This window comes from Pyrus communis, chromosome 4, assembly GCF_963583255.1.
Source record: "Pyrus communis chromosome 4, drPyrComm1.1, whole genome shotgun sequence".
In the NCBI taxonomy this organism is placed as follows: domain Eukaryota; kingdom Viridiplantae; phylum Streptophyta; class Magnoliopsida; order Rosales; family Rosaceae; genus Pyrus; species Pyrus communis.
The window spans coordinates 15,369,266-15,513,063 of record NC_084806.1 but is presented as its reverse complement, the minus strand read 5'-3'; the positions used below and the strand labels follow the sequence as shown (position 1 = coordinate 15,513,063).

Here is a 143,798-nt window from a genome sequence, read left to right as displayed (position 1 = left end):
CAAATTGAGAACCTTCTCCCCTTGGCCTTGTCATCCTCCAAGATCTTAGGTGAAGATGTTACAATCACAGAGAGGGGAAGAGGAGGGAAAGGTGAAATAAAGGTGGTCGACAACTCCGGTGACCGCGTGGACTACTACATTCAATCTTCAATGAAACAAGCTTTTGCAAAGGTTAATATGATGCAGCCTATTTGCTTCTTTGACACGCTCTTTAGTATTATATATGAGTAATGTTCTTTTACCAGATATCCGGCATGTTATGTTATTAGACTATAAATCAGGACTAGACACAATTTCATAATTTGGTAAAATAACAGGCCAATGTGACAATAAGCATTTCCCATTGCACCGTACAAATGTAATTGTGATATGCTTCTCATCTTCAATTTTTTCTGTAGATTATGGAAGCTAGGAATGTAACTGAAGTGGCAGAAGATGCCGTGACTGAAACCTTGCATCAGTTAGCTAAAGAGACAGAGGAGTTGGCCTTAAAAGAGAGGGAAAGCTTCAGTCCCATACTCAAGAGGTGGCACACAACTGCAGCTGGTGTCGCGGCCATGACACTGCACAACTGTTACGGAGCTGTGTTGAAGCAATACCTAAATGGGGTCTCCACTCTTTCAGGCGATGCAGTTGAGATATTACAAAGGGCAGGAAAACTAGAAAAGGTTCTGCTCCAAATGGTGGTTGAGGACTCTGCTGAGTGTGAAGATGGCGGCAAAGCAATTGTTAGAGAGATGGTTCCATACGAAATTGATTCCATGATAATGAACCTCTTGAAAAGATGGATTCATGAGAGATTAAAGAGAGTGAAAGAGTGCGTTCACCGAGCGAAAGAAAGCGAGGTATGTTTTACGCTTTCTTTATAACTGCATTTGATAAAAATCCATGTTTAAATTTGAGCTTAAGTGAACAAGGTATTTGTGTTGCAGACATGGAATCCAAAGTCCAAATCGGAACCTTATGCGCAATCAGCTGAGGAGCTAATGAAATTGGCCACGGAAACCATAGATGACTTCTTCCAAATTCCGATAGGAATTACTAAAGATTTAGTTCAAGATCTTGCTGATGGGTTAGAGCATGTCTTCAATGAGTATACTTCATTTGTTGCGTATTGTGGTAAGAGCCGTTATTTCATATTAGAGATCAGTAATTTTTTTTTTTCTAAATAAATTTATGCCATGTTATATTTCAGTACAACTTTAAGATTCTGGTAATGTTTTGTGTTGATCAAAGTATATTCCTTTCTCAGGTTCGAAACAGAGTTATATCCCCACACTTCCTCCTCTAACAAGATGCAATCGAGACTCGAAGTTCCTCAAGCTGTGGAAAAAAGCTAGCCCTTGTAGCATTGGAGCAGAAGACTTTCACCCAAACGGAACAAATGAAGGTCACCATCCTCGCCCATCAACGAGTAGAGGAACGCAACGCCTCTACATCCGCCTAAACACTTTGCACCATCTCCTTTCCCACCTTCATTCTCTTGACAAAAACTTGTCCCTCTCACCTCAAATCATTCCTTCAACACCTCGAAGTCGTCATGCCAATAATCGCAAGAGTCAAACCAACGCCTCTTCCTACTTTGAACTTGCACAATCAGGCATCCAATCTGCCTGCCAACATGTCTCGGAAGTAGCTGCCTACCGCTTGATCTTCCTCGACTCAAACTCAGTCTTCTATGAGAGCCTCTACGTTGGTGATGTAGCCAATGCAAGAATAAGACCTGCGTTACGAATTCTCAAGCAGAATCTCACTCTCTTAGGAGTAATTCTCATCGATAAAGCGCAGGCCTTGGCAATCAAGGAAGTAATGAGGGCCTCTTTCGAAGCATTCCTCATGGTTTTGGTTGCTGGAGGAAGCTCCCGGGTGTTTTATCGAACTGACCATGAGATGATTGAGGAAGATTTCGACAACTTAAAGCGTATTTTTTGCACTTGCGGTGAAGGGTTGATAACCAAGGATGTGGTGGAACATGAGGCAGAGACAACGGAAGGGGTGATAGAGCTCATGGGGCAATGTACTGAACAACTAATGGAGGATTTCAGCATTGTGACTTGCGAATCAAGCGGGATTGGAGTTGTGGGATCAGGGCAAAGGCTTCCAATGCCTCCGACAACAGGACGATGGAACAGATCAGATCCAAACACATTACTGAGGGTGTTATGCCACAGGAATGACAAAGCAGCAAACCAATTCTTGAAAAGGACATTCCAGCTAGCGAAGAGAAGGTGATGGGAATAATTTTTCATGTACATGTGAAATCAATGTGTTTGTATCTGCGGTGCATTCTAGTATTAACTTCCAACATTGTAACGAAAAAAGAAACATTTAAGGAAAAATTGAGGGGGCGCATTGTATCCAAGTCTACTGAACTTTTAATGCCAAACCATATATATTGTTGGGGATCGCAATGGAGAGATGATTGTACAAATTTGTCATCGTTATTTGTAGGCATTGATTGTTAATCCTCATGCCCAATTAGGACAAGTTGTATTGTACCACAGCTGTTGCGCGCAAATGGAGTTTCTGAAGTTCATTTTTTGCAAAACAAATCAACTTACACCGTTATTTGTCTGCAAAACCTAAACAAATTCAAGAGTTATTTCTGTTAAGATATGTTAAGATATTTGCAAGCATTTGACAAGTTTATATTTTCTTTTTCCCATTTCATTGACGATTTATAATACAATCAAACATACATAAAGCTGAGAACAATCAAGAAGGTCACCCTTTACCCTTTTATCTTCAATTTCTATCTCATAACTCACTTGTTATTTGACCTTTTCTTGAATCACCTTTATTGGACGCTTTGTACGTCGTCTCCCTCAATTCTTCCGTGAGCACTTTTATCGAATCTGAAATTTCAGCCTTGTACACATACATCTTAGTCATAAACAAGAAGAAAATAACATTGAAGACGTTTAGTACCGCGAAAAATGCATAGTAGTAATCCAGATGCGAAGCATTAAGGTTGTTCAAAATCCATCCTTTGTGGCCATGCTTTTTGGTGATGTGAGAAACTGTCGAAAGAAGGAAGCTACTAATAAAGTTTCCCATTCCTAAAGTGGTCATGGCAAAAGAAGTCCCAAGGCTCTTCATATTTTCAGGTGCTTGGTCGTAGAAAAACTCAATCTTCGCAACCTCTAGAAAAGCATCAGCTGTTCCCATAAGCACAAATTGAGGAAGTAAAACCAATATAGTGATGGGAACTTGTCCTCCACTCTCGACTACTCCATGTTGCTTTGCAAGATGAAGCCTGTACCTTTCAGTTAGAGATGCAACGACCATAATGAAAACGTGGAAGACCATTCCAATTCCCATTCTTTGGAGGAGAGTGATTCCTCTAGGGTTTTTGGTCACTCTTTGCGTGATCCTGACAAAGAACCGGTCATAAAGCACAACGCTTACAAGCATGGAGAGTGTCACAAACCCAGCTAAACTTGCTGGGGGGATTTTGAAGCTTCCGAGTGATCGATTGAGGGTTGTGCCTTGTTTGACAAATAGGGTATTAACCTGTGCAATCATAGTGCTTGGTATAAATGTGGCTACCAAGATTGGAATCATTCTTAGCATTTGCTTGGTCTCTTCTACTTGGGTTACTGAGCATAGCATCCATGGACTAGTTGAGCCTCTTTTCAGAGCAGCTTTGTTGAGGAACCTGCATGAATGTACACATTAATGCGGTAGTTGGGGACATAACCAGGATGACAGCAATGTGGAAGGACTTGGCGGTGTTGTTAGCCTAAAAGTTTGTGCTAAGCTAGAGTTAAGTTGAACAAGTATCTGCACACACGAAAGTTTAGAACATAAAAAGTATATTGGGTCCTTGTAGAGCTCGTTTAGCCCTCCATGTAGTCTCGTCCCTAATAGTAGCCTAGATAGTATAAGTAATTGTTTAAAAGAAATGTATGCACCAAAACCTTAGGGTTGGGGTGGAATCAATCCTGAAATTTCCCTTCTTTGCATACTCCTCCAAGTTAAGCTCATAGAGCTCCTTAGGGTCACTAGGGAGAGTCACCCTCCATTTCCTCAATGCAGCCACTAGGACCTTAGCCATCCTTGTGAAGGGACTTCCACTTGGCACCTTGTGCCTATAAAATGGTGTGCCAACTAAGAAAATCAAAATAGATATGAGAAGCCCAAGAGTGGGAAGCCCATATCCCAAGGCCCAGCCCACATTGTCCTGAATGTAGACAAGCACAGTGTTGGCAAACAGCGTCCCAAAGAAGATGCTAAACATCCACCAATTGAAGAAGGAAAGCTTATGGTTCTTCTCCTTGGGGTCAAAATCGTCAAATTGGTCTGCTCCAATGGTTGAGATGTTGGGCTTGGTCCCACCTGTTCCAATGGCAAGAGTGTAGAGGGCCCCATAAAACACAGCTAAATGGAGGGTGGAGGCCTTCTTGCAGTTTTCCACATGGGGATCTTGGCATGGAGGTGGTTTGAGGGAAGGAAGTGAAACTGCTAGGGTTAATACAGACATTCCCTGAAAATTATTCAAAATTTGCTAATCAGCATGCATATTTCCTGTGTAATTTTATTTATAAACATGTATTGTAAACATTGCCACGTAGTTAATATTCTACTGTTATAATGTGAAGAACAACATGGTTGACTGTTCTACTTTTAGTGTATATTATTAAAAGAAATAAAAAAAAAACAAATATACGTGTATAATTTAGGTAGAATAATAACATCACTAACAGTAATTCAAACACACGTAAAAATTGTTGCCTAACTAATTAATTAGGGTATTCAATGAGATAATCCAATTGTCATGACTAATATCGGTCGTTGATTGTTTTTTTAATAGGAAAAAACTACATTGGATGAATTTCGATCTTCTTGTGAGGATCATTTTCGATGATCTTTTAATAGTGTTCATTCATCGTATATTATGCGGTCAAAAATTATTTTTATTTTTATATTTAAAATTGAATATTTGACAAAAATTGACCGTACGATATATAATAAACAAACACGATTAAATTGACGGCCCATTTTGATTGTTTAGGCTTTTGCTTTGATAGAAAAGATCAAAAGGCTTAGATTTATAACTTTTTGATAGCCTTGTATTATTCATTAACTTACTATATTTTTAGTACGCTATATTTAAAAATAGTGGCTAAACATAGCAACACAATTGGAGATGGCGTAACATTATCCTCCTCGCACATGTATCCTAGCTTTAGGGTTTTAGAGTTGGACAAAAAAAAAAAAAAAAAAAAAAAGCTTTTAGATTTGGACCACATCCGCATGCATATGTTTATGCGGATTTGTGGAGTTGACTCGAGAAACGAACGAGAAATGCCACTCGGTATATATGTAAGGCCAAATGGCATTTTATATGTGTATGCATGAGTGACGTTTTGTGTACTCACGCGATGTAAGTGTAAATGAAGAATAACTTATATTAAACAAGGTTATTGTTATTGCGGCATCCTATTGTAATAAATGATGACGTGTATAAATACATGTCAAACTATTTAGTAAATCATGACGCTATATCACGGTAAATTCATTCTATATAATTTATTTTCATATATGTGACGTCTTATTAAGATACTTTCTCTTTTTCGAAATTTTTATTATGAAATTATCTCCAAGTGGCAAAAAATAAAGAGACTAGAACGTAGAACGTAGACATAGACAAAGACGTAGATGTAGACATACACGTAGACTTGGATCAGTGCCGGCCAGAGAAATTGAAGATGGCAAAGTCAGTTGTGACCTCAACACTCTAGATAACAAGGACGTGTTCCTACTACTAATTACCTTAACCTTATAAAAACAGATTTTCCAAGTCAAACTTTCATACACCAATAATCCAAGCATTTTTTTACCAACGAGATTCATGAGTTCTCCATCTATATATCCAAAGTTTGAAGTTTAATTAATCTCAATAATTATCTAATTTGGCTTGCGTGCATGAGATTTTGTAAGATTGTCCGTAATTAATAATTAAATTGTGATCAACTATGTATTGATCAATTGATTGGTTTTGGTCTTATCGTGAGTTCTGCACTAACATAATTAAGGGTTCTTTTTTTTTTTTTTTTTGGTCAAAATAATTAAGGGTTCATTAAAAATACCTGTCAATGCTATACAAGTTGTAATGGAATATAGAGAAATTTGGAGGATGAGTGCTGTTGTAATTTTCTACCCTAACTAATAGTTACCTAATATTTATTGAAATAAGGGATTTTTTATATTAAATTACTTAATAATTGGAAATAGTTTCTTTCTAGAATTGTCTGGCTTGTAGCTACTTAGTACTACGGTTTAGTGTTATTTCTCTTTACTTCAGTGAGAGGTCTTAAGTTCGATTCTCGCCAAAGGAAAATTTGAACCACATTATTGCTAGCTCATTGTGAGGCTGAGCCCACCCCCTCCATCACCTTAGTGTCGATGATATCGTTTGTTCAAAAAAAAAAAAAAAAATTAGTTGACTTGTTAGGTTTGTTATAGTGTTAAAATAAGAATCACTCATTAAGTGAATCGTTATTTGAAATATGATCTAGTTTCATGGTTGGTAATATATCTTATAGAGTTGGATCTTGCCTAGATTGTGAAAAGAAATGAATCATATAAATTGAAAATTCTAGTTAAGTTGAAATACGATCCAGATTCCTGATTTGGTGATATATCATATAGAGTTGGATCTGTCAATATAAACATTTTTATGGCAACGTAAGTTGACACTAAAATATTTCCCTATATGTACCATACTATTACAAACAATATAACTATTCTAAACTAGATTAAGGCAAAGGACGAAGGTTTGAATGTGTGACACTATGAATTGAAGAGAAATACCCTATTCACTGCGGCAACATCCACCACTAGCTAGCTTATTATTCCATTACATATAAAAGTCTCATTATATCAAATGTTCAGTCATTCAGTCTTACATTAACTGACTGTGAATTTAAATCATCATTCACTTGTTTTCATTCAAGATTCGGATTAGTATGGTAAGAGCAATAACCCATTACATGTATATATTATTGGACTTAATTTGTATAATAACGGGGCATTTAAGTTTAAAATGAATGTAGAAAATGAACTAGCTATTGCAATTTTGACCTTAGAGATAATGGAAGTGCGTTGAAGTTTGAAGGGCATACGTACCGATAGGTATATTAGGGAAGAGATGAGGAATGTCCAATAACGACCGAGATGAGCATCGGCGACATATGCACCCAAAATAGGAGTGATCCAAATGGTGCCAACCCAATTGGTCACATTATTAGCAGACGTGACAGTACCTTGATGAAGCTTCCTTGTCAAATACAAGATCAAGTTGGCCGATATTCCATAGTATGCCATGCGTTCGAACACCTCATACACTGCATGAAATATATTATAATGTCAAAAAACCAAAACAATGGGGAAAGTAAAAGGTTACACACACAAAATTCAAATCATATCTGAATCTCATGATTGGTGGGCATTCAATATTGCATATAATAATAAAGTGCAAGTCGGGTATGTATGGGTATTGATATGCGAAAATTATGGTTTTGTGTATGGCATACTTTTAATAAATGAATCGTTGGTTATGCAGCTAATTAAGCATCTAACAACCAAGAATTTAGTTGCGAAAAGAATAGTGATACGTGACATTTTTGTATGCTTCGGTGTATGGTATGCACTACATAAATAGAGAGCCAAATGTGCAGTTAAAGATCTAACAAACAAATTTGTCCGTCAAGAATCCAACACCGGTGCATACTAAAAAAATACTAGTCGATAGAGGTTGGAAGGCAAAGTGGTATAAGAGCTCGATCTGCATCCGGTGCATGTGATATATATTGTCTACAGAGGGTTTGTTTTCAGGGATTTGGATCCCATCCAGATCCTCCTTGTGAGGATCCTAGTGATCCTCATATTTTATCCGTTCATCGTACATCATGGGACCAAAAGTCATTTTGAATTTTTTTTTAATTTAAAATTAAACACAAACAGTACCTAACGAACATTGACTGCACGATGTATGATGAACGTTCATCGTACATCATGGGACCAAAAGTCATTTTGAATTTTTTTTTAATTTAAAATTAAACACAAACAGTACCTAACGAACATTGACTGCACGATGTATGATGAACGAATAGGATGTGAGGATTCCTAAAATCTTCACAAAGAGGATCTGGAGAGGATCTAATCTCGAGTATGCTAATGGATGTGCGTGTTTTGACTGATTGTGTAGACAGCCGAAGACAAAATAAACATCTTAAGTAGCAAGTTTTTTTTTTTTTTTTTTTTTTTTTGAAATATGTGACTGCCATTAACAACTTTCTTTGAATATCTAAAGCAATGTATCTTTAAATATCTAGGCTAAGATTGATTAGTGTGCATTTTTCATTTTTAAGTAATTGTAGGTTTAACTTGTCGGGTAAGATCAAGTTGTACTTTCCATGAATGTCGCCGGACAATGAAAGAAGAGCAAATATATAAAAGAGGACTGTATATCCTACATGCGACAAAGCTATGAGTCTATGACAAACATATATATATATATATATATGTGTGCGCGCGCGCGCACGAGTTTTCTTGTGTTTGTTTATGATACAAGCGATATTAGCAGACAATCTAACATCGAATTTCGGATATATTGGTGTACCCATTGTGACTTTATAGTCTTGCAATGTATGTGCATATATTTTCCTGTGTATGAGAGAGAGACAGATGGGTCGACCAGTGTAATGCAAAATAAAATGATCCCTGCACTTTTTTTTCCTTCTTTAGCACATTTTTGTTTTCAATCCGAATTTCAGGAGCAAACATAAACGTGTAAAAATTGAGAAAAATAATATATAAAAATCATTTCTCGATGCAAATAGTATGGGCAAAATAAATATTGTGAATTTAATTAATAAATGTAGTTGATATGAAAGTAAGGTACTGAGCTATATGGGTGTTGGTTGGGTGGTGGGTTGACACTCATTCATGAGCCAGTCAACCAATAACCAGTATTGAAGGTTATTCCAAAGTAGTAAAGCACTGCTAATGGAGGAAAGGTGAAGAACAATCCTAGCTTAATTTGGATTCTTTTCGAACATTGAAAAGAGAAATATCACTATAAAAATAACTATTTCTAACATACTTTCTGAGTCTGTGTCGATCACTCATGCTCACTAAACCATCACGGCAAGAGGGACACCTCGGTTTGAAATGCCCCTCCAAGTTGTATAGAACCACGGGACCGGACCTGAGATTTTTGAGCACTGACCGACTAATAACTTAAGACAATTAGATTCTATAATCCTTTGAAGCATGAGAGAGTTAAGAGAAGAGAAAGAAAACATACGAACAACAAAAGAGCAAGCAGTCCATCCCCCTCTCTTGGATCGAAGGACGGGGTTTCCTTTAAGATCCACGGTCCCATCTTGTGTATACTCATACTCATCAACCCTCCTTTGCCCAGATTCCTCACCTTCCATTATCTCTACCTTGCTTGTTTCCTTTGGCTTCTACTGCTAGAGGCTAGAGCTCCCCGTTTTATTCTCACTTCACTTGCTCTTGCTCCCCTTTTTATAGAGACCTCAAATTGAATAGGTTTTGTCATATCCAGGCCGCTAGAAGCATTTTCGTATTATAAAAATACAAAACTATATTTATTGTTTTTGTTTTTCAAAACGGAAATTGTAATTGACACTCTAAAAATCTAATAGCGTACTCTTAACTTTCTATATTTACTATTTAGAAAGCAAATTACTCTTAGGAGAAGTGCACAATTAAATTTTTGAAATGCAAATAATAATTTCCTTTCAAAAGTTGTTTTTGTAAAACGTTGTACGAGACCCTTACTCTATAAAATATGGAAGTGTTATTGACAATTCAAAAATCTCATTCTACACTCCTTACAAGTGTATTTTTCTTTCCAATTATAGACAGTTTGGATTGTAGAATGAGATTTTTGAAGTGCTAGTAACGATTCCCTAAAATATACTCAAAAGTAGTCATTTTTTTCGTTTGGGTTTTGTCGAAGAAAAGAAAGAACACATACAAGAATTTACTTAGCTTTAATAGGGACTTTATATACAACTATCCATACATAACATTAATAGGGGTCAGGGGCCACCGGCTCTGCTTTGGCGTATTGTTTAATGCGAGAATAAAAAAATAAGCTAGCACCTCATGTGGAACCGGAACTACATAGGAAGAAGATTAGTCTGTCACAAATGTTTTGTGAGATACCTCCTATCTTCAAAAAATTTGTGATGGCTTTATTATTTATATATTTGTTTTACAAGTGATATTACTACTTGTTAGGGTAAAGAAAAACTTCACCAATAAGTCCAAAGCCCAATCGTTGTGGATACATCACAAGCCAAGCTTAAATTTCTGCAAAAAGTGCGAAGGATATGTGAATTTATAATCATGCCACGTTAATAAAATAATAATTTACAAATTGGATATTTGTAAACTCGTACCAAGCCCACACAAATCATGCATATTATGGTGCCAATCCATATCATTATTAGTGTGACAATAAATCATGCATGCTAGAGTGGGCTCAAGCCTCGTAACAGGGCTTGTCAAGGGGATCGTTGTGTGGATGATTATGGAGTTCATTGGGCCTATGTAGAATTAAGAATGTGGAGGATTTTGGGCTGTTTGGGAATACCAAAATTCAAGCCAATGAGCGTGGAAAGGTGAAGCCAAGCGTTTCAGGGAACCCATGGCCACCAAATGTCTTGTCAACAATCAAGCTGAGCACGTCCCTATAAAGTTTAAAGGCATGAGTTTCTAGGAATAGAAGGGGCAGACCTAATCAGATAGCAACTCCAAGTCACGTGGCAGCGGCTAGATAAGGAACAGAGGTATATGAAATGACACAAAGGCTAATAGGAGAAATGCTCGGGTCCGAGTCCCCACCAACTTCAAGGCCAAGCAAGGTGCTCGGCCATGTCATCCCAAGAAAGGACACAAAAGGGTCTACTCCAGTGTCCCCTCGTTGCCACACGTCGACCAAAGAACATAGGGACAACTAGCAGGTCTACTTTATGCATTAGGCGCATTAATGCAAAAGAGGTGATAAATTCAAACCCAGAGGCTGAAGGTTTAAAGGAAGGCCTATACAAAAAAGGATGAGTAGTCTTTAGAAGGGGTAAGAGGAATTGAGAGGGAAATTATACTATTCTAGCCGACTGCTACTTGTAACCTTGTTCTTCATATATATAAGGAACTCAGTGGATATACCCCAACTTTGTGGGGAACCACTTCAATCTTGTGTCTATTATCATTCATTTGCAAAGCCCCAGTCCATCAATGACCAACGTTTAATCCATTAATTTGTTAGCTTTAATAGTTTTGAGCATTAACAATTCTAATTCCACATGGGAAAGCTTGAGAGAGAAATGTCTCACCTGTCCATTTTCCCTAACAAACCAAATTGGACACTTAGGAAACAACCAAAACCCAAAGCTGAGTTAACTGAATCTAAAACGAGATCAAGTTTCGGTCTAGAGTCGCGCACCTCATTAATACGCATAGAAAGAACATTTCCCTCCAAGCTCATATAAGAAAATGAGAGAGAAAATAGAGAAGAGAGTTGACAACGATGGAGTTGTTTGTGGAACTTGGTGCCAGAAGAAGGAACTTTGGGCAGTATAATCAGCCTAGGCTCCACGAGGTTACCAACCTCCTGCAACATGTACAAAAGAGAGCCTTATAGCTGCAACCATGAAAAGGGAATGAGAAGACTTAGGAAAACAGGACGAAGAAAGGAAATCAAGGGGTTCCCTAACCAGAACTTGGAGTTGAGGAATCCCTTCATCTATAAATCAAAGAAGTCAGTATGTTAAAGCAACAACAAGGAGGGGGGAAAGAACAAACTAACGCAAGAACGCACAAAGCAGAGAAAGCTTCCTCTAAGTGCAGGAAACCCTAGTTTTTTAGGGATTGACTTTCCTTTCATTATGAGTCTTCCTATAAGCTTCCTTAGTCCTTAGAAAATCACCAAAATAGTAGAAACCCTAGATTAGTCATCCTTAAACCATGCAAGCAAGCATAGTATATCTCTCACGCTAAACCAATAAACTTTTAGCTTCCACACCACGTTTCACCCAGGTAAATATTTACTGTAATTATTCAATCATTGCTCTTAATCGGAGACATTAATTCATCTAGAATGCTTCCTAAGACGTGCTAATTCTTCTAATGTATTTTAGGACTTGGTGACGCAAACGAACCAGGGGAGCTGAGTGTTTCCACCGAGGCCCAAATCTAACTCGATTAAAAGGTCTCTAACAATTTTATTTTTTTTAACATAATGTTACACTATTTTTCTAAGATACATTTAGAGAAGGTTTTGTATTTTTTTTTTTTTAAATCACAAATGGTCCTTTATGTTTTACTAACTCATAACTTTGGTCATTTATGTTTCAAGCTCGTCAACTTTGTCCTTTATATGTTGACTTGGTCTTCAATTTTGTCATAGCCAAGGACGGAGTTGTATAGGGCTTAAGGGGGGCATCCGCCCCTACTCAATTTTGTGTGTATGTGTGTGTACTTTTGCATTCCAATTCCCAAGCCCTAATTAAACTACAAATGAAAAAATGGATTGCATTTCAATTCCAACATCCGTTCTAATTAAACTATAAAAAAAATGGTCCAGTGGAAAAAAAAAAAACAAGATGTATCCGCTAATTTACATGTTTGTGACATTAGCACTAACTCTTCCAGTTGCTACTACCATCGTTGAAAGATCATTTTCGGCCATGAAATTTCTGAAAAAATCGATTGAGAAATCAAATGGGAGATCAATGGATGAATGATAACATAATTATTTTTATAGAGAGATATTTGATGGTATTTGGTAATGATGTTGTCATGCACCGCTTTCAAACACATTGAGCAAATTGTAAGATGTTGTATGAAAAAAACTTTATAGATTAATATATAGTGTCTTGTGCAGTGAATTCTTGAGTTTTTTAATTGTACCTTGTTGTTTGAGAATGCCCCCATTCTTACAAATATCTAGCTTCGTCCCTGGTCATAGCCGTTAAATTCTGTTAAACAAAATGTTTGGTGACTGATTTTGTTGGTTCCACCACCTTTGGCGTGACAGATAGGGCGGCTTAGCAAAGATGAGTTTCAAATTTGGTTGAGCGATGAGGTTGCAGGTATATGTGGCTTGATGAGTAGATTGGTGGGTCATTTCTTGGTGTAGGGCAATTTGTTGTTTTTTGTCGCGCTAAAGTGATGGCTGGATGTTGTTTTCACCTTGAACGATGAGTTGTGCGTGCTTGTCTACCAACGAAGACTTTATGTGGTATCACTCTTCCCGATGACTATATGTGACCTTACCATTCGGCAATGACATGTTGTAGTCGCCCGTACATACATGCTACATCTATCATTTTGCATACATATTAGTACAGGTGGTGTTTGTAATCTCATGCATGTAGTAGTCGTTTTTTGTTTGTTTGAGCAAATTCGCCCCAAATCATTTTCTTTACTAAAGCATTGAACCCAATAAACTTCTTTGTATTTATTTAATTAATCAAGAAAATATCAAACTATTGTTTCTGATGAAAGAAATATCTCACTCATCCCTTAAACTAAAAATCATTGATGAAGCATGCATGACAGCAGGTTCCCTGGGCCCGTTCAGTATACCACACAGTTGCGTAACAGAGGGAAGCTAAGATTCCAAATGCCGAAACGAATCGGCGGGGGGAATTAAAAATCAAAATCTAGATTAGAAAGAAACACCAGGTATTTCATAAAAGAATATGGCGGTGAAAATCATTAGTTTATAGGTTGTATATAATAATCACGTTGTTTGGTAGTGTTAGTTTGTAAAGTAGCCAGCCTAAACCAAGTTCTGCCGACCTGGGACATGAGAAAATGACTTGCATAATATATAGGTTTAACTATAATCATTCAACTATAGACGTATTAAAATACAATTAAGAGATATGTCAAATGATGTCATAGGTAATGTATCGTTCTCACTATGAGATCAATTACAAATTTAGAACGCAAAGAAATCATATATATATATATATATATATATATATATATATAGATCCACCACGTACATGATTCGGATTTAGAATATCACAAATATATATATATATATATAAGAGGATGATTGCTATGTGCATTGCTAGTGACCTGCGATCATGTATCTGCATAAATAATTGAATCAATATTGATAATTTAGTTTGGGAACGTTCGGTAAAAAAATATTACAGGTATTTAGATGTGATGTTAACTCTATTTATAAGAAGTTTGATCAATTTTGTTAGTGTGTTCAACTAAGTTTCTAAAGTCTAAGCTTCTAGAATGTGGATTAACATTAAAATCCAACAACATTAGACCATCAAGAACACGTAAGCATTCTCCCTTACACCTAAAATCTTGAGTTTGAATAAAAAGCTACTTCAATAGGTCCTATTTTTAATTACTCATGTTAAAGAGTTTATGATTTCATCAGTAACTAAGCCATCAGGAGTAACTAAGCCATCAGAAGTAACTAAGCCATCAGGAAGAAGCTTTGATTGAACTTGGCTTTGAATTTGATAGTGTTGTTGTAATTAAGCTTCATCTGATCATTCGAGTCGAAGTGATTGTCAGTCACTTGCGTATATTATGCGGTATTTTTCGAGGTGCATGGATGTTCTGTAGATTTTAACTATTTAATTTATAATTACTTCCATGTTATAGAGTTTATGATTTCATCAGGAAATATGTTAATTTTGTGCTTATGTCTAAACAGTATCACTCTCTATACTTACATATGGATTAAATTGTGAATATGACACATTAAAAAAAAAATCAATCCAGTCAACCATTCAAATTATAAAATGAAATATCAAATTGAATAATTGGTATCAGCGATTAAATCCCTCAAAACTATTCAATAACAGCTCTCATGGCTTTCCACTTAGACGTGTGACAATTGACTTTTCTATGTCATATTAAAATTTTCATTATGATTTTTTACAAAAAAAAAAATAGAAAATTTTAAGATTTTTATTTAGTAAAAAATTAATTCGTAAATAAAACAGAACCACGCCCTAAGGTGGGGGTTTTTATTTTCAAGAGATAATTTATGGTATTTTGAATGTTTCACCATTTTAGGATGCTCTCTTTATATATATTGATTAAAAATAAATACTAACAAATGAAAAATAAATAGTTTTGTGCGGCTAGCTGGGTTGTGGGGGAAATATATGTTGGTGCTTTAAAATTGATGGTAGAGAGGAAGACAAGGGACGGGGAGGTAGGTGGTGGTGTTGTTAAAATATTTTTAAAGGGTGGAGCTATTTACACTTTTTTTTTTTTTTTTTTTAACCTTTTATATATTCTCTATTAATTTCTGTCATTTGATTAGATTATCTTTAATTTACTCTATCTGATGGTTGAAAACTGAGAGGTGTCTGTGGAGGTAAAACGGGTGTGTGGATAGCACCACTCTTTTTTATCACAGGAGCTCATTTTTGTTGGGTGATGCTACCTATACACCTCTTATTACCTTCCACACACCCGTGTTAATTTATGTTCTTTAACTTTCTGAATTATCCTACTCTTCTAGAAGACCCGCCTTGACAGTACTTAGGTGGGGATAATCATCACTCTTGCACTTGAAGAAGACATTTTGAAAAAATCCTACACAAAGATACCAGAAATATTTAGAAGATTATTCGAGGAAAAAAAAAAAGACAACTCACCAAGCCATAGCCCAGCGCGCCAGTCCTACCGGCAGCCCATCGCTTCCTCCTCCTACGTGTGACTCGACCCAAGACGACCTCAGCTCTTAGCTCACAGCCGTGCTGACCGAGCCTCGCATCTTGCAGCCAGTGTTTAAATTTTTTTCGATGCGGTCAATATTTTCATGGAAATATCCAAAAAAAAAAATCATAAAAAGATATGGAAATGAGGGGTGAAATCTAAACTTCACCTGATATCGGAGAAACTCTTAAATTTAGGCTAAAATCGACAAATATGTTGATATTTCTTACGCATCTATTAAATATCAGAGAAATTGTTATATTTTGTCCAAACTAATGTTTGACAATCATTAAAGTTTCATGTTAAATTTTCATCATTTTCATCGAAAGCAACCAATCTATATCAATATTTGATATATCCATTGATATCCCCACAAATTTGCATATCGATATTTCCACCAATTCCGATATTTTAAACACTGCCTGCCACCGACTCCACAAGGCTCCAACTGAGCCACAACGAGAAAAAAGGGAAGTAAAAAGTTTCCTTTTTGCTTACCTTGGGGCTACAACACCAACAATGACAACAGCAATCAACTCTTCATGGGGCAAGCAAAGGAGAAATTTGGGGGAAACAATTTCCTCTGGTTTTCTCTCTTTCTTGTTTGGAAAATAATTGTCTTCTAGGTTTATTTAATCCTCTATATAGGGTAGAGTTAAATATATTCTAGAGGCAATTGGTGTCCATCTCTCAGAAGACTTTCACAAATCAGAGCTTAGAATCCACTGCAACCAAGAAACTAACTTTTGGCAAGCTCACACAACTTGAGAAGTCTACACCTCATGTGCATAGAACAACAAGGAGCATTTGTGAAACGAAAAAATAATTCAAAAATTTTGGAGTTGGCACGTGGACTTTTATCTACAATTGACTTCTCTAATAGGATTTTTATCACTTGCAAAAATAAAAATAAAAACATTTAAAAATACTTGCAAGAGTACAAAGCAGTTGTTGTAAGAATACTCATGCAAAGTCGTTCTCCACAGAGATTATTTAAAATAATTTATGTTAAAACCAAATCTTAATTAATTATTTAAACCAAAGTTTAGAAAAGTTTGATTTTGCAATTTAAAATAATACAAACTAATTTTAATAAAAAAAATTTAATGAAATCAGCATGAAAACAATTTTAAAGAAACCAATTGGAAAATAAACAGTTTTGAAAAACAATTATAAAAAGGCATTAGGATTTTGCCGTCACCTTAACAATCTGTAGTTTTACCAATTACTTATGAATTACACATGCAATTTTGAAGGTTAGGTTTCAAATGTAAACATGCATGACTCATTACACTTTGCAAAAACTTTTTGAAAAACCATGCAACCTTTAAGACGTGGCATTCACCCTAAGTGAAATTACAATTATTAACCACAAGAAGAATTCCTTAATTTTCGGGGCATTCCAACAAAAATTGCATCCAATTACTTATCTAAACATCCTAATGGTCGTGAAGCATTAAAACATAAAGACAGCTTAAACACAATGATTAACAATTCATGTATGCATGCATAATATCATAAGCAATTAAATAAAGATTACATATTATGTCTTTGTCCTGCTTCTGGACACCTTGTGCGGGCGCATTGCATTTTGATGTGCTCCAAGAGTTTGTTCAACCATAGTCATCTATTGCACAAGGGTGTTGGTTAAGTCTGCAACCTACCGGGATAGGTGTTGATCACCATTTGGGTTGGAAGAGCTTGGATGATGAGCATCTCCATGATGGAAAGGAAGTGAGTTGCAGGTGCAAAACTCGGGCCCAGAATGGGCAAACCTAGGAAAAAATGGGACAAAAATAGGCTTGGTTCAATCACTGGTCCGATGGCTAGAATTTAAGTTGGCTGGACCAACTTTAGATCGGTCTGGAACAAGAGCTGCGTCGGCAAAACGAGTAGGTCGTGCGAGGGCTGAGTAGGGAGATTTGGCCTGCCTGGCCCTGGGTTGTTGTGCGCTGGCCTCATGTGTGGGTCACTTGCCCGTGGGCTTGGAGCGCCTGTGCTGCTACTTGCTGGGCTGCATATGGCCTTTAGCTGTTGTTGGTTGGTCTAGGCCTGGGAAGCTTGGGCATCATGGCCTACTTGCTTATGGGCCCCTTATCTGCGGGTAGTTGTTGCGCCACTTTGCTTCTGGGCCTCGACTTGGGCTGCTACTGCAGTGGTCCTTAACGTCGGCTGCTGGGCAATGACCACGGTGGTGGTGGTGCTCCACAGCGGTGGGGCTTCTCTTGCCGTTGAGTAAAGCCTTAAGGATCGTCAGCGTAGGGCCACATCTTGGTTTCCATCCTCCGGTCCCAATCCTTGAACATAAGGCATTCCTTTCGTCGTGGTTTCATAATTTCCCACCATTATATTTCTTCCCTAAGGCTATTCAAGTAATTTACAATAAATAAATAAATAAAAAATAAAAAATTTACAAATATGAACGCGTGGGAAATTTTACATATATAATAGAAAAATTCAAAAGGTGAATGCAAGAGCATTCTTCGGTATCAAGCTCTTAATGAAAGCACAAATTTGTGGTAGCAAAAATTTGCCGTCTTCAATCTTGACGAATTTGTACCTACAAAACAATTAGTACATTTGATCAAAGACCAAAGCCTCACATGCCCACAAGGTAGGGGGTTTGGCCAATAGATCTCTAATATCTATGTCAATATCTCTGAAAAGAGTGAGTCTTTAGGGCTTGTATGCGTACCAAGAAGCTTACCAATGAATGGTGGAGATGAGGTATTTAAAGGAGGTGGTCGGTCATAGGGTTAGGTTTTGCCCTACACTTGGCGCCAACCAATTGGCCAAGGTGTGTCATCTGTTGGATGAATGAAGAAATAATATTATCAAGAGTTAACTAGGAAACAATATCTTAGGATGATGATGGAAACATCCACGATTGATTATGATAAAAGTTTCTTACTTGATGGAGTTGATATCAATTGGGAATGTATTAAAGATAGGATTTGGTGATTAATTATATCTTTAATGCCTTTGACTTTTCCATGCCATGAGCAGGGAAGCTGGGTCAGCTATTTAAACCTCCAGGGATGTTGAGTTGCGCGTGGGAATATTAGTGTGCCCTACCTATTTAATGAGGGCAATCTTGTCTTTCTTGATAAAAAGTCCATATGTCATCTTTTGGATTTTTGAGATTATTTTTTGCTCCACATAGCTAGTTTTCAACACAATATTGTTTAATTGTCCAAACTAAAAATGTGTTGACGAGAGTATTAGAGTAATTAGTGTTTTTTCTCAAGGTTGTGAGAAAAGTTTTTCGTAGAGAGAGAGTTTTCGCATAAATCCTTTTGAGTTGTTTGCTGAGTTAAAGGGGGCTTTCACGTTGCATAACCTCTTCTATTTATAAAGTAGACTTCGTGATAAACAGGTTTGCCAAGTTGAGTCATGATAGGACTATGCCTACTCGGCATTTACCCAAATATTCCCTCTTTATCCCTTTAATCCCTTCTTTAGCCAAAACTCAATCTATATCCAGTCTCGACCTCTTTGTTATGAACTTGGATTCTATACCTAGTCCATTTATGAACTTGATTCATCCTCATCTGGTCAAATATAAATTCGGATCCTTATAATAATTCGAATTTTATCAGAATTTATCTTGATGGATAGCATGTTTAATTCACTTAAGACTCGATCGAGCCAAGCATGAACTCAATCTTTTAATAGTCATACTACTAAAGGGACTCGGTTGAATTGGTGCTTTGTTAGGTTTAGAGCCAATTGGCCTAAGGAATTATTACTGGTTGAATTATGGCCTTTCAACTCAAGTTATCTATCATCGGTGCAAGCTTGTATTTCAAGCCTAAATGTTAACCATGGTAATATGAAATAATTGGAAATCACCTTAATACTTCACCATCCAATTGCCCCGAACTTTGTTTATTCAACGGCCTCAACTGCACAGACCGATGATGCAATATTGGGTCCAAACAATTAGGCATTCATTTTATACTTTCTTCTTAAATGTGAATATCAATTGAAATTAACATTACTAGCAGAATATGAAACTTAAATATTTGTACAAATCCAATAATTTTGCGTGTCTAGATAATTGTATTGTTTAAAGTACGTAAATTTTTTGACAAAAAAAAAAAACAAAAATGCTACTTTTACCACCTATTTGTGACGTCTCTCTAATAGAGATGAGACCCATATGCATTTTACGAGCTCTACCTTTATTAGAGATGATACAAATAAGTGGTAAGTGTAACTTTACTAAAAGAATATGAAAATTTGACTTTCATCAATTCATCTCCCTTGGTCTATAATGGTTCCATTTTCCTTATCTTTACAACCAAGATTAATGTTCTTTTCATTTTTGGTTTTGAACTTTATATTGGTGTGAATTTGGTTCTAATCCCTGCCGGAGCCCACTTAGTTGTAACTACCACAAAGTTAAGGATTTAATTACAACAAAACAAATCAACAAATTTAATTACTAAATCCACCTCATTTTTCCTTTTGTTTTGTGTAAATAAATGATGAATCCGATTAATTTAATGATTTAAATGGAGACGATATCCAATGGCTTGTATCAACTTATTATGGATGAGCATGCCGGGCTAGCCCATGCACTTTCCATTTTCTTGTTCTTTCTCTTTAATCTTTAATGCCAATTAGCTTGTATATATACCACCACTCCTCTTGGGTTTATAATCACTCCATTCCAATTCATTGGAAAAATTAGATCCAAATTAAGCCGCAATCAGAGTATTCAACCATGAGATCTCAAGCTTTGCTCTCTCTTCTATTTGCCACTATCTTCCTCTCAGGCGAGAACTATATATATTTACAGCCATATATATCATAGAGTATATCAATTCTTTCTTAATCAATTTTTCCTTTTCTTGGTTGGGATTTATTTTTGTTGTCCTTGTCATCTATTTGATATTTGGAAAAGTAATGCTGGTTTTGGAGAAATGATTTCACGACGCTCATTTTTTACTTCTGTACACCTTTATTTATTTTTATAAATTTATTTATTGATTTAAATGATAATATATCGGCCATAAAAAGCTTTGTACAGATTATTTTATAAGGAAATTCGTGTTAAAAAATTAGGATCTGTTTATAATTTTTAGATATGGTTTTTGTAGACTTTTGTTTTTTTTTGTGTGTGTCACACTCTTGTTTATTTTTATATATTTCTTGTCTGTAATTCATATTCGAGTTGGGATCTAATTTGTGTTGGTATTAGCATAATATAAAGAAATTCAGGATCGTATTGATATGAGATATATTAATTTAATGTGATGAAATTCAGATTTGAAAGAACGGAAGTTTGATGTTTTTAAGATGATTTTTATGTTCGTTCTTTTGTTTTCCTTTTGTGTTGCATGACATGCAGGTGCTAATGCTGCCAAATTCACATTCCAAAACAAGTGCCCCTATACAGTTTGGCCAGGAACCCTGACCGGGAGTGGTGCACAATTATCTTCCACCGGATTTGAGCTAGCATCTGGTGCCTCCTCATCGTTGGATGTCCCTTCACCATGGTCCGGTCGCTTCTGGGGCAGAACTCGTTGCTCTACAAACGCATCAGGAAAGTTTGTTTGTGAAACTGCAGACTGTGCATCTGGCCAAGTCGCATGCAACGGTGCTGGTGCAATCCCACCAGCATCATTGATAGAGTTGACACTTGCTCCAGGTGGAGGACAAGATTTCTACGATGTCAGCCTCGTCGATGGCTTCAACGTGCCTATTGGAGTAGCCCCACAGGGAGGGTCCCGTGGATGTAGTGCGACGAGCTGCCCGGCTGATGTGAACGCTGTTTGCCCTGATGAATTGGGTGTGAAAGGATCAGATGGGAGTGTGATTGCTTGCAAAAGTGCATGTTTGGCTTTCAACCAACCGCAGTATTGTTGCACAGGTGCTTATGGGAGTCCTACGACGTGCCCTCCGACCGCGTATTCAAAGATCTTCAAGAGCCAGTGCCCACAGGCTTATAGTTATGCTTATGATGATAAAACTAGCATTTTTACATGTACTGGTGGACCTGACTATGTGGTAACATTTTGTCCTTGATAGAATTAAGTGTCCTTAGTGGCAAAAATATATAATTAATTTCATGTGCGAAAAAAAAAAAAAGTTAAGCATTAATATATTGTTGATGACCTAATCTCGTCTAATTTTTCTCTATTGAACTTACTGAAAAATAATATACATACCTACGAATACTAAAACAAATAATTATTTTATGTAAAGTTATGTTAAGGTATACTTTCAGTGTCGCCAGGGTCTCAAAAAGCTTTAGTACCGGCACTGGTTTCAATGTGTGATAACTTTTCTCCTCTAAATTATGAGAAACTTTTCTAAGTACATGGCACATATGTTGACATGGAGTTCCACCAATAATCACTTAACACCTTTATATTTTTATTCTTTTAAATTTTAAAAAATGACAGCTGTTTCAAAATAACCTCAAAAAAAAATTTAAAAAAAAATAATCAAAAACTCACTACTACCCTCAATATTACGACACCAATCAACCACCCAGTGCACCCACCTCCATCGCCGGCTGGCGATTTTACTAGCTTCATCCGTCCCTTCTCTCTCTTTGACTTTCTCCTTTTTTATTTCCACCTCTTCTCTCTCACTCTTACTTCTACATAGAACCTAGGAAACTCCAACTCAGATCTATCACTGGGGTCGCCGGCATCCTTTGTGTTCTTTTTCTAGTGCAGAATAAATAAAAAGGGAAGAGAGAGAGAGAGAGAGAGAGAGAGAGAGAGAGAGGTGAGGGATGGAGGGGATGGGTCGGGGGGATGGACGTGGCGGTGGACGGAACGGAAGAATCTCATCCTCTTCTTTCTTTTTCTGGCGCAGAAGAAATAAAAAAGGGAGAGAGAGAGAGAGAGAGAGAGAGGGGTGAAGGGATGGGTCGGGGGATGGTGGGGATGGACGTGACGGTGGACGAACGGAAGAATCTCATCCTCTTCTTTATTTTTCTGGCGCAGAAGAAATTAAAAAGGGAGAGAGAGAGAGAGAGAGAGAGAGAGGTGAAGGGATGGGTCGGGGGATGGTGGGGATGGACGTGACGGCGGACGAACGGAAGAATCTCGTCCTCTTCTTTCTTTTTTTAATTATTTTCTGAAAAAAAAAATTATTATTAGCATTTCAAAAATATTATCTTACACTTCAAATTTTTTATATTAAAAAAGAAAAATATATTGTGAGGAGTGTTAAATGAGATTTTTTAAGGGAATTGGAATGACTAATTTTTATGTCTATTTTTTTGTTGAAATTGGAATGGCTATTTTGTGTGTACGGTTAGGAGTAGGATCCTCTTCTCCTCCTATTCACATCATTTTCCCTTCTCTCCTCTCCCATATTATTTTTTGTTTTATTTTCTCTATAAAAAATCAATATAAGATATTAATGTGGTTAAACCGTAATCGTTTAAATAGAAAGGGAGGAAAGGGAAAAAAAATTGGAAAAAAAAGCTAAAATCTTCTATTTAAATTTCTTTTTGGTCTTCTTATTTTATTTTTAAGATCATCTTCAATAAAAAAAAACTAAAAGTTAAATCCAAAAAAATGACATGATTTGTCAAAAAATCAAAACTCCAATGAAGGTCTCGGCTAGAAATCTGCAGAGCTCACAAGCCAATTAATAGCAAAAAGGCCATCGGGCTGGCTAACTTCAGCCACCCTTCCAGCCCGTTTCATGGGTCCAGCTGCCAAACTTTAGTAGTGGTAAAAATCCAATGGTTGGATTTGAAGGCATCCAATGGTAAAGATGGGTAAACCAGCGTGCTAACGTCATGGCAAACGAAATTTAAAATAAAAAATAAATAAAACTAATTTTTTTCATACAAAATACCTGTCCCATTTTTACACCATCAATCTCTCATATTCTTTTCACCTTTACATACTATTTTACCTCATTTTATTCTATTTTTTTACATTCTATTCACCTCAAAACATTCTTTTCATATACACACCTCTCTTACCTCTTCCAATAGTATAAATTTTCACTTTTCATTATTTTTTTCAAATGGCTACATCTTTAACCAAAGTTTGACCGCAAAAGAAAATGAAGCTCTTTGCAAGGCCTATAGATAGGTCTCTAAAGATAATGTCAAGGGTATTTGTCAATCAAGTGAAGGCCTTTGGACTAGTACGTCCAAAAAATACTATGAGTTTTATGAAGGCACCTCTCCGTCAAACCCAAGAAACCAGGTGAATTGTTTTTCCCATTGGAAAAAAAACTTTAACCGAGGTTGAACAAATGAAATCAAGCCTTGACAAAGGCTGAAAGGAGACATGCTAGTACGACGAAGTAATTGTTTTCACAAGTTCTTTTAAATAATTAATTACATTTAACTTAATTTCATAAATTACTCCTTTAATTTTTGTAATTATATTTTTTTGGCAACGCCAAGCAGAGCTATTGTATATGGACGACCTGAAAAAAAAAAAAAAATCCTTTTACTTATCATGATTGTTAGGAAATTGTAAAGGATGGGTGATATTTCAAGATCCACCTCAAGAACATTTGGTCATACGCCAGTGCTTGGAAATGTTTCCGCTAATGTAGTTGGGGATTAAGACCTCTTGTCATTGAAGAAAATCAGTATCCAAGTTAATTTTCGATGCCTAGGGCTATGAGACGAAACAAGGCTAGGAAAAAAGGTAGGAAAATGAGGAGTTAGCCTTTTGAGAGGAAATGGTAGCCTCATTGCGATTAATAGCTGAATAAAATGTCATTACCTTGGAAGAAAAGAAGCAAAGACACGAAAAACGGGCAAAATAAACACAAAAGAGATGGATGAGAAGAACATGGCTAGTACACGAGTATGACTCCAATGAGTAAGACACATTTTTAAGGGAAAAAAGAGAGAAATTATGGTCTGACGGGAGTTGTTTTCAACATCTGACTATACTCTTACGGATGAAGATCATTATTAATTATTGTAGTCCTTAATATTTTAAGTTGTTGCATTTCAATTAAGTTGACGCATTTCAATTAAATTGTGATCTTTAAATGATTGTCTAAGTTGTGTAAATGATTAAAATTAAAATTAGTTAAACTAAACTGCAAGCAAGCCATCAATTAGCATCAGAAAGCAAAACAAAAGCCGCAATTCCGTGATTAATTAGCTGCGTGTCCTTCTTAATTTCAAATCACTAGGACCCTCATCCCATAATCCCAATTGTTGATTTATCATTTTAAGACTGGTTGCTTAATCAATGGGTTAATGGGTCCATTGCTTTTGAAAGAAATTGATAATCCATGCATCAAGATCGTGATCTTTCAACTTGATGTGTTGCTAATTCACAAGCAGTACTGTTTAGTTTCTAATCTACTTTGTCCTTTCAAATTTAATTGAGTAAATATATCTTAATTTCGAGAATATTTAATAAAATATGTCACAATACCAAATAAACAGATAACAATACAATCTCGAGCCTAGGACTACTCCAGAAAGTTAATGAAACTTAAACAACATTAAACGGATAAATTAGGCCAACATTAAACATTGAAAGCTTATTCGACCTCGGTCCATTAGGCCTAAGCCGACTTCATTGTTTTTTTGGCTCAAAAATGTGCAACACGTAAGTTACTTGTTTGTGATACGCGAACATAAATTTCAATGGAAGTTAAATATAAATTTCAATTGAAATTAACATTACTAGCAGACTATGAAACTTAAACATCTCTAAAAAAAAAAACTATCAGTTTTTTGTGATCAAAGAATTTTATGTAAATTTGACTTTCCTCAATTCATCCTCCTAGGTCAATGGTTCCATTTTCCTTATTTATTTTTATAACCAAGATTAATTGTTCTTTTCATTTTTTTTTTTTTTTTTGTGGTAAGATTCTTTTTTGCATTAGAACTTTATATTGGGATAACTTTGGTCATAATCCCTGCCAGAGCCCACTTAGTTGTAATTACCACAAAGTTAAAGATTTAATTAAAATAAAACAAATCAAGAAATTTAATTAGTGAATCACCATTTTTTTTTTTTTTATGTGAGTACGTGAATGATGAATCCGACTAATTTAATAATTTAATTGGAGACGATATTACCAACGGCATGTATCAATTTATTATGGCTAAGCAGCTCATGCACTTTCCATTTTTTCTTGTTCTTTCTCTTTAATCTTTACAGCCAATTAGCTTTATATATACCACCACACCTCTTGGGTTTGTAATCACTCGCTACATTCCAATTCATCGGAAATTAAGCAGCAATCAAAGCATTCAACCATGAGATCTCAAGCCTTGTTCTCTCTTCTATTGGTCACCGTCTTCCTCTTAGGAAAGAAATGTTGGAATATGATTATGATAACATGATTTTCATAATATATGTAATCATATATGAAGGTACACCATAATATTGGTGTACTAATATACATATAATTGTAGTTACATAAGTTAATTAATTAATAAAGAAAATAATATAACTTCCTCTCAAGAATACAACTCATCCAGAAAGGTTACTTCCATCTCTATATTTTCGTCAAATCTCTTTCTGTCACATTCATTCAATTTAATTCAATATTCATTCTCTGTCTTCACATCGTATTATGATCGATAGTCTAAGCGACATCAGTTTCCAATCCTGTAAATTACCCGATTGCTATCATTGGCATCAGAGCCAGGTTTTTCATGAATCAAAACAATTTGCCCAGTTGTTTTCCGTGGTCTCGCCTTCCACTGTGGACTCGTCACGGCACCCCATCGACTCATAATATTGAATAGCGTGGTCGTGTTCTCCCACTGTGGTCACGTCCTCCAGCCGTGGTCTCGTGCTCTCGTGGTAATAAACCACGCTGACAACACCGTTATCCTCCAAGAAAAATTGTCTCTGCTGTTCGAGATTATCCACCGGGTTGCAGAACGAAGTTTTTCCACAGACAGCAGAGAGAGGCACCTGTTTTTTTCCAGAAGAACTACTTCGAAAATAAAGATGAAGAAGTGAATCATTTTGAAAATACAAAAGGAGAACTTGCTTTTGGAGAGGCTTCACGTGGGAAACAAATAAAATACAAGGAATTTTGTGGTTCTGAACAATTTGACAGTGATTCAAAAGAGAACTTGCTTTTGGGGAGTCTTCACGTGGGAAACAATTTGATAGTGTATGTGAAAAGGCGAAGTGGTGTCCATCACAAACTCAAAGTCAAGAAAGGAACTTCTCCATTATTCAGCATTCTTTGGTTCAAAGAAATAAGAGATTTTCTTTTAATTATGAGCACTGTGATAGTGCACGTGAAGGACCAGAAGACAATAATAAAGAGTGTTGTATATCAAAAAGTCCAATTCGCAGGTCCTTTGAGGTGGGGTCATCTTCAAGTAGGCCAAATTCGAAAGGCCACCTGCAACCTTTTCCTATAACATTAGTAGCTCCTTTCAATTCAAACTCAGGTTTTATTAATCTTGTTTACTCTAATAATTTTACTCATAAGGTTGATTTGTAGAATACTTTGAATAACAGTCACAAAGATCAAAAGTGGAAGCAAAGATTTAATTTTAGGAATCCAAGAGTTAGAGTGCTAAATCATTTGGATCAATATAATACTCATTACGGTTTTATATATTCTAATTTGACACAAAGAGAAATTCAACTGCAAGAAATTTAAGGGGACCAAGGCCGCTAAGAATTGAAAGAGAATCCACTAGATGAGAAGATGCTACTTTTGTGCACGAAAATAGAGAAAGAGTTGATCACACCTGGCTAAGTAGACAAGCAAGAAATCCACAAGCCTTTTATCGACGTGATCGCCTGAACAAGTACTCGTCTTTCACTGATTGGACAAAGCATATGTGAGTGCCTGTGGTATCTGCTCCTAAAAATAAATAAGTCTCCATTTTCATTTTATTTTGTTATTTTGTCTTTAATTTATTAAGAACATTTAGTATTTGTGGCTTTTAATAATTAACAGTACACTAGTAGTTAGTATTTGTGGTTTATAACAATTAAAAGTAAACTAGTAGTATGTGTATTTGTATTTAAGTTTGTATTAAGTATTGTATTTGTTTTGTAATTTTCTGAGCTATGGCAACTAAATCTTTCAAATCCGAAGTTCTTAAAATGGAGAGGTTGAATAATGTTAATTATCGAATATGGTGATCACTTATCTTTTAACCCATAACAAGACTTTGCATACTATCAAGGAAGAGAGACCCCTTGGGCCCTTTCGAGTTTATAATAAAGGGAGTTTTAACGAAAAGCCCGCGGTATTGTTCACTTTAATGAAAAACCACATTTTTACACTAAAAAGTCAAAACTGGTACTATTCACTTTACCCTTTATTTTGCCTTTATCGTTAAAATTCAAAGTTTTCAAGCCATTTTCATTAGTTTTCCTTATAATAAATGGGTGGAAGATAATGAGTTGGCTAAGGCCACAATCCTCAATTACATGGAAGATAAATTAATACCTCTCTATAACGAATATGATTCGGCCAAAGAAATCATGGATGTACTTGAAAAGAAGTACGGCCCTAAATCTCAAACGTACATTCAGTTATTGCTTGAGAAATACAATGGGACAAAAAATGGAGGAAACTGATTCTATGGTCGATCATATTACTAAAATGGAAGTAATGGCAAAAGACTTAGCCAATGTTGGCCATCCAGTTTCTGATAAAATGCAAGTTAGTGGTCTTCTTGGTAGCCTCCCAAATTCTTGGGAAAATGTAGTTACTTCCATGACTTATGGTCAAGTTAAATTAATGATGAACACAAAGCTTGCAATGTTGGCTATTGAAGAAGTCCGTAAAAATTATAGGAAAAAGGAAAATGGACAAGGCAGAGCCAACCTCCTCATAGCGGAAGATTCTCTAAAAAAACAAGCAACACATGCACAAGCCACATAGTAGTAACAAGTGCCCAAACTTCAAAAAGTTTGGACACCGCAAGTAGAACAAGTTTAAAGGAAAGGAGAGTTCATGTTACAATTGTGGAGAGATTGGTCATTATAGGTATAAGTGCCCAAAACAATGCAAGAACAACAAAAATCCCAAAGAATTGATTTTGACTGTCTCCGAAGCACTCATTGATGAAGATCAAGAACAATGGTGGATAGACTCAGGAGCAACTCGTCATGTATGCAAGGACAAAAGTTGCTTCATCAATTTCAATGAGAAAGCACTAGGAGAACATCGCCTCTACATGGGTAACAATACTTATGTCGATGTTTTAGGTGAAGGAGATTGCAAGATCAACAATAGTAAATATACCATTGTGCATAAAAATGTTTTGCTTGTACCAAATATAAGGAGGAATCTTGACTCTGTCTCTGTCCTAGAAAGGAAAGGTTTTGAACAAGATTCATGAATGGTGCTGTCACTATTGAGAAAAAGAGTTATATTTATGTAAGGGGAATAAGAGTTGATGATATGTACTCAGTTTGTATTAATAAAAGTATTTCTTCCGAGTATGCCTTTGTCTCTACTTTTCAAAATTTGTCATATTTATGGCATTTACGTTTAGGTCACATAAATAAAAATAAAATGATACACATGAGTAAAAATGAAATATTGCCTCAAATAAATGCACATGTTTTTGATACATGTGAATCATGTATTAAAGGGAAAATGACTAGAAAATCATTTTCTCAGCATTGGACTTCTACAAATTTACTTGAGATAGTGCATACAGATTTATGTGGACCAATGAGAACTAAAACCCATAGGGGAATGAAATATTTTGTGACTTTCATCGATGATTTTTCCCGTTATGGACATGTCTACTTCTTGCAACATAAAAAAGAAGCCTTAGACAAATTTAAAGAGTTTAAGGCAAAAGTAGAGAACCAATTAGGAAGATCCATAAATACCTTAATAGTGATAGAGGTGGAGAATTTGAAGCCTTTGATGTTTCTGCAAAGAGAATGGTATAAGGCATAATTATACTATCCCTTATACACAACAACAAAATAGTATCACATAAGAAGAATAATAATGAATTTAATTACAATTTAAAGAAAATCAATTTGTAAAAGCCTAGGGTTCCACCATCCCCTTAACAATCCTATGCAATTTTACCAATTACTTATGAATTTCTACATACATGCTTTGAAGGTTAGATTTTCCTAATACATATTTTCCTCGTGATGTTCAAGCAAAAATGTATATCTAACATGCAACCTGTCTGTGATGTTCAGATCAAATATAAACATGTAAGACTCATTAAGCTTTGTGAAAACCTTTTGAAAAACCATGCAACCCTTAAAAGCGTGATGTTCGCCTTAAGTGAACTTACAATTACTAATCACAAGAAGCCCTCCTCAATTTCAGGATGATGTTACAACAGAAATTGCATCAAATTATTTGTCAAAATATCCTAATGGTGATCAATCATTAAAATATATAGATAATTTTAATCGCGGTGATTAATAATTCAAAACAAGCATGCATCCATTAATAAGAAAATTAATAAAATTACATATTCATGCTAAGGTTCATGACCTAACCCTAGCAAAGGAATTAGTTATACATACTCATAATAAAAATCAAAGAAAATATTATTAAGAAGAAAAGGAATGAAAACACCTTAAAGTAGAAAATCTCCAAGAACCCTAGGAATTATTCTCTGTCTCCAAAGTTGCATAAAAGAAAGCGTAGAAAAGACTAAGAATGGCAAAGCAATATATTTGCTAAACCCTCGCACAAACCTTAAGACATAGGTCTCTTATTCCAACTAGGAAACTAAATAATAATAAAATAACTTAGAAAATAAAGCCTTAATTAAGTTAGGAGAATCTGCACAAAAACTGTCCAGCCATGTTTTAACCTCAAATCTCCTCCAAATCCGGCCCATAATAGCTTGTTTTGAAGATCGGGACGTTCTGAACACATCTCCAAAGGGCCACAAACTCATCCGAGGTCATCTTGGACTTCAAAAACGCAATTCAAGCCCAAAAATGACACTTTATAGCATCTTGCACTGCTCATTTATTCTATTGCCAGAAAATTATCGCTTGGTAGAAAAATCTGATATTTTGATACGATCAAGTCAAGTGACTCACGAACGTCCTCCAACTGGAATTACTCCAAAATTCGTCTATTTGGTCATGTTTTGCTCCAGAGGAAGTCGAAAGTCCTATATCAAAAATACAACTTAAAGTATCAAAATTCTTCCAAAATATTAACCAAAATATACTAAGAATAGGGTTAAATATATAATATAAAATCTACTCATCACTTACCTCTACATTCTATCTTGATTTAGACTTGTCTCATGATCATGACATTGACAATGATCAAGTGGGAGACGTAAACATGGGTGACCATAACAATGTCGATCATGACACACACATGGATGATGATCATGATATTATCATGGAAGATATAAATAGTGGGAGAACTGATTAAATCAGTGAGAGTAAAAGAAAAAAGGAACCATCTAGAAGATTGAAAGATCATTTTGTTTTCAATCTTGAAGAGGTAGGTCATTTAGTGGAGATCCAGATCCAAGGAATTATAAAGAAGCAATGGATAGTTTTGAGTCTAAACAATGGCAACAAGCAATGAATGAAGAACTAGATTCCATAAAGAAAAATGAAGTTTGGAAATTGGTTGATTTACCTAATGGAAGAAAGCCCATTGGTTGTAAGTGGGTATTTTGTAAGAAATACAAATCAGATGGTACCCTGGATAAGTTTAAGGCTCGACTTGTAGCTAAGGGTTATACTCAGAAACCCTGTATAGATTTTGTGGACACTTACTCTCTAGTTGCGAAGTTTACATCCATTCGTATTCTTATGGCAATTGTTCCTAGAATGGATTTAGAACTTCATCAGTTAGATGTCAAAACAACATTCTTGAATGGAGATTTGAAGGAAGACATCTATATGATTTGACCCGAAGGATATCATGTCAAAGGACATGAAAACAAAGTCTATAAATTAAGACAATGGTATTTAAAGTTCCACCAAGCCATTATGGAAATGGGCTACAAAATAAATCCATTGGATCATTGTGTTTACTCTTGGAGGTGCCAAGATAATTTCTATATGTTGTCACTATATGTAGATTACATCTTGCTTACAGGTAACTTTATAGATATGATTGAAAAGACTAAGTCATATCTGGGATCCAAATTTGAAATGAAAGATATTGGAGAAGCATTTTATGTTCTAGGAATTAAAATTACTAGGGATAGAGATGCCAAAACGCTATATTTGGATCAACAAAATTATCTGGATAAAATATTTAAAAGATTTATTATGCAAGATTGCAAGCCAGTTAGTACACCTATTTGTAAAGGAATGATGCTTTCTAAAAATATATGTCCCGGTACAGAAGCAAGACATCATTGATATGCAAAATGTTCCGTATGCCCAAGTAGTTGGAAATTTAATGTATGCTATGACTAGCACAAGACCTGACATATGTCATGCAGTTGGATTGGTAAATAGATATCAATCCAACCTCAGAAAGGAACATTGGATGACAATAAAGAGAATTATTAGATATCTAAAAGGCACCCAAGGTATGAAACTTTGTTTCGGATTAAATGATCTGGATTTAGTTTGTTATTGTGATGCAAATTTCGCAGGTGACTTGGATGACAATAAGTCAACAAGTGGTAACATTGTCTTGTTTGGTGGAACGGTTGTTTCTTGGTTAAGTAAAAAACAAGGTTATGTTGCAAAGCCTACTATGGAAGCAGAATATATATCTTGTAACACAGCGGTAAGTACTGCAGTATGGGCTAAATGATTTATCGATAATTTAAATATAGGTATACCTAAGGAGCATGTCAATGTGTTTTGTGATAATAAGTTCGCCATCTTTCTGATAAAAGTGGAGCAAATAGTTCCAAAGGAAATCGCATTGATATTAAATATCACTATATACAAGATATAATGGAGAAAGGAGAGGTAAAGGTCGACTACATACCCTCCGAAGAGATGGTGGCCAATCCGATGACCAAGGGATTGTCTCTAGAAAAATTCAGAGAGCATGTGACTACAATGGGTTTGCAAAACATCTAGATGTGTTGTATTGTGAGATGTGCAGCGGGCATCGTTGTATAGTTTTAGGGATGCCTGAAATATGGACAATTAGATGCGACTCTATCTGGTTCTTTATTACTTGGTCGGTTAAAGATAGAGGGCACTAGCGAGGTAACCATGTTATAATAAATCATCTTGAAAGTAAAATCCGTGATAAGCTTCAAGAAATAATTCATATAACACTGTGGCGTATAGTGCAGGACTAAGTCATCATTTGTAACCAAGTATGGATTATTTTTCCAAGTTACTTGAATATGATGCCATTTTATTAAAGAGTAAAATGTTATCAGATAAAGTGGAATGGTGCGCACCAGGTAAAGAAGCCACATATCTGATGTTACATTCAATTTGTTTATGAGTAATACTCTTAAGAAACATATCAAAATAGGAAACCATTTATTATATCATAATCAAGTGGGGGATGTTGGAATATGATTATGATAACATGGTTTTCACAATATGTGTAATCATATGTGAAGGTACACCATAACATTGGTGTACTAATATACATATTATTGTAGTGAAATAAGTTAATTAATTAATAAAGAAAATAATATAATTAATTAATTCTAAAAGGATATGAACAGTTATATTTCAACGTAAAAAGTTATAACTTCCCCCGTTAGTTAAACTCCTCCAGAAAGGTTACTTCCATCTCTATAAATTTGTCAAATCTCTTTCTGTCAGATTCATTCAATTCAATTCAATATTCACTCTTTGTTCATATCTTTCACATCATACTGTGATCGATAGTCTAAGCGACATCAGTTTCCGATCCTGTGAATTACCTGATTTCTATCAAGAACTATACATATGCATATATATATCAATTCCTGCTTAATCAATTTTTCCTTTTCTTGGTTGGGATTTGTTTATGTTGTCCTTTTCATCTATTTGATATTTGGTAAGGCGATGATGGTTTTGGAGAAATGATTTGCAGACACTCATTTTCTATTTCTACCGGCCTTTATTTATTTTTATAAATCTATTTATTGATTTTAAATGATAATATAATGGCCATAAAAGGCTTTGTATGGATTCTGTTATAAGGAAATTCGTGTATACAATTTAGGACTTGTTTATATTTTTGAGATATGATTTTTGTAGACTCTTTTTTTTTTTTTTTTTTTTTTTTTTTTTTTTTTTTTTTTTTTTTTTGCACACTCTTGTTTATTTTTATATATTTTTTGTCTGTAATTTATATTCAAGTTGATCTTTAATTTGTGTTGGCATTAGCATAATTTAAAAATAAAGAAATTCATGATCGTAGTTATATAAGAGATGTATTATTTTGATAAAGGTATTCATCAATTTACCTCATGAACTTGTAAGGAGTGGCCAATTTCCCCCTCAACTTTAATTTTGACCAATTTTCCCCCTCAACTCTCATAATTAGTCAATTTGCACCCTATTGTTAAATTTTTTAATTTTTCATCCATTCCTCCTTTATTTTCTTCCATTTCTCCGAACTTTCTCTTCTTCCTTTTCTCTAAGCCAAGCCCGTGCTGGGCTTAAACCACTGGTTAAACCCTAAAACCGTACGGCTGGCCTCGGGGGACTGATTTGAGTATGTTAAGGACCAGGGGAGCTGTCGGGGTGATGTGGGAGAAGCTCAATTGGAGGCGTTGGGTTACGGAGAGGGGGTCGGAGCTAGAATCCTGTAGGAGCTTAGATGAGAGAGACTGAGCTAATTCGGACTGATCTGGATCTTGGGTCGGTGGGGTGGAGGAAAAGAAAGGTTTTATGAGAAAGAAATAGGGTAGAGACAGACAGTGGGAGCTTGTTCCGGTGACTATGGCAAGTCGGGAATGGCGGAAATAGGTGGGATTTTGGGGGAGAAATGGAATGTGGGTTTGGAGTGTTTGGGAAGACGATGACGATGAAGAAGGTGGAGAGGTAACTGAGCAGGAGTCGGCGAAGTTGCAGAGGCTATAAAGGCCACATTTTTAGAGAGAGGGGAAGGAGAGAGAAGCTCACTGTGAGATAACAGTTTATGATTGTTGGAGGAACAAAAACCTAAACGCTCTTTAACTACCAAAACGATGCATTTTGGGTGAGTTTTCTATGAATTGGGGCTACGCCTAAGAAATAGGCATTCTACATCGCCAAGCTCTCTGCCACTCCCCTCTACGACAACGCCACCCTCTGACTATGTGATAACATTTTGTCCTTGATAGAATTAGGTGTTCTAAGTGGCAAAAATACAATTAGTTTCATGTGTGAAACCACAAAAAAAAAAAAAAAAAGAATATTGAGCATTAATATATTGTTGATGACTTGTTCTGATTGGTCGTAAATTTCAATTTTCCTTAATTCACTAGTTTTTCTCAGTTTCTTCAATTCCAATTACGAATTAGTACATAATTTGTTAATGTGGGATGATGACTTTAGATTGAGAATCAAAAGATTTGGATGCCAAGTTTACTTAAATTCTCAAAGTCATTTATATATTTCAATGCTCTTAGGCATGTTTACTTTCAAGAAATGAAAATGAAAATTATTTTAATTCTTAAATTCTTCACATTTACTAAAATATAAGAATGGGAATCAGTTCACTTTTTTTTCTTCTAGTATTTAGGACTAACTTCCCTTTAGGTTCTCTCATTCCCTCCTTATTATATTTATGTTAAGTATACATGTCGTTATTCACTCTAAAATTGAATTTAACTCTATTTTCTTCTTAACCAAGAAAAAAGTAGGTTAAGTTTACAAAGTACCATATATAAGTGAAGTTCGAGAATTTTTTTTGGTATGGACGATTATATTTTGGGATGATTATATTTTGTGACTATTTGACCGCATGCAGTACAGAAATAATTGGATGACATTTTGTATAGAGAAAAGGGTCTTATCTTGAAAAAAAGAACATTTTAAGCCCAGAAAGTAGCCCAATACCAGTTGTAGTGGCCCAACCCAAAAGACCTAATAAAACTCTCAAAGAAAAACTTATCCCCCCACCCCAAACCATCGTCTCATTTCCTCACTCACACTCTCCCTCAAAAATGGTTCAAACCCTAGTCCGAGCAATTGCCATGGCCGCCGCCGCCACCACCACCGTAACCGCTCGCCACCCCACAATCTCTCTCCTCATACCCAAACGCCTCTTCTCCACTTCCAGACTCACCCAACCTCCCTCCATCCCATCCCTCATGCTCGGCCGTCGATCCCTCGCCCCTCTCTCCCACGCCGTCCGATTCCCTACCGCCACCACCCGCTACACTCCGATCCGCTGCCGGGTCAACCGCTCTGGCGGTTCTTACTCGCCCCTTAACTCAGGTTCCAACTTCAGCGACCGTCCACCCACTGAAATGGCACCGCTATTTCCTGGCTGTGACTACGAGCACTGGCTCATCGTCATGGATAAGCCCGGTGGCGAGGGTGCTACAAAGCAGCAGATGATCGATTGCTATGTTCAGACCCTGGCTAAAGTTGTTGGGAGGTAATGGATTCTTTGATTTCTTGTTTGGTTTTGCTGGGAAAATGATGAAAAATAACTGGAAAAAGAAAATTCACGTTTTGATATATGTGAATTTTATTTATAGTGTATTTCCTAAGTGACTTCTTTGTTTTTTATGAGAATTTTAGCTTATTTATTCTTAGCGGTTGTTCTTGATGTGATGATGATAGATATGTATACTTAATGGCACATAGAAATATGTTTGCAATTCAATGGTTGAATTTTGTTTTCATCTTCGGGTTTAGGTTTACATAATTATATTTAAGATGTGGACTTTTGTTGCTTGGTGTGGTGTGGCAGTGAGGAAGAAGCAAAGAAGAAGATATACAATGTGTCATGCGAGAGGTATTTCGGTTTTGGTTGTGAGATTGATGAGGAGACCTCAAATAAGCTTGAAGGTTTGTGCTGTTAAATTGCAGCTATGTTATAATTTCTAAGTATAATTAGTAGATTATGCATACTGTCTGTGCATGTTTATGATTCTTTTCTTGTTATCAGGCTTGCCCGGTGTTCTTTTTATTCTTCCGGATTCTTATGTTGATCCTGAATACAAAGACTATGGTGGTAAGTGTTTAAGGATCTAAAGTTTAAGCACTGTGATTTCAGATCTCGTGTGTTCTAATTTTAATCCGCATGCACCCACATTTCAACATAGAAGTTGCTTGAAGAGACATGGTGTCGGTTTTGAGCTCAAAGCAGTAGTTTTACTTTTTCAACTATCCAATTGAATGATGGAAGACTATCTGTTTTCCTTTTTTATTTGTATAGGTTACTATAGGTTACAGTTCGCCTGCATTCTTTTCAAGATTCGTTGTCCATCTTGGAGAAGTTAAATAGGCCATATAGGCATTATTTAACTTTGAATCCTAATGGACTTATATCAAATGTCTCTCTTGACTCTCCTGTACTTCTTATACTATGTGGGAATGCAGATCAGTGGAGATGAAACATTCTATAAGATTTTTTTAGTGTCGTGCAATTTTGATGCCATTCATCTTTCTTTGGGTTTGTGTTTATGAAGTTGCAGCCTCCAATATGTTGGTTATTGACTAACATTAATTTTTCAAAAATTGGAAAGACATCGTTTTAAGAAGTTTGTTTGGTTAACATTTATATTTCTTTTTGTTTAACTCCCAGTCCATCTTGGCAAAGCTAGTAGCCCTCAGTTGGCGATGCCTAGCTTTGAATGCTAATGGACTTATAATGATTCACTTCATCCTGTTCTGTTGCTTCTTGAGTGTTGTGGAGTTTCGGAATCATTGGAGTTGATACATTTCATGACCTTTATCCTTGAAAAGACAACCTTGCTGACACTGTAACTTGCAGTCCATCTTGGCAAAGCTAATAGCCCTCAGTTGGCAATGCCTAGCTTTGCCTTTATCCTTGAAAAGGCAACCTTGCTGACACTGTAACTTGCAGTCCATCTTGGCAAAGCTAATAGCCCTCAGTTGGCAATGCCTAGCTTTGAATGCTAATGGACTTATAATGATTCACTTCATCCTGTTCTGTTGCTTCTTGAACGTTGTGGTGTTTCGGAATCATTGGAGTAGATACATTTGATTAGAATTTGTCACGTGATAGTTCGTTCACCTCAGACTTGTAACTCCTATGCGTTTCCATTTTCTCTCATTCATTCGTGTTATTTTGGAGCTGTTAATTTTGATTTCTTTCAGATTATACAAAATTCCTTGTTAAAAAAAGGCATAACTTTTTATTTAGAAACAAGCATGTACATATCTGCAGTGTATACTGTTCTCCTGCTAAATGGTTTGCCACTGTTGCATGTTCGCCGCTGTTTTAAATGGATGCTTGTTCTGAAATTTGTTCATTCTCTCAATTATTTTCGAACTTCTAAATGCAACCTATTCTTGTAACTCATGATTGTAACTTTCTTTAATGCAGCTGAGTTGTTTGTGAATGGAGAAATTGTTCAAAGGTCGCCTGAAAGGCAGAGGAGGGTGGAGCCACAGCCGTCAAGAGCTCAGGACAGACCAAGGTACAATGATAGAACCCGTTACGTGCGCCGGAGGGAAAATGCCCGGTGAAATAAATGGAAGGCTAGCTATGTAAATATCTTGGTGAAAATGGGAGCTAGCTTTCTGAAAGCTTGTGGAGCCTAAAATCCTATGCTCATCTGGGTCACGATTAGTCCAAAGTTTGCTTAGTAGTTGAACGATTGAAGTTGTAACTGCGGATTTGTTGATCATTATCCGCTCTTGTTAAACCCTTGAGTTCATGTTGAACTCGCGCCGAACCTTCAAAGCCATAAGCTATTCTATAACTTGAACAACATTAGTAGTTTTGTGCGATTTGAGACTTTGTTAGTGGCCTCAGGCCATTTTCCTGACTGCTTTTTGGATGATTCAATTTGAGGCTCAAGGCCCTCTCCTAGGGCAACCGTCCTCTTGAGCCCGGCGTATGAGCCGGGTTCTCTTTCATGTCTTTATATTGCCGTGTTTTGGAGAAGAGAAGGAGATTAAGGTGATTCCACTAAAAAATTGAGCTAGAATGCTGCTGCCTTGGGCTTTGTCCAGCAAGGGAGCAATTGAATCTCATCATATCTAGGGTAAGAGTTCAATTCTTAGCCCTAAAGGAGAGGACAATCGCGTTTTGCACCCATGTGGTTTAGGTGTGTGACAATTTGGTCCATTTTTGTAAAAGATTTCATAAACGTCTCATACAAATGCAAATCCCTAGGCTATTATTGGTCACGTCGTTAGTTAAACTCTTACTAAAATTTAACCAACGGAGGGACCAATGTGTAAAGATGAAAAAATCAGGATGATAAGTGTTTACTTATGTTATAGGGCTACTTGTGTCTCACACCCTTCGGGTTTGGGTGGTTTTCAAAATGGCTATCAAGTTACAATTTTTTCATATTGCACAATGAAGCTTTAAAATTTTTCGACTGTTTTGGATATAAATCTGATTTTTTACATTAAGAAAAGCGGAAGGTTGGAATAATATCATATAGAATTTAAATTCAATGGCTACAAAAGTTGGAAATAATATTTCAGTTGAGAGAGCCCACTCAAAAGAGGTTCAAGGCCCAGACATTAAGCCCATCATAGCCACAGCCCACGCTAGGCCATGTCCCTCCAAAACCTGATCCGTTTTCAGAAAATACAGATAAGAGACCAAAGAGATAACCGAGCTCCCAGAGTTCTTCACTGAGAAGAGCAGCAATGGCAGCAGCATCGGCAACGACCGCCGTGTTCTTCGGCACCACCCGAACTCCGTGCTTCCGCAGGGCCGACGCTTCCAAGCGATTCCCGCACCCTTTCAAGGCGGAGGCAGTTTCCGACGTCGGGTTCGTTACCAGTCAGCTGAGCGGCGTCAGAATCTCCTACGACATGTCGTCTCAGCTTCCCAGTATCTCCACTCCTTCCCTCCCCGCCCTTCAGCCCATCGTTGCCCGTAAATCTCTCAGCTTCCATCTCCCATGTTTTCTCTGCTCATATGTTTATTAGAAATTTTGGTTAATCACTTTTAATTTTTGTTAATTATGCAATTTAAGTGCATTTTTGGAAAGTCTGCTTTTTCCCAATTAGACAATGAATTAGAGAATTGTTTTACATGTTTGGAAATTTGATGTGATGATAAAATGAAGCTCAACAAATTTTTTCATTTACTAATAATGTACCCATTTGTCTTTACAAATGTATCACTTTGTTATATGTAAAATGTACGCCTTTTTTTTTATGAGACGATATTCTAAGCTACTGTAATCTACGGAGGAGTTGGATTCGAACTTGGGTGAATGCCGGGCACACTACTCGAGCCAACTAGCCTAACACATGTCTGCTCATTTCGTTAATTTTTTGGAGTGGGAATATAGGGGTACAAATGCATTTGCTAAGATATGGCATCCGCCTTGTAATTGCATTTGTTCTCAACTCTCGTGGTCAATTGGTCATTATTTAATTTACTAAGTTTCGTTAGAATGGTGAAAATTGATTTACATTGTGATTTGTTCATCCTTTTTCAGGTAGAATTTGTCCTTTCACAGGGAAGAAAGCAAACAGGGCAAACAAGATTTCCTTCTCAGCCCACAAGACCAAGAAGTTGCAGTTTGTGAACCTACAGTACAAGAGGGTTTGGTGGGAAGCTGGGAAGCGCTTTCTTAAACTGCGTTTGTCGACTAAAGCATTGAAGACCATAGAGAAGAACGGGATTGATGCCGTTGCCAAGAAGGCCGGGATTGATCTTCGCAAGTTATGATTCTTGGTTTTGTACACTTGTTCTGTTGTAAGGCATGCCCGATCACTCTAGTTCTAATCAAACTACTTTTTGTTTCTATTTTACCCAAATATTTTTTCAATCTTGAGCTTTAGTTTCCATTACTGCAACCAGCAAGTTCTTAGCTCTCTCCGATGTATGTGTGGTCGATTCAGTCTATGACGATTATTTTCTTCAAGCACAAGGAATGTCACAACAGAGCAGGCATATTTCCGCAAATATAGACCGTCTTGTTTTTTTTTGTCTATCATACGTTGCAGATCCAACGTTAGTTATAATTCTGTACTCTAGAGAGAAAAGTGAACCCGTCTCATCTAATGGTTAAAACAGCTAATGTATGTCGTACGACGTAATTTTCCCTTTTCTTTGGGTGATAAAAGGCATTTTTGTGCTCTAGTCTCTCAGTAAGAGCTGGACAGACCTTTTCAATTTGCTTGACATGAAAACTTGGCGTGCACTACTCCATGTTCAGATAATAATAGCAAGAAATGCGGGAATGGATGTTCATTAAACAGATCCCGAAAATATTATGAAAAAATTTGAAGTCACATTCACTTAGCTAAAGGCCCACGCTACAAGGCTCGGCAAGCCCGTACCGGATGATTGCAGTTGTTAAGATGAAGCACTTTTTAGTTGGATGATTACAAAAGTTAGGTGATGACTAGTTAGGGCGGCTCTGAGGCAACTGAAATTTGTGATTGACCAAAAACATTTGAAGAACAAGTTTTTCTTTGTTTGAAAGAAATCAATGAATCGCCAATTTCCATGCCTTCCTTTCCTGTTGATCTTGCTGAACTCTGTTACGATTTTGTATTTCATCGTTTTGGTCCTCATTTTCTGGAACGTCCGACCATTAGTGGGCCAAAACTCGGGAAATATCAACTGGCACTCGGTGTCTTTGAGGAGGAAGGCATATTATCAACAACTTAGCAAGTTCTTGTTGGTGATGGATGCTTCTAAGGCTATACAACTTACTAATTATAGGGCACAGAAGTTGAACTGCTGTGCAACTCCTTTAGGACTTGTATATAAATAGCAAGTCATTGGTTGATACGTTGATGGTATTGGGACTTCGAATCCGACTATAAATTGGCCCGAAACCAAAACGGAGTTTCATCATCCATCGGAACAGAAAAAACAAAAAATAATTAAGAAAGCGAACAATCAAATTTAGTCAAAAAATGTGTGTATTGGGAATGTTTTTGTTGTTATTGTTAACATCTACAACTAAGGCTCATGAGTCCGAACACGATTCTAGTGTTTTTGATGTGACAAGTGCAGAATATGGTGCAAAGCCTGGCTCTGATATTACATTTGCATTGGCCAAGGCTTGGAATGACTCGTGTGCATCACCGTCCGCTAGTAAAGTTGTTGTTCCAAGCGGGACATACAAGTTAAGAGGAGCAAGTTTTCGAGGTCCTTGCAAGGCTCCAATTGAGCTTCAAGTGCACGGAACATTGCAGGCTCCAGAAAAGGACAGCGAGCTCACAACTAATGAGACTTGGGTTGGTTTCGAGCACGTTGACATGATCACCGTATCAGGTAGCGGAACTTTTGATGGCCAAGGAGCACTTCCTTGGAGTCGTAATAACTGCAGCAAAAGCAAAAATTGTGCTGGTTCCGTTAATCTGAGGTTCAGCTTCGTCACGAATTCCACAATTCAGGACGTAAGTTCACTTAACAGCAAAAACTTCCACATCCATGTTTTCAGGTGCATCAATGTTACGTTCCAACACGTTCACATAACAGCACCCGGAGACAGCAAAAATACTAATGGAATTCATATTGGGAAATCGACAGGGATCAACATTACTCACACAAACATTGGAACTGGGGATGACTGTGTTTCAATAGGTGATGGCAGCAACCAAATCACCGTGACCAACGTTACTTGTGGTCCAGGTCATGGCATAAGCATAGAAAGTCTCGGAAGATACAACAATGAGGAATCTTTGGCTGGAATCAGAGTCAAGAACTGCACCCTGACCAACACACAGAATGGCGTGCGCATCAAAACATGGCCGAATTCTCCTTTGGCTACCACCGCCTCTGATATACACTTTGAAGATATTATCATGGTTAATGTGGGTAACCCTATTGTCATAGACCAACTTTATTGCCCATATAAGAAGTGTGATAATTTGCCTCCGTCAAAGGTTAAGATCAGCAATGTCAGCTTCAAGAACATTAAGGGCTCATCTGCAACTGCACTTGCACTCAAGATTGTGTGCAGCAGTGGCTCGCGATGTGAGAATGTAGAGTTGACTGACATTGATCTCACCTACAATGGAGCCAAAGGAACTCTTACCTCTCAATGTTTGAACGTCAAGCCAACAATTTCTGGCCTGATCAGTGCTCTTGCTTGCGCTACGTCCATTGTGATGCCTCCTCCGTTGATCTAAGAAGAAGAAAGTACTAATGTTCTCGACGTAAATTGTTGTGTTCTTTGTATTCCTTTTGTATAAATTGAGTAAATAAATGACATCATAGCTGTGGACACTTGGTTTGTGACCGGGTGTGTGTAATGGGGGCAACTGAAATAAACCCCAGAGTGACAGTGAAAGTGCAAGTGTATGTTAATGCAATGCATAAAGGGTATTATTCTGTAGAAACCGGAGAAAACATCTTAAGGCTTCATATGAACAAATGCTGATGGGAAAATGGTAACGAAACTTCAAAAGAATGCTACATAAAAGGATAGAAAGGAATAATCATACATATCATATCAGTAACAAAGACACAGATTTAATGGCAATGGTTGAATCCAATGAAATTTCAGTGACGAAAATGGGATTGAACAGGTCAGAAATGCTATCAGAAATCTTGTTGGCATTTGATGTATGTTAGGGTGGACAGGTGCGTTGTTGTTAGTGATTAATATTCTCATGTTAAACAAATTACTAATTATAGGATAGAAAGTTAAACTACAATGCATCTTCTTAGGGACAGGTTTTTAAAATAGTTAGCAATTAGTTACATATTTTCTGTTCTGCCTTCAGGTAGGACTATAAATTGACCTGAAACTCACATGGTGTTTCATCAACTTTCAAACAAAAAGAAAACAATCAAGTGAAAAATTAAGATGGCTAGCAAATTGAATATCCTGGCAGTGTTTTTGTTAGCTGAGGTTGGAGTGTTTGATGTCACAAGTGCAACATATGGTGCGAAGCCCGGCTCTGATATCACACAGGCTTTAGCCAAGGCTTGGACTGATGCGTGCGCATCACTGATGACAAGTAAAGTTGTTGTTCCGAGGGGAACATACATGTTAACAGAAGCAAGTTTTAGGTCCTTGCAAGACTCCTATTGAGATTCAAGTCCAAGGGAAATTGCAGGCTCCAGCAGACGGCAGAAAACTTACCAAACCGGATACTTGGGTTGGTTTTGAGCACATTAATATGCTCACTGTATCAGGTGGTGGAACTTTTGACGGGCAAGGAGCACTTGCTTGGAAGCAAAATGACTGCAACATAAACAAAGATTGCAAACCTATTGCCATTAATACGAGGTTCAACTTCGTTACCAATTCCATAATTCAGGACATAACTTCCCTCGACAGCAAGAATTTTCACATCAACATTTTGGGGTGTAACAATGTCACATTCCACCGTGTTAATGTCACAGCACCTGGAGAGAGCATAAATACTGATGGAATCCATATTGGGCGTTCAACTGGAATCAACATTACTGATGCACACATTGGGACTGGTGATGACTGTGTTTCCATTGGTGATGGAAACAAAGAAATCAATGTGACTAGGGTTACTTGTGGACCAGGCCATGGCATAAGCGTTGGAAGTCTTGGAAGGTACCCGAACGAAGAACCTGTGGTTGGAATGAGAGTTAAGAACTGCACCTTGACTAATACATCCAACGGCATGAGAATTAAAACATGACCTGCTTCCCCTTCGGATGGTATTGCATCAGATATGCACCTTGATGATATTATCATGGTCAATGTCAGCAACCCTGTCCTCATAGACCAACAGTATTGCCCGTGGAACCAGTGTAAACAGAACGTTCCTTCAAAAGTTAAGATCAGCAATGTCAGCTTCAAGAACATTAAGGGCTCATCTGCAACACCACTTGCAGTTCAGATTGTATGCAGCAGTGGCATACCGTGTGAGAATGTGGAATTGGTTGACATCGATCTCACCTACAATGGAAACAAAGGACCTCTTACCGCTCAATGTTCAAACGTGAAGCCCACCATTACACGTGTGCCTAAGGCTCTTGCGTGTGCAACATCTGCTTGATCAAAGAAGTAGAAAATTGTTTCATTCTTTTACTCTTTTTTGATTTTGTACTACTACCGTTATATATTTTTCTTTCGGCCATATACCTGCATATGTCATAAGAACTGAAAAATACAAATGTATTGATCTTCCCAAATATATTGCTTGTGTTAAAGAAAAAAATACATTCACTGGTTCTTCACTGTCAAGATATTGCATTAGTTTCTACTTCTTATTCTTAGCCTACGGACACTCCTATAACAACAGCAGGGCATTCGTCCTTCCGTCCCAGTCACTTTTGAATTTGATAACACACCAAAAATATAATTTGAAGTTTATGAGTTAAACTTTTCCTTCTACTGTTTCACTTCTCCGATCAATGTGTACCTTCCTGCAAAAACAATCATTAATAACAAGGAAGCAGTCAGCCACAATTAAACATCAAACAGTAACATTCAGGAGGGGCATTGTAAGTTCAGTGGTAATGAGTAGGCCTTGCATTCAAGGCAAAATTCAAATTGCTGTCCGGAGAAAAATTATATCGGAAGTACATGGAAACCTTGATATCCAGAATTTTTAAAGTGAAACAAAATCTTCGAAGCATGTTTGGCTAATCTATTCTAAACTAAGATTTTCATCTTTTGGGAAAATAATGCATCAAGTTTCCGTTGAATATTATTCGGAGTTAGGCATGTTTCTCAGAAAACCTGTAGTATCCCAAGACTCAATATCTCATAGCAAACATTTTCCATGGGATACCCTAAATGTACCAAAATCTTTTGATATCTAATTCTGAATGACTTAAGGGCACAATGCAAGACAAAATCAGAATGCCGAAAAAACAATAATAGTATCTCGAACTTACATAATAAAAAGGAAAAATATCTTTGTATGGAATTAGAGAATCACTTCAAGAAGCCGGTTTTTGGTGCAGACCCAAATCATCAGCAGAGTAAAAATCTGAAATGAGCCTATAGATGTATGATGGATTAGGCCGCCCTCTGCATACGAAGTTAGAACAATGAGAACTAGTATACAAAAATCTTGAAGAGACCACAAGTAAGATGAATTTATCTTATCGGTTAGAAAAAAAAGGAAAGAATAACTTGCAGAACACTTAAATTTGAACTGTGAAAGGGGGAGTGACTCATTGAGATGAGAAAATATTTTTGGCTGCCATCCATCATTGCTGGACACTTCATTTCGTCCAGCGGCGATGGGGCAACTGAAATTGTCCAATGGTGAAAGTGCGAGTGCATTTGTAGTAGTGCTATTTATGCAAAAAACAAAGACAACTAAAGCAAACTAAACATCTTGGTAAAACATCTAGATAGAAGATAAAGCTGATTGAATGTTGAACGGAAGGCTTATAGTGATGGGAAAACACGGTCTTACATATCAGTAACAAGAAGGAGACTAGCTCCGGTGGCACATAATCAAATGCAGGATTAACAACGGTAAGAATAAGAGCTACACTGCCGATACTAAAATACATGAAATCGGAGATTTCCCCAAAAGATAAAGGGTTCTGAAGGGCATCTCGTATCATTCACCAAAACCTCTGGATTATTAGGATATAGTGGACACAACTGCAAAACAAACAAAAATATATCAAGGAATAAAAATTAAAAGGAGACGAACATGTTACCCAAACATTGTGTGAATGTGTTCAAATTTGATTATGCCTAGAGTGCCAGCAACCACAACAAATGGAACAGCATGCTTTTTTGCAGCAAGTGCAACCATATTCGTCCCAACAGAAGCTATGATACCGCCATTGGCTATCACGGCATGAACCCCAACTATGACCTGTACGCGAAGTTTCAAAAAAATATGGGTACATTATTCATAAAATTCACATAAAAGAAAGAGAATTGTTATTAGCACTTCAAAAATCTCATTCTACACTCCAAACCTTCTATATTAGGAAAGAAAAATACACTTGTGAGGAGTGTAGAATGAGATTTTTGGAGTGCCACTAACACTTCCCAAAAGAAAAAGAGTAAGCAAAGTGAACATTTACCATGTTTACTCGTGAAATCATGGCAAAAACTGAAGAATTGGTAATCATTGTAATTTGTATACCTTTTGCAGCCAACTCTTTTACAATAACATGAGCCAGATACCTAAGAAATACCAAGTAACCAACAGATCAAAACAAAAGAGGGCACAAGATCGATTAATCAACAAGTAGGTATGATCATGCACAGACTTTGGAGCACCCTCAGTAACAAAGACCTGGAATGGTCGTTTCTTCTTTGCAGCACATAGGAACTTCTTCACGGTTCTCGACTGACCTAATTAAGGTTAGTACCACCTCACTGAAAAGTAGATGCAGTTGTAATGAAGCCGGGATGGAAAATCAGATATTCATAAGAAACACATATACACAAAGTTCAATTGCTTATCACAAGATGTGTGTCTAATGTCTGTACATAGACTACTATGTTAAGTATGCATTTAACCAGGAGGAGTAAAAATCTCCACTTCAAAATATTAAGAAGCACAGGTTATAAGTTACTGCTGCAAAGCCAATCCATATCCCCTATTTGGCTTGGTCTATCATGTGCATTCGGTAGACATTTAAGGAAAAAATTTACCAATTAAGAACATTCCGGCCAAACTAATTCGTTGTGGATGTAAGACCAACAGTATATAACAACCATGTTTGGATTTTTCCACGTAAATTCTTATCTACTGAGTATATGGGGATGATGATCAGAGTTGAGACTTATTATCTCCATGAGTTATGGCATCAAAATGTTTTGAAGCTAGAGAATAACATCGCTAAGTGCATACTACACGTGAGAAACCAGAAGAGCATGAATTGAAAAAAAATATAGAAAATAGTTTCAATGTTTGAAGAAACTCGGTAGTGAAAAAACATGTTCAGGGTGAAAGAAAAAATTACTTTTGATGTATAAGCTCCACCATCAGATCCGCAATCTGTTCATGGCAAGTTTTTATATCTTCAATGAGGTCATTAACTGCTTCTGTGACAACTTTTGTCAGCTGCAAAGAAAATATGGCATTTAGTAAAGAAATATATTTTACAATGCCTAACTAAGATTTAATTATGTGTTAGATCTTATATATAAACTACAGCGATTGCTCAAACTTGCCTTTCCCTGAATTTCATGATTCGTTTAAGCTGGTAAGTGGTAACACAGCGATTTTGGTCCCAAGAAGATCAGCCAATGAAGGGGAACGCAGAAGCCTTTGAGAAATAACGACAGACATAGGAATGGTTTATCATCTCCCTCATCACTATCTCTATCCCTGCCTTGAGTGGATAAAAACAAAGTGAAAGCTCCTCTTCCCTAATAATATGGAAAATATGCCTCACGATGTTCCCAATAGCAAAAGGTCCTTGTAAGATGGAGGCAGACATCTTGGTAATCAAAAGCCTGGTATGATATACTATAACAATTACATGAAGCGTTTTGATATCTAATCGATCAATACGGTAAAATCCCAGAACATTAATCACAAAGCTGTGTAGAACAACTAAAAGTGTATGCCTAAAACAAAAAGGCATACCAACAGGATTAGCAGCAATAAAGCCGCTGACCAACACCTCTTACGGCCTCAATAAGAGCAGCTGCTGGGTTTGTAGGTGATGGCAACTTCTGTGCCGATATAACTGTCCGAAGCAACTCCACCGTTAGCCGAGCAGTCTCCCGTGAACACTCGACTTTCCTGCCACCGCAAAAATTGATAAACAACGCTTACCAAAGAAAAAGAACACCAACAGCCACACAAAAATACATGCATGCATAGATACACACGTACAGTAAAACACACCGTTTCCGGAGCTTGGTGGCAAGCTCATTCACGAGAGACGAGACCTCGGACGTCCGCCATAACTAAACTACACCCTAGACGGAAAAAGATAAAAAGAAGAGAACCAGCGAGTCAGTTGATTTGAAATGGAACAAATAATTTATGGGGTTTGCTTTTCTTTTGGAAAGAAAGAGGACGCGATCTTAACTGTAATTTGTAAAGGGGGGCTTGGGGTCTTACGAAGTGTGAGAACGTCATTTTGTTTGTACGACACAAAAAAAAAAAATTATTAAGATTTATAGAGAGAAGGATATGTAATATCGAACTTGATAAGCAACGTCTAGTTCTTGATCTAGTGATACTTTTCTCTTCAAAGTTAGAAATCGAATCTCCTTCTCACCCAGTGATTTAGACAAAATTAAACTAGGGAGGGAGATTTCAAAGCTTCGACGGGCTTTTCTTTCGGTAAAGAATGTTACTGAAAGCTGAACCATCACCCACACTTTTGGTCTAATTGTATTTTGTCTCCACGGCTTGTTTAGTTTACAAGATGGACAAGTAAAAGTATTGTCCTCGATAGAAAGGATTTTCCTCTTCTACACAATGCCTCTTAAGTTCAAACATCCCACTCTCCTTAATATAGAGGATGATGCTATTCATACATCAATTTTTACCTCTCACAGACCCTCTCAAGTTCCGGCCGTCTAATTAAATGAATTGAAGAAGATCAATGACAAAAATTAATAAAGGTATGTGAAAGGTAAAAAAGTATGTAAATCACTAGTACTATAAATCAGAATAGTAATATCTTTTGTAATTAAAAAAAAAATCAAGTAACTTAAACAAAGATGAAGTAAGGAAAAAGAATCAAATCAACCAACTATCTCTGATTAATATACTTATAGATTTTTACTAGCAATTGAGCCCCTGCGCGATGCCGTGAGTTTTATGACCGTTTTAAGATGATATTATTTTACATATAATATGTTTATACTGAAAGAGATGATTTTAAAGTTTTATTTACAAAAGAGATGATATTATTTACAACCAACTCAAATTACACTGACAATCTGCTCTTTGAGCAAGTTTTTGACAAACCTGAACAATAAAATGGACAAATCAATAGGTTGCAGGAGATGAATGAAATTTCAACTTGATTTACCATGAATGGAATAATGAAGAATCGACAATAACATTAAACATGGTAGTCATACAGATTAGGAACCCATCCATCTATAAGCCAGTCCTCATAAGTTCATTCACTTGCACTATTCTTCTAGCGTTTGATAAACAAAACGAAGTTCCTGTAAGTGCTCCCTAACCATATGAGCAATAAAATCTTTTAAAAGGAATCCCAATTTTCTCCACATTAAAGAAAACCATAAAAGCATTACTAATGACTATATCTGCAAACCAAATCTCGTTTTTTGTACCCGCTAAAGTACACATTTGTATTACTTGGAGAGCAAGTTTCTCTCCTCATTACTAAATAAAGGCATAAGGATTGGGGAATTAACACACAATTCCTCAAGTCCATTCTCCACTCTCTTTCTCTCCATGCCGCACCCCTTGGTTAAATATAGGCCACAACAAGAGAAGTGATTTTCACTCTTTTTAGCCTCTCACACAGTAGTCAAACATCTCTCTTTGTTTCTAACAATCAGATTGAATAAATAAAAAAGAATAACAGACGATTAAACAAGAGTGGGGAGATCAAGAGGAGTGCGCGGTTACCATTTCCCAATCAAAATTATTCCAATTCTCAAGTTCAACTCACATGTATGGGCGGGTACAAAATACATTTGTGATGAACTCGATTTCAACTCAAGTTACAACTGATACTAACTCTTGGTTATGGGAACTTTTAGGTGCAGAATCCCCATCAAAAAACACAAATCATCCATACAGGAAACTGAAAATCTATATATCAAAACAGTGTCAATGATATTAGAAACGGAAAAAATCTCTGAAAAGCTAAAATTGATAGAAGATCCGATACAGTTTCGAAAAAGAAATCCATGATAAAATTGTAAACTAAAATTATTGCCTAAGCTGCACTCTGCTTCTTCAGTTTTGTAAGTTCATTTCTGACAAGCCCAGCTTTCTGCAAATGAGGAAAAGGGATTTAATTTGACAGAGTTCAACATGACAAAGATGAACAATTGCAACCGTCTACAAACATTCCAAACTAAGCCACATAAGGAAACATGCGATTTTACAGAAACGAATACGTAGTTTGAAACTTAGTAGTTATTAATGGCAAAATAACCAACCTTAATCTTAGCCAGCATGAGCTTGAACCGATCAAAGTCATTAAGAGCCGCCCTTCTTTTCTGAACAATCAGTTTTCTACCCCACGAGCTGTTCTCCCACTTCTTCTTCACATCTACCAACATGTATAAAAATATTTAGAATAAAACTATGACATGAAAACAAGACTATTACTGTTTACAAGTTTTTGGGCTTACCAGCGGTCTCCATGGCAGCAAGCAGTTCCTTCTTCTTGGGGACCCTCTTGATGTCGATTTTGATGTCAGTCAGAGAAAGTCTCTTGAAATTCATTTGGGACCTCACCATATCAGGGGCATCAACCAGAGCCTACAGAGACAATTACTAGAGGATCAAAACACTGACGTCAATGCAGAAGAAACATAAAAAAAGACGACCAATCATACAATTACATATGGGCAGAGATTGAACTGGTTCTGATTGAAGCCCAATCCAACACCAATTAAAAATTATACAACTCAAGGAAATTCGGATCAGATTGGATTGGTAATCACGTTATAATTTGCAGTAAAACGAAAAGTTTAGATAAAAATTTCTCACTGGCAAGTAGCAAAGTAACAAAATGCAAGGCCCAGAGGATAAGTCGTAAGAAATGCTAAAATTTAACCCTTCTAAAAGGAGACTCAATCAAACAGATTTTCGTACATTAAAACTATAATTCTAAAGACATCATAACATACACCCGAGAAATTATGCATATAAAACACAATGGGAGAAGATGAAATTCTAAATTTTCGTATATCAATCCAAAACTCATTCTTTACTAAAGAACCTATTATTCCATTAGTTCATTTGACCTCATTTATATATCCAAGTACAACTCAAACAACACAGTAAAGCCTTATTGTTTATGGAATGGTTGAGTTTGTCATAAATTGTTAGTTCGAGATTCCGAAAACAATAGTAAAAACTCAACTCAGAGCACAAAATATGCTTACTAGCTCCAAAATTCTTGAGGAAAAAACAAATATATGTAGCACTGAAGCTTCCGAAGTACACCCAAATGAACCCCAGTACAATTTCCCCCTATTTCCCCTCAAGTTTTGTACTCAGAAAAACAGAATGCGAAAAAAATTCAAAATTTACGAACAAATATTGAAATTTGATAAAATCAAATAATAAAAAATAAAATAAAATTGGAAAAAGGAAGGAGAAGGGTACCCTGTTCTGGTCAAGGACGTCGACGATGACGACGAGCTTCCCATAGTCCTCGCCGTAGTTGACGAGAGCCACCCTTCCGATCTCAACGTACCTCTTGAAAGGCTGTTTAAAAAAAAAAAAAAAAAAAAAAAGGAAAAACAGGATGAGATCAAAGAAGAATAACGAAACAAAGTCGTTTCTAGAGAGTATACAGAGAAGATAAACGCCATGGATTAGACGACAGAACTCACCATTTTTCTGGTTCTGTGTGACAGCTCTGGCAGTAGAGGAGGCGGAGCGGAGAAGAGCAAGTGTAGTCAAGGTCGGGGATTTAGGGTTTTGTCATTATCATTGTGAACTAGAATTAATAATTTAAAATTGAGTCAGGTGAGTTCGGTACCCTCAAATGTTAGAGCAACTCCACCCCTAAAGACTTTGCGCCAGCACCTAACCCATTTATCCACTTAATTAAACAGTAATAGATTCAATGAACAGTAATAGGCCAAAGCATCTCCACCTCAAAAAAAATGTGCTGGCACCCAGTCTAAAAATGCATTGGCACAAACGATCTCCACCCCTACAAAATGCGCTGGCACCCAGTCTATTTAAAATATTAAATATTTTTTTTATAAAATAATAAATTAAAAAAAATAGTTTTAATTTCGGATAGGATTTTTAACCAATCTCGTCACGCCACGTGTCATTATCCGAACGTACTATTTTTTGAATAGATTTCTGCTAAGATTTTCAACCAATCCCGACAACCCACGTGTCACTTCTTGTTTACAATAATTTAGGCAAGATTTCGATAAGATTTTTAACCAATCTTGTCACGCCACGTGTCATTATCCGAACGTACTATTTTGTAGATAGATTTCTGATAAGATTTTCAACCAATCCCGACACGCCACGTGTCACTTCCTATTTACAATAATTTAACCAAGATTTCGATAAGATTTTCAACCAATCACGTAGTGCCACGTGACATTGTCCAGAACCTCATCTTTTTTTTTTGTCCATATAAACCCTACATCCCTATATCCATCCTCACACTAAACTCAATCCTTTTTTTTTAGCTCAGAATTCTTCTTTATCGTTTTCAAATCTTAAGTTCTTACAATGTCTTCTTCAAGGAGAGCGTATAAACAGTTGCAAGAGCAGCAGAAAAGGTTGTTGGCATAACAGGAAAAATTGGTCAATCTTGACCAAGGTGGAGGTGGAGATGAGGCATTCGCAATGGAGGAGGATGAGGATGATCACCATAGAAGGCGGAGGGCCTCACATTCCCGCCGTATCATGGAAGCTATGGGTCAGATAGCCAAACCTAGACGTGCAGCAAACATCGATAGAAGAAGGGAAAGACGAGGTAAAGATCTCTTGGAAGATTATTTTATTTCCAACAGCGTTTTTCCTGATCATGTTTTTAGACGTCGTTTTAGAATGCAACGAAGTTTGTTCGATAAAATCATGAGTGATGTTTGCAACCATGATCCATATTTTGTGCAAAAAGAGGATGCTTTTCATGTTCTAGGTCTTCTTCCTGAGCAAAAAATTACGGCTGCCTTGCAAATGCTTGCATATGGAGCATCTGCAGATCAAGTGGATGAGATCGCAAGGATGGGAAAATCAACAGTTCTGGAGTCCCTGATGCGGTTTTGCTCTGCAATTGAAGCCCTCTACACCAATGAGTACCTTCGGCAACCCACGCCAAGGGACATGCGAAGGCTTCTGAGGAAGGGTGAGATGCGAGGCTTCCCTGGCATGATTGGAAGCATCGACTGCATGCACTGGACATGGAAAAACTGTCCAAGTGCGTGGCAAGGAGCTTATGGCGACAGAAAAGGAGTCAAAAGCATCATTCTGGAAGCGGTGGCTTCTTTTGATACATGGATTTGACATGCTTTTTTTGGTGTTCCAGGAGCTCAGAATGACCTAAATGTCATTGCCCAATCTCCAGTGTTTGACGAACTGCTACAAGGAAATGGGCCGAGATGCACATATTGGGTTAATGGTAATAAATACGAGGGACCATACTACCTTGCAGATGGTATTTACCCAAGGTGGTCAACATTTGTCAAAACAGTACCACATCCGCAGAGTGAAAAAGAGAAACACTTCGTAAAGTGTCAAGAAGGGTGTAGGAAGGATGTTGAGCGTTGTTTTGGTACCCTGCAAGCTCGTTGGGCCATTGTCAGGGCTGCAGCTAGAATGTTTGATGTCGAGGCTCTTCGATCCATCATGATGACGTGTATTATTCTCCACAACATGATTGTTGAAGACGAGTATGATTATGATGCCGTCGATGAATACGAGCCGGATTCGATGAACAACTCAAGAATACAAATCTACTATGCTCATGACCGGACCGAAGATCCCGTGCAACACGAGCCGTTGGAACGGGATGGACGTTACAATGAATTGATCGTTCAACGGTACACTTCATTGCAAGAGCCATACTGGCACATAACCCGCCAGAATGATTTGATTGACCATCAGTGGAGATTGCACGAAGGCAAAGATAATTAAAATAAGGCTTGTGGTTGAAGAATAAAGTGTATTGTAATGTTATTTGGTGTGTTTTTTTTTTTAGTGTGTTTTTTTTTTTAAAGTTTAAATGGTGAGGTTATGTAATGTTATTTGGTGTAATTTTAAATAAAGTTCTAAAAATAAATAAGAAATTACATAAGAAATTAAATAAAGTTGTAAAAGTAAATAAGAAATTACATAAGAAATTAAATAAAGTTCTAAAAATAAATAAGAAATTAAATAAAGTTGCAAAAGTAAATAAGAAATTACATTAAGAAATTAAATAAAGTTCTAAAAATAAATAAGAAATTACATAAGAAATTAAATAAAGTTCTAAAAGTAAATAAGAAATTATATAAGAAATTAAATAAAGTTCTAAAAATAAATAAGAAATTACGTAAGAAATTACATAAAGTAGTACAAATAAATGCGAAATTATACAAAGTCTGTGGAGTTAGGATATGTGGTGCTAGGATCTTGGTTGCTAGGATTTCTGTAGCTGGAACCCCCTTGACTTGTTTCGGCATCTCTTGCACGCCTCCTTCGCACGACATCTCTTTTTTCTGATGTCCAAAAATATTTTGAATTCGGAGACAGTCCTACTAGAGACTTGTTCATAGTGTCACGATCTGTTTGAGCCATCCTTTCTTCTCCAAGCATCTCATTCTCTCGATGAAGTGCTTCTCTAATCATCTCGTTCTCTCGATTAACTATTTCTCTTTGTCTCTCAGCCGCCGCATCACGAGCTTCAGTAGCTGCTATTATTGCTGCCATAGCAGTAGCTTTTTCCTCATCTCGTTCCTTTTCTCATGCTATGTTCAGTTCACCTTGACGAGTAAGTTCCTCCATATATTTACTGTAGTCATTTTTGGAAGAACTACCTTTTTTCTTTGATGCCTTTTTACCTTGAGGCCTGAGGGACTGACGAGTCGGTTGGGTCTCTGGCACTTGTTCAGGCGTCCCTTCCGTGTCTTCAAATGTGTTGGGTTCTTGTTCGGCTGTGTCTGCTTCTGGCGAACTGTGTAGACCTATACCGTGCATGACAACTTCTAGACCGGTTGCCACAATTTTGTATCTAGGGCAATCTTTGACAATTTGCCAACATTCCCATTTGTTGAATGATTTGTTATGGTTCTTTGCATTGTAGAATGCTTGTGCTTGTAGTGTCTATAAAAATGTGGAATAAGATAGTATTAAAAAATACGGGTGTAACACAAATAAATAAATTAAAATATTGATGGACGTGGAATGCATATAAATTACATAAGAAATTAAATAAATTAAAATATTGATGTGGGTGTAACACAAATAAATAAATTACAATATTGATGGGCGTGTAATGCATATTACATAGAAATTACATAAGAAATTAAATAAATTAAAATATTGATGTGGGTGGAATGCATATAAATAAATAAAAATATTGTTACCTCATCCGCTAAACTTGTCCCACTACGCAGATTACCAGAAGCATGAGAGATGGCGTTTTTCCAACAAGTAAAGGATGCGTTGAGTTTTTTCCAACGACCTTGAAGACCTTGACTAGATCTGGCATCTTTTCCATGTACATCGCAAAACGCTTTCGTAATTTTACTCCACATTTTTTGCTTATCCATCTCATTACCCGTAATCGGATCATGAGTAGTGCGAACCCAACATTTACACAACGTAACATCTTCACTGAGCTTCCACGAAGTCATTTTTTTCTAGAAAGTGTAGAAAATATTGAAATGTGGTGTAAGGTGGAAGATGAGGGTTAGGTATTTATAGAAAAAAAAAAAATTAATTTTTTAAAATTTTTCTGTATTTTTTAAAAAAATTTCACAATTTTTAATTATTTTTTAATAAATTTTAATGTTGTAATTAATCTGGACCGTTGGATTTGAAAAATAATCAAATCCAACAGCCAATAAGTTGCCACGTGGCCAACGGTCAAAATTCTGACCGTTGGGCCTTTTTTTTTTTGGTGAAAAAAACGTGGACCGTTGATCTGTGATCGAACGGTCTATTTTAAAAGTCAAATTAATTTTTTTTTTATCATTGGAAATCCAATGGCCTACAAAAACTAGCCGTTGGAAATCCAACGACTCTGAGCATGGCCACGTGGCCCTCACCGGTTCGAACCCACTTGCGCTGACACGCAGGGCCCGAGCGCTGCAGCGTTGTCGGCTACTCGCGGCCAGTCGCGAGTGTTATGCACGCGCCAGGGAAATGGACCGGCTTTTGGGTCTGTCCGAAATGGGCTAGCCTGCTGCCTGGCGTGGGCTGGGTGCCAGGCTGTTTCACGGGCTAGAAGGTTTGGACTGGGTGCTGGGCTGCTAATTGGACAGGGTGCTGGGCAAAAAAGTGTGGGGTGGATCTGCTCTTAAAGAATATTTATTTGAAATATATTTTGTAAATCAAATATTGTGACAGTTTTAAAATTTTAGTAATTTTATAAGATTAATTTTAAAATTCTAATAATTCTGCCACATTTATTTTAGAATTTATGCACTTTTGCAAGATTAATGACTAAATTCTAACATTTTTATAAGTTCATTTTCAAAATTTATTTATCCAAATATCAAAACCACAAAATTAAACACTTTTAGAAAATACAAAATAAAAAATTAAAAAATAGAAAATCTCAATCATTCTCATAAAATCAAGGATCTAAAAGACGTTGAGTGCTAGTTAAGCAGTGGGTTAGAGTCTAGCGCCTAGGCGTCTAGGCAAAAGCCTAGGCGGACTAGATGGTTCTAAGTAAATTATCTATATCGTATAAGTAAGTGCCAATATATATTTAAAAAATACATAATTGTATTGGAATACATAAGTCGCAAAGTAGAATGACATTTATCTAGATTATAAAGTATTAGAACATATTGAAAACATAGGGAACAAGCATATAATGAATGTTCATCCAAGTATTATGCACCTACAAAAAAATAACACTTAAGATCAAGGCCAAAAGCCTCACGCGCGTGGGAATCTTGTGGGTGATAATTTGATGAGGAGTAATGATGGGGTTTTGAATAAATACCATTTTGATCACCTTTGACCCCGATTGAGCTGTTATTGTCCGTTGTATGCGCGTGGGAATCTTGATGTGCTTTAAGGGTAATTTTGTCTTTTTACCCAAAAGTCCACTTTTCGCCTTCATAATTTTCTTGATTATTTTTTGCTCCACATCTCTTACATTCTAGTGAAAAAAATAAAATAAAATGCAACATGGAAGTTATTTATTTTCTATCTAAGTGATAGTCGTGACACAGGCGGGTCTAGGTGGGCTTCTAGGTTGGCTTGGTGAGCACCTAAGTAGGTCTACGCGCCCTTTCTTAATTTTCAAATGCCTAGTGTTAATCGAGGCGATGACCAACCGCCTAATGCTTAGGCAAGGTTTAAGTGGCACTAAACAATAATTTTAAGAATAGTGCATTAAAAAAAAAAAAGCACTCATAAATCTAAGGTATAACACAAAGAAGAAGAAGGGGAGAAAGAGAAGTATGAAGAAGTACGAGAGAGAAGGAACAATAAGAAGGAGGAGGAGAGAGAAAGAGAAAAGTAGGAAGAAGGAGGAGGAGTGAAAGAGAGAGACACACCGAAGAAAAAAAAAAGAGAAATAAGGAGAAAGAAACTCATCTTTCAAACATAGAAAGGTAAAATTGTAAATGCAAATCTAATTAGAAAAATAATTATGACATCACCAAGAAATTATTAGATGGTACACTACCACCACGTGGCATTGACAACTAGTAGTACCCACCAATAAATAAATGACACGTGGCATAATAATTATTAAATGAAAAGAAATAGTTGGATTTTCATCTTCCCTAACATCGTTAGTTCTTTGCCAAAACCAATAACTGCTGCCCCTCGTATTCCACCTCATTTCCGCCTCCGTTTTCGCTTGAATCAAATCCACAAACTGCAATCTTTCTTTTCCACCAAAACATAAAATTCCCTCGGCCTCTCTTTTTCCTTGAATCTCATCTCTTTTTCCTTGAAATTAAATCCATAAACTGTAAAAATCAGAAATCTCAGGCTACAAGTACTGTAATTTTTTGCTTGAATTTTGTTTAATCCTATTTGGATTCTAGCCTGCATGAATTTTGGGGTTTGATTTAAGCAAGCTTGAATCTGACTGTCGTTTCTTGCTTAATTTTATTTTACCCTTTTGGATTCTAGCTTGTGTAAATTTTGGGGTGGGTCATCTTAGATTGTGTGTGTGTGTGGGTGGTTTTATTTATTTATTTATTTTTTTTTTTTGCTTATTTGGATCATTTTCTTTTTACAATCGCTACATGTCGAGTAATTGCTCTGCTTATTCAATTAATTGGGGCACCAACTCTATCTCTGTTCTTGTTTTCTTCTTAAACCTAAAATTTTTGTATTATAAATGTTAGGGAAATACTAGTTTTCTATTTAACAAAGAGAGCTAGAGAGAAAGTAAAAGGTAGAGGTACTTGAAAAAATTACAAACGCAATATGCAAGACTTGAATGCTTTGTTTTATGGTTTGTGTCCTTTCTATTATTTATCGATTCGTAAGACTTTGGCAATTTATGAGTCTAGTTAAACAAATTGGGCTTAAAGTGTCTTTGTTTTTACTAATTCATTGTATTTGATTAAGTGGGATTTTGGTATGTGCCAAGAACTAAAAGAATGTCTATCAAGATCTGATGAAACTCCAGGAAGTGCCTTATGTCCTTCGGGTATAAAGTCCACAGATTGAAAGAGAACTTCTATGAGATTTGTTTTCATTTGATTAAGCTTTTCTCTCTAATGTTTTTTGGGGGTGTCAGATTGCAAGAATGAAAGACAACTTGAATTGGATTTTGGGTTGCTTCAGATTACTACTTTCAGTTATAACTACCGTTCATTTTAGGTTATATGTATAGAATTGGATTTGTTGTATCAAATGCTACAATTTTGTAGTGACATACAAAGTGTTAATAGCCTTTTGCTATTGTAAGTACAAGTGAGCCTGTGGTTGTAAATTGTAATGAGACAAAACGGTATCTTATACAACTCATCATATGGTTGACATGATTTCTTATGCATTGACCTTTTACTCCTTATGTTCTTTATTCACTATGATATATTGCATGACAATACGTTACTCAAATGACAGGCGCACTTAATCTTAAAACGAGAAAGATATGGAAAAATAATTAAGAGCAAAGTTATTGTTTCCAGTGGCTGTAATCTCAATGCTTCCTACTCTCCAAAATAACAAAGTTGTCGAACAAATATTCACCATAGTACACATCCGGTTCAAAATCAAAATAAGTAAAGGCTTCTAATAAAAAAAAAAAAATTTAAAGGTTTCCAACCCAAAACATATCATCTTCCACCTGCACCCAAAAATTATAAATCAAGTTTAGTAGTGAAAAACAAGAAAAATCTTAAGGTGACTTAAAAGCATTTAAAAGTGATTTACTCTTCTTGTATTGTAGAAATTACTCCTCTGGATTATGTTGTAGAAATTACTCTTCTGTGACATGTACAAATTAGCTCAACATGTTGAGCAATACGACTATTTACTCTGCGAAAAGAAGGCTTCGAAGTCCTCGTCCAAAGGAACAATTTACAAAAACCCCACGGTCAGTTATGCGTCGACTGAAGCTGAAGAATATGCCAGTATAGACGCGGCCAAAATAATAATTGACAAGCCATATATATGCAAGGCGTGGGCTCATGCCAATCCCAAAGATGCCAAAACTCGCTTGGCCCCTGAAGAGCCTCCTGTCAAATCAGTGAAAGTTTATACTTTCGACATTACTAGGGCCAATGCCATCTTCAATCAACTGCTACTTGCCAAAATTATCAAACTTCGGCCTGGGCATAATATCCCCAAAGCTGAAGAATTGAAAGGAAAAACGTATTGCAAGTACCATAACTTGAACAAGCACAAGACAAACAATTGCGTCGTATTTCGAGACGTCATCCAAAGCTGGATTGACAATGATAAACTCAAGTTTCCAGAAAAGAAAATGGGCATCGATATCGACCCATATCTTACGACAACAATAAATGTGGTACATGCTCATCTGCCTAAAGACAAAGGCAAAGGAAAGGCCAAGTTTGTTCCAATGCAACACGTCCCAAAGTAGAACTCTCGACCACCGTTCAAGATTGATTTATTTTAAACAAGCCGCCTAGAGATTTTTTAGGACCAGCTGTAGTCGAGCTTATGTCAGACTTCAGCGCAGAAGAAGCGGATGGGCCAGTGTAAGGCAAATGTCATCTTCACCAAGCCAAAAGAGAAACCACCTCAGGTTATAAACAACCGCCTCCTACGGCCGCAACAACACCTCAAAAGGTGCTCGGCGTAGAACAACGCTAGAGAGTTTTCGATAGACTCGACCCTCAGACACGGATCGATGAGCAACCTTTGGTTAGACGACGCCTTGATTTCGACACACCATTTTATAACGAGGACTATTATGTGCGTAACTCTAGCAACTTGAGTTATTTTGTGAGCCAAAAGACCTTCAAGCCACCCGAGCCACGCAACCAAAGGTGGTATAGTTACAATTCTCCTACCGGCGTGTATATAGCATTTTCCAAATCGTAGAAACACCGGTGCCAATGAATAGACTGCATGGCTCGTCGACAAGCAGCTCAATTCTACCTTGGCTACCAAATGGCAACCGAAAGAAATAACAGATAACGAAGATGATCGACAACCTTCAACAATCATGGCTAAATTACTTCACGGAAAGAAGGCGATCGATCATAATTTTGAGATCACGATAAAATAGTCTGAGAAGCGCATCAAACTCCTTCTCTAGCCTGGGGAAATGAAGGCTCGTTTCAAACATCTCAAGAAGGAAGCGGAAAGCAAACTTCCTCCATTGCCTTCACAAGAGCCATTAATAAAGGTCCGATGAAATCTACACCCCCCATTTCTCGGCGAAGCCTTGGAGTACATGTAGAAATTTCACAAGAAATATTCCGTTAATGACCTGTATGGCTTACCAAAGGTGTGTCAAGAGGTGCTCGACCTGGCACTAACTTGCCCTGATGCCGAACAAATTATTCAAAAGACTACTGATTCGGGAATGAAGGCCAAGTTCCAGCATATACGAGAAGCTTGAGTTATTGGCTTCGAGGTTGACCCATATACTAATATAGATACTACCGAGCTTCCTTTCTCCCTTGAAGACCTCCAATATTTACGATACCATTTTGAAGTTTTCTTAGCCGTGTTTCTTTTCGGCCTGACGACGGATGAGAAAGAACACGTGGTACGGCTAGATGTTTACTTAAACACGAAAGATGCCCGAATTACCTATCAGGAGCGTGCCAGTAAGGCGTCCCAAGGATGAGACCGGTTTCCAATGTCGAACGAACTCGGGGATAACAATCAGAATGAAACTGGAATGCTGGATGCACCATAGGAACAATTACTTGAAAAGAAAAATGATCAGGTTTATGACACTCCAAAGTAGGATACTTTGCTCGATAGTCCGAAGACGACGACCATAACCTAATGGGCCATTCGGTTCTTGACAACATGGAAATTAGCATGGTCTACATTCTAGTGACTGAATTTCAGCCAACCACGTCCCAACCAAATTTCTTGGATGGTGATGTGGTTACTGAAAAAGCAATGCAAGTCGACTCGTCATCATGGAGGAAGACGAGCAAGTAAGCAAAGAAGACAAACTCAAAATAGCCCTTGTCGAGTTGTTTCCCCGCTCTTCCTCAGCCAATCTTCACCATTTAAAGTTATTGTATGTCACAGCTCACATCGAAAGATATCCAGTCTCCCAAATCTTCGTTAACTGCGGAGCAATGGTCAACATCATGCCCGTCTTCATCATGAAAGCACTACGTCGCTCTAACAACAAACTTTTCCCATCAGGAGTCACCATGAGTAGCTTCGTCAGAGACAAATCCCAGACCAAGGGGAACTTCCGTTAGAAGTCAATATCGCAGGTTGCAATCACATGACTACATTCTTCATCGTCGACTCGAAGATTGAATATAACACATTGCTTGGTTGGGATTAAATTTATCAAACAGGCTATATCCCTTCATTGTTGTATCAAGTCTTCATATTTTGGGACGAGAAATCGGTCGTGGTTCATCTAGCCGATAGTCAGCCATTCAAAGCTAACATGATCCATGCACGTTATTATGACGACCACGTCGACTATATCACCTTGCACAGTCTCAACGATGAAGGAATGGCAACTCAGATTTTGGTTCAAAAAGCCATCAAGGTTGGCATCGAGACTATTCAACAGGATTCGGTGAGACTCGGGTTGGCTAACCTCATTATCGATCCCGATGTTTGATACCAAACACACCAAACACTGGGCTGCGGTTTTATCTACTATGGAACGACTGCTGGCCCACTGGTATACTATTTCCAAACAGCCGAATTTGGGTGTAAACCTCGTGGAGTTTCTCGCCGAAAGAGATAATGGTCCCGTCCTATCCCTTGATAAAGTTCAAGCTACCTCGGTCGAGCTCGAAGATAGTCGACCCCAAGTCAAAGGCCTATTAGAAGAAATAAATGTTGGAACGACCGATGACCCTCGACCGTTATTTGTTAGTGCATTGTTACCTTAATTCATGAAAACTGAACTTTGTAAATTACTCAACAAGTTTAAAGATTGTTTTGCTTGGAGGTACCATGAGATGCCTGGTCTAGATCGAAACCTTGTCGAGCATGAATTACGCATCAAAGCTGGTTGTAAGCCTTTTCGCCAACCCCTTCGGTGATTCTTGACCGAAGTACAACTCGACATAAAAGACGAACTAGTTCAGCTTTTAAAAGCCGAATTTATTTGGACAGCTCGATACGTTGAATGGTTGGTGAATATCGTACCAGTGTTAAAGAAAAGCGATGCTTTACGCATTTGCATCAATTTTCATAATTTGAATTTGGAAACCCCCAAAGATGAATATTCGATGCTAATTTCAGATTTGTTAATTGACGCCGAGACCAATCATGAAATATTGTCCTTCATGGACGCCCATGCGAGCTACAATCAGATCTTTATCGCCGAAGCTGATGTTCACAAAACTGCCTTTCTTTGTCCGGGGACACTCGGGACATACAAATAGGTAGTCATGCCATTCGGCCTTAAAAACGCTGGTGCCACGTACCAATGTGTCATGAATACCATCTTTCATGACCTGATTGGTATAATCATAGAGGTATATATCACGACATAGTCGTCAAATTGAAACGCCGCGAAACCCATTTAGATGACCTTCGGCAAGCTTTCCTTCGTATGCGCTAGCATAGCCTTAAAATGAACCCAGCCAAATGTGCCTTCGGCGTATCAGTCGGTAATTTCTTAGGTTTCCTTGTGCATCATTGTGGCATAGAGGTGGACGAAAACAAAGCTCGTGCAATCATCGATGCTCCACCCCCCACGACCAAAAAGCAACTTTAGTCTTTACTCGGCCAGATAAACTTTCTCCGTCGTTTCATAGCTAATTCAGCAGGAAAAATGAAGGCGTTCTCTACGCTTTTGAAACTCAAGAATTCGGATAAGTTTGAGTGGCGTGAAGAACATCAAGCGACTTTCACACAAATCAAGGTTTCCTTTACAACCCCACTCGTCCTTGTACCGCCTCGACATAGTAAACCTCTTAAGCTATACATTTTGACGGCCAAAGAGTCCATCGATTGCCTTCTCGCACAAGGCAACTATATCGGCCGTGAACATGCCATCTTTTATCTTAGCCAAAATCTTAACTCACCTGAAATCAATTATTCAGCTGTAGAAAAGCTCTGCCTAGCATTGTTTTTTGCTACATCTAAATTCAGGCATTACATTGTTTTTTTGTCAACTGCTAAAACATGTGCCTAACCTACATGATATATATTTTGTCACCTTAGATTAATTTGGTTCTCACTAAATGAATCAAAAAATCACAAGACTAGAACCATTGGTTTCCCAAAAAAGTTGGTTTTTGAATATTTTCATTTATGCTTTCAGTTCTTGGAATGGACTTCCTGTAATCCAAAATGAGCTATTGAACAACTCTTTTGCTACGTTGTGTTTGCAAATCAATATTTAGGCTAATAATTGAAGGCTGATTCTTTTTTTTTTGAAAAATGTAATCTGGATTCTTATACTGTGGTGATTGTTGTGGTTTTTAGGTGAATTTTTCGAGTGGGGGAGAAGGGGTGGGTGGGAGCTTTAAATTGTTATTCTCAATTGGTATATAAATAATTAAATGTGCAAAACATGGATATCATGGAAGAATTCAAATGTTTTTCCTGCATTAGGTTGGAGAGCATGATCATTTTCTATTTGCACATCACAAATGTTCTTCCTGCATTAGTATATATCTCAAATTTCTCTCAATTGCTAATGGATTTATTTTCTTTGGAAATTTCAGAAAGTCGGGTTGTTGGAGGAAGAAGCTGGTTTGTTGCCATTTTTAGGTATATAATCATGTGCCCTGATAGCATATTCAAAGCTAATTTAGTTATATGGATTTTTTATTTTTTTTCTAAAGCTTTTGTGCCTAGATTTTAAATATGTGATTGGTAATTACTTAGCTCGATAATTGTCAAGCATATGATGAGCTATTTAGAAATTCGGCATTTTCGTCATCCAATTCAATAGCATTTGGGATACTATGCTAGAATTCTATTACAACTCCAGCTAAGAGATGTGAAGCATGAAGAATATCTCTTTAGGAAGTGTTAGCTAATCCGGTTAATTGGTCAACAAAATTAGCCATTTTTGTCGTTTAGATTGGATAACCTAGGAAGAATGTTAGAATGATTGATCATATTCGTTAGCCCTATGTTTTTTTATTGCATAATGATGGAATTGACGCGTCATTTAGTCATAGTAATTGATGTAATAAGTACGTATCAACTGCCGCATTCACTCATTTATCTCTCTCTTCATTAAGGTAAAATGTATCTTATTCATACAGTTCGAGGTTATGCATTCAAGTCCCGCGGCAACGCGCGGGCACATTTTCTAGTAAACCCTAAAATTGAATCTTAATCCCAAAAACTCAAAACACCTAGTCAGCTATCAAACTACCTTAGGAACCCTAATTAAACAAAACCCATATACAAGCTCCAAACTTTATCCTTTTTAAATAACTCAAATTTCCCTTTATTTCATTAGTTAAAAATTCAAAAAAATACTTATGATGAAGAGAAATTAGGAAACAATAAAAAATAAATTAAAAACAGAAATTAAAAACCACGTGATGAAGAGATTTGGAACTATTATTATGCTTGTATGTGGAAAGATTTACATGAAACCGATTGACCTGAATGTGTCGTTTTTCAAAAACAATAATATTTTTATATGTGTTATAAAAGGGTTAAAGTTTGAGAGATAACCTTTTTAGTGGTAGGTGCAAGGTAGATGTAAAATGCCACACAAAAACTATAGCACAGGCAGATAACAAATAAAAGGCAGAGGAATAAATGATGTTACTGATATTTTTCTCTAGTTTTATTTCTTCTTATCTTTTCTGTTACATGCGGAGTGCTCTATTTATAGAGCAACTCCAAACTGATGCAGTTAATGCATCTTGAAATGTATGAAATTTCGTCTGACTATACAATCTCTTTCACTTTGCATGGGCATTGAAAACTTTGCCATGCAGAAGACTTTCACAAATGAAACTGTGGGCATTCATTGCCCATGAGACTTTTCAACACTCCCCCTTGGATGCCCACATATCAACATGAGTTGCCTCGTTAAAACCTTACTTGGAAAAACCCAGTGGGAAAATATCATAGCGAAGGAAAAAGAGTACAACTTTTCCTGGATCGTTGATATAGTGTCAAGTATGCTTATGTTGCCTCGTTAAAACCTTGATAGGAAAAACCCAGTGGGAAAAATCCTAATCGAAGGAAAAAGAGTACAACAAGCATGTATCAGGGATGCTCCCCCTGATTCCGCATTCTCCAAATTTAGCTGTTTGGTAAGTCGACGTAATCCGATGCCTTGCACTAACTTCTGAAATGTGCACTTTGGTAGAGATTTGGTGAACAAGTCTGCCAGATTTTCATTTGAACGGATTTGTCTGACTTCAATAACTTTAGCCTTTTGAAGCTCACGTGCACTGAAAAACTTTGGAGATATGTGTTTACTCTTATCGCCCTTGATGAATCCTTCATTCATTTGGGCAACACAGGCTGCATTATCTTCATGGATGACAGTTGGATTGTCTGTCTTCGAAGTTAGACCACATGAATTCCGAATATGATGGATCATTGATCTTAACCAAGAACATTCACGACTTGCTTCATGTAAAGCAAATATTTCTGAATGATTTGAAGATGTAGCAACTAATGTTTGCTTGGTTGAGCGCCATGAGATTGCTGTATCTCCATTCTTAAACACATATCCAGTTTGTGAGCGGGCTTTATGCGGATCAGAGAGGAAGCCAGCATCTGCATATCCAACAAGGACCTGGTCATCTGTGGAGTTCTTTGAGTAGAAGAGACCCATGTCTGTTGTCCCACGAAGGTATCGCAATACATCTTTGATACCCTTCCAATGGCGAATTGTTGGAGCAAAGCTATACCTCGCTAACAAGTTAACTGAAAAAGCTATACCTAGTCTAGTACATTGTGCTAAATACAACAAAGCACCTACTGCACTCAGATATGGTACTTCTGGACCAAGGACCAGCTCATCATATTCTTTTGGACGAAATGGATCTTTCTTAATGTCCAAAGAACGAACGACCATTGGGGTGCTTAGTGGATAAGCCTTGTCCATACCAAATCGCTTCAGAATTTTTTCAATGTAAGCTGATTGGTGGACCAAAATTCCACTAGCACAATGCTCGATCTGCAGGCCGAGACAATATTTTGTTTTCCCAAGGTCTTTCATTTCAAATTCGCTTTTCAGATATTCAGTAGTTTTATTGAGCTCTTCAGGAGTCCCAACTAGATTCATATCATCAACATATACTGCCACTATAGCGAATCCAGAATTGGATTTCTTAATGAACACACAAGGGCAAATAACATTGTTGATATACCCTTCTTTGATCAAATACTCACTGAGACGATTATACCACATTCGTCCAGATTGCTTCAGACCATACAATGATCGTCTCAATTTGATCGAGAGCATACCTCGTGGTTTATTACTTGTTTCAGGCAGCTTAAGTCCTTCTGGGACTTTCATATAGATGTCAGTATCTAATTCTCCATATAGATACGCAGTGATGACATCCATAAGTCGCATGTCAAGTCTTTCTGAAACCACTAAACTTATTAAGTAACGGAACGTAATTGCGTCCATTACAGGAGAGTATGTCTCCTCATAATTAATTCCAGGTCTTTGAGAAAAACCTTGTGCAACGAGTCGTGCTTTGTATCTTGCGATCTCATTTTTCTCATTGCGTTTCCTTGTGAATACCCATTTGTAACCCACAGGGTTTACACTAGGCGGGGTTTGGACTACTGGTCCAAAAACATTCCGCTTTTCCAAGGAATTTAATTCTGCCTGGATTGCATCTTTCCACTTAGGCCAATCCTGTCTTTGTTTGCATTCATCAACAGAGCGGGGCTCAATATCATCACTTAAGATGATTTCAGTGGCTACTGCAAATGCAAACATATCATCAATGATTATTTCATTCTGATCCCACAATTCATTTGTACATGCATAATTTATGAAGATTTCTTTGCTTTCATGTACTTCTGTCTCTTCAGGGACAGATGTCTCATCAAGGACATTTTCTTTTTCTGGAAGTCTAGAATTATGAATTGTGGATGTATCATTCATTTTCTCTTCCTGAATGACTTCATTTGGATTCAGTTGTGCCCTTGACTTTCTCTTTCGAGGGGCTGAATCTTTTGAACCTGGGGGTCTACCACGCTTCAGGCGTGCACTAGATGAATCATTCGCTGCCACTTTATTTTGTCCAACAGGGACATCAATTCTTGCAGGTGCATTTGCAGCTGGTATATGTGATTTTGTCACTTTCATAGCATCATTAAATGCATCTGGCATTTGATTGGCAATGCTTTGAAGATGAACGATCCTTCTCACTTCATTTTCACATTGAATGCTGCGAGGATCAAAATGAGACAAGGTGGGAACAACCCATGTCAGCTCTTTCCATTCTTCTGGAACGGTCTTTTCTCCCCCTAACGACGGGAAAATTGTCTCATCAAAGTGACAATCAGCAAAACGAGCTATAAACATATCACCTGTCAAGGGTTCCAAATATCTAATGATAGATGGTGAATCTAAACCCACGTAAATTCCCAGTCTACGCTGAGGTCCCATTTTAGTGCGTTGCGGCGGTGCAATAGGCACATAAACAGCACAACCAAAAACTCGTAAATGGGAAATGTTTGGCTGATATCCAAACACGAGTTGTACTGAAGAGTATTGATGGTTGGCTGTAGGTCTCAATCGAACCAATGATGCAGCATGTAAGATGGCATGTCCCCATGCAGAAACTGGCAATTTGGTTTTCATAAGCAGAGTGCGAGCTATTAACTGAAGCCGCTTGATCAATGCTTCTGCTAAACCATTTTGAGTATGGACATGAGGAACATGGTGTTCAACATCAATGCCTAATGTCATGCAATAATCATCAAAGGTTTGAGACGCAAATTCACCAGCATTATCAAGTCGGATTGACTTAATGGGATAATCTGGGAACTGCGCTTGTAACTTAATTATTTGAGCAATAAGTCTCGCAAAGGCTACATTCCGAGTAAACAAAAGACAAACATGTGACCATCGGATAGATGCATCAACCAAAACCATAAAATATCGAAATGGTCCACATGATGGTTGAATAGGCCCACAAATATCCCCTTGAATTCTTTGCAGAAATGATGGGGATTCAGCATCAACCTTTAGTTGTGATGGTCTAATTACCAACTTCCCTTGAGAACAAGCTTTGCAAGGGTTATCATTTAAGGCAGCAATGTGTCTGCTCACTAATGGATGTCCATTAGAGTTAGTAATGATCCTACGCATCATGGTAGATCCTGGATAACCCAGACGGTCATGCCAAAACATGTAAACCTTTGAATCAATGAACTTCTGGTTCATGACAGTATGTGATTCAATTGTCCTTATGTATGTATAATACAATCCACTCGACATACCACGCAACTTCTCCAATATACGCTTCTGGGTATCATTGGAGGTAATGCATAGATACTCCACATTTTCTGCACTTTTTGTTTCAATGTGGTATCCATTTAGACGTATGTCTTTGAAACTCAACAAATTTCGAGTAGATCGAGTAGCATACAATGCATTCTGTATGGACAATATTGTTCCATTTGGTAACATAATCTGGGCTTGCCCTGAACCTTGAATTACATCTGAAGGTCCTGATATTGTTGTTACCCCTACTCTTGTAAGTCTTAAGCTTGAGAAATACTTTCAATCACGAAGTATTGTATGTGTGGTTGCACTGTCTGCAAGACAAATATCTCCGCCATTTCTCATGTTCTGAGAATAACCACAATTTTTATCCATGCTCTCTGAGTAAGAGAATCAGAGTTAAAAGTAAGTTATAACAAGAAATTTACATGCCACTTTTATTGAATCTGAAAATACTACAAGTTCAGCATAATAAAAGTACATCAATGATTCAATCGGACCGGTATACTTCATTTCCCCTTTCCACAATAAAGTCTGGAACATCTAGATGAGTTGTGTTCAACTGCCCTGATAAGTCGAACACTGGATCAGGTATATCCATTGGTCTAGCCTAGTCGAGAAAGTTGGTCTCGACACCCTTCTCCTTGAGGGAGGCTTGATACAGATCCACTAGATGTTTTGGGGTACGACAAGTACGCGCCCAATGCCCATTGCCACCACACCTATGGCAGGCTCCTTCAGAGTTTCTAGGAGCATTGTTCATATGAGCTTTGCCTTTGTGGCGATTCGCATTTTTGAAGCTCGGGCCTGAATTATGTCTCGGAACCTGGTTGTGAAACTGAACTCCATGGTTTTTGCCTTTCCTATTCCATCGACCTCGCTTGTGGCCACGTCCTCGTTTATGATTATCACCACCAGAGGATGTGGCGTTCACTTCGAGGGAAACAACATTCACTTCTAGGAATGGTGCAGATCCAGTAGGTCGGGAATGATGGTTTTTCATCAGGAGCTCATCATTCTGTTCAGCTACTAAGAGCACAGATATCAGCTGGTTGTACTCAGTGTAGCCTCGCGCTCTATACTGCTGCTGCAGGAGCACGTTGGAGGCATGAAATGTGCTGAGAGTCTTTTCCAGCATATGCTCCTCAGTAATAATATCCCCACAGAGCTTCATCTGAGAGGTAATTCTGAACAATGCAGAATTGTATTCTGCCACTGACTTGAAGTCTTGAATCCTCAGACGAGTCCACTCATAGCGGGCCCTTGGAAGAATCACCGTTGTCTGGTGATTGTATCTGTTTCTCAAGGCATTCCAGAGAGCTAACGGATCTTCAACCGTTAAGTACTCGCTCTTTAGCGCCTCATCAAGATGGCGGCGAATGAAAATCATGGCCTTTGCCCGATCTTGAGAGGATGAGTTGCTCTCTTCCCTGATGGTATCTCCAAGATTCCCTGCTTCCAGATGGATCTTGGTATCCAGTACCCAGGTCAGGTAATTCTTCCCAGTAATATCCAGGGCAGCAAATTCAAGCTTCGCCAAGTTCGCCATTTTCTTTTCTGAAAGAAAATGAGATGTGTAAGAACTTGCAATAATATGTATTCCTGGAAGAATATGATGTTAGAACTTCTGGTTCTTACAAATTTTTCATTTTGATCTTCAGGTCAAAATGATAAGCACTCGAAACTTCTGGCTCGAGATTTTCAGGGTGAATGAGGAGGGCAATCGTACCGCACCATTCTCATTGAAATAATGTAATATAGAATGAGCGATTATTCCGCACCACTCAAGTAACAGGAAAATTAAATATGTAAAGCAGCGTGGGCGATTATACCGCACCACATAAAATTGCAATGAAATTAAACAGCAGGTAAATTCAAATATGCAGGGTAGGGTGGGTGATTATACCGCTCCACCTAAAAATTGCAGTAAAATTAAATCTGCAGTCCAAGATAGGCGATGATACCGCACCGTCTTGGATCGCAGTAAGAATAAATTTGCAGTTCAAGATGGGCGATTGTACCGCACCATCTTGGATTGCAGTAGAATTAACATAAATAAATACTGGGTTAGTAATCAATCTCTACACCAAACAAGTAATCAAAGATGTATGTAACCGTTAGTTGGAGAACTAAGAGCAGGCATGGAGCAAACAATTCGTCGCGAGGGTACACGGCGCAGTTGAGGCAGAGGAAGAAGATGAACAGTAAAAACCTTAAAGGAAACATTTTTTCTTTCTTTCGTTCGTTCGGCGAAGAGAGATGAGAAAATAATTATATTTAGAGACTCGTGCTGATAACGTGTTATAAAAAGGGTTAAAGTTTGAGAGATAACCTTTTTAGTGGTAGGTGCAAGGTAGATGTAAAATGCCACACAAAAACTATAGCACAGGCAGATAACAAATAAAAGACAGAGGAATAAATGATGTTACTGATATTTTTCTCTAATTTTCTTTCTTCTTATCTTTTCTGTTACATGCGGAGTGCTCTATTTATAGAGCAACTCCAAACTGATGCAGTTAATGCATCTTGAAATTTATGAAATTTCGTCTGACTATACAATCTCTTTCACTTTGCATGGGCATTGAAAACTTTGCCATGCAGAAGACTTTCACAAATGAAACTGTGGGCATTCATTGCCCATGAGACTTTTCAACAATATGTAAGTTTTTCTAAAAAAATGGTAAGTCGTTTAAGTCGTTTTGCAGAAGGAGAGAGAAATGCCAACATGTAAGGGTTGAGAAAAAGAAACGCGAACCTAAACCATTAAACATGAAACGAAAACAGTTCAGAGAACGAAGTTTATGATAGCAAATTGTTATTAACCCTTGCACCAGAATAATGACTAGTACTACGATATAACGGTACTTGCCAAAGCAGCAAGGGAAGCAATAGCGCCAACTCAAAGAAATGTTATCACATACACAAATGCTTAGATTAATGTCAAAATTAAACCATCCTGTTTGGGTAAATAATAGGAGAATAAATAAATAAACAAACAAACTTTCACAGATATATTTTCAAGCGAAGCAGATGAAACAAGGATACCAACATTTTTCCTTTTCTATGCATTCACCTTGTTGTATAATTTCAAAAAAAAAAAAAATATATATATATATATATATATATATATATATATATATATATATTACAAACCACTTTCTGATTCTATCATACATAGTTTCGAAGGTGCAACAAGTAGAGGTGGTCATCGAAAGGGTTCGATCGGAGCATGTTCTTCAAAAAAGGCTGCTGCCTCAAAGCACTCGGCTGTTTCTAGCGTTGATGCCCTCGCATCAGCTTTGTACAGCAGCCCGAGATTGTACCAAGCACAAGGGTTTCCTCTGTCAAGTCGTAGCGCATCCATGAGAAAGCTTCTGGCGACTGGTAAAGATTGGCCACCGAACTGTCTTAGAATACAGGCAGCGGATATCAAGCTTGGGACGTGGGTAGGTTCGAAATCTAATGCCTTCCTGAAAGATTCCAAAGCTTCTTGCTGGAGACCCTTAGCTTCATAGAGGAAACCTAGCAAAATAACCAAAGTTTTACAAGAAGGTCCACAGTGAAGGATTATGAAAGACAGATTTCGCAACAAACTTGAGTACTTTCCTCCCAAAAGTAACAAGCTATGGCTTTTTACTCTTTTGAGATTTTCTGCTAAGGAGACAAATGCGTAATAAAAAGTAATCATGCCATCAATATAAGAATCCAATGAATTCCAGTGTTTCATATAAACAAATATAGCTACAGAAATATACCTGTAGAATGCCATCTGGAAGCAGAATGAGGATTGATGCTCTGGGATTTTGAAAGGCAGACCTCAGCATCCCGCCAGTGGGACAAGCTTGTATATAAATTGGCCAAGTCGTGCCACGTCTCCATTTCCAAACTTCTATTATGGTTTCTCCTACTCTGTAAATGTATAAAGAGACATAATATATCCTAAAATTTGCTACCTAAAAACAGTTTTCTGTAAATATTAATTGGGTACTCAGGATAAACTTTAATAGCATATTCCTTAAACATCTCAAATAACAAATAATGGTTATGCATTATAACACTAAAATATTGTCAAATCAATATTTGGAAATACATGAAGTTTATGATCCACTAGTGTTACGAAATAATGCAAAACTTGGCTACAAGTAAGAAAAGATTTGCCAGCAATACAGTGAAGACACATTTCAAATATAGTAAATGGATCACAATGAATTACCACCATTTACCTTTAAAAGCCTCTTGTCAACACCTAAGTTTTTAGTCCGAACTTGAAGAACAGCCAGAAGATGGGTGTATGTTTCTATGGCATTCTTCAGCTGGCCTTGTGCAATATGTAGTTTTGCTTTAGTTCGCAACAGTTCTCCTTGATCCCACTTCCCCGTCTGATCTAGAGCAGCATTGATTACAGTCTCAGCATCAATGAACCGTTTTTGAGCTGACAATATTCGTGCCAAAAGAGCATATGATTTTACACTGGACCCAGCCTCAAGTTTTAATAGCTGATTTGCATAATAAAGTGCAATATCCAACTTCCTTTGCTCAGCAAGTTCTAGACAAAGGTGAAATAAAATGTAAGGATTCCTATCTTTCGTAATTTTATCAGCAGTTTGTAGTGCTTGTATTGCTTCAGACTGCTTCAAAATCCTTTCAGAATCGGAAGTGACTGATCTGGATTTAGCTGACAGGGAAAGACCAAGTAGGCAATTTGCGATAGTCGACATTTGGCTGCATTTTCCATCCAAATCTGACAGTGCCTTGTATGCGTATTTGGTCCCATCCTCAATGCAAACCAAATTTTCACTGCAAATCTTCGAAGCCAGTAACAACTCCAGAATGCAGTCTGTGTTCTCTCGATTATTTAAAATATTTTTCAAAAGATTCAAAGCAACCAAGTCCTCACCTTCACCATAGTAACAAAGAGCTAGAGTGCAAAATCTTTCTTGTCTTCCCATAATTCCAGGAATCAATTCTTCAACCTGATGGGCTAGGGCCCTCACTTTCCCTGAAACGGACAAGGCAAAAGAAAGATGATCAAGGATTGATGGGTCCCATTCAATTGTTCCAGCACCAAATTTTCCTAGTAGAACCAACAACAGCAGAATAGCCTCTTCTATATTGTTTCTTGGCACAAAAGAGCTTTCCATCTGTGAACGGAGATTTGGAGGGTTTGCATCACAACCACTGTACAGGAGAAAAACTGCAAATTCTTTTTCCATCTTTGAAGCAAGTTCAATGTCAAGATTCCAACGATAGAGGAGAGCCTGCCGGTATGATAAGATAGCTTCTTGGGGAGCCCCAGCAAGTATCCACAATTCTGGAAGTAACTCAACAGCTTTACCTACAGTCTCTTGTAATTTACAATCTGAAGCAAAGTTTTCGGGCAAGCCATCTGGTAATGCAGATTCAACAGTGTCCAAAATAAGTTTGCAAGATTGAGCAGCTTCTGCAAAATTAGGTAAGCAAGTAAAATTAGCTCTACAGAATTTATAAATGATAAAGTGTAGTATCTTAATAATCTTACACATTCATAATTTTACGACTAGAAAGCACAGCAGAAGCGGCCAACCTATGCAGCTTAATGTATCAAACACACATGCATGAATTTCCGTTTTGGTTCAAACTTTAATTGTGTGATCGACAAAAGTTATATTCTTTATAAAGTTCTATAGTTGCAGACGAAAACTAAATGATCCAGGGAGCATTCAAAGCTCATGATGTGAAAACATATCACAGACAAGACGCAAGAAAGTTGCAAAAGTATGAACATATATAAGACAAACAGGAACAGGAAAGTGAACAAGAGATGGAAGGATACCTCCAAACCTTCCAAGGCCCTGCAACGACTTTGCTTTGAGAAAAATAGCTTCAAGGAGTAAACTAACAGCATGCATTGACATGGGTGGGACAGAATCGCTTTGAGAACGGCGTCTGTTGGTCTCGCATCTTCGAGAAATGGAGACTTTCATCTTGGGAATCACACCAGCAATGTCAATTCCTTCAAATACATGAAGAGCAGCTTCTGTGTTACCTTTCTGATACTCAAGCCTTCCTAATAGAGCTCTTGCTTCCTATTAAATACACAGGTCTCTTAGCTTTTGGAATTATATGGATACGACTGAATATTCAAAGCAAACTGCAGCATCATATAAGTGTAACCGTGCAGATGATTTGATATGAGGTCATTTTGTGAAATCTGAAGACTCTCCTATTTAAGAAAGTTTGGATTCTATCAGTGGAGTAATTGACCAAATTCCACTCCTACAAGAAATTAAGCCTGGTTGGACTTCAGTGTCCCATGACAATGATTATCCAAAACTAATTTGTCAAACAAACTTTCCAATTTCATCCAAATGGCAAACAATGGCACTCAGGATTTTGTCAAAATTGGCGTTACGTACTTGAATTACTAACTGCATTTATAGGATCTATTTATTTTCACAGAAGAGATGGTTATAAAAAAAGGTTTTGTAGCCAAAATGGTCCCTAAGATTGGCATAACTCCTCGCTTTGGTCCCTGAGATTTAAAATCGATAGAAATGGTCTTTGAATTTGTCCACCGTCAATCACTTTGGTCGTTCCGTGAAAAATCTCCGTTAAATTGAGGGTATTTTTGTCAAATCAACCCCTCCACTTGCTTTTTCACCCTTTTCTCTCATTTCCCTAAAAAAACCACTACGTTGCTGATTTTGGCGGAGGGAAATGGGCTGAAGGGTGAAAAAGAAAGTGGAGGGGTTGATTTGACAAAAATACCCTTAATTTAACGGAGATTTTTCACGGAATGACCAAAATGATTGATTTCGGTGGACAATCTCAGCGACCACTTCTATCAATTTTAAATCTTAGGCACTAAAGTGAGTTGTTATGCCAATCGCAGGGGCCATTTTGGCTAAAAAACCTTCTAACTAATGAATTAATTTAGGTTATATACCACTATATACCATATAGTAACAGCTAACACAAACAAATTAACAATTTGAAGGATAAACTCAAAGAAACAGTCACACAACATAAGTTTTGACACGATCCTGGTATAAATTTTCAGGACTATAAGGGCAGAACTAACCACAAAACATAATCATTCATAGCATTTGCAGCTGCACAAAATGTGCAACTTAATTCCATTCTACGAAAATGTTCAGATTTGTTCAAGTTGTTGAACTTAATAGATAAAGGCTGACAAACAAGGAATTAAACTTAAAACAAAAGCCAACAAGGAAGTAATAGGTATGTCAAATTCAGATGCAACCAACCTCATAGTTCAAATAACCACTCTCTCGCAGAGACGACTCAGCTTCTTCGATATTGCTGTTATCCACCTTTGTTTCTACCTCACCCGTCCGCGATGAGTAGCCAGTGCCGCCACTAGCTGAGTAGTCCCGAGTAGCAAGGGAGTCGGATGAATGAGGAACTTCATCTAACCTTAACTGCTCAGCGGAACGTATACACTTTAGCATTTTTTCCAACCTCCCTTTAATGCTGAATCTTCTCTTACTCATCCAATTCTTAGTTCTCATACCGGATCATTCCAATCGAACTATTTCCGAATTAACATTAACCAAAAAAAAAAAAAAAAAAAAAAAGAATACCGGAAACAAATTAGGAAAAAAAAATCACAGCTTTTCAATGAACATACATGACAGAGCTCTCAGTAGGTTTACACTTCATATACTCATAGATCATGACCAGAAACACACCCATTGAAGGTATAAACACATTTTTTACTATCAACTCCTAAATTCCCATAATTCAAAATTCCAAACCTTTCCCTACATATGGAAGATTCAGCAATATTCAGGAAACCCACTTTCACAGAATCACCAACATCCATCAGTTGCAAACATTAATCATCCAACTAGCTCATAAAACATTGAAAGCAAGGAAATTTAAGAGAAAAACCCAGAAATATTCAGAACCCAAGTTTCAATTCAGCACAAAAAACACCACAGCACGAGAAAACACAACGATTTCTGGAACATAAAAGTTGAAGAGTGGGAAAAACCCATCACAGCATGAGAGAAGAATAGCTGAGATCAAAAGCAGCTTCCAAGAAAAGCACCTTTTGGCTAGCAGCAAAAAGCATTGCCTGAGCCCACAAGCCATCAACAATTTCCCCATGCATGATGCATCCCCCTCTCTCTCCTCCAATTCATCCAAAGAAAGGGGTCGCTTGGACTTTTCCTCCCCAAGAATCCAAAGCAGCCAAAGTGTCCTTTTTTTCTCTCTTTTTTTTGTGGGTTGCTTGAGAAATTGCTAAACCGTTGTGTTTCCGGAGCTGCTCAAGTTTGGGGCATAATTACGAATGCTAACCCCTTCAATTCAAAGGTGTGAACAGAGGGAAGACTCCGGGCACCTGTATAATCACACGAAAACAAATAATCAATTAATTAATTAATTTTAAGAGCGCCAGGCAATTCCACTCGAAAGGATTGTCCTGGGCCCACTTTGAAAAATTAATCCCCTTTTTTCACTTATGTGTTGTCTAACCGCCGGCCCCAGCAACAAGATAAAGGTTGACTGTAATCACGAATTTCACCCTCGGTCTGTCATGCATTTTGGCCCCTTTTTTTTTTTTTTTTTTTTTCTTTTTTTTGGTGAATAGAGGGGATGAAGTTCCAGACCCCTCGGTCATGCATTTTGGCCTTTATTTATTTATTTAATTTTTTTTTTTTTGGTGAATAGAGGGGATGAAGTTCCAAACGATCTAATACATAGCATTAATAACAATAAAGCGGCCCATAAGGGTGCTTACAAGATCATCCGTTAGATGTTGCATAAGCTATTAGGGTGGAAAATGAAAACAATACAACCCAAGGTCCAAATTGTAGCTCATTTGGCTAGCTAATCCGCAACATTGTTCACTTCCCTAAAAATATGCTTTAGTTCACAATGCTCAATTCTCTTCATCAAATCCTTGCAACTCTTCAGAAGGGTAGCAAAGGGTGAAAGGTATCTTGCACCGCCTGGTTCAACAGTAATACAGCAGAGGAAGAGTCCATCTCGGTGAATAACTTAGATATGCCTTTTTCAATAGCAAGCTGAAGTCCGAAATACAAACCCCAAACTTCAGCTTTTATAATCTACCCTTGCCTTAGATTAATAGAGAAACCTTCCAAGCAATCACCATTGTGGTCACAGAGAATTCCTCCAGCACCAATGTTGTTCGAAACCATTTTTCTAGAGCCATCCACATTCAACTTGTGCCAACCAAAAATAGGAGGCACCCACTTCAACATAACATGCATCTGAGAAGGTGATTTATCAATTTTTAGAAGAGAATCCATCCATTTAGATGCAGCTCCAATAGTAACCTTTCTAAGATCACTAGGGAGGGAGAAATCCACATCAAAAACTTGGTGCTTCCTCCATTTCCAGATATACCAGCAAGTAAAGACAAACAAACAATTCCATGTTATTTTGTCAGACCACAATAACTTGGACGTCACGTTAGCCATCAACCAGGCTTTCAAGTGCAAATTAAAAGTATTGCACAATTGAGAAGGAATCCGTAGAATATCCCGAATGCATTTAGCTCTGCTACATTCCCTTAGAAAATGTGTGATGGTCTGCAAAGGCCAAGAACAAAGGTTGCAAGAGGAATCCACAGTTAAGTTTCATTTGGTTCTTTGCTCATTAGTAAGAAACTTACCTTGACCAATGAGCCAGATGAAGAATTTAAGTTTGGGGGGATTTTGAGAGTCCAAATCTCAAACCAATAAAAAACAAGCCTTCTTTCACAATCATTAACACATTATAGGTCGTATTTACGGTGAAAGTACCATTTGAAGTGCATTTCTATATAAGTTTGTCCTCTCCAGCACCAATAGTCCTAGCAGGCCAACTGATTATGTTTTTGACCTAGTTTTCTAAAAGAGCAGATCTTAGCTTACAGACGTCCCACCAACTGTCCCAAAGAAAAGAAGAGATTGGAAAGTCATCTTTGGGAAATTTATTAGCATCAACAAAATTAATTAAAGGATCATTCAACACCCAAAGGTCTTTCCAAAACTTGACTCCATTGTGGATGCAAATTTCTGCCTTCTTCTCCTTGAACGAAAATGCACCTGCAAAACAATTAACACCTAAGATTAAGGCCAAGAGCCTCACACGCCCATGACTAATAGAGGGGGGGGGAGCTTTGGTCGAAGAGTCTCCGATGCCAAAGTTAGAATTTGAGAGAGAAAGTGTTTAGAGAATTTTAGGAAGGGAATCAACGTAGGTTTTTGGAGAAATGTGGGGCTATATATAAGTGTATGGCCGGCCTTATTTAGAGAAATCGGTATCAGCCACTTATGGTAGAAATTTGGCCCTAATTGCAAGATATTACGTCAAATAATATCTTGCAATTAATTTGGTAATTAATCCCAATTTGAAATGAATAATTGGGAGTTACCTTGTGGGTGAGGATTTGATGAGGAGTGATGAGAGGGTTTTAAAAGAATACCATTTTAATCACCTTTGACCTTGATTGAGCCATTGTTGTCTATTGTATGTGTGTGGGAATCCCGGTGTGCCTCAAGGATAATTTTGTCATTTTCACCCAAAAATCCACATATCACCTCCATAATTTTCTTGATTATTTTGGCTCCACAAATGGCCACACGCCTGTTGGGATGATTGTAAGAAAGGGCAGCAGATGTAGAGATCTTCTCTTGTTTTAGGAAACAGAGCATTACTTCCTATTTTGATGTAGATTCCCTCTTTAATTGGAAATTAGATCCTTCTAGGAAAGGAAATAAATTACTTCTAAAGTCTATTTAATTCTACCTTAAGTAGATTATTAAATCAATTTCATAGAGCAATTTATTCTACCCTACAAAAGGAGAAAGCTAGAGGATATTTGTTCCTCCTCCCCTAGCAATAGAGGATATTTGTTCCCCCTCCCCTAGCAATCTCCTACACTTGCATGTGCAAATGACTGTCTTTCGTTGCTTTCTTTGTCTTCACGCTGCACTAAGGTGAGAAAAAGTTGATTTTTCCTTGTCTTCTTAATTTTTGGGAGCCTCGAGGCTCGAAATTTGGCTCGACGTGGGTCGAGAATGTGTCAAAAATTGGTTGAGGAGCCTTAGCAAGGTTGCTGTTGTGGTGCTACTTGGCGCGATGGTGGCTGGCTGGGCCAGGTGAGGCTCGGCTTGGACTACACTGATGGGCACTGAGGCGCTGGGCTCTGGCACGGGCCAGACTGGTGGACTAAACTGAGGAGGCTTAGGCCTTGTTTTGTTTTTCTTTATTCTTTTTTTTTTAATGGGCTTGGGCCCGTGTGTTAATGGGAGAAAGTGAGGTCGAGAGTTGTTGGGCTTGGCCTGTTTGAATGGGCTAAGGGGTGCGCTGGGGTGCCTGCCCCCTTATTGCTGACTTGGGCCGAGATGAGAGATACGGTCCAGGCTGTAAGGCTTGGCATTGCTTGCTAGGCTCCTGCAATCTTGGGTCGTGGGCCTAGCATGCTTTTTTTTTTTTTCTTTTTTTTTTTTTTTTCGCAGCCATCTAATGAATTTTCCTCGAGTCTTGGTAGGGTTTCTTCAAGCATGTCTTCTTCAAGCCATAAGGGTGATGATGGTGTACTGCCGTTGTATCATCAAGATGGGTCCTTGAGTAAGGTGGGCTACTTCAAGGCTGCTCACTTCAAAATTTGCTCTGATGACTCGTTTATAAACTTTCTTGAGGCATATAGGCATGCCATTTAGTCGGGGGTTCATGTGAAGCGTGTCAAGGAAGTAGCAGCCATGAGCCATGTAGCGGGGCTTGAAGAGCCATCAAGTTTCACCCCTACTACTTTGTGTTGGGATTCACTTTCCCTATGTCGCGTTTTTTCCAAGAAATACTTTGCTCCATGAAGTGTGCCCCCACTCAATGTTCTCTGAATGCGATTCGTGTGATGGTGGGGTTCTTCAATCTAAGCCAATTCTTCGACTTAGACTTGACCATCAATGAATTTTTTTACTTCTTCGACATAGGCCACATTAAAGGAGTTAGGTAGCTGCAATCCCGTTATAGTCTCTTCGATCATTCGAGCAAAGGAGGTCTTGATTAAGCCAATGAGACTTTGGAGATAAGTGAAGAGTGGGAGTATGATTATTCCCCTGAGTTGCGTGTTTCGATGGTTTTCATCATCAGTAAGTAGACTGCTTAGTCTCTAGGCTGCTTTGTACTTTCGCTGAACAACTTTCTGATTTATTGATTATCCTCATTTGTTCTTGTAGATTCAGAATTCGGCTCGATTCCTAAGACTTTTCCAGATATGAAGAAAGTGTATATTGCCCCAGATATCTCTTCTAAGTACCGTGAGTGGCGTTGGCTACTTAGTCCTCTTCATCGGGAGAAAGGCGGGATGCCCCCGAAAGAGGAGATAAAGTGAATTAAGGCTGAGGCGTTGGCTGCTACTAGGATTGCTCAGTGTGGAGGTTCTGTCATGCCTCTTATACTAAAATTTATGCCAAAACGTCTGTCAGGGCCTAAGTCAAGTTCACATTTGGAGAGACTTACTACTATGAAGAACGATAAGGTGGACTCTACTGCTAACGTGGTGCCAAAACCCACTCCCCTCGCTGCTGAGATTTATTCGCATGCTGAGAAAAAAGAGGTTGCTTGCATAGGCAGTTGTGAGAAATCCACTAAGCCTGTTTCTAGAGAGGCTGCTAAGATTTGTGCGTTCTTGAAACCATATCTACTTGAAGATATAGACGCGTGTGCCAAGCTTGTTGATGCCGTTAAAAGGGTTGTTTACCCAAGTTCTTTTAGGAAGCATACGACCGAGTATAGGAAGATTACTCTGCTTGTTATGATGCAGAAAACAACGATTCTGCAGCCGAGTTTATGCTCCTTGACCAACAGGATACCAAGGGGATGGCAAAGACTATGACAGCCAAAGCCTATTCCTCGACCGAGAAAATCAAAAAGTTGGAATCTGAGCTTACTGTTTTGATGGGGTTTAATATCTCTATCCCCACTTCTCTGCAGCTTGAGATTGTTTGCCAAGAGATCGTTGATTTGAAGACTAGGCTTAATGCGATCCAAGTTAAGTATGAAAGTGCACAGAAGGAGATTAGTTGTTACATACCTCAGATTCAAGATCTTGAGCGAGCCATTTCTGAGTTTCGTTTCGCTGCTTATGCAAAAGACGAAGAGTTGATTGTTGCTTATAACCAAGTGATCCACTTCAAGAAGATCATCGATAGGCTTGAACCTCAAGTGTTGGAGCTCCAAGGTGCTTTGAAGATCAACGAAAGTCTGAAGAAGGAAGTGGAGGTGCTGCAGCGCGTCCGTGCTTGTTTGCTTGAGGAAAACGAGCAGTTGAAGGGTGAGAAGGCTAGGGTCGAGGCTTTGCTTGCTCAGAGTTATGCCGATTTCTACAAGTTAGGTTATGTAGATTATCTCTTTGGTATGTCATTTGACTTTGAGTTTGCTGGGAAAGACTTCAAGACCTTCTCTATTTCTCCAGAAGACTTGCTTGCCTTTACTTTTAAGGCTTTCATTGGTGAAGTAGTCGGAGAAGTTGGTACCCAGGCTAGGACAGCCAGAGGTGAAGCGCCGGATGATGCCATTGCTGAAAGCATCATGACTGCTGAAGGTGTCGACCGAGTAGCCATGTGATGTCTAAGTTGTTGAAGAGTAGTCTTCTAAGTAGTCTTTAGGATTTTCTTTATTTTCCTTGTTGCTTTTTACTTTGCTTAAACTCATTCGGCTTTTGCTAGTTGTTTATTAATTTTGCTAGAAATTTAATAAACTTGATTCCTTCGCTTTTCTTCATCTTCACTTCTTTTGGTCATGCCTTAACCTTTGACCTTTAGACTAGTGGCAAGCGTGCTACTTTTCTATAAGCAAACATGCCCACTTAGCCTATGTAGTCGTTAGTGTAGATATAAAACTTTTTGCAAAGTTGTTAGCCATAGGGTCGGCAGCCGGATTCCTTACTTACAGAAGCAAACGAGTCTGTGTGACCATTTGGCTGTTAACATTGGCTTTCTTTTATCCTTTGAGCAATGTGGCCTGCATCACAACATACTTTATGTAACCAACTCCGTGAGTTGCGTAGCAAGTATCATAACACTTTAGGAATTAGTGTAGATCACTCCGCGCTTTGGCAGAAATGAAGCTTATCGACTGCGTAGCATGTATACAATGGATAAAACTCCGTATATGCGCGTGAACTAGTTTAACCTTTCATAGAAACATGCAGTTGTATAAGTTTAGCACAACTTACTGCTCAAAGGGTAAGCCATAGGCAGTCTTCTGGATATTGTAGGCTACCTTAGTGCACTTGGTAGCAGTTTTAGGGTTCCAAGGCAGTCGTCCATAGGACATACTGCGTAATAGGCCTCCTTCATCTCTAAGGCCATTTTCCCCACGGATTAGGCCAAGAAACCCAAAATCCTTCAGTTAGGTAAGCCTTGAAAAAGACTATTATGGCTACTTCGAGGAATCCCAGCGTAAGCCATTGTGCACCTAGTTATACCAAAACAACCCAACTCATCCACATCTGGATATTCAGAGTGTAAGTTTATCCTCTCGCATTGGAGAGCAAACCCATGTGGGTGTTAGGGAATTGGTTTACCATCTCACACTAGAAAACATGGTTGGTCCCTAGGGGGCGCAATTCCTGTGATGAGTCCCTAAGAAGAGTCGGGCTTCTTTTGAAGTGCAAAATTGATCAGTTGTTGTAAACATGCAGTCAAGCCAAGTTGTAAATTGCTTATGAATTCCTCATTGAAAAATCAATGAAACGAACGAAAACTTAGCTGTAAAATAGAAATTGCATAACAACTGGATAATCCTCGGCTCGTGAGGTGGTGCCTATTGAGTTACTTGAGTCTTCGGGCTTTGATGTAGAGGGAGGTCATACATGGTACTTTCTTAGATTGTAGGTGTTCCATTGCTTTTTGATATCTTTATCGTTCATGGTGGCGAGGGTGTAACTACTCTTGCTGTTTACTCAGTTGATCTTGTATAAACCCTCCTAGATGTGATCCATCTTTTTAGAGCCTTCTCTGTGGGAAGTAATGAAGGCTTTTCTTAGGACTAGATCTCTGGGCTAGAAATGAGCTGCTACTAGTAAGTTGCGATGCGGGTGATGGTCTTCTCGCGTTTCTCCTCTGCCAGATCTAAGCTTTTGACCATCTCATTACTGTTTTGCTCGATGCTTGACAGTAGAGTGCTGATACTTAGCATGATGACATTGGGAGGAATGATTGCTTCTGAACCAAATGCCAAAGAAAAATGAGTCTCGCCGGTTGCTCGTTGTTTAGTTGTGCAATACACCTGTAGATATTTAGGGAGTCCGTTTGGCCACTTTCCCTTCTTGTCGGAGAGGGATTTCTTGAGGTAGTAGAGAATCATCTTGTTGGATGCCTCTGTCTGCCAATTGCCTTGAAGATACCTTGGCATCGACGTATACTGCTTGATATTATATTTTTGGAAGAATTTTGCCAAATCTCTGCCTTACGAATTGCGAACCATTGTTTGTGACGATGGATTGAGGGACGCTAAATCGGCAAATGATGTTCTTCCATATGAAGTGCTTTATGTCCGTCTTAGTTGTAGTTGTCATGGTTTTTGCTTCTACCCATTTGGTGAAGTAATCAGTTGCCATGATCATCATGCGTCTGCCCTCAGTAACGGGCAGCATTGGCTTTACCAAGTCAATCATCCATTTCATGAATGGCCAATGACTCGTCTATGGGTGTAGTTCGCTGACAGGTAGTGTTGGTAGCGACTTGTAATGTTGGCCAACGACTCGTCTATGGGTGTAGATCGCTTGTTAAAGGTTTTAGGTAACGAATAATTGAAAGAGAATCATATCTGACATAGATCTCCATCATTTGTTGAGGCCCCATTTTTGTACGTAAAGGCGGCGAAATCAGCATATCGACCGCACAACCAAAAATGCGCAAATACGATATGTCAGGTTCATATCCAGTAACCAACTGAATGGTGCTATATGGCTGGATCGCAACAGGCCTCTAGCAGACCAACATAGTTGCGTGCAATATTGCCTGACCCCAAGCAGCAACCATGAGCTTGGTACATATAACCAACAATCGAGCAATCATTTATAAATGGTTAATGAATGCCTGTACTAGGCCATTCTGGGTGTGAACATGGGATATTGGATGTTCAACTTCAATCCCAACCGACATGCAATAGTCATCAAAAGTTTTAGATATGAATTCTCCAGCATTATCTAATCGAATAGATTTGATTAGATAATTAGGGTGGTGAGCCCTGAGCTTAATAACCTGAGCCAACAGCTTGGAGAATGCAGCGTTCCTTATGAACAACAAGCACACGTGTGACCAACATGTGGAATCGTCAACCAAAACTATAAAATATCTAAATAGTTCACAGGGAGGGTGAATCGGTTCACAAATGTCCATCTGAATCCTTTGTAAAAAGATAGAAGGATTCGAATGAATCTTCTCATAAAAAGGCTTAATAATAAGCTTTCCCATAGAGTAGGTTTGACATGTTATTCCTTGAATCGAACCTAAACTTTGGGTTAATGGATGCCCATGTGAAGATTTAAGGATACCGCACATCGCTGTTCGTCAAAGGTGTCCCAAACGATCATGCCAAAGTGTTTTTCACAGTCCCTGAAGTAGGACCAGCCACATAATGGCTCTCTATAGGGTGTATGGTTGTAGTATACAGAGACCACTCGGGATACACTCCATCTTCTCTAGAATACGCTTCTGGCCATATTCGTAGGAAGTGATGCACAAAAATTCAACTGCATTTTCTACATAAGTTTCAGCGTGGTAATTATTATCTCTAATATCATTGAAACTCAACAACCATCTGCTGGAACATGGAGAATAAAGTGCCTCTTCAATACTCAAGATTGTACTATTGGACAACATTATACGTGCCTTACCGTATCCTTTAATCAAGTTAAATGGGCCAAAGAGGGTTATCAGAGGTGCATTCTTAGGTACGAAGTTAGTGAACATATGCATTCACGTAAAACAATGTGCGTGGTTGCACCATCTGCCAAATAACTAACTTTCCCACAAGTCATACCTAGAAATAAAAATTAATTTGAATTCGTCACATGCATAAAAGTTCGAAAACAAATATATATTCAAAGTAATTTTAAGTATTCAAGGATGGTGATTAAAAAAAGCTTAATATCCAAAAACAAATCACCAACAAATAATCCAAACATAAAGGAAAATTGTGCAAACTTAAACCAAAAACAAGGAAGGGGTTTGGCCACTAGGTGGAATTCGGCCCCCAAGGTTCTAAAATTAACTAAAAATAGTTCATGTCAAATATTCCAATCTTCCATAGAGGTAATGGCTTCTTGAAAATCAGAAACCTTCATTTTGGTACTCTTCGGTTCATCCACTTGTGCAAAGTTTGATTCAAACTTCTTATGACGAGAATGATATTCAGTTACAACTTTTGGGGAGCACGGCAAACACGGGACCAATGATCCTTTGAACCACAGTGGTAGCACATGTCTGCATCTATAGTGACAAGTGCTTTGCCCTTATTCTTGAAGTTTGGGGCCTTGGGAGCAAGGGTAGAATGCTTCTGGGCTCGTTTCCTCCCTTAGATGGGCATTGGCTCTGTTGAGCTTGACAGGGTGGCTTATGGCCACCCCTACCACACCTATGTTGGCGTTTTGGGCGTTAGTTTGTACTATAGTGTGCTTCAGGCACAACAGTCACCTTAATAGGTCGAACTTGATGATTCTTCATTAACAGCTAATTCTGCTATTCAACGAGAAGTAAAACAGAGATCAAATCTGAAAATTTAGTGAACTTCTAACCCCTATATTGTTGTTGCAGGACAATATTGGTAGCAGAGAAGGCCAAATAGGTCTTCTCCAAGAGATCATCTTCGGTCAAGTTCTTGTTACAGAACTTGAAAAGTGATCGGATTCAACAAACTTCGTAATTATATTCATTCACAGACTTAAAGTCTTGGAAGCGTAGATGCTGCCAATCATGTCTTGCTCCAAGCAAGAAGATGTCATTTTGGTGATCGAAGTGATTAGCCAAAGTGACCCAAAGTGCTAATGGATCTTCCTCAGCAAGGTAGTCAGTTTTCAATGCATCATGAATGTGTCTTCAGATGAAGATCATGGTAGTGGTTTTCTCGGCTTCGCCAACCAGGTTGTCCATCTCATCTTCAATGGAGGGACGCAAATTATTTGCAGTGAGGTGGAGCTTCATATCTTGGACCCACTTCAAGTAGTTTCTTCCGAAGACCTCTAAAACGATGAAGTTGAGTTTGTTAAAATTTATATGTCCTTATCACAAAATAAATGGACAAGAATGTGGTTAGTGTAATGGAGAAAAATCAATTCATTGGTTTAAAGTTACATGAAAAGCTTCGGGTTTTCAAGGATGATGTTTTTAAGGAAAACTTTAGGTTTTCAAAATAAGGCATGTTTCTAGAAACTTTGGGTTTCGAAAGAATTATGAACTTCACGTTCATATGTTCCTGCAGACAAACACAAATATATATACAAAATATGCAACAAGAAAATATGCAAATAGATCTTTGGGGTCTATATTTATAATTGAATTAATTATTTGGACTTGGGACCAAAATTAAAGTGTGGGTGAAAAATTATAAAACCCAAATTGTTTAAAAAAAAAGAGGCAATTTAAACTCGGGGCCTAAAATAGTGGACCAAAGCCTATAGGTGGGCTAATTAATTATAGTCGTACGGCCCAGGCCCAAATTCTGGGCTGGAAGAGGCACGAGCCTAGCTGCAGGTTGGCCCAACGTACACAAAATAGGGTTGCAGATGCAAGCCCAGTGAAAAAAAAGGCCTAAATGCACATATCAGCAAAAGCCCATGCAGGGACTGATCCAGTGCTTCGCAAACACAGGTGCACTAGCATAAAGGCTAGGCTCTGGTGCGACGCGGGGGTAAATAAACCTAAGAGGGACGTAATCATGTGCATCGCAAGGCACAAACGCACCATAGCCCTATAGGGTGGTGTCTCGAGCTAAGTCCAACAGAGGCCTAATTGAGCTTTGTGATGTAGGCCGAAAGAATCAAAGCCCATGTGGGCTTGGGTCAAGTCCAAAACACCCCAAGGCTATGCTGGCTTATATCACTAGGAAAAGAAACAGGCGTCGTCGCTTTAGGTGGTTGAGTTTTGGGAGATAATTCTTAGTACAGGACTATGGGTTCAATGGCGAACCAATCCTAGTGACAGAGGGAGATACCTCGACGTCGGCGAGGAGGAAAGAAAAACCTGTGAAATTCAATTCAATTGAATTTCACCCAAATTTGATGAAATTCTTCTACAATTTCAATCATTTTGGTCCATAATCACGACACCGTGTTATGAATTTCTAGAAAAATTCAATGCATATTCAACATATAATTCAATGCATCGACAAATATTTGATGCAATTCATGGCAATAATTCACATAATTCAAAAATTATGGATATAATGCATACACAATTTATGTAGAATCTAAAATTTGAAAAAAGTAAAGTTCGACCATGCATTATGGTGAATGTTCATGCTATCAAGACTACAAAAATATTGAGATAAAAACTGTTGTTTTGGAATAACCTAATTGTGTGATGATATTGGTAACTGGTTTGATGCAGAAAACTTCCACGTCAGATTCCTAAGCGCAATGGTAGGAGCGTGTTGATAACGTGTTATGGCTTATTTTAATCTGACAATGAGAGAGAGGGCACAGAAGATAGAGAAAGTAGGGAGATAAATGTGTTTGTAGGGTTGTGTAGAGGATGTGTTCCCCCTACGCAATGCCTTTATTTATAGTAATAAGAGAGGGAAGAATCTTTCTCCTCCAAGCAACACAAGTCTTAATAAGGAAGAACAACTAGTATCAAATCTAATTTAGGATTTACACAATCGCACTTAAATACAATGTTTATAACAATTTCGTAATTAAAACATGCTCGATATGAAAGAATAGCTGAAAAGAAATCATAATTAAATTTCGTAATTAAAACATATGAGCAAGTAGACTCAAACCCGTGCATGCGTAAAGGGAAGGACCAGCTCTTGCCAACACGCTACTGCAACTTGTTTCATATTGTTCATGTTTATTGTATGTGTAGTACATTACAAAGGTTATTAAAATTTAGAGGCCCCATAAAAACGAGAGCCTTGTGCGGTTGCACACCTCGCACACCCTCGGGGCCGGCCATGGTAAGGGAGCAATGTAGATGGCCATGTGGGAGAGGGAGGAAAAACTCGGAATAAAATGGGATGATAAGGAGGCAAAGGAAAGAAGATTTTTTTTATTTTTTTTTAACCAACAAATTATTTACACTAAGCGGGAAGGGTAGGCTTAGCCTCACAATGTGCTAGCAATAATTTGATTCGAATTCACTTTTGACGAGAATCAAACCTAAGGCCTCTCACTTACAAGTGAAGAAGATTACCTTGCGCAACAAAAAAATTACATTTGGTTGAGAAGCAACACTGTAGGGTGAGTGTGTGTGGAAGGTTCGTATCGGCAGTTGTGGTGATAAAGAGCTATGGTTACTACCTTAGACCAAATGGTTGAGTTAAAATTCTGGAAATCCTAGAGTTGGATGGCAGCATTGAACAAATGTAGTAAAGGGCTATGGTTACTACCTGTAAACCACGCCAATTATATTGCTACTAGTAGTTTACAACACTTCAAATGTCATTTTTTCAGTACTTGATTCAACATTCAACTCCAAATGCATGCAACCAAAATAAAATAAGTTAAGTAACAAAACCAAAAGCACACAAATAAGTTACAGACTATAGTTCCAAAATAAAATAAGTTCCAAACCAAAAACAAAAAGAAAAACTTAAATATAATATATATATATAATATTTATTTTCAGTTCGGCATGGGATTACTGAAACATTGAGAAGGCAATACCAAAATTTCGGGTTCGGTTCAATATGTTATCCCAAAAATTTCAGGAATTGAGACTTTTTTGGTTTGGGATCGAGATTTTTTTTCTTTGGTTTGGGATTTTCGGGAATTTTTTCCAGCCCTAATCAAAACGCCTCCTCCTCCTCAATTTTAAGGAGCCAAGCTCTTCTCAAGTTTTTATTCTATTTGTATTTTCATTTGTTCAAAGTTTCTAGAGAGCTAGTGAGCTTTCCTATTGTTGAATTTCTTTGCTCCCTCTTTTGGGCTTAGGTTTGCTCATCTAGAATCTTTGTTAGCCAAAACTCTCGTGCGTTTGTTTATCTTGTAATCTCGTTGTGGCAACTGACCTCTGTCATTTAATTAAAATCAAAATGTTTCCATCTAAAAAATGAAAAGGTATTTGGCAGAGAGTTTTATAGGCAATTACGAGAAATCATCATTTTTTTACATTTGCATAAATTATCAAATGTCATTATGTCATTATTGCATCGTCAATATATGATCAATATCTCAGCAGTATTAAAAAATGATCATTTTGATAACTAAATGTCAAAAATGATCAGTCATTTTAATTACTCAAAATTGAATCATAATTGCACAAAAGAACACCGACTACGTGCACATGCTATATGTATATTGAAGATTGAGAGTCGTCTCTCACCCATAGGAAGCTTACTTAAGTTTTCATATAGGAAAAAAAAGTCTATATGTTATGCGATATTCTATCTATTAAAAGTTCGAGATAAATGGTTATATATTACTCTTATGATGTTTTCACGTGTTTATTTGATATGAGTATAAGAATGAATGAGTATGAGACAAAACAAACGTTATAGTTATCATATATTTAGATTGTTCAGGTATATATGTCATACAAAATATATGTGAGACTCAATTTTTTTGAGCTTCTTTGTGCGACCTACCAGCGGCTTTTCTTTAAATTTATCTATATAATATTTTCACCTATGAATGAAGCTTATGTTTTTTTTCGGATAGATGCATAACGCGTGTTAAATTGCGAACAAATGCTTAAAAAGGACTAGCAATCCTGGTTTGGTCCAGCACCGGATTCACCAGTCACCACCACCAACTCGATGCTCTTAAATTGCGAAACAAAGGCTTAAAATTACTTTTGCTTTCCCTTAATCTCGTTGAATTTGATTTATGTTGAACTGCCTTTTTTCAAGGTAAAGGGCCACCTAAAACTGGATCACATTTCCCAACTGTCAAATAAAATCACGTTTATCAGTCCTAAAACGTTACGTTTCTTTGCTTTTCTACGTCGTGGTTATTGTCAAACGTTGGAATTAAAAGGAATTAATTGGACTGACATTGAGTTCATGATTTGCAATGGCTCTTAAAATATCTTTTTCATTAGATTAATGTTATACATTTGGTTTGAGTTGATTATTGGAGAGCTGAGACATCTGGTCTCTTGCACGGTTATGGCGGGTGAAAAACGCGGTTATTTACTCATAATCATTTAAGTTCTTATTCGTATAACTGTTTACATATAAACGAGTATACCTATACCCATAATCATTTATAAACACTTACCTATACTCATAACTGTGTTCCCATTTAACCGTAACCACATAGCCGTTTACTAGTTTCTAGGTCTTTAAACAAGTTGAAAATTTAAAAAACAAAATATGAAACTTTGCCATAATTTTGTATTTTTGATGATTAAACGCCGTTATATGTACATTTATGCATTATCTTTATCAAAACTATATGCACCATGTTTAGCATACCCATCACCAGTTATATATTGGACTCCTTTTCTTAGTCTTCAATACAGAACATATTCTGCCATGTGCACATAAAGATGAAGTATCAATATTGGAGCCCGATGCTAGCCTAGTTTTACAATGGTTACACACAACTTTCACCTCCCCACGAAACCTTTTTTCCTTGAAATGTTGCTAAACAATTGAGGTTCTTTTTTCTTCCTAGTAAAATCATCATCCAAGCTTGATTCACTTTAGTCCAAATCTTGGTAAAGATTAAACTGGTTCATTATTTTGGTTCCCGCTTTAAGTCGCCACTACTCCAAACAACCACACAAAAACCAAAAGATATAAGCACTGCAACCAAACAACCACACAAACTGGTTCATTATTTATACATTATACATGTATATATTATCGGTAGCCAACAATTACGTTGCACGAAATAAACCAATTATTTTGTTGCAGATTTTTTGTGTTGGTAATACTTATTAAAGTTGGTGTGACAAATGAATTGGATAATACTTGGATCTCCTACGGGGACTGCGCACACACATTGCGAATGAAGATCTTCACCGTGTAAATTTTATTATCGAAATCAGTCAATTACTTAATTTTTGTTTAAAAAACATCCATAAAAAAAAAAAAAATTTCAGACGTATAAAACAAAATTCTAGTCCACTAATATTCTTAGACCATCACTAAGCTATGGGCTAAAATAAGTCCTGAGAAAAAAATATATCTCTGGGCTATATTCCCTCCGGAATTTAAGTCTGGCTTAAATTATTCTTGATCCAGCAAATTGTCATATTTCAAACATTTTTTTTTTCACTTATAATTTAACGACTATGATCGAATGAGATCAAATCTGATGGTAAAAACAATTGACGGTCCAAAATTAAATGCCAACATCTAAAATTATTTAAGAAAATTATTTAAATCAAATTTAACTTAAAACTTTATAAATACCTATGTATTGTATGATTTTTAATTACTTATCAAAATTTAAATATTTTTAGATTATAATGTTCATAAAAATAAATTAGGATAAGCTATATAATTTTATTTTCAAAAAGTTACCAAAAAAAGTAAAGTTAGGATAAAATCATTATTTAATAATCTCGGACTAAAATTTTAAGTCATAAGGATTGGAGAAGAAAAACAGTTTCTGGGTTATGACTTAAAATTTTCTAGCTTAAATTTTTAAACTTTATCCCAAAGAATTGGGGATGGTCTTATGCTAGATGCTTGACATGTTGTACAGATAGATATATGACATGCCATGTTGTCATACTACTGATTCACATCATATGTAATAAGCATGAATGTATCCTAAACCCTAATAATATTTTTCCCACTTAATGCAGTAAGGCTATATGAAATATCTTACAATTAATGAGATTATTTTGGCATGCATTGATATTTTTTGTTACTATGGTAGTTTACCAAGACAAAAAAGCTCTTTTTTTTTTTTTTTTTCTCTCTTGGAATGAAGAAGAAGGTTGATTTTTTACCAAAAAAAAAATAAGAAGAAGGTTGATTAAACTTTTTGATACAATGATGTATTTAGACTAAAGAGTGAATGAATAAATTGGTTGCAAACTCGTCATTCAAAAGATTCAAATTTAAAACTTTGCAATTGCAAATAAAGAAGAATACTAGTAAATAATAGTATTAAATATTAATGGTCGACTAAACTTTAATAGTACGAATTTGTAGTTATCGGGTTTTAAAACTTCACAAATGGATGTTACATTTGTTGGAAATCTCATGCCAACAGATCTTGACAATTATTATAAGCTAAGCGTTAGTACTTCAAAGTAGTCTTCTGCATTTAACTTTAAAAAATGCATAAAGATGTTTTAGAGTGCAAAAAATACCTCTTATTAATTATAAAATAACAACTTAACTGGTTCTATTTTGATCGTACTTTGATCTTGAATGGTGGCCACATGTCATGCGTCCTTCCTAGTTTTTGGTTCTTATACCACCACTTCTTGGAGGCTATATTATGTTTTTTCTCAGTCCCCTAATTTGGACCAGTATTGTACTTAGGCGTTAGTTTCATCCTTAAACATCTCCTATCAAAATCCCGGACGCTATACACCATTATTTGATGTTGGAACTTGGACAATAGTTTCTGGTCCATGCAATTCAAACTATGACTTGAATATTTAAGGTGAGAAGTTGTAAGAGAACAAATCTCATACATTTCCAGCTTCATCTCCTCCTTTTTCTTCCCCCCACTTCTTGAAGGATGGTCAATTTCTATCCCCTTTATTTTGAAATTCACAAACTCGTAGCTTTGGTTCATACAATTCATACGACTCAAGGGTGTTGGGATACTTATAATTTGATGAGAATAACGAACACGAAAATTGACAAAATTCATAGAGGTAATGTTCACCAACTACCACGGGGTGGCTCAGTGGTTGGGGACGAATTTTATGTCTGTATTGTATACGATACATTATAGGTTTGATTCTTGGCCCAAGTGAATCACTTGATGGTGGCCAGAATGAAGCTAAAATGCCTCTGTGAGTTTATTATTAATTAATGAATTATTAGGGAAAAAAAATTGGAATTTGGTGCTTATGAACCACAACTTTAAATTCCACATGAAAATGTGTCATTTTGAATCCCACGATATAGTAGTCAAGATAAATTGCTTTGAAGGCTTTGCCCCTGAAAGTGTTTGAGTCTCACTTTACTCCCTAAACTTATTCGGTCTCAGTTTATCTTCTAAAACATGTAAATTTGTCTCACTTTATCCTCTACCATCTCTATTAATTTACTAATCACCACCTTATTCCTCCTCTTCTTCTTCTTCTCTTCCACAACCACCACCATTTGATTAAGCTCGTCCCAAGTCCCCAGAAACAATCTCAACCATAGTCGGACTCCTACTGCACTGACCGTTGGATCCATATCCGATCGCTCTGGCCAGCCTTCAACCTCAAAGTTTCAGGCTTTGTTTGTTAGCTCAGCTTGTATTGACTATTTCAGTCGGATAGGATAAATATCATAAAATAGTACTGAATAAATTAGTCGCGCGTTTGGTGCAATATCGAATTAATAACTGTATTAGTTATAGGTAATTATTATTAGCACTCCAAAAACCTCATTTGACAATCCAAACTTTCTATAATTAGAAAGAAAAATACACTTGTGAGGAGTGTAGAATGAGATTTTTGAAGTACTAATAACAGTTCCCTATTTATATTGTGATTAATACTTAACCGAATAAAAAGGGAAAAAATCCAAATTAATGCCTATTGAATTTTTATAATTTTTTTTCTGTATAATTTATGATAAGAAGCAAATGAAAATGAAAAAAGCCCCATTTTCCTTCAAATCCTATCTGGAGTTATCTAGAAGAAACCCACTTGCTTTCGATCTTGGTCGATTCATCACCGCCATAACCACCTTTAATTTCCTTCAAAATACCAATTCAAAACCTCTAAAACAAGCAGAAAATTGTTTTACAGGTGAGTTACTGCAGATCTCTCTCTAGATTTGGTTAAATTCAAAATCTGAAACATAGAGATGGGAGGTGATTTTTTGGAATTCAACCTCCTCGCAGCCACCGCCATCATCAGGACAAAAACCTAGATAACATCTCTCCGATTTTAGTTCAATTTGCCACCATGGATGTCTGAATAGGGACGCCATGGCTTGGCTTTACTTTGCCACCTCTGATTTTTTGTTGTATATGCTTGATATTGATCGGACGTTGAGAGGAAGAAATAGACAGAAGGAATACTTGGATGAGGATTTTGCAATGCGTAGGAGCAGAGAGTTGAAGAAGGCAAGCGTGATTTGTGACCCGAGTAATTATACAGAGGTTTCGGAGAGTATAAATTAGCGGGTGTGAGGGGTACTAAATGGTGGGACTGGTTTAGTGTATTCGTTGCTGAATCAGTACAAATGAACACTAAACAACTGTTATCGTATTATTAATACTATATGATCTTTCATAAAGCATGGCAATAACTTGAGATCAACAACAAAAAAACAGAGGACATTATCATCTTTTCACCCACATAAGAGCAATTCCACCATGGGAAAGGACTTCCAGGGCTATCCACTATTTAATCCACCTAATCAACAGTAATTGCCCTTAATGAATAATAATTTCATTTTGCATCTCTACTCCTACACTTGAATAGCCCTGGCAATAGGTAAATAAAATAATAGTATTTTTTGCAACTTGCACTCCCTCACATCACTCCCTCTCTTTCCACTCATCTTTCTCACTTCTTTCCATTTTTTCTGAAGTTCCTCTCTCTCTCTCTAACCTCTCGACACTCACTCTCTCTAGAGCTTCGAGAGCTCTCACCCACTTTCCTCTTTGAAAATTGAACAAATCAAACTCCAAAACCATGAAACCTTAATCTCTGGGACTAAAAGATCCTAGCTATACCATTGCATGCATCATCGGACCATCATGGTGTAAACCACCATTGAAGCCGAGTTGGAAGCAAGCGAGGCACCGGGAATGTGTGAAGGAAGTGAAGGAAAAGCCCAGGCGAGAACCTCCGGCGAACCTCTGCGTAGATAGCGAGGGTCTGATTGAAGACGCCCTGGGAATTATCCGCACCATCTCTCTCTCTCTCTCTTTCTCTCTTTCTCTCTTTCCTCTGTTAACTTGAAGAAATTGTATTATTTATTTTTTGGGAAGAAAAGGAGAGAGAATAAAGAAATGGGAAGGCCTGGTGGTGTGGTGGAGTCACCAGCATCGGCGAGAAGCTCGCCCTCCGTCTCCAGGATATCGGCGTTGAGATCGACCTCCCTGAAGAATTGTCCAGGCTTATCCATCACGTGGTTGACGTCGCCCAGACGTCAACCTTGCATAATATGCCCTTCGGGCTCTCGAGCTGGCAACTCTTGCCGGGCCTTTCCCTCAGGCTCGCTCAGGCTCCATCGCCAGCACATGCTAGACCAAGTTGCTCGGGCTTTCTCGCCCTGTTTAAGAGCCAGTCCATTGGGTTATTGCCCACGGTGAAACTGCTCTAAGCCATTGCCCTTCTCCAACTCAGATTTCGATGTGTCTTCCACCTAAAATACACTTTCAAATTAAAGAAGTCCCGCCAATATTTTACTTAAGGTTCATGTGTATTTAGGGATTATGGCTCTGTGGTAAATAGAGAGGAAGAATCAAAGATGAGAAAATCGAACAGTGAAGGATCGGTTGAGATCAATGATGGTTGTTCTTAGAGAACTCAGTCACGATCTCCCTTTACAGTGAGGTGAATAGACCCCCTATGAAAACTCGGTCACAAAAAAGAAAAGAAAAGAAAAGGAAAAAAAAAAAAAAAAAAAACCAGGTCTCCAGATCCCAAGGTAGCATGTTGAAATCTGAAAATTTGTCCTCTTTTGTTTGAATAATAAATTGAAATGAAATCGTTTTCCAATAATTTTTTTTTTTTGTTTGGGTGGGGAAATTGAAGAAAAGATGAAAGAAAATCGGTTACGGTGGTTTGGACATGTGCAAAGAAGGCCTACTGACGCTCCTATTAGAAGATGCGACTATGGGACAAAGGTCCAAGGCCGAAGGGGTAGAGGAAGACCTAGGAAAACTTTGGAAGAGACTCTAAGAAAAGACTTAGAGTATTTGGATCTAATGGAGGACATGACATAGAACCGAGCACAATGGCGTTCTAGGATTCATATAGCCGACCCCACTTAGTGGGAAAAGACTTTGTTGTTGTTGTTGTTGTTTGTTTGGGTGGGGAAGGAAAATGAATAATATTTCTAATCTTAAATGATGAAGAGAAGGAGAAGATGAAAAGACGAACAAGCCAGCAAGGGGGAAGAGAGAATGAAATGAACCAAATAAGAGGAGAAGAGAGACTTGTATTGAGTGTTCACGTCGGCAATCGAGTTGGAGTAGGAAAAATATGAAAATGTCCTTTTTTTTTACAACCACGTCAACAACATGAACGAAAAAATATTAGAGGGCAGGCAAACACAAAATAAGTTTTAGAGGTAAAGTAAAACTCAAAAACACTTCATAGAGTTTTAGAGGTAAAGTAAAACTCAAAAACACTTCATAGGGCACACCAGTAATTAGTGCTCTTAGGTAACGTTTGGTACGCAGATGGGACAGAACGGAGGTTCTGTGTTATGTTTGGTACGCACAGGATGGAACGGGACAAATGTTCTGTTCTGTGTTTGGTAAGTGCATGGCAAATGAAACCAAAAGATTAAGGGCTCGTTTGGATGTGCTACTCTATAAAGCGCTTTTACTCACTAGCGCTTTTTGTTTGTAGCACTTTTCAATAGCGCTTCTATAAGGAAGTAGTTTGTTGTTTGGCATGCAACCAACTAAGCGCTTTTATATTGGATAGAAATGTTTTTAATATTAAATAGAGTGTTTGGTTGTCAAATGAATAAGCGCTTTCATTATTAATTCTCAATAATTTGTGCATAAGTATTTTTTGTATATAATTAGCATACAACTTGATTAAGAGTTGATGAAAATTCAATTACAAAAAAATAATGATCACTAACAAAATGATACATACTTATTGAGAATATATGTTTGTTTCTTAAAAACAAAAAGACACGTTATAGTTGCATGATAATCAAATGTGAAATAAGTATTAACTAGATATAAAAAGATTAACAATCCTTTCTTGTTCAACATCCATCTCTCACCTATGAGTAAAATTTTCATCAACAATTTATTCATCTTTATGATCTTCCTCATGTCCAGGCGGAAGTAGCTCATCATCATCATCATAAGGTTGGAACTCTTGATTTGTCATGGAATGATTCCTAATAAAATTGTGTACGGCCATTGAAGCAACAACAATTTGTACCTGTTTTTTAAAAGGGAAGTTACGCATGAGACGAATCATTGTCCATCTATTTTTCCAAACACCAAAAGTTCTTTCTATAGTACATCTAAGGGATGAATGCCTCTGATTAAATATCTATTTTTTCCCTCTTGGCTGACTTCCACGTCGAAATTTAGGAAGATGATATCATTCTCCCCTATAAGGTCCAATATATCCATTCATATGTGGATATCCAGCATCAACTAAATAATATTTGCCTACACCATAATTGAAAAGAAAAATATACAGATTTTTGTATTCATAAGATAATAAATAAATAAACACATTCATATAGGACTAAGGTTGATTACTAACGAGAAAGGGGATAAAGAAATTTCAATTCTAGTCTTTCAAGGCCTTCATGAATGACACACCCCGACCTGGAAAGTCCACTTGGACTCTGAATCAAGTTGTGTTGGCCAACATCTGGAGGGTGATGAAGCCTAAAGTGTAGTGTAGTCGAAAAAGGATGTGAATAAATTTAAACCTAAAAGTGCCTAATCAAAAGAGTGCGCGTAGCCGGTGCATGTGGTCGTGCCTTGGCCGGCGCACCTGGGTGTAATCAATACGCTCTAGTACTACGATCACGTGAAGGCTGGTGCAGAAGCACGGTCACATACAAGTCGCAATTGCCTAATGCAAACTGTACGACAGGACTGGCACCTAACTTGGATCCAAGGCAAGCGAACGGTGTCCAAAAAATATTCTGAAAATTTGTGTTGGTCTGTGACGTCGAGTAGATCGATTTCAAGTATTTAAACCCTAGGTTTGAGTAAACTATGGGGGTTTTATTCAAGTTTCCTTATATGTGTTTTAATTAATTTAAATATATTTATTTCACATATAGGGGAAACATATCTCGAGAACTTAGGGGGTCAGGCAAGGCTCGGGGGCTACGATCCGGCAACACAGTTGTGAGTGGGCAGTTTATTTTTATACCTATACATAATTATAGTTTCCATAAATGCGTATTTACTTCACTTTTACGCTTATATTGCCAAGTATCGTTATTGTGATATTAATTGTGATAAATGTTGCTATATGGTTGGAATATTACTGTCATGACATTCATACATACTTATACATGTTCATCTTGTTGCACCAGTGTTAGTACTCGCCCCAGGGCTAGGGCCAGGGCAGCCTTTCACGTGTATGTTCACATCCGCATTGTTCGCTCGCCTTAGATCCAAATTAGGTGCCAGTCATGTCGTACAGTTTGCATTAGGCAATTGCAACTCGTATGTCACCGTGGTTTTGCACTAGCCTTCACATGATCATAGTACTAGAGCGTATTGATTACCCAGTCATGTTCGTGTCAGAAATTATCTGTACGAACTCGTGTGTCAGCTTAGATGGATGAGCACTTAGTTATATTTGATTATCACATGATTATATTATTGTGGCATTTGATATGTCATGACTTGGCATATTTCTGGTTATATTGTTGTTGTACTGTTGGTTACATACTTACGTAGTATGTTTTAAGGAAACTATACTTGTTTTACAGCGAAGGGTTAGTATGTTCGAAAGTAAAGGTTTTCTTACAAGCGTTGTTTTGTTGACCCACTCAACTTTGTTTTTCGCCCCTCTATGACCTAGATAGTTGTACTCTTTGTGGCATTCGAGGAACCTTCAGCAGTTATGACATTATCTCTATTTTAGAAGTATGAACTTATCTAGTATGGTGTAATAAGTGTACTTTAGCTACTTTGACTACTTCACTGTAGTTTTACTGTCTATTATGCTCTGAATAATTATAGTAGGTTCTTCCCACAACTGCGCACTCTTTCACTGTTTAATTTAAATTAGTTCTAGTTTGGTTTTAATTTATTCACTTTTTCACATCACTTACTCTTATGGTTACGTCACCTCATGGTGACGGCCCACATGCTTCAACCTTCTAAGGTCGGGGTGTGTCCATGAATATACGTGAATCATGAGCAGTACCTCTTGTCCTACCCAGACAAATGTGAAACACATATTAAAATCACATACATCCATAACTTTTTTAGTTGTATTTCCTTTTCTACCAATATATGGCACTTGCATTTCTCTAGGCACCATAACTAGGACATGTGTTCCGTCAATTTTCCCTATGCAACCTTAAAATATGGCCACCGATTGTCACCCTTAATTTTATTTGATACTCTTTTGAATTGCCGATCATGTGGACATATAATATCAGTAGCCATGCGAGAAACAACATCTACTAGTATCCCAAATCACCTAGAAACAGTCTCTCCGGAGCGTTGAAACCTCTTTTGGACCATCCTATTAGTGTGCCCATGACCTAATTTGTTAAGAAACATTGCTAATGCTTTTTCCAGTGTTATATCTCCAATTCTTTTTAATCCAGTGTTCTAAAACGTGGCCTAGGCGACCGCCTAGGCACTGGGCGGTGGTTCGCCACCGCAATTAAACCAAAATCATCCAAGAAATTGGAAAGGATATTAGGCGACGCCTAGACGGGGGCTGGGTAGGCTAAGCAGCCTTGGTGACTGCTAGGCGGCTTGATGGTAAGTTGATTACAATGTCGTTCTTCTGCTGTGGTAAAGAGGATGGATGATTGGGCGACCATCCCGACAGGTTTCAATCTGCAATTGCAGAGAAAATGAAGTGAGATAATTTGGCTGGGATGAGAGCGATAGACATCGATCTGCAATTAAAGAGTAAAGATATGGGACGAGATAATGGATCTGCAATTGCAAGGTAAAAGAGAAAGAAAATGGACGGCTTTGCTGGGGAAAGAGAGAAAGAGAGAGGGGTAGAGGTATCTACAATTGCAGAGAAATAGGGCGGTTGTGCTTTAGATAATTAGAGTTAGGGTTTTTTTGGTTAGGAACTTAGGTGGCTTTTCTTTAAAACAAACGCCCAATTCGTTTTTAATGAAAAACAAAGGCCCAACAATGATTAAAATAAATGGGCTGACTAAATGTTAGAAAATCAACATAAAAAGTCCTAAATTTTACACATATACTTAAATCTGCCTCGGCGGCCTAGGCGCCTAGGCGCTAAGCCCTACTCTGCCGCCTGACCAGGGCCTAGCGTTTTTTAGGACCTTGTTTAATCCATAATCACACTTCCAAGTCTCTAACAAGTCTTATAAACATGTTGTTCCATCCTAAATTGTTCATGGCATCTTATATAATGACCATTTAAAACTTCCATTACCCATCTATATCCCGTATACGAAGAAGTCCTAGAAGGCTCTTTGTCAACATACTTTAACCATTCAGAGACAGCCGTGACACAACTTGCAGAAACCAGTTGATAAAATTCATCATCACTTCCATCAATAGAGGTGTTTGTATTGCTACTATCACTGCTACTAGAACTCATATATGTAAACACAAAAGAAAATTTTAATACGAGAGGAATATATATTCATGGCAAAAATAAAGATTACATTTTGAATAAAGTTCTAAAAAATCGTATAATTAAAGATAGTAGAGGCACATATGTTTAACCTATCCATTATATAATAAATACTTATTCAACCACACGAAAAAAAAAAAAATACATGTCGAAAAATATAATCCTAAGATAAATGTGACGAATCAAATTTTCTTGCTCTTGAGCCACATGATTTGTCGGTTAGATTGCTTCAATGCAACAAACATCTCTCTATTTTTTCTTTCAGTGAAGATATCAACCGCTTTCATACATTCACAACTTCATGCATTCCTTCCAAAACTTGCATCACATCCTCAATGCTACAACCAAGCTTATATGTGCTCTTAGAACGGTTGTTTACAGCTTTTAAAATACCATCTAATTGTTTTATCATCATGGCCCCAATTCCAACTCTTTTAGAATCTCTTGTTCTTTTTGTTCATTTTCCTTGTGTTGAAGGTTGAGCAGGGGAAGGTGTCTTAGCATTGGCTATGTCGTCAAGCCCCTCATTATTATCTATGTCATTTTCCAAATCATCTTGACCGTCATTTTGTTCGCCTGTTAGAGCTTTCTGGACATTATTACTCATCAACCCTTGTGAAGGTGCTCATGCACCTACACCTGTAACAGCTCATTCTTTAAACAAAATGTTCAGTTGGTCAACATTTTTCAGTCCACTATTTTGATATTTTGCAACTTCAGAATTCTCCTGGAATATGACTAACTACAATGAAAAAATTATGATAAAAGAACATAAATATGAAGTTAGATTTCCATGGATATGAGATAATAATTTATCACCTTCACTTTTTTCTCCCACCACTCATCACTTGCAATGATAGTTTGCTTCACAGGATCTCATCCTAAGCCAGTATCTTTTCCAACTAATGATGCCCACAATTGCCATTCTTTCTTAAGTGCAATTCATTTGTTCTTGAGTTATTTATGAACATATGACCTTTGAGTAAGGTTATTACATTTTTTTAATAACATTTTTCCATCCAATCCTATTAAGATGACCACCTATTTAATTTCCGGCTAATGTCTCAGCTACACAAACACTTATAAATATCTCAACACTTGCATCATCCCACATTGCCTTGCTCTTTTTTTCGTTACCTTCTCCACACGCTACAAGAAAATATGGTAATTGCGACACCTTTTTTACGACGCGTGGTGCGGCCCTCGCAATAACTATTAAATTTCATTATTTTATGCGCGCTAAACTTTGGTGCTTTGTTGTTTGCGACAGGAATAAGTTTCGTCGCACATACCTGTACGCTCTGTTGTGAATAAGTAGAAGAAAATAAAAGCACAACTGCACACTCTCATCTCCTTCTCGCTCTCCGCCTCACTCGTTCTTGTTCTCCGCCTATCTCCCTCTCTTCAAAGCAGAGATCCTTCTTTGCAACTCTTGCCACAACCACTGATGCTGAGACACAATTGAACCAGGTAAGGATTTATGTTTCTTGTTCCTCTCTCAAATCTCTCTTTTCCCTAACCCTAATATTTTTTGTCATCTCTCAGTTTTTTCTTTTCGCTGCTAGAAATTCAAATTCAACCTCATCCCTTCTCATTCGGTTAGATTATTTGAGGAATTATCTTCTAATTTATTTTTTCTTGGTGTTGTTTCATCATTTTTTCGCACATTCCAGTCTTATCTAATATTGTTGGAGGATTTTTTGTAATTCGAGCTAGTCAAAGAAATATGTTGGCTTGGTTTTGTTTATTTATTCTTTAATGGCACTGGTGACTCAATTAGCAAGAGAAGTAAAAATTTGGGGGTGGATTAATTGGAGAAGGATGAGGAAGAAAGCATTGTTGAATGCAGAGACAATGGTAGTGCTTTTGTGAAAAAGCACGGAGTGGTCAGAAAAAGGTGAGATTTGTAGTGGAAAAGGGAAGAACTATTTGGAAAGGAATGGTGAATCATGAGTAGAAATCAGAGCAAGACGAAGGAGAAAATGGAAAGCAGGCCTCTAAGAAAAGTGAGAATGGGGTGTAGTTTAAAGGTAGAAGATGAAGTGGGGCATTCTGACGACATCAATACAGGGAAAGGTTTGCGAAGAAGCAAGAGAGTAGGTTATTTTCTTGGGGCCATAAAGGATCATACGAAGCAGGAAGAAAGAAAGGTAAATAAGCAGTCCAAGAAAGTAAGTAATTTGTAAATTCTAGGTTTATGTCATTTGTTGTCAATGTTGTGATTTACTCGTTTTTGTTAATAAGTTACAGCTTAAGTTAGCATCTGAAAGATTACCTAACTGTTTGAACAATCTCTAATTGAAATGTTATGCTTTATTTTACAGGTGCTATTTTTTCATGAACCTATTCTATGTAAAAACATCCCTAGAATAGTTCCTGGTAATGGCTCGAAGTCATTTAAGTAAAATGATGTGGGAAATGCTCAATACACGTCCAATTTACAGGTTGGAAGAAAGCCATGTGTATTCGTAGGCATGCCTTTGGCAATCAGTATCGAACCCGATACAGTTGTCAAAGGGCCGTGAAAACTTGAAATGGTTTTTGGTAAGTAAATCTCCACATTCTAGATCATATGATTGTGTTGGTGAAGTAATTTCGCCTTGAATATGGTTTTTTGCTACGCATCTATCTGTTTGTAATGCTAAGTCCCAGAAGGAGTCTCCCCTGTTGCACTTGATGTTTACAATTTCAAAGGGCATGGTGTAGCCCTTTCTGTGTATAATGCTGATGAGGTTTATGTTACCACAATGGGCATCACATACCTTTTTGTTCGTTTAGGCAAATGTGCTGATAAACTCTACTAACAAAACCCTGGTTTTTTTGTAGTCTATTCGAGCATTTGCTGACTTGTCAACGTCGTTGGCTCTTTCCAAGAAGTGACCACTATACTTAAGCACCAAAAACACTATTATGAAGAAATAGTGAAGTATGATGGCAGGTAAATTTACCTTTGTTGGAAGAATTATTCAACATTCAACTATCAATTCTATATCATTTAGTTCTATAAGGAAATTATTACAAATGTTGAGCTATTTGACTGCCCCAGGTTTAAGGACATATTTGAGGAGGTTTATGATGAGAGGTGGAAGCTGAAGTTTGAAGACAATTCTACATGGTTTGTATTATCATGAGGACCTTGACATAGGAATATATAACTTATAAACGTTCTGATCATGTATATATGTTTCATTAATGTAAGTGAAATACATTCTTTGATATCTAAATGTTTCTCATTTTGTGAATTATGAATTGTATTAGTATTGGATTTTATTTTAGTTTGAAATATGTAGTAACATTTCACATGAAACAATTATGGTGAAGCTGTTTAAAATAATGTGATTGTGGCGTCCTATTTGATGCTTAATAAATATTTTTTTATAGTTGGTGCCAATTATTTGCGAGATTTGTAACTACTAGTATTTGTTATATATAATAATGCACTACACCGTTGCTTCCATCACTGCAGTGCGCCACTGCTTAGACCATTGCTAACACCACTGCATATGTATCTAGTATTTGTATAGATAATGCAGGATATGTAACCATTAACAATAAATTATTACTGTTGCTTTCTGTTGTCATTGGAAGTTAATTTGCTATTAGTAGTATCTACAATTGTTAATGCGGCATCAAATCTCGATAGCAATACAAGCCTCCAAACATGAAGGCCTTTTAGTAACCTGATTAGAAATATTTAACTTGCTCAAATGCATGTAGTATTTACAAATTAATTTTCGAAGCAAACTAAGTTGTAAATATATGTGTTCACAATGATACCTACCAACAAATTAGATCACCCGCCCGTACCTAGAGTGACTCTGAAGAATGTAGAAAAAAAAAATGCAGAAAATACCATTGGAATGTCAATGAACGATCTCTAAACCCTAAAATTATTTTCGTGTAGTTCAAAATTCACAACAATTTTGATAAAAATAACATCAACAATCAAATTCACACACTAGATACAAATTTTAAGAAAAGAAATAACAAACATACCTCCACAAGAATTTCAGGCTATGGAGATTCAGAGAGATTTGGGGAAGATGGAGAGGAAGAGATGGAGACCAAGATGACTTCTCCAGCCACCAAAATATTATGAAAATAAAAAGACTTTTGGGTTTTTAACATGCAAACCTAGAAAAAATTGGTGATGGCAATTTTGATGTTTTTTTCAAGTGTAATGGCATTTTAGACTTTGCAAATTAAAAAAATAGGGATAATTCGGGAATTGAAAAAATTTCATTAATGGGAGCAAAGTGCTTCCCTTGTTTTCTAGCACTTTAGGAGGAAGCAACTCGTAGGTGCTTCTTAGAAAATGCTTATTAGTGATTCTACTTCTAATTAAAAGCTTTTTTAAAATATTTGCCAAATGACCATTTTTTAAAACTAAAGCGCTTTTACTCATTAGGAAGCGATTTGACTATTTCAAAAGTACAACCAAACGAGCTCGAAATAACTAATTTACCCACGTGCATAAAAAAAATTTAAAAAAAAAATCGAATATTCTCATTCCAAACCCTTATTTTCAACTTTTCAGATGAAAACCCAATTTCCCAATTCGGATCAACCCACGCCGTCATCTTCTTCTTCACCCAGATCAGCCATTTTTGCCGCAAAATCTTCTTAGTCGTCGACAACTCAGTCACCATCTCCATCCCGTTTTCCTCTCCTCCGAACCCAACTCACTCAAAGTACCCATTTTCCAATTCCTCCCTCATTGTCCCTTAGCCCACCAAAAATCCCAACTCCCTCAAATTCATTTTAATCAATTTCTGCAGCGTCGTCGTCGTCCTCCCTGGGCTTACAATAACCGCCTGGCTATGGTGGCGACGACGGAGAAGAAGGTGGAGTGCGAAGGGACTGAACAGGAGGCGGTGGAGAAGCTTCGACATCGTCAATGACTGCCTTGGTCTCCTCTTCGCGCTTTTTGCTGCTGTGACGGTGACGATGGCAGCAGTGGTGGTGGCGGTGCTTGTGGCGCTTGGACGACTTTTTCAACAGCCTCATCGTCGTCAGAAAAGGCTCGGAGGTGCTTGATATGCGAGTCCTGGGCATCGCTAGCGACAATCTCGTCGTGGGACTAGCAGGGAGGCGGTTAGAGGAAGGTGGGGTTAGGTTCGGATGGGTTTGCTGGGTTTATGGTGGAGGAGGAGGAAGCTATAGGAGAGAGGGAGGGTAGAAGAGAGAGAGGCTATGGGAGAAGGAGGGAGGGTAGACAGTGGAATTAATGAAAAAGAGAAGGGGTATTGTTGTCCAAAAAATTTATAATTTTGTGTTCCATGGCTAGAGCAATTCGGTCCAAGAGGGATGGTGGAACAAACAAAATGACTAAAAATCATTTCATGGGACAGCGCATCCCGAACAACTTGGCGTATCAAACATGGGACGAGTATGTTCCGTCTCATTCCACATATCAAACGGCACCATAAATCTTAGGCCTTCTTCATTGGACCAACTACTAAAAAACTTTGAAGAATTTGTGGCATCTACTAAAGAAGAAGACAATAACGATAAAAGACTAAATGACATTTATCCCATTAAGAGGGACTGCTATTATACATGCATTTATGTTATACGTTTGGCATCTGACGGTCAAATATGCAATAAAAAGATGAGAAAATATCAAATATGACCATTAGATGATGGATATATTAAATAAATGCATGTACCCTAGCCAAGTTCTTATTTTTTGCTTGTAACTTTTGGTACCCAACCATTTATATTTCTAACAATGGTCGCCCAAGTGAGTGGTTATTAATCATATTTTAGAGTCATGAATTGATGTGGGAAGTAATATGAACCATAATCAATGGGAATCAATGGGGTATGAGATAAACAAGCCTTCCCTTTTAAGCATGCCATATCCAAAATTACTGTAAACCCACCTTTAGACCTCTCTAACCTTTGGGCTAAAAACCAAATTTTTTTAGCCTAGCAACAACTTTTCTGCTCCAACCCTTTTAGCCTAAAATTTTAGCCCGGGATTATTGAAAAATGAACTTAGGCTAATTTTTTTTCTTAAATTAACCTTTTTTAAAAAATAATTATGTAGACTATTGTAAATTAATTTTATGAATATTTTAATAATAATATTTAAATTCTGATAAATATTGAAAAATCACTAAATTTTTCCACAAAGCAAGCATTCAATTTTTTTTAATTATTTTAGCCGTTGGATTTAAATTTGGGCAATTAGATCTTTTTTTTAACGTTAGATTTAATTATATTCGATCTCAGCCGTTGGATTCAATGTATTTTAAAATAACATTGTAAAAAAAAAATTTTGACTGTAGACAGTTGGATCAACCAACGGTCCAATAATGCCAACCGTCCGATGAACAAAAGAGTTGTTGGGCTCATAATTGCTTCCGACAGCAGACCTGACAATGGGTCCCACCCTGTCGGGCGCTGAAGGCTAATGCTCGCGTGGAGCGAGTGGCGCGAGTGACCAAACCGAGAGTGGGCTAGGAAAGGGAGAGTCCACTCGTTTCTAGGCTATTTCTTGGGGGGAATTTGGCCCTCATTTGGCATTTGATTTTTAGCTCAAAGATTTGACTTGGGTTGGGTTGGGTTTGGAGGGGAAATAGGGGGGAAATTTTGGCATTTAGCCCAGGATTGAAGAGAGTCTTAAAAAAAATCATTAATTGTTGAAATAATTAATGGATGAAAATAATACCCTTTTCTTGCAAATCAATTTTTTTTAGGCAAACATGACCTTCACACGTTAAGAAACTCAATTACAACTTTAGCGGACAAACTCTTGTCGTAGAGAGATTCTTTTAGTGGGTTGGGAATAGGTTTGGTACACATAATGTCATAATAAAGTAGTTGAATTTTTTTTTTTTTTTTTTAGCATTTAACTACTTATAGTGTGACACTTGGTATACCAGGTCATGTTTTTGACAAACTGAAAATTTTCTCCTATGTGCGGGCAATTGTGCTTAGCAGTTATATAAATTTAGAACAATACTAGCGAGACCAAATTTAGAGTCAAAATTTACAAATTAAATGATATGTGACCAATATGAATGAGCATGTTTATCAACGTTTAACTTATAAACCAATCATCAACTTTCATATATTTTAATTTTTAAAATTTTGTCTACAAATTTAGACTGTGTAACATTAGCCGTAGATATATAGGTATGGTCGCATTTTCCTTGCTAGGAAAGTATAATAAATCGACGGCCCATACCTTCGTTCAGCAGCCATGACCAAATCTGGCGGCCCATACTCAGACACTACAGAATTCCAATTACAAATTTAAGAGAATTTTAGTCATTTGAAACTCACAATGGCATTTAAGTTAATTCCCTTAAAATCTGGGGCATATGCACTATCAAAATTCATATAAATACATGAATCACGCCCTTTGTCTCGCCCCCCATCCTCTATAATCCCCAATCATCCGTCCTCCTCCCCTTCTTTTGTGTGTTCTCAACCGCCGCATCCGCCCATTCTCCGCCGTATTACGGCGGCCCCTCCTCTCACTCCTCCGTGCATGCAATCTGATCCGTCTCCACGATTCGATTCGGGGAACAGCTATCCAGATCCGATTTAATCTGTCCAGCTGCAACCTCTAGCCTAACCCACCCCAATCCCAAACCCCTCCTTTCATTTCGTAATTTACCATTTTTATTTATTATTTATCTTTTTTTTTAAATCTGAATTTTCCTTTTCTTTCTCTAAAACTCCTTTTGTGAAATTACATTTCTACCACCACAAATCCCCACCCCGACGTTTCCAAAAGGTGCCCGGTACCCTGGTTTTTTTCTGTTGCCCCCGACAACAAATTTCCAATTGCCGGTTTTATCCGCTGGAGGATTTTCCATTTCGAAATTCGTTTGCTGACGTGGCATGGAGTTTTGAAAATAATGCTTAGACGATGAGTTTCCAGCAAAACCACGGCCGTAGGATTCTGCCACCTGTCCCGTCCAGAAAGCGAAAGGAGAGCTCATCGAACGGCTTTAAACAACCGGCTCCGAAGGCTCCAAAGGCTCCAAGCACAACGACGTTTCCAAAGGCTCCGAGCAAATCTTCGGCTCCAAAGGCTTCGAGCAAAACGACATCTTCGGCGCCGTCGTCCAATCGACTTCTGGCCGGCTACATGGCGTACGAGTATTTAACCAAGGGCACACTGTTCGGTCAGAAGCTCGACCCGGCTGGAGAAGAGGCAGTTCCGCTGGCGGGGAAGCCGATCGAATCCGGACAAGGAGCTGGTACGGGCGCAGTGCAGGAGAGTTACTCTGAGGTGGCGAGCTTAATGAAGACGGATGGGGCCCACATTCCGGGGATTGTAAACCCGACGCAACTGGCGAAATGGATTCAGATGTGACAGTGCTTGTGGTAGGACTACGATCCGATAGGGCGTAGGGGTGTTTGCGTGGGGTGGAGACGTGGCACAGCAAGATTGGATGGATGCCGGTTTCGGTCCACGTCAGCTATTGTAGCGGTTGGTAGTAAAAAAGAAGTCGGGAGTTCTCGAAGCAAAAGTGCATGATTCGTGAATATTGAGTGAGTGAGTCTGAAGGTGGCGAGTGAGGATCGAAACCAAATCACGCAACCGTGACTCTTTCTCTCTCTAGATCTCTCTCTCTCTCTCTCTCTCTCTCTCTCTCTAGAATCTGTTGGTGGTGATAATATTATCTCTGTGTTTTGTTTTGTTGTATTTATTTGTAGGATGACGATGATGATCAAGCAATTTAGAGAGAACACAGAAATGGAGTCCGCCCTTTCGAATTTCGGTGCTTTGTTGTTAATTAACTTGTTTAATCTCATCTAGTTATGATTTTGCATATATATTTTTCCTTCATTGTTATTTTTATTTGGGTTAGTTTTATCTTTTGACTTCATAATATTGTAGTATGAATGCCTGCATATATCCTTGCATGCATCATGCACGTGTGATCTGGGCACCTTACGTTCAAATATATACACACATATATGTATATATGTGTGTGTGTGTGTATATGCACTTGGCTTGGCATTGGGATTATTACAGGTATTGCATGAAAAAAATGAAAAAGGGTTGGACGTTGTTGGTTTAATTTGTAGCTGGTTGTGATTGATTAGAGCGTGAGCAACATATATGCTTGCTGTCTTTTGCACGTTCAATATATTGTTTCCGGCCCTTGAACTCGGATAATAAATTAAATACTCATCATTCAATAGGATATACGCATGGATATATGCACCCGTTTCATACAAGTTTCTGTTGGACTCCTCAACGAAGCATTTGTCGATGCAAATTTCTGTCGTCTCTAGCTTTGATGAAAATGCACTTGCAAAACAATAAACACCTTTGATCAAGGACCTAAGTCTCATACACCCACGAGGTGGGGGAGGGTTAGGCCAATGGATCTCTGCTGCCTAAGTTAGTTTATCTGAGAAAAGTAAAGTGTTTAGGGCTTTTTAAGGTAAAAAAGCTTACCGAAATTTGGTAGAATAAAGGGTATATATAGGAGGAGAGGGGCCATAGTGTTAGGGTTTTGCCCTACACATGACAACATCCTATTGGCTAAGGTTTATGGAGGAATATTCTCAAGATATTAAATAGGAAATTATATTTTGAGATAATGAAGTAATTATCCTAATTAAATTAAATAGGGATTACTTACTTGAATAAAGTTAATCTTCAATTAGGAATGTATTAAAGATAAGATTTGGGTAATTAATCATTATCTTTAATGCTTTGACTTTTCCTTGTCAATGGCAGATGAGCTGTGAGCAGTCGTATTCAGCTGTAGGGACCTTTAGGGTGTGAGCTGCGCATGGGAGCATTGAGAAACTTGCCCATTTAATGAGGGCAATCTTATCTTTCACGGGCAAAAGTTCACGTGTCACCTTTAGAATTTTTGGGATTATTTTAGACTCCACACCACCCGTTCATGTATGTGTGTAATGAACACACACCAAGGCACGAAGTGGCTTGTCCGTTGATCTGCCATCAAATGTTCTGTGTTTTTTTTAGTTTATACAACTATGCTTGCAGACATGCGAAATTCTATAGTTTCTGCCGACTGTACGTTTAATAACATATATTGAGTCTCTGAACTCTGATAATGGCTTACATACACCTGGATTAATAGAGATAGGAACACGGGTATATTCACCGCGCTACATGCACGTTTTTCCTATTGAAAACCTCAACGAGTACCCGTCCATTTTTTTATGCACTTAACACACCAAGGCACTATGCGGAGCTCTTGCTCGTTGATATGCAATCAAATTTCTACAAATCGATCTTTTCTATTACGACTACTGCTTGCATTGCTGCATACATGCGAAGTTCTACAGTAGCTACTAGTTTTCGATCTATGTGTGGAAGATTTAATGATTTGGAGGATTGAGTTACCTAAGTTACGGTTGTTTATCTACACAGGTTGTTTCTTCATTGAATTTAAAACATGATTGACAACTTTAGCTTTCTAATTATACTAATTAATTAAAACAGTGTGTTTATATGTTAAAATTACACCACCCTGTTAGCCACATGCATGTATACCAGGCTACGGATGGACAAAATACTAGCGGTTTTGGGTAACCATGGTTACCCATCCATTTAAACTTTACGGTTATGGTTATGAGTAATCATTTAGATAAATAAACGGTTATGAGTATAACCGTTTACCCGTGAATTTTAAATGGATGGTTATGAGTATTAACCGCGGTTATAAACAGGTAACCGTTTACCCATTTATTTTATATATGTAAAATTAACACAAACCATGTTCTCTATTGGCCAAAACTTAGATCAATGTTATTGACTATAGTGCATGGTTTATATAGCTAATTATAATATAATGTAGCTCATTATATATATATATATATATATATATATATATTATGTTAATACTTTACATTATGGGTTAAATAACCCAAGAATACTGTCTTCTAAACAATTTTCGTAACCCAAAAATACTTAGCAAATATTATATTACCTTCATTGGTAATGTGACATCCCACATCGCCCAGGGGAGTGATCCTTAAATGTATATTCTCATCCCTACGTAGCATGAGGCCTTTTGGGAGCTCACTGGCTTCGGGTTCCGTAGGAACTCCGAAGTTAAGCGAGAAGGGGGCTAGAGCAATCCCATGATGGGTGATCTACTGGGAAGTTGCTCGTGAGTTCCCAAAAACAAAACTGTGAGGGAATGGTAAGCCCAAAGAGGACAATATCGTGTTACGGTGGTGGAGCGGGCCCGGGATGTGATCCGCCCCGGGCCGGGATGTGACAATTTGGTATCAGAGCCTAACCCTGGTCGCGTATGTGCCGACGAGGACGTCAGGCCCCTAAGGAGGGTGTATTGTGACATCCCACATCGCCCAGGGGAGTGATCCTTACATGTATATTCCCATCTCTACCTAGCACGAGGCCTTTTGGAAGCTCACTGGCTTCGGGTTCCATAGGAACTCCGAAGTTAAGCGAGAAGAGGGCTAGAGCAATCCCATGATGGGTGACCCATTGGGAAGTTGCTCGTGAGTTCCCAAAAACAAAACCGTGAGGGAATGGTAAGCCCAAAGCGGACAATATCATGCTACGGTGGTGGAGCGGGCCCGGGAAGTGATCCGTCCCGGGCCGGGATGTGACAATTTGGTATCAGAGCCTAACCCTGGTCGTGGTGTGCCGACGAGGACGTCGGGCCCCTAAGGGGGGTGGATTGTGACATCCCACATCGTCCAGGGGAGTGATCCTTAAATGTATATTCTCATCCCTACCTAGCACGAGGCCTTTTGGGAGCTCACTGGCTTCGGGTTCTGTAGGAACTCCGAAGTTAAGCGAGAAGGGGGTTAGAGCAATCCCATGATGGGTGACCCACTGGGAAGTTGCTCATGAGTTCCCAAAAACAAAACCGTGAGGGAATGGTAAGCCCAAAGCGGACAATATCGTGCTACGGTGGTGGAGCAGGCCCGGGAAGTGGTCCGCCCCGGGCGGGGATGTGACAATTTGGTATCAGAGCCTAACCCTGGTTGCGTATGTGCCGACGAGGACGTCAGGCCCCTAAGGGGGGTGGATTGTGACATCTCACATCGCTCAGGGGAGTGATCCTTATATGTATATTCCCATCTCTACCTAGCACGAGGCCTTTTAGGAGCTCACTGGCTTCGGGTTCTGTAGGAACTCCGAAGTTAAGCGAGAAGAGGGCTAGAGCAATCCCATGATGGGTGACCCACTGGGAAGTTGCTCGTGAGTTCCCAAAAACAAAACCGTGAGGGAATGGTAAGCCCAAAGCGGACAATATCGTGCTACGGTGGTGGAGCGGGTCCGGGAAGTGATCCGCCCCGGGCCGAGATGTGACAGGTAACAGTTAAAAATATCGTTCGTAAACTATTATTTCAATTATTGAAATGGTATAAGGACTTAAAAAATTAAAATATGGAAATGTATGATGAATGTACCTATAAAGTGTTTAATTGTAAAAAAAATAAAAAAATAAATATGAAATTTTTTTTTTTTCATTTTCAAGTTGTTAAAAAACATGTAGACGGGTAAAAAAGGGGTAAAAGAAAAAGGTTAAACGGGTTTAAAAAGGGTAAATGGGTAAACGGGTATTAAATGGTTGCGGTTAAATAGGTATGCAGTTATAAGTATGGTTAACCATTTATAAACGGTTATGAGTATGAGTATAACCGTTTAGGCAATTACCCAATGGGTAAACAGTTATGCAAGGTATGAGCATAAACGGTTATGGGTAAATAATAATGGTTACCCGCCCGCCATAACCGTTGCCCATCCCTGATACTAGCCTACCAGGTTGTCAATGACTCCAGTTCCGTATTATTTATATCTTGGCCATCTATATTGGAATGCAGTATTGTTCTTTTCCTATTTGCTGATTTGTATATGTTGAGCAAATGATGAACAAAAACTGACTAGGAGAACTGTCATGGCCTGGAGGCCCTCATCGAACGTATTGTATGCGTATATGTCAATTGTTTCGTTTTTACGCGTTCAGTTTTGACAATGAGATGTTCTAAATCACAGTAATGTCGGGAAGAGAATTCAAACTTAAATCAAAGAAGCCAGTGAACACACTATTTTAATCGGCTTGACTAATGAATACACATTTATTGTTTAAGAGACTATTGAGATTAAATATATGTTCACCAAAAACTTTCCTCTAAAAGGAAAGTGTCTTGTCAGAAAACACATTTATTGAAGTTAAATGAGATAATGGTGCCAAAGTTTATGATTTATCTAGAACAAATCTTGTCTGAAAACCGAAAAAGAGATTTAAAGGAAAATTGTGACGGTGATGATTTGTAACTGTTCTTATGAAATTAAACTAAACACACAACAAACGTACTGAATCCAAAATCCTGATCCACAAATATTTAATTTGTATATGAACTAAAATGTCTGTGCAGCAGCTTTTGAGTCTCGAAAATTTTCCGGAGACGGTCTTTTCACTCGAGTAGAGCTTCCTGTGTACGAGTAAGTTTATTTTTTGAGTTTTCATATAACCATTTATAATAGTTATGCATGTCTGATGTAGGACTTCTAAGGAATGGATATATTTTACTCCTCCTTGGTTCTTTAATTTTCTTGGGTACTACTTTTTTCCTTTACAAATGACAAGATAGTTACACAATAAATTCATCTAAATTAAGGGGATGGAGTCTCCTCTTGTCTATGCACTTGTCTTAGTGCAAGTCTGGATTTAGTCCAACTAATGTTGTTTTTTTGTTCAATAAAGGAGAGGGTGAATGCATACATGTATATAGACTAGTTGATTAGAACAACGTTAATTTGTATCACTACTACAATATATGCTATCATCGGCGGAGGAAAAACCGATGAGAAATCAAATTTCTGTCGGAAATTTGGCACAAATCCGACATTAAACAATGTAATGTCGCATTGGAATAGCGACACTATTGCTATCGTCGCGAAAGGGCTTCAGTGTCGCTTTTTGGGCTTAATCCGCCACTACACTGCGTCAGTTTAAAGCGACACTAACTTTAACGTCGGTTTAAAGCGACGTATAGTTACACGTGCATCAGTAATTTAATTGTAAAATATACAACCTACTGTCGCTTTTAATCGACATTGTAATAAAATTAAATAAATTAAATATCCCTTAAACCGACGTTAGATAACAATTAAATAAATAAAATATAAAATCTAGTAACGGTCTTAACCGACACTATCTTTGTTAATAATAATAAAAATAGATGGACAACTGCATGCAATTTCAATTAATTCCAACTAAAATAAATTATATAATCAAAATAATAAATTTTAAGATCTAAATAAACATTAATGAAAATAAATAACAAGAACAGTAGTGCCAAACTGTACATCTAACATTCCACATAAAATACAAAAAGTCATCCGTCGTAACAAACACTAAATCCGACATTACAAACATAACATAAAAAAACAAAAAGATAGAACGATTAAAGTGTCATATTTAACCGACAAGAAAATGAACCAAATAAACTACCCAATCGAATTTGCGCCTGAACGTCGTCCAGATCCTTCTGCTTGAGAACCTTCTCCTTGAGATCCTCCCCCTTGAGATCCTCCATCTGATCCAAAAATCCTCGACAAGTCCACATCAAATCCAACACCCGCAAGCATTCCAGAAAACCCCCCAACTAGAACTTCAGGATAAAATCCACTAGGAGCAGCCATCTCAGGTTGATATACTGGCACTTGATAAGGCGGCTGCTGCATGTATGGCATGGACGGCTGCTGCATGTATGGCATGGGCTGCGTAGGCATCAGATACATAGGATATGGAGGTTGCTGATTATGGCCAGCATACGAATATGCAGGGGGAGGCTGACTTTGGCCCGACTGTTGAGGAGGCTGACTCTGGCCTAATTGTTGGGTTCCCGGGCTATACGGTGGTTGTGGCTGAAATCTTTGAAAAAACCATGCAAACAACTGATTTTGCTTGTTCTCTAGGTTCGAAATCCGTTTATTATTATTTTCATCCCTCATTTTCAACTCATTATTTTGAGTCATCAGCAACGCCATTGAACTCTTAGATGATCTCCTAGAGGAAATTGATGTAGAAGATGAAGAAAATGCATAGGACACCATATCAGGAGTCACACCATGACCGTATCCTCTGACTTTATTATGCCTCTCAGGACCCATAGTATCAACATAAACTTGGGTCCTAAGATCTTCATTATCCTCTTGGCCTAACTCAATCAACGTTTGCAGATTGCTCTCCATTGTTGCCTTGCATTACAATTTTTAAAAACAAAAATTCAATCGTAAAACAGAAAAATAAGCTATAGATAATAAAAATTAATAAAATGAAATACTAACACGAAAAAATCAATTACCCCTGTACGCTCCGATGTTTCATCAATCCACGTTTTATCTTTTCATGTATGACATTCACGAAAAAAGGTTACAGGATCTGCTTCTTTCCCATGCTTCTTCCGCTTTATCAAAAATAAAATTTCATACAAACAACTTTAAGCAAACCTCATACTAAAAATAAATATGATTATTTAAAATTAATCATTTCTTCAAAATGTACAATCCATACATATTCTTCCCGCACTCTTGCAAAGGATTTTGTACCAGTAGTATGGTTCATTGATTTCAATCCCCGATTAATCTTATTTTTTTCAGCAACGTCCTGGAAAAAAAAAAGAAAAAAAAAGATTATATTAGGCAACTTTAAAGTTATAATGAAATAAATCATGTGAGGTTTACCCTTGTTTTGTCTCTATTCCAATATGCCAACAAATCATCCCACTGGGCAGGAATCACATCAGGAGGAGGCTCGCTGCGCACCTCTTTTGCTCTTTTAGGATAATACTTTTTTTTTAACTTATTTCTAAACTCTTTGTGCGCATACTCCGCAATCTTAAGCGTCATATGACGGATCAAAGGCATTTTTACTATATCTGCATCTTCAAAAAAAATATTTCCCTACATCCATAAAAACAAAAAACAAAAAAAATCACGCTAGTCAATTATTATTACAATCATTGACTTATTCTTCTATTTTCAACTAAAAATAAAAACACCTATACCTTTATTCTATTCCAGAAAGCTTCCTTATCTTCTTCCGTAACCTTACGCCAATCTTTCTCCAACGGGAGATTTTTATAGTCCCTAACCTCCGCTGCTACATGTTTTGAAAAAGCACTAGCATTATCACTAATGCATTTTCCGGACGAATCAAACGAACAAAGCTGTTTCGTCCATTTAGGAATTAAGGGTCCACGCCTTCGTTGAGATGTACCTTGTTAATACAAAAACACAATTAAAAACCAGGAAACAAATGTATATTTTCAGTTTAGGCATAATAATAGTTCAAACACACAAAAAAATAAAAATAAAAACTGAGATTAATAACAATTCAAAAAAGAACCAGCATCACCCTCGTCCTCTTCCAAATGAAGTTCCTCAGAACGTTGATCTTCACGAGAATTATCCATAGCAAAATTTAATGGAAGGAGAAGGAATATGGCTGAAATGGGGGAAAGAGTAAGCCAGAAATGGGGGAAAGAGAGGGATAAAACGAGAGAGAGAAGTGGAATCACGGAAGTGATGGAAAATAAAGAAGATTAAATATGGATAAAAACTTAGCGTCGAAATATGAACACATTGCGTCGGTTAAAACCGACACAAGGTCTGACTCGACCTAGACACATGTAACCTGACATACTTTTGACCGAAAGCCTGACATACTTTTCACTGGAAGACCATTGCGTCGGTTAAAACTGACGTTATCTTGCATAGCGTCGAAATAAGGTCCTAGTGCGCGGGTTAAAACCAACGTTAGTTTGCATAGCGTCGAAATAAGAACAAATTTGTGTCGCTTAAAACCAACACTATATCTGACTCACCCCATCACAACGTAGCCTGACATACTTTTGACTGAAAGCCTGACATAGTTTTCACTGAAAGGTAAGTAGCGTCGAAATAAGTTCACATTGCGTCGGTTAAAACCGACGTTAGCCTGACATATTTTCATAGCGTCGAAATAAGAACAAGTTTGTGTCGAAATAAGAACAAATTTGTGTAGTGTCTCTGACAGAAAGACCATTGTAGCAGGTAGTCTCGAAAGTGAATAATTTTGCATCGGTTAAAACCAAAGTAAGCCTGACTTGACATGACAGTGACTAACAAAGGTCTTCCAACCCATTTCCCCGTGCAAAAAAACCGGGAAAATTCCCACCCAACATAAAAAAAAAAAGTTTTAAGTTACAAAAAAAAGGGAACAAGGATAAAAACAAAAACAAAAAAAATAAAAAAGTTTAACCCAAAATTTAAAAATAATCAGTTATGTTATCTCATAGAATATTTTAATAAATAAATTTATTAAGTTGAATCAATTTTTTTTACACTGTAATTGTTATTTTAATTTGTTGTTATTTTGATAATTTTTTGTTGTTATTTACTAGAATGGATTAGATGAGCATAATCTGAATTGTTATGAGAAAACAGAATGAATAATATTTATAAGCATTTATGTTAAATTAACAATATTACATATAACATAAACTTATAATATTTAGTAATATAAGAATATATTATGTTAAATTAATTTTTTTTACACTCTAATTGTTATTTTAATTTGTTGTTATTTTGATAACTTTTGGTTGTTATTTACTAGTATGGATTAGATGAGCATAATCTGAATTGTTATGAGAAAACAGAATGATTAATATTTATAAGCATTTATGTTAAATTAACAATATTAAATATAACCTAAACTTATAATATTTAGGAATATAAGAATATATTATGTTAAATTAATTTTTTTTGCACTCTAATTGTTATTTTAATTTGTTGTTATTTTGATAACTTTGATAACATTTGGTTGTTATTTACTAGAATGGATTAGATGAGCATTTCTCAAAAGTTTAAACCTTGCCAATATAACTCAAAGCTTGCATTTTATTCTTTTTACAAAATCTTCAATTTTCATTGATCATCATGACATAATGTCAAGGCAATTCTTGAATTTCAGTTACTTAAATCCTTCCTCAGACTCCTTCTTACTACATAACTGTCTGAAAATTGCACTCAACTCTAATAAAACCATAGTAACAGCTTTAGGCAAAACCGGGCATATTGCAAGCGGGAGTAACTGCTGCATTAAAACATGGCAATCGTGACTTTTCAACCCATGTATTTTTCATTCATTCACGTGCACACATTGCGACAGATTTGATGAATATCCATCGGGGACCCGAATAGTGGACAACACTTTACAAAACGCAGTTTTTTCTTCTCTTTTCAATGTGAACAATGCTGGAGGTTGAAATGTTCTATTTCCTTCTCTACGTGGGTGTTGACTATGTCTTATGTTCAAGAATTCAAGATATGCACGTGCAGCCAATCCATCTTTAGACTTTTCTATATCTAGCAATGTTCCCACCACATTGTCACATATATTCTTCTTGATATGCATAACATCAAGATTGTGTCTAATCAACAGATGCCTCCAATAAGGTAGTTCATAAAAAATAGATTTCTTCTTTCACTGACTTTTACTACTTGTACTGCTCGAAGTTCTTCTTCTGCGTTGCCCAACTGAAGCATATTTGTTTGGTTTTCCAAAAGTAAATCTCAATGTAGAAAGTTGTTCGAGACATTGTAAACCAGTCCACTGCCTTGGTGCACTACGATGCTTTCGATGACCATTAAAAGTGATGGTTTGCCTTCGAAACCTATGATTATCTTCAAGAAAACTTCGATGCCCCATATAACCGACTCGCTGGCAAGTAAATAGATTCTTTATCATGCATGCAATGTGGACAAGCTTTATAGCCATGTGTACTCCATCTTGACAACATTCCATAAGCCGAAAAATCACTTATAGTCCATAACACGGCAGCCTTCATCGTAAAACTTTGGTTGGAATACGCATCGTAAGTGGGAATGCCCACCTCCCACAACTCATTCAGCTCGTCAATCAATGGACGCATCTATACATCAATCTCTTTACCAGGACTGTGCGGTCTTGGTATTAACAGAGACAACAACAAATTTGGTTGCTTCATGCACATCCAAGGTGGCAAATTATAAACAGAAAGCACCACAGGCCATGTGCTATGATCATTCCTCATTTTCCCAAAGGGATTAAATCCATCACTGGCCAACCCTAATAGGGCATTTCGAATTTCTGACGCAAAATCCGGATATAAATTATCCAAATGCTTCCATGCTGGAGAATCTGAAGGATGTCTCATAAACTCATCCTTAGGACATTCAGTTGCATGCCACCTCATATGTTCAGCCATATGCTTCGACATAAAAAATCGTTGCAATCGTGGTTTTAAAGGAAAATACCACATAACCTTAGCTGCGACCTTTTTCCTCGAGCTATCCTCTGCATTGGTAATTTTATATCTTGATTTACCACAAACTAAGCACACGGTCAAATCTGAAGTATCTTTCCAATAGATTATGCAATCATTGGGACATGCATCAATTTTCACATACGACAGACCCAAGTCATTTATAAGTTTTTTTGCCTTATAACAGGATTCAGGCAAACAATCCCCTTCAGGCAACATTCTTTTAATTAACTCTAGTAAAGTGGTGAAGATCTCATCAGGCATTCCCGCTAAACACTTGATATGATACAGTCTTACAACTGCTTCCAATTTCTTAAACTCCTTACAACCTGGCCACAAATCTTGATCTGCCTCTTCAAGTAACTTAAAAAAAGTCTGCACCTTTTCTGGACGCCCTTCCCCAATAGGGGGTTCAGTAGATGGCCCAACACCTTCTTCTGTTAATGGTTGGACAAATACATCATTAAGAAAATCATGCATGCCAATCACCTCATCTCCTGTTTCTTCTTCTCCAATTGCCTCATTTTGCTCTCCAATGTTTTGCTCGCCATGATGTCGCCAACAAGCGTTTTTATAATCTTTATCCATATCATACATTATGAGATGTTCAACAACAGTGTTCCTAACAAAAGTATATCGATTACAACATCTTTTGCAAGGACATCTAAACTTATCAGGACCAACACCATTTGCAACTGCTTGATCCAAAAACAAATTAATTCCAGTTGTATACGCTTCAAAATTTCGGGGTATTGTCAACCAACTCTTGTCCATGTTTTACCACTTTACGAAGGCAAAATATTACGTTGACACTAAGATGCCTACAATCTTTCAATCCCTATCATGTAGGCATAACTATCAGAATTTTCAATTTCTATCTTTCACCCCTTGAACTCTATCACGATTGCAATCTTTTAATTTTCAACACCTATTATAGTAAAAAAAAATTAAAATAACAACAAAAAGTTATCAAAATTATGCTCATCTAATCCATTCTAATAAATAACAACCAAAAGTTATCAAAGTTATCAAAATAACAACAAATTAAAATAACAATTAGAGTGCAAAAAAAAATTAATTAATATATTCTTATATTCCTAAATATTATAAGTTTAGGTTATATTTAATATCGTTAATTTAACATAAATGCTTATAAATATTATTCATTCCATTTTCTCATAACAATTCAAATTATGCTCATCTAATCCATACTAGCAAATAACAACCAAAAGTTATCAAAATAACAACAAATTAAAATAACAATTAGAGTGCAAAAAAAAGAAAATAATTTAACATAATATATTCTTATATTCCTAAATATTATAAGTTTAGGTTATATTTAATATTGTTAACTTAACATAAATGCTTATAAATATTATGCATTCCATTTTCTCTTAGCAATTCAAATTATGCTCATCTAATCCATACTAGTAAATAACAACCAAAATGACACACCCCGATCGAGATCAGGGCATGCTGGCCGTCACGTGGAAGTAACGTAGCCATGTGCACAGTGCGGACGCTAAAAAAAAACAATAATGGAAATAGTAATACGAATAAATAAAAACTGGTTTTACATAAAGTCATAATGAGTGCAAGCAAGTGTGACGCTAAGTTCAGAGCACAAGGCCTAAAGCAGTCCAAAAGAAAATGTCACAACAAGGGTACACCCGAAGGTGGTCCTACGCTGGTGATCGTCTGTTAGAAATGCCGGGAAAATCCTCTGGGAAACCACCAAACCTGCTAGTCAACTAGAACCTGGAGGGGCGCAAAACAAAGCTTTTCGAAAACCATTTAATAATTAAGTTCCAACCCCACGCCGTAAAACCTGTATACTTCCCAGAAAATAGATATATATATATATATATATATATACACACACCAATCATGCTCAAGAATATGCCATGCCAAAACCTCAGAATAAAATGCAAGTGCTCAGGTATAATCATATCACTATCATATAAACTGTCAGCCGGAGTCACCTAACGTGACCTGTACGGCTGAATCTAAAGCTCAAATCTCAATCTCAGACCTGCACACGAGTCGGAACCACCAAAAGTGGTATGTATGACAGGCCTGGGTGTAATACATATAAACGCTCAAGTGCTACGATCACGTGAAGGCTGGGCGAATAATCGCGGGTCACCTACGAGTTGGAACCACCTAGAGTAGTCTGTAGGACAGGACTGTGCACCTAACTTGGATCCAAGCTGAGCGTGTGGTGCGGGAGGTGAACATCAAGTGAAGGACTGTGCCCAACTCTGGGCGGGAGCACTAACACCAGGGGTGCGGGTTATAAGCTCTCTAAGCATCTCGAATCACTACTGAATGTAAACATGAATAACACTTACCTGGCACCTACCTGTGTGTCCGCAGCACCAAATATGCATATATATAAACAACTAATAATGCAACTAACGATGCATAAACAACGGTAATATAATGCATGGCATATAAACGAATAAACATTTCAATCAATTTCTGGGAAAATATAAGTATATAGGTATATACGGAAAACCAAAAGCCCACTCACTGGTATGTGGAAGAGTCGTAGCCCCCCTGCCTCGAGTGACCACGCTCGTCGTCGGGATAGGTATCACCTATATGCGAAACAACTACAAAAACGTTAATTTTAAAGCACATAACCAACCTTTAGAAATAACTTCTCATACAATGCTCAAATGGGGTGTATGAATACACCAACGTGATCTACTCAACCTCAGGAACATCCCCATATTTTTAAAATAATTTTTCACCACCGCACGCGCCCCCACGCGCTGGCCACGCGCAGGCACGTGCCTGGCACGCTGACGGCGTCAGTTGACGCCGTTAGGAATATTCCGTTATCCCTAACAGATTCCGTCAACGGCGTCAGGAATATTCCGTCAGATTTGACGGAATATTCCGTCGTCTTCTCCGGCGAGCCTCCGGCGCCGGAAAACCGGGAAATTTTCAAATCGTCCTATCTTCTTCGTTTTTCAACCAAATTTCACAAAATTGGTACCAAAATGAAGCTTCAACGAGAGGAACACAATCATACCACTTTCAAGTGCTAAAATCCACAAAATCTCACCTGGAAAATCACCCCAACTCCGGCCAACCTCGAAACTCGTGATCCCGACGTCCAAAACCTTCAAACGAACCACCCCGAGCCTCCTAGGGACCTCACCAAGCTTCCTACAAGCTTGAAATTCCCTAAAACGTGAGAAATCACGTGTGCATGAACAGTACCAAAATCGGGCATCGTGAGTTCGACGTGAAAACGAAGGTATTCTTACCTGAAATGGGTATGGTTGGACTCCTACAAGCCTCACGAGCCTGAATATGTGCTTGGTTTCTTCGATCTGTGGAGGTTTGATGGGTGTGTGGGTGTGTCCGTACGTTGTATGGAAAATGGGAAGGGAAATGGAACTCGGGATAGGGGGTACAGGGCAAGGGAAAGGGTGTGGGTGCAGATTATGGTGTGTGGCCCAAAACATGCCAAAAAGGAACCCAAAACAACCACAAAACGTAAAGGAAACGCACTAGGGGCAAAATCATCTTTTCGCGCGTACGTTTTTAAAATTCTCGGGACGGGCTGTCACAACTTACCCACCTTATTAGAATTTCGTCCCGAAATTCAAAACAACCATACAACAACCCCTAGTGATCAAGGAACAACCGAGGATACAAATCCCTCATCTGATCTTCCGTTTCCCACGTAGCTTCCTCCACGGAATGATTCCTCCACAAAACTTTCACTAAGTTCACCGTCTTGTTCCTCAGAACCTTTTCCTTCCAATCTAGTATCGTCACTGGTTCCTCGTCATAAGTCAAATCTGGATTAATTTCTAAGGGTTGAGGAGGTATCACGTGAGACGGATCAGCAACGTAATGTCGAAGCATAGACACGTGAAAAACGTTATGTACTCTAGCCAACTCCGGAGGCAACTCCAACCTGTAAGCTACCTCACCAACTCGCTCTGTGACCATGTATGGTCCAATGTACCTGGGATTCAACTTACCCTTCTTTCTAAACCGTACAACACCTCTCCATGGTGAAAGCTTCAGAAATACCCAATCGCCAACCTCATACACTCTGTCAGTAGCATGCTGATCTGCTAAACTCTTCTGCCTGTCCTAGGCTGCCTTCAGGTTAGACTTGATCACCTGAACATTCTGAGTAGTCTCCTCAACAATCTCCGGACCCACTAAGACTCTTTCTCCAACCTCAGACCAACACAATAGCGTGCGACAAGATCTACCATACAATGCCTCAAACGGTACCATGTCGATACTCGAATGAAAACTGTTGTTGTAGGCAAATTCCATTAAATCCAACCGCTTGTGCCAAACATCACCAAACTGTAGCACCGAAGCTCGCAACATATCCTCCAAAGTCTCAATAGTCTTCTCTGACTGTCCGTCCGTCTGAGGATGATACGACGTACTATAAAGTAGTCTCGTACCCAAAGCTTCCTGAAAAGCTACCCAAAATTTAGATGTAAATCGTGGATCACGATCTGAGACAATACTCACAGGGACACCATGGTACTTCATAATCTTCGAGATAAACAACTCCGCTAATCAGCCCACAGAATACTTCTCCCTCATTGGAATAAAATGTGCCGACTTAGTAAGCGGATCAACAATCACCCAAATGCCATCAAAGCCATTATGTGTACGCGGAAGCTTATACACGAAATCCATAGTAATATTTTCCCATTTCCACTCTGGAATGGGAAGCGGTTGCAACAACCCAAACGGCTTCTTCCTTTCCGCCTTAACTTGCTGACAAACAGCACACTTACTCACATACTCAGCTATCTCCCTCTTCATACCCGGCCAATAATAAAATGGTCGAATGGTATGATACATTTTAGTAGCTCCTGGATGCATGGCGTAAGCCGAGATATGTGCTTCATCAAGAATTGCTTTCTTTAAATCCAAATTATTAGGCACGAACATTCTACCCTCTTGCATCAACATGTCATCCGATTCACGAACTCTGAGGTCTCTCCTCCTTCCTCTATCTCGAGCTTGGATCAATTCCTGAGTTTCCCCATCAGCCACTTGAGCTTCAAGTACCTGATCAACCAAGATTGGCCTAACTTGAAAATTTGCAAGTAAAGCCATATCTCAATCTTCTGTTTCTAACCTCACTCCCGTAGAACGTAAGTCTGCCAGAAGAAGAATACGACTCGCATACAACGCATTAATGCGGCCCTGAGACTTCCTGCTAAGTGCATCAGCCACTACATTTGCACGACCAAGGTGATAATCAATCGTGCAGTCATAATCACTAAGCAACTCCAACCACCTCCGCTGACGAAGATTAAGATCTTTTTGCGTAAAAAGATATTGAAGACTCTTGTGATCTGTAAAGATCCTACATTTTTCTCCATAAAGGTAATGTCTCCATAAATTCAACGCAAAAATGATAGCTGCTAACTCCAAATCATGTGTAGGGTAATTCAACTCATGAGGTTTCAATTGTCGTGAAGCATAAGCAATCACCCTACCATGCTGCATCAACATACATCCCAGACCATTCAAGGAAGCATCACTATAAACCTCGAAATCACCACTATCGTCCGGGAGTGCCAAAACAGGTGCATGAGTGAGACAATGCTTCAATTGTTGGAAACTCTGCTCACACTTATCATCCCACTCAAATTTAACGTCTTTTCTCGTTAATCTCGTCAGTGGTAAAGCAATCACAGAAAAATCCTTAACAAACCACCGATAATACCCTGCTAAACCAAGGAAACTCCTCACCTCAGTGACGGTTCACTGTTGCTCCCAATTTTCCACAGCTGCAATCTTTTGAGGATCCACCAAAATACCTTGAGCTGAAATGATGTGCCCCAAAAACGCAACTTGGTCTAACCAAAACTGGCACTTGCTAAACTTGGCATACAGTTAGTGTTCCCTCAACCTTTTCAACACCAAAGTAAGATGTCGAACATGCTCCGCTTTCGATTTAGAATACACCAGAATGTCGTCGATGAAAACAATAACAAACCTATCCAAATATGACTGGAACACCCGGTTCATCAAATCCATAAAAGCAGCTGGTGCGTTCGTCAACCCAAATGGCATAACCAGAAACTCGTAATGACCATAACGAGTCCTGAACGCCATCTTGGGAACGTCATCCCTACTAATCTTCAACTGATAATATCCTGATCTCAAGTCAATCTTGGAGAATACACAAGCACCTCGAAGCTGATCGAACAAGTCATCAATACGCGGCAATGGATAACAGTTTTTAATCGTCACCCGATTCAATTGTCTGTAATCAATACATAGCCTCAAAGTTCCATCTTTCTTCCTCACAAACAATACTGGAGCACCCCAAGGTGAAGTACTAGGCTGAATAAAACCCTTATCCACTAATTCCTGCAACTGAACTTTCAATTCCCTTAACTCAGCGGGAGCCATGCGATAAAGAGTCAAAGAAATAAGATTAGTACTTGGAAGCAACTCAATAGTAAACTCCATGTCTCGGTCTGGTGGTAAACCAGGTAAATCCTCGGGGAAAACATCGGGAAAGTGTCTGACTACCCTCACATCCTCAACTCTACTAGGAACAGCCTTATCCAACACCACATGAGCTAAGTACCCCTGGCAACCTTTAGATAATAGCCTTTTCGCTCGCAAAGCCGAAATAACACCATCTCTCACCCCACTCTGCTCGCCCACAAAAGTAACCACAGGTAGTCCAGGACGATGAAACGTAACTATTTTCCCGTAACAATCAATATTGGCACGATTGAAATGCAACCAATTTGTGCCCAGAATCACATCAAAGTCAACTATGTCTAACGGGATAAGATCAGCTGGCATAACCACATCCTCTACTATCACTGGACATCCTGGGTACACACAATCTACTATACATCTCTCCCCTCTAGGCATAGCGAACTCTAAATCATACCCTAGAGGTGTGGGGCGAGGTTGCGTCACTTGAGCAAATGTATGAGAAATCACAGAATGTGTAGCACCACAATCAATTAATACTCTAGCAAAATAACCAAAGATATTTAACGTACCCATGATCAAATCTGGATTGTTCTTAGCATCATGCAGAGAAATATTATGAATACGCCCCTGGGTCTGCTGTCGTCCACCTCGACCTCTGCTCGTCTGGCCACCACGACTCTGAGTGCCATGCCCCTGACTGGGCTGACCAGACTGCCTCGAAGACCCCGCACTACTCGTAGCAATATCCCCCTGCTGAAACTGTCCTCCCCTGAAACCGCTGAGAACCGTCTGCTGAAGCTGGAGGATACGACATATAGTCGCCAGAATACGAAGGATAACCACCCTGAGAATATGGGTCCTGGGGATACTGATATTGTCCCGGGGCATAAGGAACAGCATCGCCCTGATAGTGGTAGGCATCACCTCGACCTGCCTGTCCATAACCACCCGGACCCTGAATCTGCTGAATCGGTGCAGGTGGCGACATGAAAGTCTGCTGCGGCTTCTGCTGCTGACTCTGGGGATAATTTGCAGCCCGATGTCCCATTTGCCCACACGTAAAACAACCACTGCTGCCACGCCTACACTCACCAAAATGCCGATTATTGCACCTGCGGCAAACTGGGGCCCTGCCTCTACCACCATCACCCTGTCTCTGCCCTCTAGCATCACCAGCAAACCTACCTCCACGTCCCTGACCAGTGGCACTGAAATCACCGCTAGAAGAGCTAGAATTAGTGCCACCCCTCTTGAAGTTCTGTGTCCTACGAGGTCCGAGCGACGTCTGACCTTTACCCTTGTCATCTTTCTTCTGATTACCATCATTCTCTTCCTCCTCACTCTCGCTCGGCATGTTTTCTGAATCCTCAATCCTCAACAGAATCTCATAGAACTCCTAGTAGGTATCACAGTGGGTAGTGGTCGCCATCGAACGCCACTTCTTCTTAGTGCCTAAGCGGAAACGATGAAGCATCTCCGCTGGATTACCAGCAACATCTGGATGATAACGAGACAAATCAGTGAACCTCCGATAGTACTCATTCGCCGTCATCTTCCCCTGTCTCAACTCAGTGAATTCCTGCTTCTTATGATCAATATACTCAGGAGGCACAAACCTTCTCCTTAACAACTCTTGGAAAACATCCCAATCAGTCCTCTCAGCTGGAGTCAAACGACGGAGTTCCTGCTCCCACTAGGCTGCAGACTCCTTACCCAAAAACCATGATGTCATCTCAACCCACTTCTCCACTGGGAGATTCCCCTGACTGTGCAAAACATGAAAAGTCTTCTTAATATGCTCTAACCATTGCTCTGCACCATCATGACCTTCATTACCTTCGAACTTATCCAATTTCAAATTATACATAGTCTCCAGAGGAGTCTTCTGGGGAGGGCGAATCACCGACTGAATAGCTGTAGCAATAACTTCCCCCAGCTGAGCAATATCGGGGAAACTAGGCTCAGCAGAGCGACGTGGTTCCCGACGAGGCGGTATAATTCTGATAGAAGACACCAAAACCATTAGAATACTCACAAAAGCACAGGACTGCCAAACCTAGGCTCTGATACCAAACTGACACACCCCGATCGAGATCAGGGCATGCTAGCCGTCACGTGGAAGTGACGTAGCCATGTGCACAGTACGGAAGCTAAAAAAAAACAATAATGGAAATAGTAATACGAATAAATAAAAACTAATTTTACATAAAGTCATAATGAGTGCAAGCAAGTGTGACGCTAAGTTCAGAGCACAAGGCCCAAAGCAGTCCAAAAGAAAATGTCACAACAAAGGTACACCCGAAGGTGGTCCTACGCTGGTGATCGTCTGTTAGAAATGCCGGGAAAATCCTCTGGGAAACCACCAAACCTGCTAGTCAACTAGAACCTGGAGGGGCGCAAAACAAAAGCGTGAGTGGGCAAAAACAAAGCTTTTCGAAAACCATTTAATAATTAAGTTCTAACCCCTCGCCGTAAAACCTGTATACTTCCCAGAAAATAGATATATATATATATATATACACACACTAATCATGCTCAAGAATATGCTGTGCCAAAACCTCAGAATAAAATGCAAGTGCTCAGGTATAATCATATCACTATCATATAAACTGTCAGCCGGAGTCACCTAACGTGACCTGTACGGCTGAATCTAGAGCTCAAATCTCAATCTCACTAACTAGACCTGCACACGAGTCGGAACCACCTAAAGTGGTCTGTACGACAGGCCTGGGTGTAATACATATAAACGCTCAAGTGCTACGATCACGTGAAGGCTGGGCGAATAATCGCGGGTCACCTACGAGTCGAAACCACCTAGAGTGGTCTGTACGACAGGAATGTGCACCTAACTTGGATCCAAGCTGAGCGTGTGGTGCGGGAGGTGATCATCATGTGAAGGACTGTGCCCAACTCTGGGCGGGAGCACTAACACCGGGGGTGCAGGTTATGAGCTCTCTAAGCATCTCGAATCACTACTGAATGTAAACATGAATAACACTTACCTGGCACCTACATGTGCGTCCGCAGCACCAAATATGCATATATATAAACAACTAATAATGCAACTAACGATGCATAAACAACGGTAATATAATGCATGGCATATAAACGAATAAACATTTCAATCAATTTCTGGGAAAATATAAGTATATAGGTATATACGGAAAACCAAAAGCTCACTCACTGGTATGTGGAAGGGTCGTAGCCCCCCTGCCTTGAGTGACCACGCTCGTCCTCGGGATAGGTATCACCTATATGCGAAACAACTACAAAAACGTTAATTTTAAAGCACATAACCAACCTTTAGAAATAACTTCTCATACAATGCTCAAATGGGGTGTATGAATACACCAACGTGATCTACTCAACCTCAGGAACATCCCCATATTTTTAAAATAATTTTTCACCGCCGCACGCGCCCCCTCGGGATAGGGGGTACAGGGCAAGGGAAAGGGTGTGGGTGCAGATTATGGTGTGTGGCCCAAAACATGCCAGCAAGGAACCCAAAACAACCACAAAACGTAAAGGAAACGCACTAGGGGCAAAATCGTCTTTTCACGCGTATGTTTTTAAAATTCTCGGGACGGGCTGTCACACAAAAGTTATCAAAATAACAACAAATTAAAATACAATTAGAGTGCAAAAAAAAAAAAATTAATTTAACATAATATATTCTTATATTACTAAATATTATAAGTTTATGTTATATTTAATATTGTTAATTTAACATAAATGCTTATAAATATTATTCATTCCATTTTCTCATAACAATTCTAATTATGTTCATCTAATCCATTCTAGTAAATAACAAAAAAAAATTATCAAAATAACAACAAATTAAAATAACAATTAGAGTGCCAAAAAAAAAAAATATTTAACATAATATATTCTTATATTACTAAATATTATAAGTTTATGTTATATTTAATATTGTTAATTTAACATAAATGCTTATAAAAATTATTCATTCCATTTTCTCATAACAATTCAAATTATGTTCATCTAATCCATTTTAGTAAATACCAACAAAAAATTATCAAAATAACAACAAATTAAAATAACAATTAGAGTGCAAAAAAAAAAAAAAAAAAATTAACATAATATATTCTTATATTACTCAATATTATAAGTTTATGTTATATTTAATATTGTTAATTTAACGTAAATGCTTATAAATATTATTCATTCCATTTTCTCATAACAATTCAAGTGACAAAATTAATTAATTCAACTAAATTTTTATTAATTTAACAAAAATAGTAGAATTTTATCTAAGTGCTTAAATTATAATTTTTAAATAAATAAACTTGTGTATTATACAATTTAAAAATTAAAGAAGTTAGTGATACAAACCTGATTTGTTGAAGAATTCCAACATCAACAATTCTTTATGTGCTCAACCAGCTCAAATAAATTTCCTACAAAAATAAATTGTAACTAAAAATTAAACATAAGAGGAGAAAATAAAAATATTATAAGCAAGAAAAACTTACTGTTGTGAAGAAGGAACAAATGAAGTTGGAAAACCAAATAAGAAAGGTGCAAGAGAGAGAACACGGGGAGGCTTTGTGAATTGGAAGAACGAATAAGAAAAGTGCAAGAGAAGAAAAAGAAAACACGGGGGAGAGGATATAAAGACCATTAATGTGTCGCTTACAACCGTCACCGGGTTTCAAAATATTAAAAAAAATAAAATATATGCCGCTCAGAACCAATGCAGTCTTTAAAATATTTAAAAACAAGAATTAGTGTCGCCTAGAAGCGACACCCATAATTTATGTCGCTTAAAAGCGACACTATTTTATTTAAAGTGACGCCAGTACTTAAAAATATTAAAATATGTGTCGGTTATAAGCGACATTAAATTTTTACGTCGGTTTAAAAGCGACATAGAAATTTTATGACGTTTATAAACGACAGTAAATACGACGTCATCTTCAGTGGGTGTCGCAAGTCTCTTTTTCGCCACTATATTATATTAAACCGACACAACAACTGACACTATAAGGTCCTTTTGTAGTAGTGTATAGATTTTATTTGAGTTATGTACTAATGTGTAAAACCCTTCAAGATTGTGCATGAATTCGTTAAATTCTTAATAGCTTAGTGCCTTTTCTGTAGTCAATATCCTAACAAAAATTGTGTATTTGAATAATTATAAAAGCCTCAAGTATTTTAATTTGTTTCCACTGCTTTAAAATTATTGTCACTTTATTTGCAGAACTGAATACATGATGGATGTGGAGAAGGAGAAGGAAAATTGTTTGACTGGGACTCAAGGTTGGGGAATTTTGGTCTATTTTCTCTTAGCAGGTTCTATGTGCTTAGGATTTTATTTAGTTGAGATTATGGTTAACGACCAAGACCATAAATTATCATCGGCACGGGTTCTTTACTTGGCCGTTGTTCGTTTTATTCTGGCCATTTTTTCTTCGCGATTGCTATGACGTTTTGTCTTCAATTGGTGTTTGAACTCACAGATAGACACAGAGGTTGATGATCTTGCCTCAACTATGGAGGCAGGGAAGGACTGTAAATCCATCGTTTAGTATTGAAGCCCATAGACATACAATGTGGTAATGTGTTGTGTATGCTTGAACTTGCTTGTATTAATCTCTCAGCACGCACTTATGAACTCTTTGCCGCACAAATTTTGAAATACAATAACTATAAATTAGATGTTTTAAAATCATCCGAAACAATGTGACCTTCTGGAAATTGAACTGGATTTAGGAATCCATTTTCACAATATGTCTCACATTTCCAATCAAAGAGAAAACGGGAAGAAGAAACGATTATGTTTTCTACGCCTACTTGATTACCGCCCTTCTAGCCTTCGGATTAAGAAAGATTGCTCTGAAATTAACAAGGGTAAGAGTGAAAAAAATTTCCTTGCAATTTTTTAAAACTGTAAGGACACAAGAAGTTAAAACTGATTACTTAGCTAAATTTTAGCTGATTAATTCGCTAATATCTGCGGATCTCCTACACAACCTTCAAGAGTGTCATGGCTATAGAGGTTATTGGGCTCTGGCCCAATTCATGGCCTTAAAAGGCCCATCAGTCTTCTTTTTTCATGATATTTCGTTCACACTCTAGTTTTAAGTAGTGAGGTTTATCAGATAACACAGAGGAATTTGAGGATAATTTCTGTCTGATTATTCATTGTATATATACTTGGAACTTCATCCATCTATAATTTCTACAACACGGCCGACGGTGTGGCATGGGAGAAGGCATATCATGAAAACCTACACCATGATAATTAGATGAACAACCATGATAAATTGGTTTCAGCATGTAACAAAGAAAAAGTACATAAAATATAGAAAGGTTTCAATTTTTCAAAAGAAATTTTTCAATGTACCAGGAACACAGCTGTTAATGCTCAAAATTGTAAGGTTAACAAACTTAATTAAGTAACATAAGATGGGCTAGTAAGATGGGTTGAATTTAAATACACTCAAAATTGTAAGTGGTTCATTCCTTAAAACTGGGCTACATCCATTGTGTTGCTCTCAATATATTCATTTCAAGACTAAATAACACTCAGCTTAATACATTCACTATATTCTCTCTGATTCGTTTGACACCCATAATAGAGGTCTCTACACCTTTATATAGGCCTCGCCTTCTTGAAGCCTCTCAAACCGACATTTAATGTGCCAAACCACTTTTACTAGCTTACTGACAACTTTTCTCCTACTTGCCCTAGCCTTTGTCGACAAAGTGAGATCTTAGCAGTCGGATGACACGCCTTTTAAAGCCTAGGTGACAGGAGAGTCTCGCTCGGACCTCGGTTACTCTGCTTTGCCTTGCCAAGCACTACCCCAACTGCCTTTATGTCCCATCTTAGGCCTCTATTGTTGTATGTACGTTGTTAAGTAGTCCAATTCGCACTTGAGGATTCTTGTTCTTGGAGGCTTGTGCCATAAAGCTGTCAATGCGCCCATGCGTTCCTCTCAGTCAGGTAGCCCTTCTTTCTCCTTGGCCGACCCTTTCTGAACTCTTCGGACCTTGGGCTTCATGGCCTTTCCTTGGGCCTATATGAACCCAACATTAACAACAGTTCGATACACCAAGTGTCATAAAAAGTGTTTGGAATTTTTTAAAGCTAAATCTTTGCCTGCTCGGCAAGAGAATATTAAGTTAGAAATTATGTCCCCTCCCATGTGGCTATGTGGGGGCGTAAAAAAGGAAAGAAAGAGATGCGGTTTCCCTCGCTTTTGGTATAGCGGACCCCTAGCAAGAGGCTCGCACGTCGGGCTGATAATTGTGTCAATGTGCTTAGGCTGTGAGAGCTCTCAACCAGATGGATAGTTCAATGTCCTCATCAACGTCTGACCCCTAGTTTGTATTTTTTTTTTCAAATATCCAACTACTTGTATCACGACACTTAATGTACCAGACTGTGTTTCCAGTACAGTAAACAATCTCTCAATTTGAGGAGTCCATGATTGCTTTTATCATCTCATTTGTAGTATAGATATAATGCATGCAAGAAAGATATGTACTTGCATGTTCTGATAGCATTCCCACAACCTAAAAGGCTAGCAGATAATTCGAGCGAGCACGAGCCTTTTGAAAAAATCATGTGTAATTAACATGTTAATCAAGAAGAAAAGTGGTAATTGAGATCCAACTGTATTGAAAAGGATTCATCATATCATCGGATAATATTTGTCTTTGGGAAGTTGTGATTATTGTTGTTCTGTTTTCTTAGCAAAATAAGCTGGATATATTGGTGATATTCCTTCTGGGCTTCTACATTAACAAGCAGGCCATTGAACTACTCGCCATTTCCTTATAGCTAACCGTGGATTATCGTACATAATTGTGTTGTGACAATGTCAAACTCTCACATTGGAAACATGAATAATTAAAATATAATATGAAAAGAATGATTCGACCATTAGAGACACCAAGACTTAAAAAAAAAAAAAAAAAAAAAAAAAACTCTACATCAGTCGAATTGTTTAAGTTGAAGACAATATCTGTGCTTGACTTTTTAATCCTCCTTCAATAGATATAGAAAATTGTGTCTGACACAACATGGGAGGAACTTGTATTTTAATGAGATGATTAAAGAAGAGAAAAGGGGTCATCCCGCTGCACAAAGCACTTGTAAATTGTAAAACTGGTTCATCTTTGGAGGAGCATTTTGTCACAAGATGGGAGGGACTTTGATCAGCCCTCCCCTTTATTTGTTCCACTTATTTTTATTGGGTACTTTGAAAATGACAAATAAATCACAACATCTTACTCAATATTCATTGCATTTCTTTCAACAAATACACGATAAAAAACAATTTAAAAAAGATAACATGAAGAAACTGACAAATAATACACTTCGAAATAAATACTGAAGATTTACTTTCTAAAATGGAAAATATCGTTGGAGCAGCATATAGTCGGCCAGCCCAACCTACATTAATCGTTGTTGAACTTTGGTCTAATTGGAGTTTTGATCGTTGAACCAAAAACTCATGAGTATTTGTCCTTGAAGATGTTTTAAAGTGGAGCAATGGTTCTTTTGACTAGCCTTATTAGAACTTCAATCCCACCAAAAAAAAAAAAAAAAAATCCAGGAGCAAAAATGGGTAAAACTTCTAATGGAGTTAGCCAAAAGAACCATTGCTCCACATTATAACAAGTTAAAGAATCAATACTCACGAACTTTATTTGTACTAAACCATTCCTCTATGTTAATTCATTCACCTCATTGCGTTATTGTTGACCCTAAAAACTACCAAGCTTACATGGCGTGCAGGTCGAGTAACTAATGAGATGACTACGTCTTTCGGTTGAATGCAGGTTGTGCCAACTCAATGACCAAGCTCGGTCGGTGAGTAAATAAATGTGGTGGTAGTGGTGTCAAATGCGTAGCTCACTTTTGTGTCTTGTGATTGCAATTGAGGAAGGAACTTTTGGCCTTCTGGGTTCTAGAGCCTAAGGACAAGGTTGCTAGTTTCTTCGAAGTTCATGAATCGTCGGTGCCAGGTTCGGTTTCTATAATTATATTCGTGCAAATAAAAGTACCCCGAACCGGTACCAGGCTGTACGGACATAAATACTCAAAAGAGATATGCGTCTTGATTGTAAATGTGGTTTGGCAGTCCGAATCTCGAACTCTAAAATGCACTTGTGAGTATCCAATCATAAAAGAAACTCAGCTCAATGTGCCGAGCCTGATAATACCTCACTTCACCGAGAAAGCTAATGAAGTGACCTCTTTCAATAAGGACTCAAAGACTCCTTACTGTCTGAGACTTGGATAATAACCAGCCAAACTCGAAGCAATGCTGTTAAGACTAACTAAAGGTTGCTCCTCGGTCACCTAATTCTATAGCTCTACTATTGTTAAGACTAACTGAAGGTGTTGCCAGTTGTCAACCACAGTGCTATTAAGACTAAGTGAAGGTGTGCTCGACAATGTTAGAATGGTTTGTGTTTTCTCTAGAGAGATTTCGGGTAGAGTGAGGGTTTGTGCAGGGCAGATTTGTTTGTGTGCTTAGAGAGAGCCTTGAATGTCGTACATCCTCTCTTATTTATAGTAATAACCAAGGTAGAAACCTACCAGGACTAAAACTCAACGATAATACTTTTCACACCAGGATCAGGCTTCGAACACTTCTTCTAACTCTGGGATTTTGATTACATACGAACTCCTGACCCTTGATACATTCAAAATGCATCCTTTTCTGCCAAGGAATTCCAACAAAATTTATCTTTTATCCATGAGAACTAGAATCCTTGATCATATTGGACTCAACCAAACTACCTAGAACTGGGCCGAGACTTCATATTGAATCTAGATCCTTCTATGAGCCTAGGATTCCACCATGGACCAATAATCTATCATGGGTCGATCAAAGAACTAACTCGGCCCAAACCCATTAATTTGATCCTAAACAACCGCATACCAATAAACGAGACTCACAATAGACTTTTAATATCAGCGTAAATAACAGGATATTTTCTTGATTTTTTGTTGTTGGCTACTGAGTCGTTACACTGCTTTTAGTTGGTTGCTGTTGAAGACTGAATAATGATACTAGGATTACCTCATTTCATGTGGAGTTAAACAATTCTTTATAGAGTAAAAAATTTTAGGTAGGATTTGCCTTTAGTAAATTGTGTAGTGATAATAAAACCACCCAGTACACTGTTCTGGGTCAGTTCGTTTGTTTGGGTTTTTGTTTTATGCATCGGTTGGCCAAAACCCACAATCAAATTACATGAAGAAGCGTTTGTTGGTTTGTTTCAGTTTTTATTTTTCATTTCTCTTCTAATGTTTTAAAAAAGTTAAATAATTTTTTTTTTTTTAAATTAAGTACCTAAAATCTCCCAATGTTTTTGTATCATTCCAAATTAGTCTCAACTTTTTTCCAAACAAGTACATCACCTATTAAAAAATGTTATATCCATTAAGTTCCAATTAGATTTCTGTTAAATTAAATAGGTTTACTTTGTCTCCAACATCAATAGAAGGTCATGGAACCATGGCTTCCACCAGGTAATGGTCACCATCACCTCCAAACCCAATGTACAACCAAAAACTCCACCTTACAACTCAACCCGCCAACAACGAGAAGGTGGTCATGGAGGTTGCTGAAATTGTATGAACTACTATGATGCGGCCCCACTATCTTCACTGTCCACAAAGAAGAACTAGACGCTTTACTAGTAGAAAATCAGTGATTGAGAAATCACATAAGTAGAAACAAGCTCCTTGAAACCTTATCTGAGTTCTTAACCTCTTCTTTGTTAGGAGATTTCACGATCTTCATTTTTGTTTTCTATTTTATTCGTGAATTTGTTTATTTATTTTTATTTTTTCATCTTCATGTCTTTTCTGAAGTTATTAAATTATTATTTTAGTGGTCAAGTAAGCAAATAAGTGGGACCTATTGTTGCCACATGTATATTTAACGGAAAAATATGTGATAATATCAAAATGTTGGGTACTTATTTGGAATGTTAAAAAAGGTTGAGACTAATTTGAAATGACACTAAGACCATCTCCAAAAGAGATATCAAATTTTAAACCTAAAATTTAAATTTGAAGGCTTACGTGGCACTTTGGAATTTTTTTAAACTTTTGATCTCCAACTGATATGTCAAATTTTAAACATAAAATAATAATTCATATGTATTTTCTTTGCATTGAAAATGAAAAGAAACAAAAGAATAATGGTTTAAACCAATATAAAAACTAATAAAAAGCATTTAATAATTAATTAAAAAAATCTAAATGTGCTGTCAAATTTGGCAGCAATGAGGAGAGATGTCAATCCATGTCATGCCACATCAGATTTGATTTCTTAGTTGGAAAACATTAATGCTGTCTTTTGTTACCATTATTGATGATTTGGACATTTTGACGTCTCCTTTGGAGATGCTCTAAGGTGTCAAAAGTATTTGAAGGGTACACTCAGATATTAAGGTGTCTAAAGCATTTGTTGAATTAGCTGGGAAGTGTGCTAAATATATTAATAATGTCTCAAAATTCTACTGCTTAATATTATTTGTAGAAGCTATTTGGTACTATGCTCTAGTGATATGAATTTTTACTTGTATGTGAGAATATTAGGTTCGAATATTGGATATGACGAGATTGTGACTAATTTATTCCCCTCCCTCTTAGTGTAAACCGTCGTTCTAAAAAAATTATTTGAACAAGAAAACACGGTACACACTTTACATTTCCCTCCTACATTATATTATATATTTGATTCATGACATCCTAGATTAGGAGCACACACAATTTGTGAACATCCATGATTATGCAACACAAACTATTGAACCATCCTCTGCCAAGCGTTGGAGATCATTTGAACATGGAAGGAGGCACCTGTGGAGCAACGGTTGGTGGCCCAGTCCAACTTACAAACAAATGAAAAGAAAAATTATTACAGCTCCAAAAACAATCTCCAAAAATGATGTTTGATAGTTGATAAATTTGAGGTAATATATAATTACTATATGCTTCGCGATGAGATACCTATCTAACTAGGATTAGAGAAACGAACCTTTGGAGGCGTTGAACCCTCTATGTTTGAGCTCAGCATGTTCTTGGCAAAGAGCACATGCGTAGCACCAGATATGAACACAGCAATCAGAACAAGGCTCCTCCGGCAAACCAATTTTTTGGCGTAATTTATCTCTGTATAGCCACGAGTGGAACCAATGGCACTGAATCGTGAACAACAACCCGTACACTGTGCTTTGGTTTACGCAAGCTAAAATCATAAAATGCAACCCACAATCATGAATTAGTAACATTGATATATACTCGCAAACTAATTAAATATGAGATATTTACACACAAACTAAATATGAGATATCTCTCATATGACCAAAAGAAAAAATGAATTGGTCTTTCATGGTGTGATATATACACACATACTAAATATGAGATATCGATCATATACAACGGTTTCAAAGTGAAATTAATTCATGCGTATTTAGGAACTTTTTGGGCTCTTGTGGCACTGACAGCTTCGTCCTTCATCTACAGTTTCAGCAATTTGGCTGAAGGTGATGCATGGGAGAAAGCATGTTATGTAACCTACATCACAAGATCGATTAATAACAATTCGGTTTGCTGTGTGTATAAAAAATGAGAAAAACCATCTTCACTATTGGGGGTGAGGGTAAATATCATCTAACAAAAAAAAACTAGTCAATTATGACCCCAACTCATGTTTTAGTGTGAATGTACCACCTTTATTGATTTTCGTTAAAATTTTAATTAATTTATCATCTACAACATATGTGGTGAGTTTCCTTTTAAGGGTATTTTAGCTACTTAAGATATATACTTGTATGACTCAGGGTAAAAAATCAATTGACTAAAGCTCGTGAGACATGTTTTCTTCATCATCGAAGACGAGTTGTCAACAGAATTCATCCCCTGTGCTGTCTATGGGTCTTGGAGTGGTGAAATACGCAAGAAAAAGTTATAACTTCCACAACATAGGTCTTGCTGTAATTATTAATGAAGATTGATAAAGGTAGTATATCTGCCCTAAAGATTAGAGTATGGATGCTGAAATTGCAAGATTTTTTCTTCAACACTACTAGATCAAAACATTTCCAACAGGCACTAGCTTTGGTGGCACATAATGAAGTTGCTAAACCACTATCAGTGCTTCAGTTCTAATAGTGAACAACTACGAAGTTGTAGTAGTATAATTAGAAATGGAAAAATATTTTCCCAGGTGAGCAAACAGTTGAATCTTGCTAAATAATAAACGAAATTAATTTGTGCCATACAAAGAGAGTAAATATCTTACATGCAATAACACCTTCTCCACCGTGACAAAGGCCTCTGGACCATCTGGACTGCTGAGGTTGGTCGCGATAATCAACATTCATTTCCAAAAGTAATGCAAGAAGCTTAAGATTTCGTTTTATCAAACTTGCTAAAACAATGCAGAACAAATGAAGGAGAGTTAATGTAGTTTAGTGATGTTGGTTACAAGGTTTCTAACGTTTGTAATAATTTATACTCTGGGATATCGAGCTCTAGTTCAACTTACAACAGACATTTGTCTCTGGTAAGTTCACCTTTGAATTGATTAATTGTATGTATGCTTTCTTCTCCTGGTAGTGCAGGCCATCTATTATTACTTAAGGCTGTTTTCGTCAACTTATTGCTTTAGTCCTCTCCCAGAAAAGATACCAGCACATGTCCGCAGAGAAGAATAATAATGCAAAAGGATCCTGAAGGTAAACACAAGGGGAATACGCTAAATTGCACTGGCGGTTAAATGGAATTTATTGTAAGATTCTTAGAGCGATCGACTAAGTGACAATTAGAATTAGTCAACACGGATTGCTTTGTTTGCTTTCGTTATTGGATCGCATTGCTCATCGCGTGGAATCACAACCTTTTGATTTTACAAAGTATTCCTCTATAACTTAAGTGATGGGTTTGTAAATAAGTAAATGAAACGTTATCCAATTCCATCATGAACAAAATATCTAGATTAAGCACCCATAAGTACTTTACAGTTTATTAACACGAAATACAAATTGAACGGGTAATTAGTATATTGATTATAACTCTAGGGGAATGATTTCAACACACACTCCTGTCTCCTTTTGCACCACTTTCAGAAATTATCATTTGCCTGACGAAAGTAACGTTACCCAACGGAATAAAACATTTTGTTGGGCAAACGTGGTCAATGTTTTGACTTTAGGTGATAAAAAATGGCATGTATTATGCCACCTTTTGCCCGACGGAAAACAAGTTTGTCGGTGGGGGTAACTTTGCCCGACAAAAGTTCATCGGCTAAAGTGAAAATATTCGTCGGGCAAAGACAAATTTTACACTTTAGGATTTACGTTTTGGGGTTACAGTTTGTCGGGAAAAGGTGAGGGACATTTTCCCATATTCGATTCCTTCATGATTTTCGCAGTCTGCATAATTAATTTCAGCAATCCAATTGTCAATGTAATTGGTATGTACTCCGAGATGGCACAAGCCAAAAATACCCAAATGCAAATTTCTAGATTAAGTAATGAGACGAAATCCTTAGACAGTTAGAAACATATCATCACAACTAATGATTATTTTAGCTTTGATTTTGATGATTTTTTACAATTACACTCCTCAACCCTAGAAGAATACATCCAATCATCAATTTAAAATATTTATGCTAGTGGTTACCACAAAATCTTACGTTCTACTTAATAGAAGTATAAAATAAACTCTAAGTTTTATTGTTTCGACGGGGTACGCAGCTTACGAAATTAATTTCCACGATCCAATTGTCAAACTTGTTTGAATATATTATGAGATTGCATACGCCAAAAATCACCAAAAACAAACTTTCAGGGATTAGGTAACGGAATGAAAGGTTCGACGGTTCCAAACGTATGATTTAAAACTACTTCAAATTTAATTTCTTTTATATTAGAAAGTTTATACTACAAAATTGTTTTGATTTAAATGCGAAGTGGTGTTAATATTTGTGAATTTGTACGGAGGAAGAGGGTGGGTGGGTTAAGGTTTAGGCAGGGAGAGAGGCAGTGACGTAGCTAGAATTTTCAAATAATGAGATCATAATATCAACTAAAAAAGTTTTATTGGGCCATTTTTTCGAGCACCTAGTAGGCATATTTAAATTCTTGTCAACATATGATGATGCCGACAAATGTTGACATTAATTTGTAGAGGCTTGTCGAAGGTAGATTCAGGATATGTGAAGTAATGTTAAAGACTGCCAAGACTTTTTGACTAAAGTATTTCATAAAGAAAAGAGAAAATTTTAGATCCCACATCGTCCAGGGGAGTGATCCTTATATGTATATTCTCATCCTTACCTAGCACGAGGCCTTTTGGGAGCTCACTGGCTTCGGGTTCCATCAAAACTCCTAAGTTAAGCGAGTAGTGCGCGAGAGCAATCCCATGATGGGTGACCCACTGGGAAGTTCTCGTGTGAGTTCCCAAAAACAAAACCGTGAGGGCGTGGTCAGGACCCAAAGCGAACAATAACGTACTACGATGGAGTCAAGCCCGGGTTATGGTGGGGGCCTAGGCTGGGATGTGACAGAAAAGGAAGACAAATGTGATAGAAGAAAATGGAAATAAGAGAATGAGATTGTAATTTAGTTTGCCTTAACTATTTATTGGGGATCAAATACAAATATACATGGGATTTTTTAAGTTGTTGGGGGTCAAGGACAACTAATGACCCCATACTGGCACTGTCACTAGGGAGAGGGCTCGGCTTTGGGGAAGAGGAAGGGGCTGAGTTTAGGGGA

General features: G+C 37.6%; 12 protein-coding genes, 2 long non-coding RNA genes and 2 pseudogenes across 15 annotated transcripts in view; 8 read left to right on the top strand and 8 right to left on the bottom strand.

Moving 5' to 3' along the window:
* Positions 1 to 2,570, top strand: part of LOC137732343 (protein unc-13 homolog) — a 5,495-nt gene extending 2,925 nt beyond the window's left edge. The window contains exons 2-5 of the mRNA XM_068471653.1: positions 1 to 171; positions 399 to 845; positions 933 to 1,119; positions 1,253 to 2,570. The exon at positions 1 to 171 is cut by the window's left edge and continues 714 nt beyond it. Coding sequence (XP_068327754.1) covers positions 1 to 171; positions 399 to 845; positions 933 to 1,119; positions 1,253 to 2,232 — 1,785 coding nt within the window. The 3' untranslated portion in view covers positions 2,233 to 2,570. The remainder of the gene's footprint in view (positions 172 to 398; positions 846 to 932; positions 1,120 to 1,252) is intronic.
* A 187-nt stretch (positions 2,571 to 2,757) lies between these two features.
* LOC137732763 (protein NRT1/ PTR FAMILY 5.2-like) lies at positions 2,758 to 9,490 on the bottom strand. The gene is made up of 4 exons (XM_068472038.1): positions 9,314 to 9,490; positions 7,132 to 7,349; positions 3,921 to 4,486; positions 2,758 to 3,658 (listed from the first exon to the last, which is right to left on the bottom strand). The coding sequence occupies exons 1-4, from the start codon at positions 9,444 to 9,446 to the stop codon at positions 2,758 to 2,760; spliced, it is 1,818 nt and encodes a 605-aa protein (XP_068328139.1). The 5' UTR covers positions 9,447 to 9,490.
* An 11,564-nt stretch (positions 9,491 to 21,054) lies between these two features.
* On the top strand, positions 21,055 to 21,793 carry LOC137732762 (thaumatin-like protein 1b; annotated as a pseudogene).
* Positions 21,794 to 35,682: 13,889 nt separating this feature from the next.
* LOC137731827 (multiple organellar RNA editing factor 2, chloroplastic-like) lies at positions 35,683 to 38,632 on the top strand. Its single transcript, XM_068471059.1, has 4 exons — positions 35,683 to 36,168; positions 36,487 to 36,584; positions 36,685 to 36,750; positions 38,089 to 38,632. The coding sequence occupies exons 1-4, from the start codon at positions 35,732 to 35,734 to the stop codon at positions 38,229 to 38,231; spliced, it is 744 nt and encodes a 247-aa protein (XP_068327160.1). The 5' UTR covers positions 35,683 to 35,731; the 3' UTR covers positions 38,232 to 38,632.
* Positions 38,633 to 39,306: 674 nt separating this feature from the next.
* On the top strand, positions 39,307 to 40,496 carry LOC137731856 (large ribosomal subunit protein bL28c-like). The gene is made up of 2 exons (XM_068471098.1): positions 39,307 to 39,603; positions 40,175 to 40,496. The coding sequence occupies exons 1-2, from the start codon at positions 39,372 to 39,374 to the stop codon at positions 40,405 to 40,407; spliced, it is 465 nt and encodes a 154-aa protein (XP_068327199.1). The 5' UTR covers positions 39,307 to 39,371; the 3' UTR covers positions 40,408 to 40,496.
* Positions 40,497 to 41,606: 1,110 nt separating this feature from the next.
* LOC137732761 (exopolygalacturonase-like) lies at positions 41,607 to 42,827 on the top strand. Its single transcript, XM_068472037.1, has one exon. The coding sequence runs from the start codon at positions 41,607 to 41,609 to the stop codon at positions 42,825 to 42,827; it is 1,221 nt and encodes a 406-aa protein (XP_068328138.1).
* A 675-nt stretch (positions 42,828 to 43,502) lies between these two features.
* Positions 43,503 to 45,049, top strand: LOC137731855 (exopolygalacturonase-like; annotated as a pseudogene).
* A 1,940-nt stretch (positions 45,050 to 46,989) lies between these two features.
* Positions 46,990 to 49,077, bottom strand: LOC137730691 (uncharacterized). The gene is made up of 3 exons (XR_011068203.1): positions 48,465 to 49,077; positions 48,201 to 48,359; positions 46,990 to 47,672 (listed from the first exon to the last, which is right to left on the bottom strand). It is a non-coding gene; the product is annotated as an uncharacterized lncRNA (long non-coding RNA).
* Positions 49,078 to 50,193: 1,116 nt separating this feature from the next.
* On the bottom strand, positions 50,194 to 52,264 carry LOC137731672 (large ribosomal subunit protein eL14z-like). Its single transcript, XM_068470853.1, has 5 exons — positions 52,124 to 52,264; positions 51,894 to 51,995; positions 50,912 to 51,041; positions 50,717 to 50,829; positions 50,194 to 50,547 (listed from the first exon to the last, which is right to left on the bottom strand). Exons 1-5 carry the CDS (start codon positions 52,124 to 52,126, stop codon positions 50,491 to 50,493), a joined length of 405 nt encoding a protein of 134 aa, XP_068326954.1. The 5' UTR covers positions 52,127 to 52,264; the 3' UTR covers positions 50,194 to 50,490.
* Positions 52,265 to 72,601: 20,337 nt separating this feature from the next.
* LOC137731715 (protein NPGR2-like) lies at positions 72,602 to 77,821 on the bottom strand. 2 transcript variants are annotated; one of them, XM_068470905.1, is made up of 6 exons: positions 77,531 to 77,821; positions 76,725 to 77,008; positions 75,290 to 75,542; positions 73,701 to 74,917; positions 73,233 to 73,386; positions 72,602 to 72,999 (listed from the first exon to the last, which is right to left on the bottom strand). In XM_068470905.1, exons 2-6 carry the CDS (start codon positions 76,986 to 76,988, stop codon positions 72,683 to 72,685), a joined length of 2,205 nt encoding a protein of 734 aa, XP_068327006.1. In that variant the 5' UTR covers positions 76,989 to 77,008; positions 77,531 to 77,821; the 3' UTR covers positions 72,602 to 72,682. The 2 variants fall into 2 exon arrangements, with proteins under 2 accessions (XP_068327006.1, XP_068327007.1); XM_068470906.1 differs by having other exon boundaries at positions 76,725 to 76,898.
* Positions 77,822 to 84,516: 6,695 nt separating this feature from the next.
* Positions 84,517 to 84,852, bottom strand: LOC137732759 (uncharacterized). Its single transcript, XM_068472036.1, has one exon. It carries the CDS (start codon positions 84,850 to 84,852, stop codon positions 84,517 to 84,519), a length of 336 nt encoding a protein of 111 aa, XP_068328137.1.
* A 19,269-nt stretch (positions 84,853 to 104,121) lies between these two features.
* Positions 104,122 to 105,575, top strand: LOC137732576 (uncharacterized). Its single transcript, XR_011068354.1, has 3 exons — positions 104,122 to 104,422; positions 105,099 to 105,210; positions 105,319 to 105,575. It is a non-coding gene; the product is annotated as an uncharacterized lncRNA (long non-coding RNA).
* Positions 105,576 to 109,669: 4,094 nt separating this feature from the next.
* On the top strand, positions 109,670 to 111,013 carry LOC137732534 (uncharacterized). The gene has a single exon (XM_068471855.1). The coding sequence runs from the start codon at positions 110,158 to 110,160 to the stop codon at positions 110,605 to 110,607; it is 450 nt and encodes a 149-aa protein (XP_068327956.1). The 5' UTR covers positions 109,670 to 110,157; the 3' UTR covers positions 110,608 to 111,013.
* Positions 111,014 to 121,184: 10,171 nt separating this feature from the next.
* On the bottom strand, positions 121,185 to 122,330 carry LOC137732758 (uncharacterized). The gene has a single exon (XM_068472035.1). It carries the CDS (start codon positions 122,328 to 122,330, stop codon positions 121,185 to 121,187), a length of 1,146 nt encoding a protein of 381 aa, XP_068328136.1.
* A 2,875-nt stretch (positions 122,331 to 125,205) lies between these two features.
* LOC137732757 (uncharacterized) lies at positions 125,206 to 129,375 on the bottom strand. Its single transcript, XM_068472034.1, has 10 exons — positions 128,917 to 129,375; positions 128,529 to 128,819; positions 127,907 to 128,228; positions 127,641 to 127,720; positions 126,720 to 126,860; positions 126,543 to 126,623; positions 126,132 to 126,326; positions 125,706 to 126,014; positions 125,466 to 125,600; positions 125,206 to 125,280 (listed from the first exon to the last, which is right to left on the bottom strand). Exons 1-10 carry the CDS (start codon positions 129,373 to 129,375, stop codon positions 125,206 to 125,208), a joined length of 2,088 nt encoding a protein of 695 aa, XP_068328135.1.
* A 10,476-nt stretch (positions 129,376 to 139,851) lies between these two features.
* On the bottom strand, positions 139,852 to 141,401 carry LOC137730941 (cell number regulator 7-like). The gene is made up of 4 exons (XM_068469958.1): positions 141,320 to 141,401; positions 140,521 to 140,592; positions 140,050 to 140,263; positions 139,852 to 139,906 (listed from the first exon to the last, which is right to left on the bottom strand). The coding sequence occupies exons 1-4, from the start codon at positions 141,399 to 141,401 to the stop codon at positions 139,852 to 139,854; spliced, it is 423 nt and encodes a 140-aa protein (XP_068326059.1).
* Positions 141,402 to 143,798: the final 2,397 nt, after the last annotated feature.

Excerpts from the sequence above, each read along its gene's own strand:
- LOC137732763 (XM_068472038.1), bottom strand. The coding sequence starts at position 9,446 with ATGGAAGGTGAGGAATCTGGGCAAAGGAGGGTTGATGAGTATGAGTAT. Across the intron at positions 4,487-7,131 it reads CTTCCCTAATATACCTATCG|GGAATGTCTGTATTAACCCT; the intron begins GTACGTATGCCC and ends AATAATTTTCAG. Across the intron at positions 3,659-3,920 it reads GATTCCACCCCAACCCTAAG|GTTCCTCAACAAAGCTGCTC; the intron begins GTTTTGGTGCAT and ends ACATTCATGCAG.
- LOC137731827 (XM_068471059.1), top strand. The coding sequence starts at position 35,732 with ATGGTTCAAACCCTAGTCCGAGCAATTGCCATGGCCGCCGCCGCCACC. Across the intron at positions 36,169-36,486 it reads CTGGCTAAAGTTGTTGGGAG|TGAGGAAGAAGCAAAGAAGA; the intron begins GTAATGGATTCT and ends GTGGTGTGGCAG. Across the intron at positions 36,585-36,684 it reads GACCTCAAATAAGCTTGAAG|GCTTGCCCGGTGTTCTTTTT; the intron begins GTTTGTGCTGTT and ends TCTTGTTATCAG.
- LOC137731856 (XM_068471098.1), top strand. The coding sequence starts at position 39,372 with ATGGCAGCAGCATCGGCAACGACCGCCGTGTTCTTCGGCACCACCCGA. Across the intron at positions 39,604-40,174 it reads CCTTCAGCCCATCGTTGCCC|GTAGAATTTGTCCTTTCACA; the intron begins GTAAATCTCTCA and ends ATCCTTTTTCAG.
- LOC137732761 (XM_068472037.1), top strand. The coding sequence starts at position 41,607 with ATGTGTGTATTGGGAATGTTTTTGTTGTTATTGTTAACATCTACAACT.
- LOC137731672 (XM_068470853.1), bottom strand. Across the intron at positions 51,042-51,893 it reads ACGTCCTTGACCAGAACAGG|GCTCTGGTTGATGCCCCTGA; the intron begins GTACCCTTCTCC and ends TTGTCTCTGTAG. Across the intron at positions 50,548-50,716 it reads TCATGCTGGCTAAGATTAAG|AAAGCTGGGCTTGTCAGAAA; the intron begins GTTGGTTATTTT and ends CCTCATTTGCAG.
- LOC137731715 (XM_068470905.1), bottom strand. The coding sequence starts at position 76,988 with ATGAGAACTAAGAATTGGATGAGTAAGAGAAGATTCAGCATTAAAGGG. Across the intron at positions 75,543-76,724 it reads GTGGTTATTTGAACTATGAG|GAAGCAAGAGCTCTATTAGG; the intron begins GTTGGTTGCATC and ends TGTATTTAATAG. Across the intron at positions 73,387-73,700 it reads TTGACAAGAGGCTTTTAAAG|AGTAGGAGAAACCATAATAG; the intron begins GTAAATGGTGGT and ends ATACATTTACAG.
- LOC137732759 (XM_068472036.1), bottom strand. The coding sequence starts at position 84,852 with ATGCCAAGGTATCTTCAAGGCAATTGGCAGACAGAGGCATCCAACAAG.
- LOC137732534 (XM_068471855.1), top strand. The coding sequence starts at position 110,158 with ATGAGTTTCCAGCAAAACCACGGCCGTAGGATTCTGCCACCTGTCCCG.
- LOC137732758 (XM_068472035.1), bottom strand. The coding sequence starts at position 122,330 with ATGGACAAGAGTTGGTTGACAATACCCCGAAATTTTGAAGCGTATACA.
- LOC137732757 (XM_068472034.1), bottom strand. The coding sequence starts at position 129,375 with ATGCCGAGCGAGAGTGAGGAGGAAGAGAATGATGGTAATCAGAAGAAA. Across the intron at positions 126,327-126,542 it reads GAAGGAGGAGAGACCTCAGA|CAAGTTAAGGCGGAAAGGAA; the intron begins GTTCGTGAATCG and ends GCTGTTTGTCAG. Across the intron at positions 126,015-126,131 it reads CAATGAGGGAGAAGTATTCT|GAAGCTTTGGGTACGAGACT; the intron begins GTGGGCTGATTA and ends GTAGCTTTTCAG.
- LOC137730941 (XM_068469958.1), bottom strand. The coding sequence starts at position 141,401 with ATGAATGTTGATTATCGCGACCAACCTCAGCAGTCCAGATGGTCCAGA. Across the intron at positions 140,593-141,319 it reads TGGAGAAGGTGTTATTGCAT|GTTACATAACATGCTTTCTC; the intron begins GTAAGATATTTA and ends CTTGTGATGTAG. Across the intron at positions 139,907-140,049 it reads TTCAACGCCTCCAAAGGTTC|TTGGACTGGGCCACCAACCG; the intron begins GTTTCTCTAATC and ends TTTGTTTGTAAG.